The sequence below is a fragment of the Macrosteles quadrilineatus genome, unplaced genomic scaffold (genome assembly GCF_028750875.1).
Source record: "Macrosteles quadrilineatus isolate MER2022 unplaced genomic scaffold, UCM_ALF_1.0 Scaffold_2__2_contigs__length_208266976, whole genome shotgun sequence".
Classification (NCBI taxonomy): Eukaryota; Metazoa; Arthropoda; class Insecta; order Hemiptera; family Cicadellidae; genus Macrosteles; species Macrosteles quadrilineatus.
The window spans coordinates 205,167,919-205,307,866 of NW_026542595.1; the positions used below are offsets into that span (position 1 = coordinate 205,167,919).

At 35.8% G+C, this 139,948-nt stretch overlaps 7 protein-coding genes across 11 annotated transcripts; 4 read left to right on the forward strand and 3 right to left on the reverse strand.

The window, feature by feature from the left end:
• Positions 1–1,456: 1,456 nt before the first annotated feature.
• On the forward strand, positions 1,457–15,927 carry LOC128985313 (condensin-2 complex subunit G2-like). The gene is made up of 16 exons (XM_054404705.1): positions 1,457–1,599; positions 2,076–2,692; positions 3,232–3,501; positions 4,283–4,414; positions 5,401–5,586; positions 6,053–6,166; positions 6,943–7,134; positions 8,980–9,153; positions 10,041–10,265; positions 12,692–12,802; positions 12,972–13,127; positions 13,611–13,827; positions 14,755–14,990; positions 15,145–15,308; positions 15,389–15,482; positions 15,637–15,927. Exons 2-16 carry the CDS (start codon positions 2,084–2,086, stop codon positions 15,925–15,927), a joined length of 3,171 nt encoding a protein of 1,056 aa, XP_054260680.1. The 5' UTR covers positions 1,457–1,599; positions 2,076–2,083.
• On the forward strand, positions 15,913–34,735 carry LOC128987694 (condensin-2 complex subunit G2-like). 2 transcript variants are annotated; one of them, XM_054408681.1, is made up of 11 exons: positions 15,913–15,974; positions 17,068–17,172; positions 17,714–17,863; positions 18,654–18,824; positions 19,624–19,832; positions 20,474–20,640; positions 27,954–28,144; positions 28,905–29,048; positions 29,623–29,763; positions 33,074–33,459; positions 33,933–34,735. In XM_054408681.1, the coding sequence occupies exons 1-11, from the start codon at positions 15,927–15,929 to the stop codon at positions 34,000–34,002; spliced, it is 1,782 nt and encodes a 593-aa protein (XP_054264656.1). In that variant the 5' UTR covers positions 15,913–15,926; the 3' UTR covers positions 34,003–34,735. The 2 variants fall into 2 exon arrangements, with proteins under 2 accessions (XP_054264656.1, XP_054264655.1); XM_054408680.1 differs by lacking the exon at positions 15,913–15,974 and adding an exon at positions 16,671–16,794.
• An 8,196-nt stretch (positions 34,736–42,931) lies between these two features.
• LOC128987701 (serine/arginine-rich splicing factor 7-like) lies at positions 42,932–57,673 on the reverse strand. 4 transcript variants are annotated; one of them, XR_008490268.1, is made up of 7 exons: positions 57,560–57,673; positions 49,826–49,891; positions 48,970–49,123; positions 47,985–48,164; positions 45,353–45,516; positions 44,206–44,252; positions 42,932–43,720 (listed from the first exon to the last, which is right to left on the reverse strand). XR_008490268.1 is itself a non-coding variant. In XM_054408693.1 (7 exons), the coding sequence occupies exons 2-6, from the start codon at positions 49,881–49,883 to the stop codon at positions 44,243–44,245; spliced, it is 549 nt and encodes a 182-aa protein (XP_054264668.1). In that variant the 5' UTR covers positions 49,884–49,891; positions 57,560–57,673; the 3' UTR covers positions 42,932–43,720; positions 44,206–44,242. The 4 variants fall into 4 exon arrangements, 2 of the variants coding, with proteins under 2 accessions (XP_054264668.1, XP_054264667.1); XR_008490267.1 differs by having other exon boundaries at positions 45,353–45,525; XM_054408693.1 differs by having other exon boundaries at positions 45,370–45,516.
• Positions 57,674–63,977: 6,304 nt separating this feature from the next.
• LOC128987691 (probable methyltransferase TARBP1) lies at positions 63,978–79,170 on the forward strand. Its single transcript, XM_054408675.1, has 11 exons — positions 63,978–66,946; positions 67,866–68,029; positions 68,513–68,584; positions 69,199–69,451; positions 69,993–70,145; positions 73,006–73,161; positions 73,857–74,030; positions 74,828–74,996; positions 75,323–75,594; positions 76,199–76,335; positions 77,105–79,170. Exons 1-11 carry the CDS (start codon positions 64,193–64,195, stop codon positions 77,259–77,261), a joined length of 4,461 nt encoding a protein of 1,486 aa, XP_054264650.1. The 5' UTR covers positions 63,978–64,192; the 3' UTR covers positions 77,262–79,170.
• Positions 79,171–81,079: 1,909 nt separating this feature from the next.
• On the reverse strand, positions 81,080–99,029 carry LOC128987697 (retinoblastoma-binding protein 5 homolog). The gene is made up of 10 exons (XM_054408685.1): positions 98,604–99,029; positions 89,666–89,864; positions 89,410–89,527; positions 88,708–88,818; positions 88,017–88,189; positions 86,997–87,116; positions 86,244–86,397; positions 85,222–85,434; positions 84,145–84,373; positions 81,080–81,564 (listed from the first exon to the last, which is right to left on the reverse strand). The coding sequence occupies exons 1-10, from the start codon at positions 98,620–98,622 to the stop codon at positions 81,476–81,478; spliced, it is 1,425 nt and encodes a 474-aa protein (XP_054264660.1). The 5' UTR covers positions 98,623–99,029; the 3' UTR covers positions 81,080–81,475.
• A 303-nt stretch (positions 99,030–99,332) lies between these two features.
• On the forward strand, positions 99,333–112,162 carry LOC128987693 (protein crooked neck-like). The gene is made up of 14 exons (XM_054408679.1): positions 99,333–99,547; positions 102,529–102,618; positions 103,356–103,510; positions 104,023–104,225; positions 104,560–104,728; positions 105,080–105,212; positions 105,746–105,907; positions 106,496–106,624; positions 107,102–107,314; positions 107,788–107,934; positions 108,821–109,015; positions 110,728–110,856; positions 111,002–111,136; positions 111,700–112,162. Exons 1-14 carry the CDS (start codon positions 99,512–99,514, stop codon positions 111,850–111,852), a joined length of 2,049 nt encoding a protein of 682 aa, XP_054264654.1. The 5' UTR covers positions 99,333–99,511; the 3' UTR covers positions 111,853–112,162.
• A 724-nt stretch (positions 112,163–112,886) lies between these two features.
• Positions 112,887–123,811, reverse strand: LOC128987702 (N-alpha-acetyltransferase 20-like). Its single transcript, XM_054408695.1, has 6 exons — positions 123,634–123,811; positions 120,185–120,209; positions 118,980–119,070; positions 118,362–118,491; positions 118,129–118,265; positions 112,887–117,378 (listed from the first exon to the last, which is right to left on the reverse strand). The coding sequence occupies exons 1-6, from the start codon at positions 123,684–123,686 to the stop codon at positions 117,293–117,295; spliced, it is 522 nt and encodes a 173-aa protein (XP_054264670.1). The 5' UTR covers positions 123,687–123,811; the 3' UTR covers positions 112,887–117,292.
• Between the last annotated feature and the right edge of the window lie 16,137 nt (positions 123,812–139,948).

Here is a 139,948-nt window from a genome sequence, read left to right on the forward strand (position 1 = left end):
AGTAAACGTTGATAGTTGTATGCGTATTGTATTTTTTATATATCTTCTGTATACATCTAGTCCTCTATATTTTCTGTGTACACAAATGCTTTTGTAGGTATACAATTTATTTTGCAACTTACAATAGGCTAACTGAGAAATATGTTAAACCGGTGAACTGTTTTTATAAATTTTTGCCATTATTTCTCAACCCATGCTTAAAAAATTAGTGACTCGTGGATAAAGCCAGATACCAAATTTAATCTAAATCGGACCACAGGTTTTGTCTGTAGATCTGTATCTGGATCATACAAGTGTGTATTATATTACCCGATATCACTCAAAATATGTTTTATTCTATAACGTTTAATTAAATTAAACATTAAAGTCACGCTCCCTCCATTTTTGAAGTATTCAGTCCAAAAATGTAATAAATTTACTTGCGCATACTTATTTATTTCGTGTTAATAAATAATTGAGGTGATGCAATACACTTATGTAGGCAGTCGCAGCAGTCAAAGCCGGGCATAGCGCCTAGAGTTTCACGAACGCAAACCTTGCAACGAGTAGCTAAATGAGCCGTAGAGTAAGTGAACCATCTAATATTTTGAAGAGGGTTCACTTACTCTACAGCTCATTGTGCCAATGATCTGTAGTGTAAGTGAGCCATCTAATATTTTTCTGCAGGCTCGTATAGTATACGAGCCTATTCCTATAATTTATATTGATTCATGATTTTGGCTCGTATACTATACGAGCCGATTCCTGAATTATCAAATAATTCGTACGCTTGGCTCATAGTCACTATGATCTGTAGAGTAAGCGAACCTTCCTACTGTATTTTTAAATATAATACACGAGGCTCATAGGCACAATGATTTGTAGAGTAAGTGAACCCTCTTCATTTATTTTTTATTTTCGATAGGCTCGTATAGTATACGAGCCTGTAGTGCAAGTGAACCTTCAATATTATTTACAAAGCTCGTATAGTCTATGATCTGTAGAGTAAGTGAGCTGTCCCCGTATGGTAGGCCAACCTGTGAGAATATGCATAAATTGTAAAAGGTGGGTTTTCTTATAAAATAAATATAAATAATGTTTTGTCTGTATCTGTTTTAAATTGAATTAATTTGTTTTTAGCGTTTGTATACATTATTAGTGTTTAAAAGCTAAAAGTTAAATAAATTAATTGTAAAAAATATTAATATGTGCATACAAATACAAACCATGGATTTTGTAATATAATGGTATACCACTAATCTCAGTGTCTACAGCCGATGTCAACATGTATTATTCCAATCGCAAATTAATTATAATGACTTTCTGAAACATATAACTCCATACAACACTATAGATAATCTCTAAGTGACTACCTCCAGATGTTATGCCAAACAAAACGACCTAAAGCTGAGTTTTGGCGGTCTGTTTCTGTTGTTGTTGATGTTGATGTAGTCGTCAGTTACTGCAACAAAATTAAGATAGGTTGGAATTATGATTTGTTATTTTAAGTTTTTATAAGCTGTATTAACAATGCATTAAAGTTTATAATATTTAATTGTGTGAATTTGTAACTTTGCAAAAGTTAAGTTACATAAACAGTGTAACGAAAGTGAAGAATAGGTAATACTGGTTTAAGTCTAGGTGTGCATTTACCTATTGCCTTGTTATAATAAATTTTGGCCTTATTTTAAAGGCAATTAATTTATAATTAAATGGTTTGGATAGCATAATTACAATCACTACACTAGTTTTGAATATTTTAGCATACCGGTACTAAAACGTACAAGTAAATAAAGTCAATTTAAGTTACTGTAGCTGTTATAGCCTAATATGAATGGCAAGATTAAAATAAAGAAATCTTCATACTAAACATTTGATCTTATATACAAACTTGAAGATCCCCTCACAGTTCAAAATACGTCTATTTAAATTAAAAGTAACATATGTTTGAAATAGGATTGATGAGCAAAGGAAATAATACAATTAAAATCAATCCTCATAACCTGATTTAACCTCTAATCTGTCCTAGATCTAGCTAAGTAGCTGTACAACTTATAACACTAGGACTGTTTCTTATAGGCCTAACTTATTTGAAGGAAACACCATGGAGGAAAATATCTCAGATTTGTTAGAAAATCCAGAAGATCCAGTTCCAGAAAAATGCAAAGAAAAGAAAAAACAACGCCGGTCTAAGAAGTCTGTTGTTGTAGAAGAGGAAAATATAGTTGAAGAAAACATCATGGAAGACGATATCCCAGATTTGTTAGAAAATAATCCAGAACATCCAGTTCCAGAAAAATGCCAAGAAAAGAAAAAACGAGGCCGGTCTAAGAAATCTATTGTTGTAGAAGATTTAAATATAGTTGAGGAAAACATCATGGAAGACGATATCTCAGATTCGTTAGCAAATAATCTTGGAGATTCAGTTACAGAAAAAGGTCAAGGAAAGAAAAAACAAGGCCGGTCTAAGAAGTCTGTTGTTGTAGAAAATGAAAATGTAGTCAAGGAAAACATCATGGAAGACGATATCCCAGATTTGTTGGGAAATAATCCCGGAGATCCAGTCCCAGAAAAAGATCAAGGAAAGAAAAAACGAGGCCGGTCTACAAAGAAGTCTGTTGTTGTAGAAGATGAAAAGAGGGTGAAGTTTCTTAGCAAACTTCTCAACTGTGATGGAATGCCTTCTCACACAGTCGAAGTTTTGAAACTTGAGGTGACTAACCTAGTTTCTGTTAGCTGTAAGCTATTTATAAAATTGTAAACACTTGTTTCTTCACAGTTTAATCAAATTATTTAAGTCCTTTAAATTATAAATTCTTGTTAAAATTACCAAATCTTTTCCTCCTAACAATAACGTGTAGGCTGGAGGTCAGCAATGGCTCACTGCTCACCATAAGCAATGATCCTTCATTTGCTGGTCCTGTGAGCAGAACTTGAAGATACATGATTTAAGTAAAGGCTCATACAAATATTGGTTCATACATCAATTGAATTAAGTTAGTGTCAAAATCAATCATCTCTTATAATTTAAAGATCTCTAATAAGTTAGGTACCAAGATTATCTTTCTACACAGTGTTTGGACGTCACACATTAATAGTTGCTGGTTCAAGCAGGCTTTTAAAGTGACAATTTATGGTTATTTCATATAGGCTATTTTACATTTTAGCAAGACTCGGTTAGGCCTACTCTATATTTTTTTTACAAAAACAGCATACAAGTTTCCACTGAATAAAATAGGCTACTTTGTTTAGGAACAAGAGAAGGGTCATCTATACAAACTCAACTCTTTAGAGATGGAGAAATTGTGGAACGATTTACGGGACCCTGTTAAGACCAGACTAAACAATCTGATGTGTCCAGAAGTAGAACAGTTTAAGGAAGAAAGTCGAGAAGTATTATCAGCAATTATAAGCCTACTTCTGCACACAACTGCCCTTCACGATGTTGCAGATAGTGAAGCCTTGGCTTGGATCGCTGTTGCCTTTAACTTGGTCCTCATTGAAAAAAACACAGGACAACAGGTTAGTTTAGGCCTAACAGTATTTTAAATCTTGAGCATGTTTTAGAGTGTGGCAATGACCACACTAAGCATTGTTTTGATAATTTAGATATACTAGTTCATAATTTAACCCATTTGTGAAATGTGAGCAACAATCTGTTTCATTACCTATTTGTATTTTTTCCGAGTTTTTTAAGCTTGTTACTTCCAACCAGAAGTTAGAAAATAATGTGCTTAGTCTAGCTACATGTACCAATTAAAAACAGGATCCTAATACGTACATTTAATACATCCGCGTAAGTTACATAGGCACACAGCAGATCTCATTGTTTACAGTCATGTTAAAAGCGGGCAGCCTACTGTAGGTCCCCTACTTGTTGAATATCACCTAATCCATTTATTTAGCCAGGATTATGATGGCTTTATATTCACCATTAGGTAATGATCAAAGTTCTTAAGAAAGCTGGTTCATGCAGTGTATGATGGTATAATACCGCTACAGTATGTGTAGTTCATATCCCAATATGAAATACATTTAAATGATAAGTTTTCAAGGTTTAAAAATCTGCCAAGACAAAATAGGCTCCTTAAAGAGTGACATCTGTAAGATGTTTAAATGCACATCTTTGAACAAATTGTCTGACAGTGTAGTCAAATGAATTTTTTGGCGAATATAGGCTAGATCAATATTGGAGTGGGGGCGGACCTATCTATGTATGATCACTTGTAAGATTGTGTAGGCTAAAATTATAAACACATTTTAGCTAGGTATTGTGTGTTTTAAGGATATGTATGTTTTCCAGCTAAAAAGTAAAATCTCCGAGCTCTGCGAGTATTGCTGCATTAAAGGGATCAGAGTAGATGGAAGTTTCTACTTGAACACAATTAACTTCCTGTTGGATCTAACTGTAGATGACAAGAATGGTGTTGACAGGGTATGTAGCAAATTTAATATATACCGTATTATAATTTTTCAAAATGTACTATTTTAAAATGCCTACCCACAAAACTTCTCACATTTTCCATTAACGTTGTGGGTTTACAAACACATGTTTTAAATCACCATTATGTCTACATGACATTAGATTACAGGAATTAACAGAGACTTAAGCATTTATAGTTATACATAGGCCTACACAGTAGCTATCACGATTACTAGAAAAATACCGGTATGGATCATAAACATAAACAAATGACGTTTTTGGCCCGAAAATAAACATAATTTAACATTGCTTAAATGGATCAGCCAAAACATATGTTCAATGCTATTAGTATAGGATTCGGGCCAACAACGTCATTTGTTTATATTTATGATCCATACCGTATTTTTCTAGTATTCGTGGTAGCTATACAGCAGAGTCACAATTATATCCTAACTTTGGTTATTCAACTTTCCGTGTTATCCAACACCTCTTCGGATAATGAAGTAGGGCCTAATGACAAAGCAAATAGAACTGGCGGGTCAAGGTAATGTTTTTAAATAGGCCAGCTGGTATTAATCATTCAACCGCCAGTTCTATTTGAGTCGACTATAGCATGAAATTTTACTGTGGTATGACCTTACTTGCCTACTGTACAGGGTAGGGGAGCGAGCTGGTATAGTGGTTAGAGTGCGGGACTTTGGCCCCTGAGGTCTTGGATTCAAATCCCGCCAAGTCACCAATTGATTTTATCGATGTGATAATGCCGCAACCCTTAGGTTTAGCCTGAAGTAATGAGTAGGCCTATATTATTTTCCGTGTTAACTGACCTTTATGCTGTTTAGGTTGTATAATCGAGATGCTACTGTATAATTTAAACTAAGTTAAGTTATTGAGTTTCAATTTATTTGCCAAATTATTTTGTTTTACAAAAAAGAGGAGGGTTGTGTCTGTGTCCCAATCAGCATGTTTTGTATATTGAATATTCTGTCGACCCACAGAAGCCCGAGATCAAGAGAATGTGGGAAATGAGAGTCGCCCTGGCTCGACTAAACTTGAGAACGCAGAGTTGTGAGAGTGTTGTGGCGCGACTAGAGAAGATTGTAGCCAGCCCTACCTACCTGGCTTGCAAGGAGGGGCGACAGTTCATTGCCTTCACATTGACTTTGGACATCAAGTTGATAAAGGTATATTTAGGCAAGATATTTTTTGAACTGGAAAAGACCTTGTATCGTTTTGAAGATTTTTGCTTACACTACACTGGCATTTTGTTGTAGTGTAATTCTAGAGAGTGAATTGATGAGTCGGGAGAGGTCTTTTAACAAAATATATCAGTGTTAGCCTATGTTTTGCGACCTTTTATTGTCCTGGACTCTAACTTTTATCAAGTAAGTTAGCTATGAGACTATATTATGTCCTAGCTTTAATTTTTGCCACCTTTCCTCGCTAATTGATTCCTCAAACTTGGCAATCTTATGGTTCACATTTTGCAAAGTTAAGCCTTTACAAAAAACTACAGCATTACCTAAAGTTTCCTTTGTCACATAGCTTTCACTTAAGACATAGTCTTGAATAAACCAACTCAAAAGCATGTTACTTTACCTAGTGCCAATGTGTAATAGCATATCTCAGTCTTGCATTATTTTTTCTCAGAGGCTTCACAAAGCAATCAAAGACTTTCTCTCAATCTGCAAAAGGACCCAGGCTTGTGCGTACGGAGAAGTTTACTACAGCGCTTGGTTCAACGGAAGCTCAGAAGTGCGACAGGTAGGACTAAATGTTTAAAACCAAAATTGAATATTAAGAAGTCAAGTTAATAAATTTTAATCTACATAAAATAATAATAGTAGCCTTAAAAATTCCTGCAAACTCAGCACTGGTGACCCGGCTGTCTGGATTACTAATTAGAAAACCTATCAAATGTTTTTGTAAGTTCCTCGTAACTTTTTGAGATAATTACAACCCTGCAAGAGACCCGGGGTGGTCGACTGCAGAACTTGGTAGCTTCAACAGCTACACAGTACAGCCTTTGCCATTTTAGACTTTTAGTTAGTGGTACTTGGGGTCATTGAGACTGAGCTATGTGATTCATGCTAACGTGTCTCCATGACAGGAATCAATGCTGGTAGCCTAGCCAAGTTTTATGTCAGGCGGCATCAAAATGTGAAATTTAATGTACTTGCGTCAATAAAGTAAATTTATGTGTGGCAATTGTACATGAAGTTATAATAAATTGTAGTATATATGTATGAGAAAGAAGATAAAAAGACTGTATTATGACTAAGTTAAATGTTTGCCACCTGTTTTCAATAATTGGGCACTTCTTAAACTTGGCTTAAGTTAGTAGGTCTGTACGGTATAATAACCGAATCATTATACAACAACCACAAGTTACCTTGTTGTGAAATGCAATTAATCTTTAATCCACCCACTTACATAATTAAACAACTTAATTTGTACTGGTATAGAATGAACCACGCAAGTTTCTTTCAGATGTATCTGCACTTGTATCAGCTCAGTAACACTGTAATGTCTGTCCCTAGGAGCTGGAGAAGCACTGCATCCAGAACCTGATGACCCACATGTTTGTGTTCAAACGACACAAACAGGAGCTGGTCCACACAGGTCAGAACGTGTTCGCCATCTTGTCCTACCTACATCACCACCGAACCACGGCACAGTTCAGCAAAGTGCTCACCGAGCTGTACATGCCTCTACTGTGGCGTCATCTGCGGGTGAGTCCGCAGCAATACAATCCTTGACAATATGAAGTATATAGTAGAATTGATTTTTTTACCTTTCGTGTTATTCGACCCATCTATTGGACGGTTAAGTAATGTTAGATCACTAGCTATTTTTTGTGACATGACTGTACACCATAGTGAGACAAGTCTTTTTACTGCCCTGACTTTACAGTTATTACCATAAAAGGTTTAAATTACCTGTATCCGTCAAGTGATCCTGGTTTGTAGTTGGTTGACTACAGCTGTTTCATGTTAATACTAACACATCTTCAGGTCAAATTTATGCATTGACTAGCTGTAACCCGCGGGCTTTGCCCCGTTTAACTTCTTAATTTTCAAGATTATCTCGTTCGCATGGCTCAATCACGTCCTGGTTGAAGTTTGTTCGCTACGCTCACTTACCTTTAGGTTGGAGCTCGTTCGCTACGCTCACTCACCTTTAGGTTGGAGCTTGTTCGCTGCGCTCACTTGCCTTCAGGTTAGCTCGTTCGCTACGCTAACTCGCCTCCAGGTTGAAGTTCGTTCGCTATGCTCACTCACCTTTTGGTTGCAAATTAGCTGTTGTCATAAATGTAAAAGAAATAATAGTGCTGCACCCTGTTGGTAATCCTTGTAACTTTAATGCTATTGAACATCATTGACAAGAACCAACTTGTTTAATTGAAACAGCTGTTAAGATTCAATAATTCCATTTCTCATAAGGTTAACATGGGAAACTCCAGAGCCACTGGGGCGGAGCCCGAAAGGATTTTTGAAATAAGAATATGCCTATATGTTAATCGGGAATGTGAGCTATCATCATGCCAAATTTCAGCCCAATCCAACCAGTATTTTTCGCGTTCACTTGTCACAAACATACATCCATACATCCATACATCCATCCATACATCCAAATTTTCTCATTTATAATATTAGTAGGAAGTAGGATTAGTAGGATTTATTCCATAGAATGGTCGTCATAAGGTTTAAAGTTCACAAAAAATAACACATACACGTACACGAAACATTTAACACTGTGGCCAAAACACAAGATTAAAAAGCACGTAATTAACATCGGACACGTACGGCGCCGGTAGAAGGTAGGTCATGACCATAAAAATGAAATTGGATACTTTACAGTTATTGGAAGCCTGTACTTTCCAGGCTTTGTTTTTGCACACTGTATACTTCCAACACTACAGAGTTTGTCATAATCTTATACCTGCATATCTCTCTGCTACCCCTCACGACTGAGTTTAGGAGTGAGTGGAGACCTGTTGCTCAGTAGCCAAATATCGCTTGATCTTTTATTTCATTGTTTTAATCATGATGTTTTCACTGATATTTTTTTTTAGTTTGTGTTTGTAACAGTGGCTTGCTTTCATGGGAAAACAATAATTTGTTGAGTTGTGCTTATCACCTCAAATCCGAATTAGGTGATGCATTTAGTAATTCTATTAAACATATACTTTTGAATTTTTCAATGTTTAAAATATAATGTTTACAAAGGTTTCATTTTTATTGTTTTCTGTTATCCTACCTTTCAGCTTATCCGACCTTAGCATTGCTGGTTTAGTCCATACAAATAAGACCCTATTCTAATTATAAGCTTTTACTCTTTCCTTTTACAAAACCTATGATATTTAAAAAATTTACATGATGTACCTAATTTGAATTCATAAACCGTCTGTCTCACTTTTTTGTTAATAGTAATATAATGTTTGCAAAACCAAAAATATTTCATACATAAATGGATATTACTTGCGATTTTCTACTTTGATGATATCTATTTCAAGCTCACAAAATGACTGGATTATTTGGAAAGGTCAGAGTCTAATTTGATAAACTGTTGGACAGAGTGGAAACAACATAGAGAGATCGAACGCCGCCCTTGTGTTCCTGGATGTTTATCCGCTGGAGATGCCAGGATCAGGACGAGCTGACGAGAGTGACTTCTGTATCAAACAACACAACGAGATGGTGGACTTGCTGACGGACACCTGCCATGTCGTCCGCATGATTGCCATCAGGGTAAGCTGTCGTTTAGAAAGTAATCTACTTTGGTTTATTATCAGCGTAAACTATCAGCAGTGATATCTCCACACATATTGTGGGTTTACTTGAATAAGTATCCGGGCTTACTATGCTTGGCTTTCTACTAGGGTGCTATTTTTTAATGAAAAAAATGGCCTTACAGTAGGCTACTATTGCCAAATTGGTAAAAAAACCAAAACATAGCTGAACACACTATAATAAATGTTGACTGATTGTGAGAATTGGGTCTACTGTCGTGTGCTGTGAGGCTGAATTAAAACAGAATGCACGAAAATGCCGATCAGCAAGATCACTAAAATGTTGGAATACCGAATGCCATCAATAGAAAAAGTTATGGCGAGAATAGTGGAGTTATTGTTAAAATGGAGAGTAAGCTGTTAATAGGGATCGAGCCATTTTCCCATGTACCTCAGCCGATTGATCAAAACCTCGGCCAAACAACCCCCAAAGGTGCTTACAGGGCCAAATTCCATTAGATCGATGCTGGATTATTTAATGTGCCGTCTAATCGGATGTTGGATTTTAGCTGGAACTTTGGCAAACCATGATGCCCTCTGCGAATAAAAACCTTTTTCTTATTGCATACCAGTGCAATAAAAGAAGTGTGAAACCCAAAATGTATTCCTTCTATGTGATATATTTTTTTGAACATGTTTCCATCAATTTTACTAACTTTCTTTTAAATATAGATTATAGTTTGAGTCAAGTTAGATTTCAGAAGTGGATACTGTTTTGGCCTATGGTTTTCTACTAAACTACAACGAAATACTTGTTTGATACTGCTTGAATAAGTAAAACCTTCATTGTGTATTCTAAATGAATATTTTTAACAGGTTTATTTTACTCCTTCAATCTGTTTGTAGGGAATCTGCAGCAAGCTGTGTTCAGCATGGCGTACGTTTCCCCAAGAGACGATACAGGTGCTGATGAGGAACCTGATAGAACTGTCCAACGATGCGTCAGACTACAAGGTCAGGGTGACTCTGTACGACAGTCTGCGCGATCTGCTCTTGAACCCAGAGTCTGCGGCATATCTGATGCGCATCCTGCCCAAACTGCGTGACAACATCCATGATGAGAATGAAAAAGTAAGATTGAATTAGTAGCCTAATAAGGACTCTGAAAAACCCACATTTATGATTAGGGACAACTTTAATACTAGGAACACTCAGTTCTGTAATTTTTGAGTTTACTACACCACTGATTTTTATTAGGGATTAGTTTGTTGGTTTGTCTGTAATGACACTATTGTTGTTTGTTTTTTTTCACAAGAATAGACAATACTTAAAATTCACACTAAAAACTAGAAATCTGAAAACCTACAATAGCAAGTACAATGTATAGAGTCTTACTGTGAATTGTTTTCAACAATTTAGTTACCTCTTCTGAAATCCGTTTAGTATCGAACAGATAGACCTCATTGTACAAGCTAGGTGAATATTTTACTAAATTTATGCATACATAATAGTATATTTCATCACTAGGGCCTAAAGTGACTCTTTTTGACCCAAGATCAAGTTTTACTTGATGAAAAATGACCAAGGGTTAAAAAGACACTTTTTGCCCGTATGGTGATCAATAGTTTTAGCGAATTTCCCATATAGGGAATAAGCTATTACCGTAGTACTCACGGTAAGACCTGGACCCGGGACCGATTTTTTTTTCGTTTTGAGGTCCCTAGAGGTCAAAAACACCATCCATTCAAATTCATATATATATATATATATATTTATTAAGCAAATCAAAATACCACAGTACCCTAGAAACATTTTATTTTATATTAATTGTTTCTAGGGTACTGTGGTATTTTGATTTGCTTAATAACATTTAAAGTAGCCCTCATTGATGTATACAATAACAAAATATATATTTATATATATATATATATATTTATATATATATATTTATATATATATATATTTATATATATATATATTTATATATATATATATATATATATATATATATATATATATGTGTCCGTTAGCGCGATAACTCGAGCAAAAATGATCCGATTTTGATGAAATTTGGTACAAACGTGTAAACCTACGTTTATTCGAATGAGTTCGCGAACCAGCATGATCGGACCATGGTAACGGGGGTTTATGGGGGCTTTTATGGGGTAAAAATGGGTTTTTCCCATTTTTGACCCAAAAAACATAAAATTTTGCAATTTCTTTCGAATTTATTTTGTAGAGCTTAAAAAAACAAATAATTTAGTATATTGAAGCGTTGTAATGCGCCTAATGGTTACGGAGAAAATTCCAAAAAATTGTAAATTTAAAATTCCCATGTTATTCTTATGGAGAATAAGTAAACTGTTGTAGTTTGCTTGTTTATAAACATATTTTGCCCAAATTTGGAAAATGTTTTTATTTCTTACTAACTATTAACATTTTACATAAAAAACACTTTTACCCTCCCTGTTGCAGCAAACCTAAGTATGTTTTAAACTGATTCTATTTAAATAGGGAATAAATGTGATAATTTTAAGGAGACTTTTTAGTGTAAATCCATTCAGGGAAATGGAAATTTGCTTAGTCTGCAGGTTTGCTGCGGCGGGGGTATTTGTCATATTGCATAGTTAATTAACAAACTAAGCTAGAAAACAAAACAATGTTTATATAAAGATAATCTTTCAAAACTTCCAGCTTGTTTTCAATTATGTAATGCTTATAAGCAGCTGTTTAGTAAGTGATTAAATTATTGGCAGAGGATACACGTCCGGTAACCGTACGTGGATTAGACGTCCGGCAATTACTGTCATAACCTAACCTAACCAACCAAACTTGCTGATAATGAAAAAATCTAATTAAGGTTAAATTCTTTCTCTAAAAAAAAATTATAAATGCCAAAAATTCTAATAAAAGATGTACAGTTAAGAATAAATGGTATTCAATGCAAACTCTTCGACAAAAAGTTAAAGTCATCAATGAGATTCGAACCCTGGACCTCTTGCATATCAGCCGAGCACCTTATCCACTACACCACGACCACCGATGGCTGAACGTTGTATTGTTGTGGTAAAGGCGTTCCAGGCTCCCGCAACCCCATGACGTCATTGCCGTACGCCTTATCCACGTCCGGTTACCGGACGCGTATCCTCTATGTAAATTATTTTGTCTATTACGATTGTGTTACAGTACATTAAACCATCAATATGTCGAGCGATCAACAACAATAGGCTAAAAACCTTACCTAATAAATTAATTGATAAATAATTTTGATCCATACGATAGAACACAAATCAAAATTAACGACTATTTACAACAGCTGATTTTTACTCCCTTGTGACTAAAAATGATATTTTACTCCCTAGAGAGTAAAAATACTATTTTAGACCCGCAACCCATGCACTAAAAACTACTGTTTTTGCTGTAGTATGACGAAAATTCATATAAATAGACATTTTAACATATCACATTTAATCTCTTCAACAAGTAAATTAGCGAAACTTACATTTGAATGATATTATTTGGAAACTAAATATTTTTTAATACTATAATTTTTTCAGGTTCGGAAATCATTTGTGAAACTGCTTCTTAGTGTTAAGACCCAGACTAGTGAAACGCGGGTTCCATACTGGAAAATTGTACCCATCGACCATCTAGCTGCAAGACTTCAGGTACGTTGACTCTCACCCTTGTACAAAGATATTTCTTTTCACACAGAGTGAAGTGGTATGCCTATGTCTATGTGCATGTGCCTATGAGTGCTGGTTTTCTATTCTGGCCTGGCATAGTTTCACTGGGTATATGATGGTTTCCATGATGTAGAGTGTGTTTATTTTTCAGCTGGAGAAGGCGGAGGTTGGGTCTCTCTTGTGTAAGCTGTTGATGAGTAATATCTACTCCCCGGACCATAGCGCCGACGTGTTTCTGTTCCGGATCATCCGGTTCATTGACACCAACCCAGCAGCTGCTCGCAATCTCTTTCAGTTCTCTATGAAGGTATGTAAACAATACAATTTCTAATCAATATATTAACTGAAAATTAGTTTTTAATCAAAATATATTAGTTGGAAAAGTAGCATGATTACTTAAAGTCTGTAGAATCAAAGACTAGACTATATTGATGTCAGGGTAATTGAATTGAAATGTGATCTACAGAATTATTGAAAAGTCTGCACTCCATGTTGTGTGCTTGTTTTTGTAAGAGCCTTAAAGAACTTTTTGCCTTGTCACTTTAGGTTTTAAAGACAGTAGGCTCATCAAGTAGGCTAAATCATTTTCACAATTTAATCAGCATTTTTTTACATATTGCTCAAGTTACACTCTAAATGTATTCCAACCTTAAAGTTTTATTTTATTTTTATAAGAACTTTAATATAATAAGTAATAATACAATTTTGACATTGAAAAAGTTTGTTTATTTACCAAATCCCTTGGTGCAGCAAGATTACTTAGCTTTTATAATTTAATGTTTTTTTTAAGGTGTTGGAGTATAAGGACGCAGTGAGAATAATGTTGACCATATTGTTGAATCTTCGAGCTTACGTGAAGAAGAAACTTGAAGAATCAAATGTTTCAAATGTTCCTGAAGAGCAAGAAAACAAGTCGAGCGGGAGTTCTTCTGGCGGCAGACGGAGAAAGAAACGGAAATCATTGGAACATTTACAGACCATTTGTGAAAATGAACAAGATGAATTAGGTAAAAATCTATCGAGGAAAAAATAACTAAGTAACCCTGTGGTCATAAAATTGTGTTCGGTTTTAAATGTTTTCTGTAACATCAGGAAATACTCGTATTCTGTATCTTCCCCAATTAACTTTTGAGTTTGGGGTTCCAATTACACAACAAAATACCTAATATTCGTTTCACTTCACAACACCTTATTAAATAAATTAACACCTCATGGTTTCCATTGTTTTCATCATTATGAAAGCTGTTTTACATCGGTTGAGTCAGAGAGGTAGTCAAAAGTCAAGTTAGTAGTTGTATTTGAACATGTAAACCGTAAACACATAAGGCATTCGATTAAAAAGGACTTGTGAAAATAACTTTACCAATTTTCCACATTACCTTTCTCTACTAGCTGTTTTGTAGGGTTATTGACGAAACATAGAAATGAAACTAGCTGCCTCATTCATCCTAAACAAGAAACTTTCAAACAGTGTTTAGATTTAGTAGCAATCCTAAAAACTAGAAGAGTAGCATACGACAATTTACCTAGCCAAGTCAAAACCTTGTTTTACATCCTTTACTCAACCAGTGTAAACCAGGCTTCAACATCATCACTTTTCATGATTCCTTTTTATGTGCGTTTTGGCTGGATTTAATTCTACTGTAATAAAGAGAAACTGCAAATTAGAGAACATAAATATGTTGCATTTAACACAAAATAAGGCTAAATAAACAGCATCACTATTTTTATTTTATAATTTTTAATGATATTTTATAATTTTTACAGTTTATTATTAATTTTTGGTACCCAAGAAAATTTTTTGTTTCTTTTGAATCAACTGTACCTCATTGACAAGTTTTGTCAACTTGGTGAAGCCAGGCCAATGTAATATTACAAATGAATATACTTATATATATATATATATAATGAAGTACATGAATTTGAATTTCCAGAAGAAACGGACAAAGAAAATAGTAGCCAGTTGAGCAACACCAACAGCTCAGCAGACAGCAGCAAAGAAGAAGACGAGTTTGGTCGTCCTGGAGTGTTCCACGCACTGGTAGACATTGTCAGTCTGTTGTGGTCCATGCACAGCAACAAGCTGGCAGACCCTGAGAGACACAAGGACCATGAGGACTTGATGGATTGTGCAGTGGCTGGCATCCCTCTCTTCCTTAGGTATTACAAGGTGAGTTTGGTCGTCCTGGAGTGTTCCACGCACTGGTTGACATTGTCAGTCTGTTGAGGTCCATGCACAGCAACAAGCTGGCAGACCCTGAGAGACACAAGGACCATGAGGACTTGATGGATTGTGCAGTGGCTGGCATCCCTCTCTTCCTTAGGTATTACAAGGTGAGTTTGGTTGTCCTGGAGTGTTCCACGCACTGGTTGACATTGTCAGTCTGTTGTGGTCCATGCACAGCAACAAGCTGGCAGACCCTGAGAGACACAAGGACCATGAGGACTTGATGGATTGTGCAGTGGCTGGCATCCCTCTCTTCCTGAGGTATTACAAGGTGAGTTTGGTCGTCCTGGAGTGTTCCACGCACTGGTTGACATTGTCAGTCTGTTGTGGTCCATGCACAGCAACAAGCTGGCAGACCCTGAGAGACACAAGGACCATGAGGACTTGATGGATTGTGCAGTGGCTGGCATCCCTCTCTTCCTTAGGTATTACAAGGTGAGTTTGGTTGTCCTGGAGTGTTCCACGCACTGGTTGACATTGTCAGTCTGTTGTGGTCCATGCACAGCAACAAGCTGGCAGACCCTGAGAGACACAAGGACCATGAGGACTTGATGGATTGTGCAGTGGCTGGCATCCCTCTCTTCCTTAGTTATTACAAGGTGAGTTTGGTCGTCCTGGAGTGTTCCACGCACTGGTTGACATTGTCAGTCTGTTGTGGTCCATGCACAGCAACAAGCTGGCAGACCCTGAGAGACACAAGGACCATGAGGACTTGATGGATTGTGCAGTGGCTGGCATCCCTCTCTTCCTTAGGTATTACAAGGTGAGTTTGGTTGTCCTGGAGTGTTCCACGCACTGGTTGACATTGTCAGTCTGTTGTGGTCCATGCACAGCAACAAGCTGGCAGACCCTGAGAGACACAAGGACCATGAGGACTTGATGGATTGTGCAGTGGCTGGCATCCCTCTCTTCCTGAGGTATTACAAGGTGAGTTTGGTCGTCCTGGAGTGTTCCACGCACTGGTTGACATTGTCAGTCTGTTGTGGTCCATGCACAGCAACAAGCTGGCAGACCCTGAGAGACACAAGGACCATGAGGACTTGATGGATTGTGCAGTGGCTGGCATCCCTCTCTTCCTTAGGTATTACAAGGTGAGTTTGGTTGTCCTGGAGTGTTCCACGCACTGGTTGACATTGTCAGTCTGTTGTGGTCCATGCACAGCAACAAGCTGGCAGACCCTGAGAGACACAAGGACCATGAGGACTTGATGGATTGTGCAGTGGCTGGCATCCCTCTCTTCCTTAGTTATTACAAGGTGAGTTTGGTCGTCCTGGAGTGTTCCACGCACTGGTTGACATTGTCAGTCTGTTGTGGTCCATGCACAGCAACAAGCTGGCAGATCCTGAGAGACACAAGGACCATGAGGACTTGATGGATTGTGCAGTGGCTGGCATCCCTCTCTTCCTTAGGTATTACAAGGTGAGTTTGGTTGTCCTGGAGTGTTCCACGCACTGGTTGACATTGTCAGTCTGTTGTGGTCCATGCACAGCAACAAGCTGGCAGATCCTGAGAGACACAAGGACCATGAGGACTTGATGGATTGTGCAGTGGCTGGCATCCCTCTCTTCCTTAGGTATTACAAGGTGAGTTTGGTTGTCCTGGAGTGTTCCACGCACTGGTTGACATTGTCAGTCTGTTGTGGTCCATGCACAGCAACAAGCTGGCAGATCCTGAGAGACACAAGGACCATGAGGACTTGATGGATTGTGCAGTGGCTGGCATCCCTCTCTTCCTTAGGTATTACAAGGTGAGCATACAACATGTAACTGGGGAAGCTTCCACAAATGGCTATTAGTCGGTCCACCTGTCAAAAAAATGTGTCCCTCAGGCTGAGAACTTTTCTGTCTAGAAGACCTCTCTATTAAAATCCATGCACTTCAATGAGTAGAGTTACTTTCAATTTCAGTCAATTGATTGTTAAGCTAATAATTGTGATTCATTATGATTCACTTCTGAATCATAACTTAACCTTTAGACGTAGGAGACACATCCATCTCTAAACAATATTGTATTGTTGCAGGGTTCGCCTACTTACTTTGCCGTCATCCAGCTGGCAAGTTTGGTCCCGCCCAACAGACTAATAGCCAGCTCGACTGTGTGCAGTGCATGTGCCGCCAGTCTTAAGGTAAACATTAGAACATAGACATGTAGGTTTGTTATTGACTACAGTGATTTAATTGCTTCATCTCTTCATTCAAACAATGACTTTGCATATGTAGCCTATTGTAATTAAATATGAATGTAGGGTGAGTATATAGTGTAGTAAAGTGAGCATTGTTATTTGCTATGACAAGTTGTTTTCTTGTTATTTGTGTTTTAACACCATTGGTATTTTTTATGTCGTTTGCAAGAGAATAATCCAAACCCTATTCTTGTTACGATTGTTGACATTTTATAAAGCGTAATTAATGACAAAATTTGTCATTTAATCATTTTGTCAGTGCCATTTAATGGCCTCTGGGCCCAGAAATTATCTTACTTAGAATCGAACCAGCGACCTTTTCCGTTAAAATAAGCATGCTTCTATAACAAAGATTGTTTGAATTTTTTTTTTCAGTTACCGGTACTTTTTTGCTTGGCCTAAATAAAGCTAATACCCTATTATTAAAAAAAAAAAAAATTAATCAAATACTTATTCTTCTCATTATTCTCTTTATCACCACCAGGCAGTGTCGGAGATGACGCCCCAAGGTGAAATAGAGGTGTTGATCAACGCCCTCTGTTCTTGGAACCGGTTTGTGGACATTCAAGACATTGTTGTGGACTGGCTGGACCAAGCTTTCCGCTGTGAAGGGCTGAACCAGTCTAATAATCCAGTAAGTGTTACACATGTTTTTACAAATATTCAATGTTGGTAGGAAATCATTATTTGTTGAAGCCTATCTGAGCGTAGTTTTTGTATGATTTGGTATAACTATATACGATTTATGTTTGCATATACTCAGTAGTTTTTGCGTTCACCGTAGGAGCAAAAAGTTCACAGAAAATCTCTTTTACAGTATTATATTTGGTATGTCTAAAAGGAATAGAGTTCAGATAGCTTACCTTTAGTAAATTTACTAACTACTTATTTTTTTACTTTTGCAAAATTATTTCACTGAGTTCAAGGGGCTGATGGTCACAAAACAACACACATAGTTCGTCCTACTGTAGGACGTTCAGATATTTGTTCTAAATAGCCACTTGGCTTTCCTTTAAATATTTTATTATTTTTATTTTACATTATACGTCATTAAGCCAATATATGCTATGTTGTCTCTAGGCCAAGGCCTATATGTTATAATACTCTCTCTAAGATGGGGACACAGACTTATTTTAACCTAAATATAGAATGTAAGATGAGTGTGGAATGAAGTAAGATGCCTTTTGTATTTGGCACCTGACCAAGATCAGGTGTTTCTTTTGCCTGGACCATTTATTCTAACGATGATCAAGGACAGCTCAGCACCTCATTAGCACCTTCAAAGCTACTGACTTTCCTCGGATACAACTCGTAACCTTTTGATCTTTTGATTGCTAGACTAGCACTAAAACTACTTAGCTACTCATATTTTGGATCATAGATTATCCCCCGATCTAACAGCTTGTGTTTGTTTGTTTATTCAGACGTTAGAACACAAGCAAAGGAAAGTGAGGTTCATCGCCAAAGGAGGCAAACCTATGCTGGCTCTGAGACTACTGGACGCTGTGTTCTTTCACCCTCTCAACAAGAAGAGAGTCCTGGGCAAGGCTTACAACCAGGTGTACGAGCTGTTCATGTACCTGGAGCGGATAAAGGTACTGTGACACAGTCTTGTAGTATAACTAGACTCTCCATTCCCATATTAAAGTTGTACCCAGTTTTAGAATATTAATCAACATACAGCACAGTGCAATTTTGATAAAATTCATTCAAAGTGACCAAACCAAGAATTCGGCATATCTAGTGTTTGGTTGCTTGGAGGTTAGTTGAACTGAAAATTCCCTATGATAGTTCACATACCATCTGTGTTAAGTCTGTCCACAAAATAGAGAGTGAGACTTAATACTGTTATTGTCATTAGTGAGCGTCTCAATCTCATTAGGGAGCAAACTGGTGTAGGAACGGTACTTCGGTCCCTGAGGTCCTGGGTTCAAATTCTACCAGTCCCCAATGGATTGTATATAAGGGATAATGCCACAACCCCTCTAGTCTGAAGTAATGTGTCAAACATTTCCAATCTAGAGTCTATCACACAAAAAAGTGAACATCTCTCTTTTTATTCTGTGATTTTACCTGTTAAAACTTAATGTAAAATCGTATAAAATATCTTTAAAAATTAAATTCAAAAAGATAGAAAACATTTAATCAATGTTTTCTATCCAAGGTACTTTTTAAACACCTACACAGAAAGGAAGAAAAGTTCAAAGCAAACTTGTAGCTAGGGAAAAAACTGTAAAATCTCAAGGTACAAAAAGTAAAACAACACAGTACTTTAAGAACATTGTGGTAAGCCTGCTATCTCAAAGAAAATTCTTAAACCTAGGCTATTGTGTTCTATATTAGACTCTTAACCTCAAAATTAAGGCTGACTCTAATGAGGTTTATATTGTACAGACTCTGGTGGACCGTCGTCTGCTAGGAGGTCTACCGCTGGACTCTGCCATGCTGGGAGATGACTTCCTTCTCAAGTGTTTCCTCCGCTATGCCAAGCTGATCCTGATCCTACATCGCCCCGAGCCACAGTCCGCCTCCGACAGTCGGTCCATCGTTGACCCATTTGACGCCGGTGAAGTCTTCCAGCAGCTGATCCAGTGGGCTACCATGTAATGTGATTTTGCTTCTTGTTTTAGTATTTTTGATGAGGAGAATCACACTATAAGTGTTTCTCTTTGAGTTAGTGTGTTTTATTTAGAGTAAACATGGAAGGAAAATGTATAAAGTTGAGTCTTATTGGTCTGAACTTGTTTTGTTCAAACATAAAAGAAGGGATGGATATTCAACTAAGTTGCCCAAGAATAGACTTCGAGACTGTGAGATGCACTCAAAAAGTTCACAACACTTTGTTATTTTGCTTCTTCAAAAGGTATTTTTTATTTTTTAGTAGGAAGTAGTAGACAAAACTGCCATTGTACTTTGTAGAATTCAAAAACTATGATGGCAGATCTCTAAATTCAGTTGTTTGTCCAATTATACATTTTATAGGTATGCTGGTTTTTGTTTTTAAGTGCTACTTAATTGTGAAAAACTTAAAATGAGTTGTAAATATTGTTGACCACAAAGAAACACTTGGAGTGGTGAACTTGGCAATTAAACCTTAGACATTGGTATGGTGGACCAATCCTAATTTCTGATTCATCAATGATTTTGATACTGGTGGAATCGAGGAATCGTCATCATAACTAGGCTAATCTTAAGGTTAACACTTTATGTTAACATTAACACTGTGATGTTATATGTTTGACAGATCAGTCAGAACCATGTTACCCCAAAGGTTGGAGGATGAGCCGGACATCAGCGTGTTGTTGATGAAGGATCTGCTACGTGTTGCTGCCAACCTCGTAGACCTCAACTATGCAGGGAAAACAACCATCGTCAAGTTGGCTGCTCTGATTAAAGACATACTGTCATCTGGTCAGTTTAAAATTGTGCTATTACGAGTTGATATATATTCAATCTAGTGTCAATTAATAATATTCTATTTTCCTATATTTTAATACCAGCTGATTGGTTAATTATTTATTGTTTTCTGTTGTGAGTCAGTTGTACAATTTAATGTTTTTGTTTCAGTGTTTGTACATTTTACAATGTTCAAATATATTTCTCAAATGCTTAAAGTTTATTTAATTTAGAGACACAATATTGGCGACGAGGATGAGTGAAATACTTAAGCTTAAAAAGGTATTAACTGCAGTCAAAATTCAAATTAGGAAAGCTTACAATGCAATTGTACAAAATAAAACAGTTAGAGAAGACATGAGTAGTGATGAAGTCACAGTGCGGTTGTCTTCATTACGGACATATTGGAACAGATTCGAAAATGCTCAATCTGAACTCGAATCTTTAGTTGATGAAGAAGATATTGAGCAATTAGCAACTAGCAGAAGTGAAATTGAAGAGCTGTACATTACAACCGAAGTGGTGTTAAGAAACAAACTGCAATCCCCAACCACAGTTACGAATCAGTCTTCAGTAGGTCTACACCCTTCTGTTACATCAAATATTGCTTTTGTTCCGTTCGATGAAGGAGAATCATTTACAAACTTCGTTAAAAGATTTGAAAACTTTATTTCCTTGAAGGAAATTTCTGATGATAAAACCAAACTTTGCACATTACTTGCAGTGCTTCCACCAAAATTACATGAACAGCTTCAAGACCTGGTTTCTCCAGATGATCCATACAAGATGAATTACAAAAATGTGGTAACAGTGTTGAAGGATTATTTGGAACCGTTACCTAGTGTTATATCTCTTCAACACAAATTTTTGTGCCATGTTCAGCAAGACGAATCAACGATGGATTTTTCAATGGAACTGAAGAGACTAGCAAAGGATTGTCGTTTTCAATGTGAATGTGGGAAATCGGTATCAGACATGTTACTAAGAATGCAGTTTGTTAGAGGACTTAAAGATAATGATGTAAGAGGGCAGTTACTACAGAAAGAAACAAGTACTTTCAAAGAATCAGTGCAAGCTGCAATTTCCTTCGAATCCTCAAGACTTGAGAGCAGCATTATATCAAATCCTACAACAGCTGCTGTTCTTAAGCTAACAGGAAGTACTGAAAGAAAAATGCCGCAACAACAACAATATGCAAGCAAAGGCCCAACCAAGAAGACCGAAAGATATCATACAGTTCGCTCTACATTTGACCAACTACGTGGACGGTGCTATCGATGCGGGGATAAATTCCATAAAGCTGACAGTTGCAGGTATAAGGATGAATTCTGCAATTCTTGTAATAAGGTCGGTCACTTAGCCAGGGTCTGCATGGCAAAGAACAGAGCTAGGCATATCAATCAGATCGAGGACAGTGAAAATGTAAGTGATATTGACCACGCAACGTACGACACATATAAGATACAAATGAATGGTTCTGACAAGTTCATGGTTGAAGTTACACTAGAAGGAAAGCCAATTCAAATGGAATTGGACACAGGAGCAGCTTTATCGTCGATATCATACAAGGATTATAAGAAACTAAATTTGAGTAAAAAGCTATTTCAAACTCATGTACAACTAAGAACTTACACGGGCGAACTTATCAAACCAAAGGGGGTAGTGTATGTCGAGTTTAACTTCAAAGACAAAGCATACTTCGGTAAGCTGTATGTTATTGGACAAAATGTTGAACCAATTTTCGGAAGAGAGTGGCTTAGGGAAATTAACTTAAAAATTGGGGATATCCGAACTATTCAAGAAAACTCGTGTGATCTTTCTAAACTCCTTACAGAATTCTCCGATGTTTTCAAAAAGGAAATTGGATGTATTCCAAATGAGAAGGTTCATTTATCCCTTCAAGAAGGTTGCAAGCCCATTTTCATCAAACCCAGACAAGTTCCATACTCACTTAAAGGAAAAGTAGAAGACGAACTCAATCGACTAGAGAATGCCGGTATAATCACTAAGGTAAACAATGCTCAGTGGGGAACGCCAATTGTCCCAGTGGTTAAACCCAATGGATCTGTAAGAATATGTGCAGACTATAAAACTACACTAAATAAAGTGATACAAGACGACAAACATCCAATACCTAGGATAGAGGACATTTTCGCAGAAATGAATGGAGGCAAGCTATTTTGTACCTTGGACATAAGCAATGCTTACCTGCACATGCAAATGGACGAGGAAAGTTCAAATATGCAAACTATAAGTACTGAAAAAGGTCTTTACAAAGTCAACAGAATGATGTTTGGGGTTAAGGTAGCACCATCAGTATGGCAAAGGTTCATGGACAGAATACTACAAGGAATTAGTGGTGTTAAATGCTTCTTTGACGACATTATCATACAAGGATCAAATTATGAAGAAACTGTGCAAAGATTGAAGCTAGTCCTTGATAAAATGAGGGAACATGACCTTAGGTTGAATTTTGAAAAGTGTAAATTCTTTCAGAAAAGGATTGCTTACTTAGGTCATACAATTGATGAAAATGGACTCCAAAAAGGGTCTGAAAAGGTAAAAGCGATTGTTGAAGCAAAGCGACCTCGTGATGTCAACCAATTACGTTCTTTCATAGGTTTGGCAAACTACTACAATAAGTTCATACCTAAACTGGCAGAGAAACTAAACCCATTGAACAAACTCTTACAGAAGGGCAAGAAATTCGAATGGACTGATGAATGTGAAAGAAGTTTTGAATCTGTTAAAATGGACATTGCCAAAGACAAAACTCTAATCCACTACAATCCGTCATTACCTTTAATACTGTCAACAGATGCATCACCAACTGGCTTAGGAGCTGTAATTTCACACCGGCTAAATGATGGAACAGAAAAGCCAATTGCCTTTGCATCTAGATCACTGAGTAAAAGTGAGAATCAATACAGTCAAATTGACAAGGAAGCGACCGCCATTTATTGGGGTGTGAAAAAGTTCTTTCCATACTGCTATGGCAGGAAATTCATTCTTGTCACAGACCACAAACCTCTTGTATCTATTTTTCATCCTTCAAAATCCCTACCTGCAATGTCAGCTACACGTTTGTTAAATTACGCTCTTTTCCTTGCTGGTTTTGACTATAAAATAGAGTACAGAAAAACTTCAGACCACTCCAATGCAGATTTTCTTTCAAGATTCCCAGTAGAAAAGTTAGAAGAAGGTGAAGATCTCTATTCAAAATTTCAGATGAATCAAATATCTATGCTACCACTTACCAAAGAGACAATTGCAGAACATACGAAGAAGGATACTTTTTTCTCTAAAGTCAAGATAGCCCTTGAAAATGGAGATGATCTTGAGACAATGGGATTAAACAACAACGAGTACACATTACACAAAGGATGTGTTTTTCGAGGTATAAGGGTTGTGATACCTTCATCTCTTCAGAAAGAAGTACTCAAAGAACTACACGTGGGCCACCTTGGGATGACAAAAATGAAAGCAATGGCAAGAAGCTATTTGTACTGGAAGAATGTAGACAGAGACATTGAAGAGCTGGTCAGAAACTGTAAGATATGTTCCCAGAAGAGAAATGAACCTCCAAAAGACAGGAATCACCCTTGGGAAGAACCATCTGGACCATGGGAGAGAATACACTTAGATTTCCTTGGGCCCATGAATGGAAATTACTTCCTAGTCATCATTGATGCCCATACTAAATGGCTAGAAATATTACATACAAAATCTACTACAGCAGAATGGTGTATCAAAAAGCTACAACATCTATTTACAACGTTTGGTCTTCCAGTGACAGTCGTTACAGACAACGGGACACAATTCACCAGCACGGCTTTTCAAAACTATTTGAAAGAAAATGGAATTTGTCACAGAACATGCGCACCATTTCACCCTTCTAGCAATGGACAAGCAGAAAGATTCGTACAAACCGTGAAGAAGGGGCTAAAATCAATGGTGGGGGAGAGAGGTGACATACAAACAAAGATCGACGCATTAGTCACACAGCTGAGGAAGGCACCAAGCTCTACAACTGGAATGTCTGCATACAAGATGATGTTTGGCAGAGACATCAGAACTAAACTAAACGTCATGTCAGATAAAACAGAATGGTTTAGAGTTGAACAAAGGAAGATTGGAAGACAGTTCAGTGTGGGACAAAAGGTGCAAGCGAGGAACTATGCATCCAAAGAAAAGTGGAGATTAGGAGAGATCATCAGTCGAGTGGGCAATGTCATGTACAGAATAAAAATGGACAACGGATTGATATGGACCAGACACACTGACCAGATCCTCCCTAAGAATTAAGAGGGGAGAGTTGATATATATTCAATCTAGTGTCAATTAATAATATTCTATTTTCCTATATTTTAATACCAGCTGATTGGTTAATTATTTATTGTTTTCTGTTGTGAGTCAGTTGTACAATTTAATGTTTTTGTTTCAGTGTTTGTACATTTTACAATGTTCAAATATATTTCTCAAATGCTTAAAGTTTATTTAATTTAGAGACACAATACGAGTAATGATTGTGTGCTTTAATGTAAAACAAGTAGACTGTTGTTGTTCAACATTTCGCGTGAGATTATGACTACTGAACATGTTGATGTGTATTTATTAGGGATGGACGGGATTGAATTTTTGGTTCGGGACGGGACGGGACGGGATTTTTATTTCCTTCCCAATTTTCGGGACGGGACGGGATTTTTTTCTATGCATAAAAAGAAAGTCTTGAGTATTGCAGTTACCAAAAAAGACATACGAAATCAATTTTTACCGTTTGTGGCACTGATCTATAAAAACCAAAAAATGGGTACGGTAACAATTTACAGGTACCTATAGAAACTTATGACTCACGGTCGAAATGACTCGCGGTCCCGGTGCGATCGTCGGTATGACTCGTGGTCACGGCATGATCGTCGGTATGACTCACGGTCACGGCGCGATCGTCGGTATGACTCCGCGGTCACGGCGTGATTGCCGGAATGACTCCTCGGTCACGGCGCGATCGTCGGTATGACTCCGCGGTCACAGGGTGATCGTCGGTATTACACGCGGTCACGGCATGATCTCGGTATCAAATCAAATCAAATCAAAACATTCTTTATTCATTATAGTTTCACATTACATGAACTTGAATAGAGTCATAAGCTAAATTCAAAATTGCTTACTGCTAATTAAATACATAAAAAGAGTACTAAAATTACTTTACTTGAACTTTTAACAAAACCATGACTTTAAGGATAACAGTATTTGGAATTCAAATTAAGTTAGGCCTAACTGTTTTTTACTAATACTAAAGAATTCTGTTACTGAGTAGCAGGGAGTTCTTAAAAAATATTCCTTTAAGAGCTGCTTGAATTTATTAAATTTTGTTTCTTTTCGGATGTGAGCTGGTATAGACTGGAGAAATTTTAGCCCTATGTAAGATGTCTTTTTAGTGTAAAATTCGAGATTATGCCGAGGTAGGTTAATTTTTAATCTGGTGTTATATACTAATTGTTCTGTTGAGCTGGATGATAGTTGGATCTGTTTTGCATAAATTATTGTTTCATAAATATAAAGACTATAAACTGTTAATATTTGTAATTCACGAAAGATGCTCTTGACTGGCTCTTTCTTTTTAAGATTTTTCATCACCCTGATAGCTTTTTTCTGCTTAATTAGTACTTTATCTAAATTAGTTTTTGTTGTTGCCCCGTATAGAACAATTCCATATGAAATATGTGAATGTATTAATGAGAAATAAACAACTCTTAAAGTGTCTAAACTGCATACTCTGAACATCTGTCGCAGCGCATGGATACCGGAAGATACCTTTTTAACCACATAGTTCACATGGCCCTCCCAAGATAGATGTTTATCGATAATTAGACCAAGAAATTTTGTTTGCTTTACTTGGTTTATTCTTTCTGATTTTATGCAAATGTTTGGTTCAAAATTTTGTCTACGTTGTTTAGTGGAAAATGATATAAAATTGGATTTTTCTGTGTTAATAAGCAGATTTTTTCGGTCAAGGAATTCTTTAGTGGATAAAAGACTCTCCTGAGAAAATGTTTCAATCTGTTGTTTTACTTGTTGTGTGACTCGCGATCACGGCAGGATCGTCGGAATGACTCGCGATCACGGCACGATCGTCGGAATGACTCCGCGGTCACGGCGCGATCGTCGGCATGACTCCGCGGTCACGGCGCGATCTTCGGTAGGACTCCACGGTCACGACGTGATCGTCGTTATGACTCGCCATCACGGCATGATCGTCAGTATGACTCCGCGGTCACGGCGCGATCGTCGGTATGACTCGCGGTCACGGCGTGATTGTCGGTATGACTCGTTGTCACGGCACGATCGTCGGTAGGACTCCGCGGTCACGGCGGGATCGTTGGTATGACTCGCCATCACGGCGTGATCGTTGGTATGACTCCGCGGTCACAGCGCGATCTTCGTTTTGACTCGCGGTCACAGAGCGATCGTCGGTCCATGAATCTCGGTCACGGCGTGATCGTTGTTATGACTCCGCGGTCACGTTGCGATCGTCGGTCCAATAATCGCGGTCACGGCGTTCTTTGTTATGACTCCGCGGTCACGGCGCGATCGCCGGTCCAATAATCGCGGTCACGGCGCGATCGTCGTTATGACTCCGCGGTCACGGCGCGATCGCCGGTCCAATAATCGCGGTCACGGCGCCATCGTCGTTATGACTCCGCGGTCACGGCGCAATCGTCGAAATGACTTCGTCTCCTGCGTTCGCGGACCTATCGCTCGCAATAGCGGCGTCATCGGCACTCGCGAAGCGGCAAAATCGCCGACGATCGGACCAAATCCCGTCCCGAAAAATTCCCGAATAAAATGTAATCCCGTCCCGATAATCGGGAATATTTTTTTCCCGAAAAATTCCCGAAATTTCGGGACCCGTCCATCCCTAGTATTTATATTTTGTTATATGATAGATTTTTTGTGTACATTACATTACTTGACTAGACTTATCGAATTAAATGTTGTCTATCATTAAATCTTTACATATTTACAATGCTGAATTTTGAATCAATAAAGTTGAATAGTGACAAAATATGATTAGGTAGGATAGACGAATAAACGAGGTAAGAATAAACGATGCAAAATTAGAAACAACATGGGGTTGATCTTTAAATTAGTTTGGAGCTTTGTCAATGAGTTATTAAAAATTAAAAATGCATTTGATTTTCTTCTATAACTGGTTTAGTTTTTGTAAAACTCTACATTGAGGGTAAGCAAAAATACTTTGTTTTGGGTGACTTAAAACTTAAAAGTGTTATTTTTAGAAGTGTATACAACTTGCCCCTGTTTTCCAGAATGCAGTTTGTGGTACGTGGAGCCGAGCATGATTGTGGTGAAGCATATGAAGGACTATTGCGAGGCGTTCTACGGGCCGCAGGATCAGGATCAGCTGTTGAGGACTGTTGTTCCGTCCTTGCTCAGTCAAGCGATGCGGTCGCTCAGTGAGAACAAGTATACCAAGGAAGAAGTGGTGCAGTGTGTGGAGGTAATGCTGTAGTTGACAAGTTTCTACAAATCATCGTCAGTTACTGGGGTGGTAACTCGTAGGAGTGTGGGGTGAAAATGTTTGCTTCCATCTTTTATTGTACTGTACCATAAAAATAACTTACGCAAACAATACATATTTAATTAAAAAACAACTTGGCACAACATAAATGAGACGCTCCAATTCCCATTATATTGTTCATACAATGGTTCAACCAGTGATCAGTTCAGTTAAATAACTGAACTACACTCATAAAAATTAGCTGTCCGTCTATGGTTATAAAATAATTGGGTCCATTTATATATGAGTCATTGGTATGTGATGGTTAAAAAAGAGGGGCTTATTTTTGAGTCGTTTGTCCATTTATAACAATCACATTACTGTACATATGTTTGTTCATTGACCCGCCTAAAAAATGACTATTTAACTGATCAGGATTTTAGGGGGCTATTTAGGAGTTAGTAGACTAATTTGAATGGAAAAAATCCTTAATTTGAATTAAAATACAGGCAGTATGCATTTTCCCTTATAATAATTACTGTGGATGTCATAAACATCCAACCATATAGCCTGGATAGATATTTCAAATATAAATTTTCTCTTTGCATTTGTCATAATATTATAGTCGATTGGGATTGAGACAAGTTGGTGTAGTTTCATTAATAAGTTCATATTAAAAAATACAGCAGCACACTGTGTCGGCCAAATTGATGTATAGGCAAAGGTTTTTACTAATAATTTTGTTTCCTTCCTTGCTTAGAACATGTACGAGTTGAAAACATCAATGTATGAGGTGGTGAACTGCCTGCAAAAACTGTTTGGACCAAAGTCCCATTTAGTACAGTCAGTTCTCAAATTGTTTACCGATGCTCTTGTCTCCATAATCAGTACGGATATTAAACAGGTTAGTAATTAAGTTAAACTGTTAGATAACAATCTTGGCTGTAACTAAATGTAAATAGTTAATTAAGTGGTGAATCCATCAAATTGATTTGATTTCAATTTGGTCCTAGTACACAATTCCTAAAACAAAATAAACAAAACACTGAATTGCTGAATTTTTTTAAAATCAGCCGCCATATTTGAACTAGAGCTTTGCAAACCTATAGCTCTTTCTAGGTCTGCAGTTGCTTCTTAATTATTGCCTTTCTTCCTTACCTCCTCTGGCAGTGTATTTTCCTTGTTTCTATGTTTCTTGGTTTCCCGTTTCCAATCTTATCCTGTTCAACCTCTCCAACTCCTTTATGGGCTACATTTCCTTCTTTTGATTTACACTTTAGCTGGCTCTTAATTAGAGCAAAGCCATAATTCTTAATTTAATTTGTTATTATAGTTCTGACCAGCTTAATTTTTGCATACTTTTCTTAAATATCCAAGTCTCGTTGCTAAATAGTAACTTCTCAACATTTTTATTCACAATTAATTTTCTTATAACTTAATCAATTACTCACCTCATTCTACTTGTGTTCATGTTCCAGCTGCAAATACTAGACACTGTGGACAAAGTGCAAGAGTTGCCGTTTGTCTGTGGCATTCTGTTGTCAATTGTATCTCGAGCTAACATTGCTCCATTGTGGATTGCTACAATCCCTTCTTCCATCTCCCAACTGTACAGTCAGGTAGGATGGACATTCACTATTTTATCATTGTTCAATCTTTTAAATGATTACGATTCATTGAGTATTATATTTTTGCGAGTAACTCAGATGTCACTTGTCGCGGCCGGTGAACTCACATGTAGACACGTCTTTGTTTTGAAAAATAACAATCGGTAAATTTTAGCGAATTTCCCTATAGGGAAGTAGCTATTACCGTAGGTGGCACGGTAAGACCTAGACCCGGGACCGATTTACTTTTTCATTTTGATGTCCCCAGAGGCCAAAAACACTATTCGTTCAAATTTTTATATATGTATATATATATATATATATAGACTTATATATATATATATATATATACGTCCGTGAACGCGATAACTTGAGTAATTTTTGTCCGATTTTGATGAAATTTGGTTTAAAGGTGTAAAGCGGGATAAACTTGAATGAGTTCGCGAACCAGCACGATCGGACCATGGGAACGGGGCTTTACGGGGGGTTTTATGGGGTAAAAATTGGTTTTTCTCACTTTTGACCCTCAAAACACAAAATTTCCCAATTTCTCTTTAGACCTTTTTAAAGAGCTTAAAAAAACAAATAATTTAGTATATAAAAGTATTTTTGTTCGATTATTAGTAACGGATAAAATTAAAAAAATTGTAAGTTTAAAATTCCCATGTTATTCTTATGGAGAATATTGTCAAATGTTGTACAGTTGAACCTCTATAAGACGAATTTCAAGGGGTGCGGGAAAAATTCGTACTATAGAGGTATTCTTAATAAAGAGGGTCGTTTTATCGAGGTTTAATAGTGTTGTTATTCTTCTTATAGAGGTTTCTCCAAACAATGACCGAGAAAGGAGGAGGTATGGGTGGGGGTTTCATGTTGAGACAAGCTTCTGTTTGTTTTGAAAACTACGTACTATGGAGGTTAAGATTATGATAAATTCGTCTTATAGAGGTCACGTTCGTCTTGTAGAGGTTTTGTGCTAAGAATATTCGTTGTATAGAGGTTAATCAGTCCTAGCCCATGTCACAAGCAAATTCGGCTTATGGAGGTTTTTAACTTAATTTCTACGTCGTATAGAGGTGTTTTTAGCATTGACCTATATGGAAGTGTCAAGGGGATTAAACAAAAATTCGTCTTATCGAGGAATTCGTTTTATCGAGGTTCGTACAAACGAGGTTCAACTGTAGTTTGCTTGTTTATGAATATATTTTGATCAAACTTGGCAAATTTATTTATTTTGTACTAAGCTATCAATATTTTACTCAAAAACACACTTTATTAGTTTCCTTGTAGCAGCAAACCTAGGTACTCGTTAAACCTAATGTTATTAAAATATATTTAACTGAAAATCAATTCAGACGAATGGAAATTCGCTTAGTCGGCAGGTTTGCTGCGGCGGGGGTATTTTTATTTGTATCCGTGTTTTTGTTATTAGACTATATGTAACTTTAACTGAACGATGTCCAATGGACTGTACTCTTTTTTGTACTAGAGCCTGATAAAAACACAACAATGTGCTAAAACCTAGATCGCAGAAACTACTTTTTGTAACTGGACGACTGAAGGTATCAAACCATTATTAGTTATACTTTTGGATTTTGGATACATCGGAATTCCCAATAAACCAGATTGCTTAAGAAACAAAAAAGTCATTAGTGCAAGCTCTTCCCTTTATTAAAATATTCAAAGTATCAGACTATTGTTCATATTCTTCTATCTTTGACTATTGGTAAAACTAAAGATTACATTCTAATATTAAAGTTGTAGCCAGCTTTGTAATAAAACTGAGCTCAGTTAAATTGATCCACCGACGGATGTAGTGAAGTAAATTACTGATTTCTGTTGATTACGACATCCTTTGTGTAAACCAAGCCAAACTGAAAAGCTTTTTTAAGTCACATCAACCAGATCAGATATGGCAGTGAAAAGAATTACGGGAGACTAAAATGGAGTTTTAAGTAACCTTTAACACACTCTGTGATTGCTCATTCAGCCATCTTTTATTATTAACACGTTCCCTACTCACACTCCTCTGTAACTGAGGGATGAGTATAGTTGGTAGCTAATATGTTAATAGGTAAATACAGGTGGTCCATGTACAGTGGCGATTCCAAGGGGGGGGGGGCTACAGGGCCTAAAGCCCCCCCTTGGACCCTGGAAAAATAAATTTAAACATACATTTCGTCCTTAAAACACGCAATCTCATAAAACAGACATCAATGTAGTTTTTATTAAACTTAAAAGCGATGGCAGGAGTAGTATTAAGTTCCACGTAGATAAACTTTGTGGACAATAGCACAACGAATAAAACAATATTACGCTATGGAAAGTTGTACGCATCATCCGATTTTTACAGCAGTCAGCTGTTAACATGCTAGGGCAAAGACGAGCGCGCAAGCGAGGACAGGGAAAACAGCTGATTTCCTGATGTTCCATAGTTAGTTGTCAAATTGTCTGCTAGCCACTAACTTTACACAGGCATCAATCAGCAACCAGCGGTAGCACCAGTAGCCTATTACCATTGACTATATAAACACTAGTGTTAAAGTTTATATAGTCAATGCTATTACTGATTTCAATACTATAGATATTGTGGCAGATCTATAAAATGGAGAAAAACTTAAGGTTAAAAAACGTGTTTACTTGCTTGCATGACATATAACAGGTGAAATGGAAGGTTTTAGGACAATTGGGCACAGTTCTAGCCGTTAGAAGTGGCTTTATAAAGTCACCAAACGGCTTTTAGGAGATATGGCTTCGTAGTCTACAGTAGGCCTATGTTTTGAAATTCATGAATGCAAGTTCGTCATAGTTTGATTTTTAAAATGTCTATTTGCTCATGACAAACAACAGGTGAAATGGGAGTTTGTGGACAATTGGACACGGTTTTAGGTGTTAAAAATGGCTTTAGAAAGTCACCAAACGGCTTTGAAAATGCCAAATTTTCCCCGGACCCCCCTCCTTTATTGGGGGGTGTGGAGCACCCCCCAAGCCCCCCCTTGACGAGGTCCTAGAACCGCCACTGTCCATGTAGATGGAATGTCTTCAGTTTCTAAAAGTTAATGCTTCTACCTATACTAACTAGTTACTGTACAAGAATTCCATTATTCTGTGAGAAGCCTGAAGTAAAATTGTGCTAAAAAGGTGCAGGCTTATGTCCTAAGGTAGTCTGCTAGACATTGATTAAGCCTCTCAGTGTGCTTAAACGCATTTTCACCTTCTCCTCACAAAAAAAATGTAGGAGGGTTTGTTTTCTTCTTGTCAATCCGATGATTTTTCAGTTTCCACGTTATTCATTAACATCATCGTTGTTCATCATCTGTAGGATGCAGACCTGCTGGCCGCTGCAGTATCACTGCTGCACACACTGGCTCACTGCGGACTGTCGCTGCCTAAACAAGAGCTGTGCCTGGCCGTGAGAGAGGCCCACAGTGCAGTGACCTCCTACAACCGGGAGTCAACAGCTACAAGGCCCAGGGATTCCTCTGTCTTGATAGCCCGGGAATTCACCCTACCCTTGGACACAAAGGCTAAAGAATCACTGGCTTCCCAAGCGAAGGAGTCGCTCGCTTCACAAACAAAGGAGTCACAGGCGTCACAAGCAAAGGAATCCTTGCCATCCAGAACTAAGGAATCATTGCCCATTGAGTCAAGAGAATCAGTAGCCAGTACTAGTGTCTTTAATGAATCTTCGTTCTCTGATCATTCCATGTAAGTAATATCATGTGCACGTGACTCTCCAGTAGATTTGTTGCTATCTACCTACCCATTACACACTAACTTACCAAAAGTAGATATCCCATTTGCAAAATATTTTAATTTGACACCAACGGTTTTTTAGTAATACCAATTGAACCAGAAGAGCACTAACGATGGGGATATCAGCACTAACGGTGGGGATATCAGCACTAACGATTGGTACAATTTTTTATGTTAGTGCTCGATCTTATGAGGAGGCTAACTTTATATAAAGTTGGCGCCACCACAGTTTTTTTTATAATAACACTTGAACCAAAAGAGCACTAGCGATCGGAATTCTAGCACAAACGATTGGTATCATTTTTGACGTTAGTGCTTGAATAAGAGCCAACTTTATTGACCTAGATTAATCATACAACAATACTGTGATCAATGGAGCCTGAGTTGATTGTCGATTTGATAATTCAATCTAATTTTATTTGCAGAGATATCAAGAAAGTTGGACCACCAATATTGTCAGAATTAGCAGCCTTCCTCAACACTACACTGATTTGAAGATTTGTGGTTGGAAGTTTGCCCCGGTATGAAGCCTTCTTCATTTGGAGCCTGCTAACTACTTTTAGTGAACAAAGTTTGTTATTGAATTACTAATGTATTTAAGTTTAACTATATTTTTCAATTACAAGTAACAGACATAGTCTTGCTTAGCTAAGATATTTTGTACATTTTGTATATATTTATGGTAAACATAAAATTTAAGCTTTTGTAACGGTTTTAACAAGTATTGTGTTAAGCATTTATTTCAATTGTGTGTTTCTTGGATGATTTTTTTAAGTTAAAGCTGTATAAATTATTGTAATTAACAGTTAGCTTATTTGCTATACCAGGATAGTAGTATGTTTCATGTTCAGTTATAAAGTATTGTATACAATATACAAAAACTATACAGACTAGTTATTATTAATTATATTTTTTTAATAATATATTTTTGGAAATATTTAACTTTTAAGTTTAGTAGAAAGGACCACTGAAATGATTAAAACTTTTTATGTATTAATGATGGACTAACAAAAGAAGGGACTTTAAATACTTTTTTCTGAGTGATGCTTAGCTACGTTTATCTGCTTTCTAACACCATTTCACAATCTTCATGCGTAGGCTTTCGCGGCCGTTGTCATTGAAATCCATGGTGATGGTTTTCGGCGTCAACAGCGTCGTCAGTTGTATTTCACTGCCAGAGGTTTCGCCCTTACTATGAAGTGGCATCCTCAGTGGCTAGGCTGAGACATGTTAACTGAGGATGCCACTTCATAGTAAGGGCGAAACGTCTGGCAGTGAAATACAACTGACGACGCGGTTGACGCCGAAAACCATCACCATGGACCATTTCACAATGTTTATCTTATTTTGTTTATATTCAGACATAAAGAAATGAAGTTAAACTCATTTTTAATTTTTCCTTTAAAAGAAACTTCAAATATGCTGTAGTGTGTTTTCTGACTAGAGCCTTAAGTGGCACTTTTTTGGCCTGAGAAAGACAGAGACAAAGCTGAAGACGGAAACAGACTTTTTGTTAACCGTAAGCTGCAGAATTGGTAATGTAATGATTGAACTACAATGTTTTATCATATTGTAAATTTCCCAGATCAAGTAACTTATAAATTAGCTCCCAAAATGGTTTGCTATTACATACGAATAGCAGTCGCTGTTATTTATATGTGTATTATTTAATAAACAACAATAAATTCATATTTTATTACTGAAATTCTTAAGTTCCAATTTATCCTAATGTCAATAAAGGGGTATATTTGTAGTGAAATATGTAGACCTAATACAGGGTGTTTCAGTAAAGCGTAAACGGTTATTTTTATTTCGACTTAGTTTAACCGTAATCCGACATTTTGTATTTTTTGAAAATCATTTTATAACTCAAAAGCCCTTAGAGATATTTTTATGAAATTTGGTATTAACTTTGAATCTAGAGCCATAAACATTCTACGAAAATATCTTTGATCAGGCTCATCGAATTTCAAAATGGTGGCCATTTAAAATCTTAAAAGTCAAATTTCATGAAAACTAGCTAATAAAACAAAATTTTGCAACTCATTATTGAAAGTTATTTTTATTATAAATCGAATGACACTTTATTTGCAAAAATCGGATAATATAAAAAAAGTTATGTAACTTTTATTATTTAAACATTTAAAGTAACGAGTTGGTGGCCCGTCCTACGTACAGGAATCGAGTTGTCAACTAAAACGGAATAATTCAGAACATCTAGTTTACACGCATAGACACAAATTCTGGCAGTTTTAATGGGGAAGATCACCTTATAAACAAATGTAAAGTGACCACCTATTTATTCCATTCGAATATAGACCTAAAATATGGCGATATGCATTTTAAATCCGATAATCTTACTATAAAACAGCATTTGTGTCGATTTGAAAAATCTTCAAGTGAGATTGGCGACCGATTCACACTGGTTTTGAGTAGAGTAGTTAAATGCCACCTCCAATTGCATACTGTAGGCTACTGCTATGTACTTACCGTACCTTATCTTACCTCCGTGACCACTGAAACTTTTATGAGGATTTTCTTTTATCGCCTGCCCTCTTCAAAATTTAGATCCCAGTCTGAGGATGCATTTCATAACTTGATTTTCCCGTCTCTCGTGTGGTACTCCTTGGAATATACTTTTTAAAAGTTTATGCAGAGCCTGTCCATCCAAGCTTTACCTACTTCTGGAAAGCATCCCTATATATGGATGTTAACACATTTCTCTTAGCTCTCTGTTCTTTTTTATTTCGACCTCCGGGCCGTTATCTTGAACTGGTCTGTATATTTCCTCTGCACTTTATTATCTAACCAAGCATTAAGGTTTTTCGGTTCTTTGGTCAGTGCCCAAGTTTCTGAATCATCAGTACTACGGGGATAGTTGGTATGGTATGAGTCGACTTAGGTTTCTGCTGCAGTTTATTTGACAGTTTTATAGAGACCTACTACACCGATTGACGCTTTCATTACTAACCAAAAGTTTAGTATGCCGACATACTCACATTCAAACATACAAAAAAAGAAGTATCAACACGTAAACCACTTATATCTTAAACAATTAAGCGATAAACTGCTGAAAAAATATTTCCCAAATATGAGTTGAAATTTGCAATGCATAAACTAAATACTTACACAGATTGCATTCACAACAAAACTTGATTAAACGCAAGTGTTTGAGATGTTTAGTTCAAAATAACACATTTCCTGATAACGCAGATCCTTTACGGTAAGGGAAAACTACCTACATTTTAAAGTGAAATAGTATATAGGCAAACACCAACGAACAATATTTTTGTAAACAAACAACTCGTAACATAAACATTTCAATGACAGTTATAAACCAGCTGTTAAACCAGCATTGAAAATACTTTAAATTTGCTAGCATCGGCTGTTAGACTTTTTAAAAATTAAAACTTAATTTCTAAAAAACTTAAACCTTAAACTAAAATTATGGCTTCGACATTCCCTAGTTCTCAAAATTATCTTTCTTTCAACACAAAAATCATGAAAATCCGTCAAGTGGTTGATTCAGAATCGTGAAATAAAAAAACACTGTTTCGTTTTAATATTATAGATTATCAAAATGGCGGTCATTTAAAAATCAAATTTGAATTCCATAGAAACTATAGTGGCAAAAAAATATTATCAGATATTCTATTTAAAACAGTTGGTAATTCAACTAATCCACATTTACCTCTTAATTGTTCACAAAAACCTTGTCTATTGGGAGTCATGCTCATAAAGAGCCTGAACTCGTTGAATATGATAGGGGTAAAGCAACTGGTTGTTCAAAATTCTCCAAACAAATGAATGGCTAATGATGCTAATCTTCTCGTGCTTGTAATTGGATCTTTTTCCACAGCTCTCAAAACTTCGTTGATTGCTCCAACCACCAGACGGAATTCCAAACCTTTATGTTGTCCCTACGGTTTCCAAGATCACGCCGGACGGGGACAGCGTGATCTTGGACAAACATGATTACGTATTCAAGTTTAAGTTGAAGCCATGCTTCTAAATGGGTGCGGTTTCCAAGTGCGAGCGATTCAAACGCTGAGGACTCACGCCGGACATGGCGGGAAAACCCATGTCCGGCGTGAGTCCTCAGCGTGGCACGCTTAAGATGACCCACAGTCATTTTTGGCATGCAAGCCAAGCGGACAGAAGTTGTTAATTCTTTCCCTCCCCTTCATCCTACAATAATTGCAGTTTACCAAATGACCTTCAAGATGCTTTCGATCCAACCCTCGTGGTGTTGAACACTTGTAAAAATTTAAAAATCACAAAGTTTTCAATGTGATTGTAATAAAAGTAAAATTTATTTAATAAGGCTGTGAACTATCATCCTATATTGAATTTGTTCTTTCCGGTGGTAGGCCTATTGTAATAAAATCCAACTTCTTTGAATGGTTTGTTTTTTATTATAACCAAAACAACTTTTATGGGTCTCTTTGTTTATAGAACCAGATGATTGAGCTATGTGTTGGTAGTTTTTTTTACTTATTTTAAGGACTTTAAAGTTGTTTTAATCACTCCGATGTTCAAGGCCGTAGCCAGGACAAACTTTCGGAGGGGGGGGTCAGGTCAGTGGCAGTTCTAGGACCTTGTCAAGGGGGGCTTGGGGGTTGTGGAACACCCCCCAATAGAAGAGGGGGGTCTGGGGAAAATTTGTGATATTTTTGAAGTACTAGTTAAGTGACTTTCTAAAGCAATTTTTAACACATAAAACTGTCTTCAATTGTAAAAAAAAAACTCCCATTCTAACCTGTTGTTTGTCATAAGTAAGTAGACATTTACAAATTTAAACTATGGCGATTGCATTCATAAATTTCTAACCATACTGTAGGCTACGGCTATATCTACCTAAAAACAGTTTGGTACTTTGTTTAGCCTCCCTTGGAACCGCCACTGTGTCAGGTAATGACTGTGTATAACAGATTTAAGCACTTTCAAACACCGATTACCATGCTTATTTCTAAAATGTTGATATAGTTACATATGAAAAATATTACAGGATGATAAATCTGTTTTGTTTGAGTAAAGTATTTTGTTGAACCTTCATAGTTATATTACCTCTTTAATAAATCAGATTTATTAATATTATTATTACATGAAATATAAATAGTTACTGCAAAACATAATAAAACATAAAATATAATCCTCTGTTGTGGTTTCTATTTTATAATTTAACTTGCACTTTTCAAACCTAGTGTTAATTTTTACTACTAAATTTCAGAATTTGGGGGGGGGGGTTTGACCCCCTAACCCCCCCCCCCCCTGGCTACGGCCTTGCCGATGTTATTTCTAACAGTTATGAGATGATATATCATCTATTGTTAAATTTTAATCAGGCCAGAGGCCATACCACTAAAACCTAACAAATTGTCAAATTAACTATTAAACAAAAAATGGGTAACACTAGGTATTAAAATATCAGCAATTAGAGAACAAGAACTATTGGGAGTCAAAGTGGAACAGGAATCCACTTTTTATTGAGTATTTTAAAAATTACAAAAAAATATTTAAGTCGGTGACCAATCCAAAAGGACAAATCAAGATTACATCAAAAACTTGTAAGACCAAAGCTTCTTGGGCAGTTGTAAAGAAGGAGTTGGGACACAATAAACTAAATCATGAGATACCATGTGATGTTCAGAGCGGCCTGAAAAATAACTGCCATTCTTTGAAAACTATGGCAAATGATTTTGATTTTATTTTCATCGTCATTTTTTTAACTTATAGTGGAAGAATATTAGGAAAATCGACCTAACAAATTCGAACTACCTAGAAATTTTGCACAGCTGTTAAGTAAGCCATGTTCTTGAAAATGTCAAAAGTCCCCGGAAATCCCTGCTGTGCTTCAGCCGCCATCTTGGAAAATGGCGGCCAATTTTCACTTTTTTGACAATATTTCCCAAACTATTGGTATTAGAGAATTTTTGTAAATACAAAAGTTAAAGAACACCTAAAAATACACATTTTTTATATTACAAGGTTTGCTCTATCTCTAACGGCTATTGAGATAAATAATAAAAATAGTTTTAAATTTAAAATTCCCATGTTATTCTTATGAAGGAAAAGAAAATTGTTGCAGTTTGCTTGTTTATGGATATATTTTTATCAAACTTGGCAAACTTATTTATTTTATACTAAGCTAATGATATTTAACATAATTACACACTTTATAACCCTTCCAATAGCAGTAAACGTAGTACTTGTTAAATTTAAAGTGATTTAAATAGGGATTCTATCTTTCATTTTTAGGAAATATTTTAGTAAAAATCCAGGCAGGCAAATGGAAATTCATTTTTAGACACGATTGTTGATTTTTCATTATTAGTATTAAAGAGAAATGGAAAATGGTGGCCGATTTTTTTGAATGACTCTTTAATTGTCAACATTATAAAAAAATTACCAAGAGCTAAATAATATTCGCTACTAAAAACTGAAAAAAATGTTTGTATTTTGTTTATTGATATTGGCAGCACTTTTTTAACAGGAATATTTGACTTGTTCATTGTTAGTCAGCTGACAGTATAATAAAGTATGATAGCTGAGAATGTTTGTTTTACAGATTCTGAAGTTATTTAATTTCAGTAGTGAATATTATTTAGCTCTTGGTAATTTTTGATAATGTTGACAATTAAGGATTCATTCAAAAAATCGGCCGCCATTTTCCATTTCTCTTTAATACTAATAAGGAAAAATTAACAATCGTGTCTAAAAATGAATTTCCATTTGCCTGCCTGGATTTTTACTAAAATATTTCCTAAAAATGAAAGATAGAATCCCTATTTAAATAACTTTAAATTTAACAAGTACTACGTTTACTGCTATTGGAAGGGTTATAAAGTGTGTAATTATGTTAAATATCATTAGCTTAGTATAAAATAAATAAGTTTGCCAAGTTTGATAAAAATATATCCATAAATAAGCAAACTGCAACAATTTTCTTTTCCTTCATAAGAATAACATGGGAATTTTAAATTTAAAACTATTTTTATTATTTATCTCAATAGCCGTTAGAGATAGAGCAAACCTTGTAATATAAAAAATGTGTATTTTTAGGTGTTCTTTAACTTTAGTATCTACACAAATTCTCTAATACCAATAGTTTGGGAAATATTGTCAAAAAAGTGAAAATTGGCCGCCATTTTCCAAGATGGCGGCTGAAGCACAGCAGGGATTTCCGGGGACTTTTGACATTTTCAAGAACATGGCTTACTTAACAGCTGTGCAAAATTTCTAGGTAGTTCGAATTTGTTAGGTCGAATGGCATTTGAATCCCTAAAATTCCTGGACTATTAAGTAATTCAGCAGCAGTAGATCCGAATAAGAACAAAGCCTTGATGTTCATGGTTCATATCTTAGCAAAGATTGATAAGCCTTTTAAGTTAAAAAAAATTAAAATATCAGATTTGAGAAAAACTGTTCATTCATTGAAAAATACTAAATCTTTAGGAAGGGATGAAATCCCCTTATTTGTAATAAAATAAGTGATTGATTTCATCCAAGAATCCTTGTGCAAAATAATAAACCAGTCCCTAGAATGTGGAGTTTTCCCTGAGAAACTCAAATTTTCTGTAATCAAGCCTCTTTATAAAATAAATTGTGTTAATGATTTGAAGAGTTATTGTCCAGTAGCTTTACTGCCATGCTTTTTAAGATATTTGAGAAGGCAGTTGAACTACAATTAAACAATTATATGGAAAATAATATATTTAATATATAACAATTTGACCCAAAAATCAATAACACAAATGGTTAATCATATAGCTGGGGCACTGGATGGGTCGTAGAAGGCTGCGGGTGTGCTGTGCAACCTATCCAGCGCTTTTGACTGTGTTAACCACGACATTTTAATTGAAAAGGTAGGCAAAATTGGAGTTAAAGGAAAAGAGCAACTGTGGTTTTCTTCCTATTTAACTAATAGATATCAGAAAACTAAAATCGGCAAAAATGGTCAACAAGTAAATCCATCTTGGGATAAAGTGCAATGTGGTGTCCCACAGGGGTCAATATTGGGTCCCTCTTTGTTTTTGATCTGCAAATGATATGCCAAATATAACAAAGATGAAACTTTTTCAATATGCAGATGACAATGCTTTTGTGTAGAGGGCCCACTATCGACTTCCTGCAGACTAGCATAGACAAAGAATTCTCTGCTCTGGGTAACTGGTTCTGGGCAATGGTCTGGCCTTATATGTGGAAAAAACACAAATTGAAATTATAAACTTTTCGGCTAACTACAGATTTTTTAGTGGTAAGAGGAAGGTATATAGGGCCCAGGTATCTTCATTTACACTCATACTACTCCATATCACCACACAGGGAAGATTCAAATCACATTATCCTTTCGAATAATCAATTATCTCCACAACAAAATGTAAAATTCCTCGGATTAATTTTCAATAAAAATCCTAACAGGGCATCTCAAATTGAAAATGTAAGTAAAAAATTAGACCCTTGCATTTTTTCAATAAGAATTATACGACAAGTAACAAATCTAGAAACCCAGCTAATAATGTATCATGGATATTTCTCATCATTATTCATTAATGGACATATGGTATGTTGATCTGGGGCAACTCTCCTTATTCAAATAAGATGTTTAAATTACAAAAAAAAGTAATACGAATTATTGGCAAAGTTCCCCCTAGAACCCCTAGTAAACAACTGTTCCAATCAAAGCATATTGACCTATGCTCCTATTTAAGATTTCTTTCCGACTCCTTGCGGGACGTCCCTTATGATGTGACAGAAAATTCATAGTTCCTTGAAAAAGTAGATTTTTAGGTGTGGTGTTGATGTACCAAATCTTATTGATTTATTTGTTGTCGTTTAGAAAATATTAAGCCCGTGCAGGACTTTATATACACCCTGTATAATCCTATATATTTTGGTCAAAGAACCTTACGTGAAATAACAGGTTTCATTTTAGCTATTAGTAAGTTAATTCAAATCGGACGAGTTTCAAGCAAACGCAAGGTGAACAACCAACATACAATTTTATATAACTAAAAATCAATAGCTCCAGTATTGTTCATGTTTTTTTAAAGGTTTTAGACTCATGATATTTTAACGCTGCGGAGCAGCATGGGTCCTCTAGCTAAACTTATTATAAGATATGTTGTTACGATTTATTAAAGAGAAACATCATAGTTTGTAAAAATAGGAGCCCTGGTGAGACCTATGAAATGACATCCCTAGCATTAAATTTGTTTCTCAAATATCTTAGTAGTAGGCGACTCACCATCTTATTACCAATCCATCAGGTGTTAGCGTTCCCTGATTCTCTAACGATCAGCTCGCCAGTAATGATTAGAACATAAACTAGACAAAAATCTTTCTTCTTTTCAAAATGTCAAATTTGTAAGCTAAAATAAAAACCTAATTGGAGGACAGTGAGGAAAACAAAGTTTAAAAGAAATGAGGAAATGTACCTTTTATTATTACATAATTCAAATAATAACACAGTTCTTAGCTAGTAGAGTTTCAAGCTCAAAACAGACATATAATGGAACATAATTATAACTTTTGAAAAGGTTTTATTTGTACTGTACATTAAAACCACAATATAGAGAGAGGGCTGAAACAATTTCAGTACAAATTCATACATTTAAATTTCCGTCAAAACCATTATACATACTTTGACAAAACAAGTATGTAAAAGGGTCAACTTCAAAGATGAATATTTTACTTAAGAATACCAAAAATGCCCAAACAATTGCACAACTAAGTTATTATTTAAAATCAAGACAAAAAATACAATATGCCTATTTAGGTCGTATATTAGGTAGGATTAAACCTTGTCAAAAACTGTTCAAATGTAGAGATAACTAATATCTTTAAGTATAAGAATATTGGGAATCTAGCATGAGGAAAAAACCCAATTTATCGACACAGGAAGTTGTGTGAGAGTTGTCAATATTTTTCAATATTAAAAAACTTCAAATCATTATACTTCATTAGGTAAATGGAGTCCTTTATTGCATTTAAAGACATTAATTTCCTCCCCACTTGAGAACAAAACTTAGAACTGACAAACTATAAAAAATTAAAATGATTACAAGCATGTTGAAACAAACTTAGTACAAAATAGTCAAAATACAACATTGATATTCTAATACTTATGCCATCAAGGTAAAACTACACTGAATGAGGTGGTATAACTTCATGGACATCCAGTTGTTCCAAATGAGTGTGTACAGCAATTTGACTGGAATCAAAAATATACATATAAAATCATACAACTCAAACCCATCCACTTCACTTGAGCAATATTTTAAAACTATAAAAATACAATATCAGCCAAATTTAAATAGGGAACGAAAAGAATTCAACACACACGACCGTTTGCAACCTTTAACAGAAAAATAATTTAACAATCTTAAGTTACGTCCCCGCACTGAAGTTTGAATGTTGGTAATGACTTTGAAGCATTTAAAGAGCTTAAATACAGAGTCTTATACTTAATTATTGGGGATTATTGAATATTGAGTCAATTATAAACAAACAATAAATGTATTGAATATAACACAGCATGAAATATTGCTGTATCATAGTCTCTTCTATTAGCGCAATATGAAATTCACTTTTGTTAATATTTTCATAAGTCCACAGAAATTGTTATGGTATTTAGAATAATCTCATAATTGTAACTTGATTCAGTAATAACATACTAGGATTCAACTTGATAGTTACCTGTTTTGCAGATGGTTTGGAACGTTATACTAGATGTTCAGTTGGCTCTGAAACATAAATTTACATTAAATAAAATGTGTTGATTTGTAGTTAAATAAACTACGAGTCAGAAAAATTAAATAACAGATAAAAAGTGTAAGTGACGTTAAGGAATAGTGATTTTTCAAACCTAAATCTCACCTTAAATTAAGTTACATCTAGAAAATTTATAAGAAAATTAAATTATAATATTGCATTGTCATCCATTTGTGAGCTATGTTTCAAGTTTCAAGTCTCTGGCTCATCGGGAACTTAGTATAAAATCGATTGCAAAATTTGTACCGGACAAAAAACGCTTTAAAATAGGGACTTTTTGGACATTTCCAATTTTTATTTTTGGCCTATACAAAATACTTGACATATTAAAAAATGTAGTGAATGACAAAAGATAATAAACAACTGAGAAGCTCTGTAGTACAAGTACATGAGGTGTTAAGACCAAATAGTTAATTTGCTAACTAAATTATTATTATATGCATACTAACAGATTTTGATATTTATTATGAAATATAGACTGACACAAAGAAAAATTGTAAGTCTTCATTTTTACAGGTTTAATATATTCTATGTGCCTAAGCAACACACATTTCTTATAGCTCTGTAATAAAGTATTACATGTATCTAACTATGCCATTAAATCTACCAGACTAAAAGGGTTATGATACATATAAATAATTTATCTTGAAAGAATAATAAAAACTATAATGATTAAAATACTTAAATAAAATGCCTTAAAAACTCAGTAAAAAAATATAATATCATGCCTGTTTTACTTGAAGTAGACATTTCATGTCTATGGATCAGCTGCAGCCAATTTCCAAGAATAAAAGAACTTTGTTGAATGGGACAGTCACAGAGTGTGTTGCAAGCTTAATTTCTATTTAACCCTTAAAAGTTATAACTTTCTATGGTTTTCAATGATTTAACCTTCTAGTTTGGCTTGGTTAAAAGTTACAATCAGTAATTAACATCAGCACACTCTATTGAGGGCTTTTGGTTATAACTTGGCTACAACTTCGTAGGAATGGAATGTCTAGTCCAATCCTTAGTCAAAGAGTGCAGCAAACAAGATTAATATGAACAAAAAACAAAACAAGCGTGACAGTACCTGGGCGATTTGTTTACCTGCTGCGCGAACGGGACCTGGACCTGGACTTGCTCTTGCTGCGGTCCTTGGGTGTGCGTGACTTGCTGCGGCCACGGGATCTACTGCGAGAGGCGCTGCGGCTACGAGTGCGGCGGTCACGAGAGCGTGAGCGAGACCTGCTACGACTATATGACCTGGGGAACACCCCAGAGTGTTAATAAGAGTGAAACCTCACACCTTCACCTCTCACAAGTTGCTATTGTGATGATGTTAGATGGTCGATTTTTTTAATTACATACTAGTCTTATACTAAAAACTCCTCGGTCATCTTGTGGTTATGCCTGCATTTGTCAAATATTGGTTTCTAATGGTTCATCGGGCAAAATTTATTTCTGAATACTTGATACGGTAGAACCACCCCTACCCACCACAAAAGGTTTTTGTTGTAGTTAACCTCTTCTGCCCAGAAGAAATATAGAGATTGGTTTACCCACCATGAACTTTAAAACTGGTTTGTTTGACACACTTTTCCTAGGAATCTAGAGAGACTTCCGATCCCATCTTTACCACAGCACGGACAATTTTCAACACTCTTACCACTGTGTCATCCAATATTTGACAAAAGAAAACAGTAAGAGCATCACCAAATTAGTTGTTGGCTAGCATAAACACTTTAGAGCATAGAAAATAAAAGCAAGTGTAAAAAATGTAATAGTTATGATTTAGAAGAAGTATATTTTATATAGATAATACAATTGAAGGGAGATGAAACTACACTACAAAGTCTTAGACAATCAATTTAGTTTAACACCAAAATGAACCAGTAAAACTTATTAGGTGAGTGGTATTCCAATCAATTTATACTTATTTATAGGCCAAACTCACAGGCAATGAGGGCGAGATATTTTATGAGTGGAAAGTCTATGTACAAAATTGAAGCATAATAAGAATAAGAAAGTATGACTTTTTAATAGTATAAAGAGTTTGTCTAATCTAGATTGCAAACTATTTTTTTACAATTACATATTCAAGTAGGAAAAGGGATACCTATTTTTTACTGAAATTGTTGTGCTAGCATGGACATTTCTATTAAATAAAATCAGCAATTGATCTTTAGGATTGTTAAATGATTATTTTTCAGAATAAAATGTTTTTTTTAGTAAAGTATTGAACATGTTATGTAACGCTATTTGACGTGAAGTGAAATTTGTATGAAAATGCAAGCATGACAATATGTTGAAAATATATGATGTGAGAGAATGATTAGGCCTGAAAACATACATTGAGAAAATACAAACCAAAAAGATAATCTCACATTCATGAGATGATTTTAAGATTAAGAGTAAAGACACTTGGCTAAAATATCAGTACCAAACTAACCCAACAAAATGTTTAAGAAGAATGTAATACTACGAAACCTTTACTAAGACCTATGGTTAATAAAATACAGTTTGTTACCGTGACTGAATGGGTTTGATTTTATGCAATATGTGTAACTCACATATATAGAGTGAGCGTGAGAGTCTAAACCGCCGATTGAGAACCGCAGATAGAGTGTCGAGCTACGAAGTCTACAAAACTTAGGAGAAACACAATCTTTTTCTGTCTGTCTTTCTTTCCCTCAGCGCCACTGCCAATCATCTCGTCATTCAAAGTGTTGTCCCAATGGTTTTCATTGTTTAGTTTTGTCATTTTCACCAGACATATACAAAAAAATAATACTGTTCCGTTTCCAGTTGAAATTTATTATAGATAGTAAACAGCGCAGCGCGTTCACTAACAAGAAAATTGTAATGCAGGATTAAAATTTAGTATAATTTTGCACAAAAAGAATAACGGACGAGAGTTAATTTCACCAATTTTACTCTCTTGGCCAAGAAAATTATCAAATTTGTTACTGTAAGTAAACAGTAAAAGAAATGAGGGAAAACAAAATTCTATAAAGTATCAAACTAGAATCAGCGGACATTTGATTTGTATTATTTGTCCCCCGAGATGATTGGCAGACAAGTGTGAAGAGGCGAGGCGCAGTGACCGTGCGTGAGGCGAGGTAGTTTCTACGCAGTTCAGATTAACATTCTCTGCGTCGTTCGTTAGAAGCAGGCTGTGTGCTGTGTAATCACCACTCAGCCCCACTTCCTATAAAACGTCAGGAAGACAATTGTTTAAGATTTACATTCAAACCCCAGCCCTTACCCCCAATAAAAATAACATATTACTGTAAAAAAAATCTATTACCATAAGCCCGCACAAAATTAAAAATTCAGTTCCTGTTATTAAAATAGTTGTAGAACAAAAATAATAAATTTGGTAGGTATACATAAAAGTTTCCGCAATTACAGCATATAAAAATAAAAATACATTACATTATGTTGTACATTTGACAGATTTACAAGAATCACTATTTAAATTATAAAACTGTGACAGACAGTAATACATACCTGAAACATCCCTAAATCAATATTATCAGACTGTTTTGTGCTTAAACAACTTTAAGTGCCAACAATTAACATAAAGTGCTGTGTGTGTGGATAGAAATGAACACTTCAAAAAGAGCCATATCTTTATTAACATGGCCTGAATATTTCGAGAACACAAGTCTGGAAAAGAACATAAGATATTAAGAATTAAGGGATTTTCGAAAGGAACCCACCTTCTCCTTCCTCGGCCTCGGTAGCGTGTGCAGTCCCGAGCGTAATGTCCACGCTCGCCACACTCATAGCAGCGATCCTCCGGGTGGAACGGGCGGCTGCGGCGAGGTGGCGGACCTCGATAACCACTCTTTCGAGCTCCGTTAGACATCTCTACCCTCACACGTCGGCCACACACAGTCCTACAAACACAAAATAGCAATCCAGTATTAATAACCTTTTGCTACAGATTGAAGATACCCCTTTTTATATACAAACTGTTACACTCATAAATTTCAACATTATATCGACGAACAGCCTAGACCCAACTTCAATTATCCCAAAAATCACATCTAAAAATGATGACTTAAAAAACCCCACCAAAGTATACATCCAACCAAATCAATTTTGTATTCTAGGCCTATTTAGCATTAATGGTAATATGTAGTAGCAGTAGAAAGAAAAATGTGCCTATGTGGATGGGCAAAAGCAAGGTTATTAGAGGCTGCAAGACCTCTTAAAAGGTTCAACTAAAGACTATTCTGATTTGATACAAATAAAAATTTTTTACAGTACTGCCTATCTGAAATAGTCGAAATGGATTGTAACGCTCAAAACAGCCTCAACTCTGACTAAAATTACAGATTAATGAAATTCTGATTATCAAAATCAACCAATAGCCACAAATTCCTCCAAATACAGCTCTTTAATAAGCTACCTGTATTGTTTCAAGAGCTTGATTATAATAAATTTAAAGACAGATTGGCTGATTGGCTTCTTGACAGAAGCTTTCATTCACTGGAAGGTTTTTTTGGATGCCAAATGTCTAATATATAGTTTCAGTTTTTTAAAATCCTGTTTTAACTTATTTTCTATCACTACAATATACCTAATTCATAGAAAAATTGTATATATTTTGACGTTGTCTATTGTACTTTTGTATTTAACGACAATAAAGATATTCTTATTCTTATTCTTATTCTTATTCAATCACAAATTACTTCTCACCTTCCGTCCAAACCTCGTACTGCATCCTCTGCATCTCTGGGGTCTTCAAATTCAACAAATGCAAAGCCGGGTGGGTTTCTGGCCACCCAAACATTACGGATCGGTCCATAATAAGAAAATGCTTCTTCCAAATCTTGTTTTGAAGCGGATGATCCTAAAATCAAATGTAAATAGGCTATAGTAAAGAGACTAAAAACCCATTGAGAAGTAGGTAATTTCCATCATGCATCATTTTCTTAAAATAAATAGGCTGCCAAAGGTTCTTAGGGGATTAAAATTAAATATCAATCATGCTAACATTTCACTTCCAACCCCTAATATATATACTGGTTCATTATAAGAGTACGGTAAGTTAGTCCTAAAAATGTGGTTCGGATTCCACTATAAACTGTAGGTCCTGTAGTTTCCATTAGCTGTATGGGCTACTAAATCAACAGCTGTCTAAGGAATAAGTCGGCCTTAGTCACTAACAAGACTACAAGATCGCGCCACTCATCCTACACTCATCTCCATTCATCCTAGGCTTAAAATACCTTCTTTGTATGGTCGCCATTTCATTGAAAAGTATTTAAGTATCTAACTATTTTAAATAATGTAAGTTTAATATAAGAAAATTAAGTCAAGTCACTATATGGTCCTGGCTTTTACTTCTGTTAGCAGCAAAAGACACCCTCTTGTTACTTCCTAATCAAAAACATAAAAACCACAAGAAATCCATCCAGGTTTAAATTGTAGGGTAGGCCTTTTTAAAACTTCCCGAAATCTTTCAATTAATTAGCAATTTAATAGGGACTGATAAGTTAAGGTATTTGAACTATAAACAAGACAGCTTGTTTTGAATGCATTTTAAGCTTACCTAAATCTCCAACATAAATCTTGCAGTCTGCATTACCAGAATCTCGGTACCGAGACATCTTTGAGTCTGAAACAACATTTCAAAATACAGATTCAATTCTTATTTTGCCTTTTAGACCTGATGACTGCTTTCATAGCAGTGAAAAGTTGAGCGGAGTGATCACGTTTCACAGTTTTAATAAAGCAATAAATTAAAAAATGTTTATTGATAGCCTATAATACAAAATACAACTATTCCATCAATTTAACTTATCAGTTTCGCTCAGAACTATAACACCTATAACAAGTATCATAAGTAAAGACGTGGACATTACATACATAGACCTATCCTTTGTATCAGTACTTTTTCTGTGTTTGCTTGCTAATGTGATATGGTGAACCCACAGTTCTGGTTGAACCCGACCTTGAACCTAAACCAATTGACATTTTCTCAATCTTGGCCAGATTTTACAATTCAGACAGAAATAATCCTTCATTTATCCATACGATTTACAGATGCAACTTTTTAAAGACTTGCCTGCTTTGAGAGAATTGCACTTAAATAGTTGTCACCATGTACCTTATGAGGTTTTTTTTTTCAAGCAAGTGTTCTACATTCAACTATCTCAAAACATTGCCAGAAGTAGTTGTTTGTGTGGTCCGGGCGTTTATTGCTCGTCTCCAAATTATACACATATCAAGCAGTTTGGTAATTATTTAGTAGGCCTATAGATGTCAAACAAATTTTTAATTTTGATACCTAACTTAAAAAGTTTTTTGCCTCCTACAAATATACCATTATTTATAATAGCAAATGACTATTCCTGAAGATATAACTAGTAAAATGTAGGCCTACCATGTTTGATTGAATAAGGTATTTAAGACAAACGACATTTACAAGTAGACTAACAATATATCTTTCAGAGAGGTCGGTCAGGCTTTAAGCGAATTCGTGACTGTATTTCTAAATAAGTCCTTTGAAGGTAGGTTGGATTAGGTAAGGAAAAGTTTAGGTTATGATGAATCCAGTTGTTGGTTTATGTTACCTAAAGACTGTTTTCGTTTGTAAGTAAAACCCTTAAAAACACCCCAAAACACTAGCCTATTTAAAAAAATGCAAGAATTTTTTTCAATATAGTATTTTGAAGTGTATTTTTTTTATGGTTTTAATTATTATAGCCTACAAAAACTCTTTAGGTAGGTATCTTAATAAAACAACTTGATTTATAACTTTAGGCTACCTTCCTAATCCAACCCAACTTCAAAACACTTAATACAGCCTCAAATTCACATAAGGCTCGACCAACCACCCTGACATGCCTAAACAAGAATAACGTTTGTTAATTACCACGTCGATTAAGGAGACTAAGGGAACCATAGTAATTTATATAACATTCGAAACTTGATTGATTTTGACCTCAACACAATGGTGCAAAAATTGTTATGCTGTCACGAAAACTGAAAAAAAGCTACGATCGATTGAATTTCATTTTAATGTTGTATTAGGAACTTTCATCTGCACATCAATATACACTAGCTACTTAACACTCTAAAATCAAAGTTGATAACCCAAGTCACATTTATTGATTGATGATTATAATATGCCATTTTAAAGTAAATACATTATTACCCTCCCACCTTGACCTTGCGTACTGAACGCACTAATGACTGTTCTCCCAAATTTAAGTTTATAGGCTTCCCTCGATTTTTGTTAGCCAACTTAGTAATACCTACTTCACTTCAATTTCAGATGACAGATGGTGTTTTAGCAGGTTCAGGTGGGTCTTAGGTTTGTATTTGAAAATAGCTTCTGAAGGCGTCATCCCAGTGATAGAATGTGGGGTGTTTCGATAAACAAAGAGGAACGAATATACTATAGGATTTTGTATACTTCGTGAACAATTGTGCTTGGCGTCATGAAGCATTTGCTTGCAGAAAACGCAACTTTGACTGTCTGAACTGCTCTTTCTGCAAGATCGTTGAATGCAGGATGATACGGAGAAGTTAAGTATGTGGTAAACTCCCATTGTTTCAAAAAACTTTCAAATTCTTCAGACCTGAATTGTGGTCCCCCATCAGTAACAACGGTGTTTGCAAGCCCAAAAGTTTCAAAGCAATGTCTCAGCTTCTTGATTAGCGGTGGTACCAGTAATGTAGAACACCTTAATCCATTTAGAATAGGCCTAACTATCTACAACCAACAGAAAATCTTTTCCTTGAAGCTCGGCAAAATCAAGATGAATTCTTTGCCAGCAATGATGTGGCCATGTCCATGGTTGTAGGGGTACAAGTGGAGCAGATTTACATGTCTTTTGACATATTGAGCATTCCCTCACCATGTTTGCGCCACATAAACAAAACTGTGTGCCAACGCCTTCATTTTTGATTCGCCAGGATGTTCTGTATGTATGTAGCAACATTGGTAGGCCTATTTATTTTTGATGAGTAGAAGGTATCACTACACGATTTCCCTATAAGAGACACCATGTTCAGTACACAAGGAGATTATAGGATGGTAATCCTGGTGTTGTTACTAAGATCCTAAGTCCTGTCCATGGTGTCTACTAAACCTGGTTTGAAAAATTCAAGGAGTTTTCCAGGAGAATTCAAGACAAATTCCTGAATTTTAAGGAGCTACTATCGGAACCCGTTTAACTAATCGCAACCAGCTAATAAATGAAAATGATTATTATTAGGCTATTATTATTATTAATAATGATTATTATTATTTGAAACAAAACATTTCCAAAGAATAATATTTTATACAACATAATAAAACAGTATAACTGGTAGGTAAGGCGACACCAGTTATCATCTCCCGCGATTGTGGGAATATCAGTGAGCATATCTTGCAGTATCTTCAACATCAGCGACAAAACGTCACACCGTCAACGATCACGGCAACACCCGTATTCATATTTTGCGGTTTGGGCGACACCGATAACCGTCTCTCGCGATCGCAGCAATTCCCGTAGGCATATCTTGCGGTTTCGGCAACACCGATAATCGCCTACCGCGATCGCGGCAACACCCGTGGGCATATCTCGTGGTTTCGGCGACACCGATAATCGTCTCTCGCGATCGCGGCAATACCCGTGTTGAGCATATCTTGCGGTTTTAGCAACACCGATAATCGTTTCCCGCGATCGCGGCAACACCCGTAGGCATCTCACGCGTCTCTCGCGATTGCGGCAATACTCGTGAGCATATCTTGCGGTTTCGGCAACACCGATAATCGTCTCCCGCGATCGCGGCAATACCCGTGAGCATATCTTGCGGCTTTAGCAACACCGATAATCGTCTCCCGCGATCGCGGCAATACCCGTGCGCATATCTTGCGGTTTTAGCGACACCGATGATCGTTTCCCGCGATCGCGGCAACGCCCGTAGGCATCTCACGTGGTTTCGGCGACACCGATAATCGTCTCTCGCGATCGCGGCAATACCCGTGAGCATATCTTGCGGTTTCGGCAACACCGATAATCGTCTCCCGCGATCGCGGCAATACCCGTGAGCATATCTTGCGGCTTTAGCAACACCGATAATCGTCTCCCGCGATCGCGGCAATACCCGTGCGCATATCGCGGCAACGCCCGTAGGCATCTCACGTGGTTTCGGCGACACCGATAATCGTCTCTCGCGATCGCGGCAATACCCGTGAGCATATCTTGCGGTTTCGGCAACACCGATAATCGTCTCCCGCGATCGCGGAAATACCCGTGAGCATATCTTGCGGGTTTAGCAACACCGATAATCGTTTCCCGCGATCGCGGCAACACCCGTAGGCATCTCACGTGGTTTCGGCGACACCGATAATCGTCTCTCGCGATCGCGGCAATACCCGTAGGCATCTTACGTGGTTTCGGCGACACCGATAATCGTCTCTGGCGATCGCGGCAATACCCGTGAGCATATCTTGCGGTTTTAGCAACACCGATAATCGTTTCCCGCGATCGCGGCAACACCCGTAGGCATCTCACGTGGTTTCGGCGACACCGATAATCGTCTCCCGCAATCGCGGCAATACCCGTGAGCATATCTTGCGGTTTTAGCAACATCGACAATCGTGTTCCGCGATCGCGGCAACACCCGTAGGCATATCTCGTGGTTTCAGCGACACCGATAATCGTCACTCGCGATCGCGGCAATACCCGTGAGCATATCTTGCGGTTTTAGCAACACCGATGATCGTTTCCCGCGATCGCGGCAACGCCCGTAGGCATCTCGCGTGGTTTCGGCGACACCGATAATCGTCTCTCGCGATCGCGGCAATACCCGTGAGCATATCTTGCGGTTTCGGCAACACCGATAATCGTCTCCCGCGATCGCGGCAATACCCGTGAGCATATCTTGCAGTTTTAGCAACACCGATAATCGTTTCCCGCGATCGCGGCAACACCCGTAGGCATCTCACGTGGTTTCGGCGACACCGATAATCGTCTCCCGCGATCGCGGAAATACCCGTGAGCATATCTTGCGGGTTTAGCAACACCGATAATCGTTTCCCGCGATCGCGGCAACACCCGTAGGCATCTCACGTGGTTTCGGCGACACCGATAATCGTCTCTCGCGATCGCGGCAATACCCGTAGGCATCTTACGTGGTTTCGGCGACACCGATAATTGTCTCTGGCGATCGCGGCAATACCCGTGAGCATATCTTGCGGTTTTAGCAACACCGATAATCGTTTCCCGCGATCGCGGCAACACCCGTAGGCATCTCACGTGGTTTCGGCGACACCGATAATCGTCTCCCGCAATCGCGGCAATACCCGTGAGCATATCTTGCGGTTTTAGCAACATCGACAATCGTGTTCCGCGATCGCGGCAACACCCGTAGGCATATCTCGTGGTTTCAGCGACACCGATAATCGTCACTCGCGATCGCGGCAATACCCGTGAGCATATCTTGCGGTTTCGGCAACACCGATAATCATTTCCCGCGATCGTGGCAACAAAAGCGGTAGTGTTTCGGTTAGGCGACGATTCCGATGACTGGGCTCCGGATTCCCGGAGGTTTGGGTGGATTCCTGGAGTTTTCCAGGACATTTCAAGGTAAGATAAAATTCCCGGAGGTTTCCCGGTTTTCCCGAATTTCCCGGAGAGTAGACACCATGCTGTCACATATTTGGTGAAAGTAGAAGACCGGATAAGGTTTGTACGTGCTGGCCACCTTAGCCCTCCAAGTGTCTCTAGTTTTGGTCTTAATGTTCGCCCATTTATTGCGCAATCGCAGGGTTTTATTAAAATGTATCTTAGAAACTAAAAACAATGTAAAGTATAACTTACTGTTTATATAATTTTGTTTGGAAAATTATGGGCTACAATGTAACATATAAAACATAACAAAAAAATGTTCAAGAATTTTTGAGGGGTTAACATTTCTCAAAAATTATAAAATAAATGATACAAATTTATGTTTGCGCTCAATAAATTGTTATAATTTATATGTAGGTCTACAAATATTTTAAAATAGCCACTTTGTTCAGAATTTTATGAGGATTCCAAAAATATAATAATATAAGGAAGTACTAGGTTTGCAAATAAATAAGTTATGGGCAAAAAATAGATTTCGGTACATAGCGTTTAGCTAAGAATGCATAGCCTAACCATAGATAGGAATCTGGCTGATAATTTATATCAATAGGCTATCACTACCTACTTCTTCAGGATCATCAACCAGCCCTTCAAAATCACTTAAATCTTCTTATAATGCACCACGTAAACTAATTTTGATTTTTAACCCTAAAACAATGATAAACGTAGGCTAATAAGTTAAAACACATCAGTCATCGGTGCGAGGTTAACCCTCCAACTGGCACATAGAAAAGTCTGTAGTGGCAAGGCCGTTTTAGTGATTTTGCAGACATATTTTTGAAAATTCATATAAATTGAACTAATAAAGTAAACCATATGAACCATATACTTGAATTATTCGTAAAATAATGAAGAATCTGAGAATGGTAAAATTGCAAGTAGTTGGAATAATAATTTTTGAAACAAAGAGAAAAAAACAAAAAAATTTTTTTTTCCAATTTGAAAGCAAAACTGTGCTGCAAATGCAGAAAATTTTTTATATGAAATCCAAGATATACAAAATGTTAGCAATTTATTTCTGTACATAAAAAAGTAAAAACATTCAATTTATAATTTTTTTTGGCTGAGTTATGGCCAAAAACTAAAAAACGGTGAAATTCCCATAAGCTTGTGAACAGGTGAAGAAGATAAATTGCACGTAAACAACAAGTGATGACGTTGGCACAGGTTGTGCAACATACTGCAACAAAAGTCCACTATGCACAGAATTTCATGGGCTATCAGATTGTATATGTCATTATAACAAAAGTTATAAATTTTGTTGAAACATGTGAATTACTACCGCGACTATAATAGTCGCGCTGCCAGTTCAGATACTCGTAAAAAGGTGGCCGAGGTGTTATTTTTCTATTTGAGTTATTTATAAATATATCGATATAATTTATAGCCTATATCTCAATATAGAAAATGAACTGCCGGATGCAGTGGTACCACCCGCTGTTCCGTAGACTAAAAATACCCCTTGCTATTATTTATTGAAAATATCCATTTTCGGTAGTTTTGTGATGCTTACATAGAGAAACTGACTTCGCGCGAAATTTTCTTCCCCTTTATCACTTAGTTATATTGATCCATCAGTGTTATAAATGTTATTTATGTAATAAAATGAAAGTTTAAAACCTCATCTTTCGATTGGTATACAATTTATGTAAGTTAGCGATCTTTTTTAACTGTTAATATGCAATTTAAAATAACCTTGCAAAATGCAACTAAAAATGGTAATGTATTATAGTCGCTGCCACTACAGACACCGACTACCGCGACTATTATAGTCGCTGTGCCAGTTGAAGGGTTAACCAAAACAAGCTGTTTACAAATACGCACATCAGCTGTCTGCTACAATATTTTCGGAACGAAAATGAAAAGCGTATAGAAACAGACATCGGGAGAAATCTCTGAATCTGCTGAAAAAAACGATACCTACTTAACTCGATCCAGTTCAATCCGATTCAGTCAGTCCCAGAACCGTCGCCGTAAACAGTGTTTGTGAGTCACAAGAGCGACACATAACACTGCAGCGGATGTGTTATGAATCGCTTTTACGACACATAGGCCCTAACACTCGGAGGGTTAGAGCAAGTCACTTGAAAAGTGAAGAAGGAGAAGACGATATCACTGTACAATTTCCAAGAGAAATCTACGCCCAAAAGAGATAACATTACAACAGGACAGCAAAATCCCCATCATCACATACCAAACCAATATCACCTAAATGTTCATCACCCAATATCCCTTTTACTAACAACAATGACACTCTATCAGACGATGTTGTCATTCGACGCTCTAAAATATACTAAAAGAAAGAAATCTAAAATACTAAAAGATACTTAGGCTAGGCCTAGCCCTATGAGGAGACATCCGTTAAGCAGAAAGGCACAAGTTTAATCGTTCTCTAACGATTTTAGGTTTGAACCAGTTGGCTGACTGGCTGTATCAGCCCTGCAGTTGATAATGGAATTAATTTAAATTTCGTCAAAGCCTGAAATGCATCATGAAATCTTGAGGTCGCGCTTGGTCATAATGGCTGCCGAAGCTAGCCCTACTCAACCGTCATGTTTGTGAGACGGAATAAAACATTTTCGGGTTACAAAAAATGAGTGCTCACCACAAAGCAATAAGATATCGTTTGTGTTAAAAAATGTTCTAAAACTGTAACTCACCACCTATTTTGTAGTTCACAACCCGCTACTTTTCATGAATAACACTTCTTGAAATGACAAACACCAAACAAGCAGGGTGACCGGCACAGAAACGGGAAGGAGAGAAAACAAAATGGCTGTTCGTCAAGGCGACAGGCAGAACGGAAGGGGTTCACGCAAGTAAAACTATGTATTTATTTTATTTCGGCCATTTCAGGATCTTGTCTGGAAACCTCACAAAAAGGGTGAATTTTATAAAACCATTGACTATATATATACCTACTGGTATATATAGTCAATGATAAAACATACTCCCGTATGTGATATATGGTTTTATCTATGATTTTAGCGAATTTCCCATAGGAATAGACGGTACTTTCCTGTTAAAGGGAACATTCATTATTATTATTGATGATTTTTCTTCGATGTTTTTGTTTTCCGATCCATTACAAATTGACAACAACTAATTGAACATGTTTAGGCCAAAATAGTCTGCCCTTTAGGCATACAACAATGCTTCAATATACTAAATTATTCCTTATTTTAATCTCTACAAAATGGTTGGGAAAGAAATTCCAAAATTTTATGTTTTTAGGGTCTAAAATGGGAAAACCCCATTTTTACCCCATAAAACCCCCCATAAACCCCCCGTTCCCATGGTCCGATCATGCTCGTTCGTGAACTCGTTAGAATAAAATAATGTAGGTTTACATGTTTATACCAAATTTCATCAAAATCGGATGATTTTTGTTCGAGTTATCGTGCTAACGGACACACACACACACACACATTTACCTATATAGAAAAACTGAACTTATGCTAATTATGCTATATTGAACTTTTTTGCCTTATCTACCTAAATTAGACCATTTTAAGCACTTTTTACTATTGGCACTTTTAAAGGGCAACGCCTATTTCACCCTGAAAATCACGTTTGAAAATCAAGAAAAATGCTAGAAATCATTGATTTTTGGGGCTTTATAAGTTTCTTTTTAACTTAGAGTGGGTTTTTTTTTAATAATTAGTCCATTTTAAACACTTTTTTGGCAAATGCCGTTTTTACCCAGGAAACCAGGTTTGAAAAATCGTAAAAAATAGTAAAGTACCAAAAATTACCCCATTTTTGGGTAAACCAAATTAAATATGTAATAAACTAACCTAACCTAACCTAACCTAACCCAACCCAACCCAACCTAACCCATGCTTAGGTTAACAATTACCTTATTACCTTATTACCATCTTCTTGGCCGTTGACCCATCGTATAATGGGAATAGGCTGTGTCTGCGTAAAAACTACTTATTTATTTCCGCACATATGTATAAGACTCACAAGTTTAAAATATGTAAAAAAACATAATTTTAGTACTCATGGCGGTCGCTATGTTCTACTTCAGCTCATCCAAACTACCTTCCAGGAATTCCTTTATTGAGAAGTAGGGATTTTTACGGAAAAAATTTCCTGTGGTGGTTTTAAACTTTCTGCTGGCGAGGGTCTTAGTGGCAGCTGGGAGTTTGTTGAAGAATCGGATGGCGCTTCCAGGGAATGAGTCCCTATTTCTACTGAGGCGAGTGCGAGGAACATCGAGTTGATTTCGGCCTCTTGTATTGTAGTTGTGAATGTCAGCCCTGGCCACCAGGCCCAGTTCATTGTTCTTGATTTCCTGCATGCATGCTCATATGTAGTGGCTATAGATGGTCAATATGCCCAGGTTTTTGAAGATGGGTTTGCTATGCTCAGGGCGATGGCTGCTTGTTATAATGCGCACAGCTTTCTTCTGGAGCTTCAAAACTCTGGCTGCCCCAGCAGCGTGTCCCCAGAGAATTATGCCATAAGAGATATGACAATGAAACATAGCATAGTACACCATAACCCGGTAGGAATCTGTAACACACTGCTTCAATCTCCTCAGTAGAAATATGACACGAGCCAGCTTAGTACATACATGTTTGACGTGATCGCTCCAGTCCAGTGTTGAGTCAAGGTAGAAACCCAATAGTTTAAAACTCCCACCGATGTTGTTTGGGGTGCGTGACAGAGTGCAAGTCAACCAGTTTGTCTTGGTCTCATTTAGTTGCAGTTTGTTTGCCCTGAACCACAGCTCCACATCTTTCAGATAATTTTTCGCTAGTTCCTCTGCAAGGAGCGGTGTTTTTCCTCTGATATACAAGGTAGTATCGTCAGCAAACAGCACAAGATTTCCATGCCACCCCAAGTCGTTAATGGCAATCAGGAAGAGAAGTCGCCCGAGAACTGAGCCCTGAGGGACTCCGTGCAGAACCTCCCTTTCTGCGGATTTTGCACCCTTTAAGTCAACCACTTGTCTTCTGTCACTTATTTATTTTTATTTATTTATTTATTTATTCCAACGGGAAACCCATTACATTGAAACATTACAAAGAAATAACAATAAAAATCAAAGCAAGATGTGATACAAATCTACAAATAATTACAACAACAGCAACAACATAATTAATACATTAGTCTAAATTCTACAGCAAAAAAATATGTACTCTGAAGTAACAATATAACATCACCATATACCATTTATCAAACCATTAACAACAAATAAATATTTTCAGACTTACAACAACAATAAATATATATATAATTTTTTTTTCTTTGATCATGCAACAATAACAACAAATAAATATTTCAAAAAGACAACAATATAATAATCTGACTTTTGTTAAACTAATGAATCTGAATTGCTAACAAAAAATGTAATGTGACTTAAATACTAACAAAGGTAAAGATTGTGTCTACATGCATTACAAACTACTGTCACTGTGTCATTGTCGCAGGCTGTAGAGCTCGTCAGTTGCGACTCTTAGCAGGCTCCTCTTGACTGATGTGGAACTGTCAGCGAAAAAGTCGATGTGGTGTGAGGCTTTGTTCCCAAGTCTCTGTATTCTATTGAGGGTGCTGTTTGCATCATAGTTGCTGCTCACATGCCGTCTTCCAAAAAGGTCGGTAGATCTGGTTCCAGTACGACAGAGGAAACCAATCTGGCCTAGCAGCTCCGGACAGTCCACGAAACCATTCACCAGCTTGTGCAGAAACACTACTCCAGAAACATCTCTTCTGACTTCCAAGCTTTGAAGGTTGAACAATGGCTCGAGATCTCTAATAGGAACTTCTCTGAAGGCAAACCCCATCCGACAGCCAAGGAGACGTAAGAACCTGTCTTGGATGGTCTGAAGCTCCCGAACCAGGGTAATCTGATGCGGCGACCATACTACGCAGTTATATTCAAGCAGCGGACGTACAATGGTGCAATAGAGTGTCCTAAGAGAGTTGAGGTCATCAAAGTCTCTAGAAGAACGTGCTAACAGGCCAAGAGATCTAGACGCTTTCGCACAGATGTTTTGGATATGTAAATTGGGTCTCAAATCATGAGCAAGCATTACACCAAGGTCACGGATACTCTCACAACGAGTCAGTGGAATGTTATCCAGTTTGTAGTCGAAGATGATGGCAGATTTAGTTCTATGAAATGTAATACAGTTGCATTTCTTCACATTGAGTGACATGTTGTTTATCTGGCACCAATTCACAATAGCCTGGAGACTCTCCTGAAGCAACAGACAATCAGTCGGTGAGGTAATTTTTCCATACACTTTCAAATCATCTGCAAAAAGCAGACAGTCAGACCCAATAACCTCAACAATATCATTCACAAAGGTGTTAAAAAGATACGGTCCCAAATGCGAGCCCTGGGGTACACCCGACGTCACTTCAAATTCAGTTGATAGGTGTCCAAAGAATCTAACTCTCAACTTACGGTTGGAAAGATAGGATCCGAACCAATCTAGGAGCTCTCCAATTATTCCATAAGCTTTTAATTTAGCCAGGAGATGGTGGTGGCTAACTCTATCAAACGCCTTAGAGAAATCAAGGTAGATAGCGTCTAATTGCTGGCGAGCATTGAACGACTTAATTATTTCAGTTTCCATCACAGCCAAGTTGGTAGTGGTAGATCTACCAAAGGTAAACCCATGTTGTCTCGGAGAGAGGATACTTCTAAATAGAGGACTGAGCTTCGTTACGACCAACTTCTCAAACACCTTAGCCACAGCAGATTGTATAACCACAGGTCTATAGTTGTTAACATCCTCCTTTGAACCTGCTTTGTGTATAGGTATCACATATCCAAGCTTGAGAACATCAGGGAAAACACCACTACGAAGGGATTTGTTGAACAGAACATGAAGAGGGTCACACAGTAATACTCTGCAATATCTTAGAACACTTGAAGGAATGAGATCAGGTCCACAGCCTTTAGACGTATCCAAATCTCCTAATGCTTCGAAAACTTCATTTGTAGTGAAAGAAAGTTTACTCAAGCAGTTTACGGTATTAAAGTTATACTGAACTGTAGGGATTGATGGAGGAGAGAATGCAGATGAAAAGAAACTAGCAAATAGTTCACACATCTGCTCAGGCTGAGTTGACGACAGATCATTGTGTGTCAGTTTACTTGGGATGATCTCTTGCCGTTTTAGGTTATTGACAAATCTCCAAAAAACTTTGGGGTTATTGGGAAGACAGTTTTGAACATATACAATGTAATCTCTGTAGCAATGCCTCGACTGCCGACGGCATTCTTCTCTTAATCTCGAAAACTCTAAGTAGGACGATCTATCTAGGGTGTTCTTGTAAATCCGGTGAAGTCGTTTTTTCTCAACGATAAGGTTGATTAGATCAGTAGAGAACCAGCAAGGGAAGCTGGTGCTACCAATTTTCTTGAGCGGTGTATTTTGAAGAATAATATTCTTCAAGGTATCACAAAATAACTGAAACGAGGTATTTAGGTCAGAAGAGTCAACATCAGTAGTAATGGTAGTATAGTAAGCTACTTAAGTAGCTATACTATAAGCATGGAGAGAGCTTTACCAGCTTTACCTTTACCAACAATGTGCCAAAATGACCGATTTTTGGTAAACCCTGGTTATGCTAGGTTAGGTTAGTTAGTATTAAGTTATTGACACGTAGTAAAAAGAAGTTGATTAGGCCTACCTACCTACAGTTTTTTAACTTAGCTATGATAATACCGATTATTAGTAAACCTTCATTCGATGTTTTCACTATCAGCAAGTTTGGTTGGTTAGGTTAGGTTATGATAGTTTAATTTTATAACTGATATATGGTAGCTGGTAAATATATCGATTATTAAACAATATTTTAAATTTGATAGTTTCAATAGATATTAGCATAAGTTAGTCCAGTTAAGAAATTGTGCCCAAAAAGAGTTACATGCGTCTAAAATCATTGATTTCTAGCATTTTTCTTGATTTTCAAACACGATTTTCAGGGTGAAATAGGCGTTTCCCCCAAAAGTGCCAATGGTAAAAAGTGCTTAAAATAGTCTAATTTAGGTAGATAAGGCAAAAAAGTTCAATATAACATAAGTAGTATAAGTTCAGTTTTACCAAATAGGGAAACATATATATGAATTTGAACAGATGGTGTTTTTGGCCTCTGGGGACCTCAAAACAAAAAAGTAAATCGGTCCCGGGTCCAGGTCTTACCATGAGACCTACGGTAATAGCTTATTCCCTATATGGGAAATCCGCTAAAAAGTAAAACGAAATAAGCTGTTACCTTAGTACTGGTAGTACTCATGGTAAGACCTCTAAGACCAGGACCCGGGACCGATGATTTACTTTTTCCCGATTTACTTTTTCGTTTTGAGGTCCTTAGAGGCCAAAAACACCATCCGTTCAAATTCATATTCATATATATATACTTTGTGTGTCTACTCCGTTTACAAAAATAGTTGGGTGGAGTAGACCTTAAACCACATATTCAAGAAATGCCCAAAATACAGCTTGGATAGAAAACCCTATGATAGGATTATATTAAAGCTCTAGGATGCCAGCATCTTTAAAAAAACCCCAAAAGAACCAGAAAATATTCACGATGGAAATTAATGAAGTTTTCAGCACAAATGATCAAGACATTTATCGCGAACACAATACAGTCACTCAAATTTTACATACATGTTTGTCCGTTCCCGAGATTCTTCATGCCCACCTTTTTCGGGTTAGGACATTGCCTGATCGGCCCAGGCATTTTTATAGTGGGGCCTTGCTCAGGCAGGGAAGACTATACCTTTTGCCTCCCTCCCAGATACTCATCTACCTGAAATTTCCTTTTGGAGATCCTTTTCTTTATAACTAACTAATATTACAAAACAAATCAGTGCTCACTGTCAACATTTATATCTGTAGAAAAAATAACAAAATGAAACGTGTCAATATCATTCTCCTGATAAATATCAAATAAACAAAAAAGAATTACGGATAACCACAAAAAGTGAACACTGGGGCCTCATGACTTTTAATCAAGGCCACCACTATTGTGGCATTTAGAAAAAAAGTCCAAAAGAAAAGAATGCGAAGAAGAAAAGGACTAGTAAACAAAAACATAACCTCAACTCAATTGAATTGAGAGAAAAGTTAGTAGCCTTAGCCTAGTAACTTTACTAGTTAGTACTTAGTACTTAGCCTTAGTATTGTTATTCACTTTCACCATTCATTATCGTTATCGTTAAATGAATAAGGTCTACCAAAGCCATGTTACTTTGTGAGTTTTTATAATTTAAAAGTTTTTGACGATTTAACCTTTTCATAATGAACTAATTAACACCTAAAATGAATCGTGAAAGTTCTAAGGCAGCAGGATCATTAGTAGATTATCACCCACATGAAAGAGATAACACATTGCAACTTTGTGTAAAATTAGATGAAGTCCTTAAAATCCTCAGTAAAGGTGTTTCAAATAATAGTATTGGCGAGGAACTAAACCAAATTTTGAACTTTAGGATCAAACAGCTTCACAATGAAAACTCAGATGAACTAGTAAAAACCTGCAAACATCTGGTATGTAACATAACCAAATATACACATAGATCACCGCCCTTTTTGGGTGGAGAAAACTATAATGTTTACACGCTTAATATTCTTGAGTTGACTTTGGGGATTCTAATATTTGCAGGAGAAGACAAACAATGCTATGATTTTGTTCAATCTATTTTGAAGACAGTTATGACAAGAGATGAAAGTTTTACTTCACCTCACAGTGAAATCATCACTCATTTAGGAAATTTAGAGTGTTTGTTAAAAGCTCTGATATCTGTGAAAGACAAGCAGAAATTGAATCTACCGGAAACACTTGACACACTGAGAAACATCAACTTCTTATCCGCAGTCAAAGATTTCATAATTAAATTTGATGACCAAAGTGTTTCCTCTGTTGTACTGTATGACCTTGTTCCTAAACTCATCAAGGTTACTGATGCTTCAATAGTGTTCATGCTATGGACAGATTTGAAATCGCCATTGTACAGTACCAACATTACTCTTCCTGTAAAGTTATTTGCTCTTTGTGGACTATCAGATTATCTCAATTTCAAGATCAATGACTCATCCGTGATAGAATCTCTCGAATTTTGGGAAATTATTCAAGAAGGACTGGTCTCAACAGATACATTGGTTAGGAAACAAGCATTATATTTGATGAAAAGATCAATTGACATCATTAGTGTATTGAATATTTCACTTGCTTTTGACATTTTCTCCTGGAATCCCTTGAAGTCAGATGTTTTACTGGCAAATTGGCAAAAAATGTTCATGTTGTTTGAAGTTCTTGAAGAGAAACAAGCTCATTTGGTGGTTCCCATCATACAATCTCTTTTGAAAGCATCTAGTTTTGAAAATACTATTGAATCTTCATGGATTTTAGCAGCTTATATAAGAATATTCTCTCATGATTCGCTTCAGGTAGTTAAAGTTGGAATAACCTGTTTCCTGGAAATGAACATTGAGTTTTTTCTAAGTATTTCTTCTTGCACATTAGTAATTGAAATATTATTTGAAAAGCTTAACAACACACTTCTCTTCAGCAACCCTTCAAACACTGTCGACTGGTCACACATCGACATCTCATTGAGAAAATGGTTCTCAAATTTATCATCCGACTACAAGCTTTGTAACAAGTTTATACCTGTTATTACTCATGCGTTGACTAAAGTCCAGTGGTGTGCAATACCTTTGTTTCATCTTCTTTATGATTTATCTCTTGCACCTGCTAGTAACATTTTCAGTGAGGAAGATTTGACAATCCTTAGTCACTTTATCAAAGAAGTAATAAAAACTCAAAACATCTTTATAAGAGGCGCAGTGCAGTGTGTAATGTTAAAAGTCTTAGCAAAATGGACCAAGAGTTCTGACGTCGCCCTAGTGAATGTTATTGCTGTATTAAGTCTTTTTCGACAAAAAGAGTGTTTCAAAAGAGGGTTAAATTCATGGGAGATAAGCAAAGAATGGATTACTTCTTTTAATTGCAAAAGTGACGATATAATTGACATTTTATTCCTGGATGAAAATCATCTATCAATTGAAGCCAAAGCACGGAGCTTAGTTTTATTTCTTGATTCAGGGCTGATTGATCCATATGAAACTAAATTCCTCAAAGCATTTAAGGAATACTTCATGGTTTTAGAGGACACATTTAAGAGGCCGTACGCTTCTACAGAAGAAAGTGATAAGTGTTTAAAACTAGTTTTTCATATTTTGAGTGAATCCAAAGTTGGTTCTAACTCACAAGAAGCGTTCCAGCATTACGTTTTGATAATCAATAGTCTTAGTCCCTATCTGAAAGAGGTGATTTCTTATATAGAAAAGAGATTGCTCGAAGTTGATCAAATTACAAATTTTGAAAACATCGAACTGTACATTAGTGTTCTTCAAGTATTTTCTGACTTGCAGCTCATTACATTTGAAAAAGCCATTCATCTGAATAGAATTTCAAAAGAATTATGTTTTGCCTCAAAAAATCATCCGGTTCAAAAACTTCTAGCTCTTAAAGTTATACTTTGGTTTATAACATTTGAAACAACTCTTGAACAAAAAGCTGTCATAGTTGAACAAGTTAAGGAACATTGTTTATCAATCTTGGAGGATGGTCATCTCAAGTCAAACATCTTCAGCAAGAGTAAAAGTGATGAGTTGCTATCAAGAAACCATCAGGTGCAGTGGGGCTGGTTACTCTCGGAATACACTAAGACTCTTTGGTCAAATGTTCAAGAGTGTTTAGATGGAAATATTGTGAGCGTTGAAGAAATACTACAAATTACATCAGCAGAAGATATCATTCAATTATCTACAAACGCCATAGAATCTGGAGGACGGGAATCTTTAGTTCCAGTTTTAAAAGTTGTGAAATATTTAATTCCAGAAGCATTAAAAGACCCTGTTTTATGCAAACAATTTCTTCGGTTTTCATGGAAGTCTTGTTGTGAACTTAGAAAAATTGCCTTATTCTGGCCTTCGATCAAAGCTTGGATTGCATTAACTTTCAGTAGAAAGGTTATTGCTACTGAGGCCATGAGGAGCATTATTAATGAAGTAAGTTGTCTTGTTGCATTATAAAAATATTTTTTGTTAACTTAGTAGGCTAAGAAAAAGTCTAAGGATTAGGCCTAGCCTAGCTTGTATATCCTTGGTCTTGTGAAATGAATAGCAAGTCACCTACCATTTTTTACAGAACAACAACAGCCTACCGTACTTTAAATCAAAATATATTTTTAGTGAATTTGTCATATAGGAAATAAGGTATTACGGTAGGTCTCATGGTAAGACCTGGCCCTAAGGTCTATTGACTTTTTTGTGTAAGGTCCCCTAGAAACCAAAAAACACCATCCGTTTCAATTCATTATAATATTTATTCTTCTGTACTTAATGAGGACAGAAGCCAGGCTACATATTCCTATAATTACTTTAATATAAGTTAATAAATTATAGGCCTATAATATAATTAGTAGCCTACTTACCGGTATATAAATAATAAGCTTAGTGTCACTTAAGGTTTGGGGTATACAATAACCAGTTAGGCTAACTTAAATGAATGATAGTCAAAATACTTTAAGTATCTTTTACTTAAATTAAACTTAGGCTAATTCGATTTTGTGTGCATCCAGAATTGATGAAATTGCTGCCTTACAATGCAGTAGGTCACATATCTTGCTGTTGGTAGTTTACTATTTTCACAGATGCCTAATTAGTTTCTGAGTTTTTAATCACTCTGTTTTAAAATCTTACTTAGCTATTGGTCCGTCCTACGTACAGGAATTAAGTAGTCGATTAAAATTAAATATAATTCAGAACAGCTAGTTTACACGCATAAAGAAACTAAAAAATACTAAACAAATGAAAAAAGTTCAGACATTGTCATGTAGCTATAAAATTAGTAAATAATAATTAATATAGCAACAATAAATTATATCCTTACAGTTGAGTAAAAAACCATGTTTGAACTTTTCCTTAGTTTGCAGAAGAAATATTGAGTGAAGGAGAGACTGTTAATGGGTTGAGTAATGTTTTACTTTCTCATTTACGACATGAACTTACCGATCTTGAATCCGTCAAACCACTTCTCTCGTTATTGACAAAAGCTTTGATTTTTGGACAAGTACCAAGAAAAGATCAGAGGTAAGTCTATTTTAGTCAAGTTCCTTATATTTCTGATCTCACGAAAGTGTTCTTAGCTGTACTTAGCCCTCATATTAATGTAAGTACCTGGGCTATTCAACCATTAAACTTATAAATCCTCTGACACACAATTAGCCTAAATAGTGTGTAATATTCCTAGTGGGCAGAAGGAATTTCTTTATTAAAGCTGCAAAGGGTTCTTTGTATAAACATAATGGGTTACCGGTAAATGATTTTCTCATAATGTTGAAAATATGGATGTAAATAAATATTTGAATGTAAAATGCTACCAGTGCTCATTGTAGGCTAAGTTGTATTTGAAACAACTTTAACTCTGTGGCGTCAACTTAGCCACATCTGTGATGCCTTTGGTCTATACTTTATTTAATATTTATTATGTAACAGCTGTTGCTAGTTTTGTTAAACATTTAGTTTTGACTACGCCACAACTCTTTACTGATTTATAGTTTAATTTATTTTCAGGATTGAAGCTGACACTTATACATTAATTGGAAATTTAGGATCAGAACTTGCGATAAATGATTTGATGCCAAAGTAAGTTTCTTAGTTATAGTATGGTAGTGTTTTTATACATTATTACTATTTAATATATCATTTTTTGGTATCAATGCCACTTGCATGTTTTTGCACCAGTGCTTTGACTGTTTGCTTAGTCTAAATTTCTGAGTGTCATGCATATCCTAATATTAGTACATTTTTCAGCTCCAGGGCATAGAACCATTTCATCCTTCTTGTAGTGAACCTGCAGACCCTGATATTTTTAAATTTTGTCCAATTACTTACAATTTTGATTTATTCATAAATTAAGTGGAAATTACCATTTCTGAAAATCCTTTTGACAAAAGAATTGACTTTTCCAAATTTGGATAGATAACAAATTTGAAAAAAAAATTACAGGATTATGTAGGTATAAGGATATCTGACAAGGAAATGATTTCGCTACATTGCATTCTATCTTGGCTAACGGCCAACACATGTGCATCATTATTATGTACATTTTTTCATCACAAGTTTTGATTATCAGTGTTACACAACAATCTTTACAAAGTTAAATATTCTTAAACAAATTTTTCCAAAATACTATTAAACAAAATACAAAATTAATTCATAAACCACAAGATATGTAAACTGACACAATCTAACTTCAGACCAGGCTACGGAAACAGTCAGCAAGTGAGGCTCTATGCCTTGTCAGTTCTACTTGGTGTGGCCAAGCAAGACGGCGCCGATCAGCTGATTGTTTCAGCTGTGAACCAGCTGATTGATATGGACCGCCAGCTGACAGCTAAGCGCCAGAGGTACCACGGTGATTCACTGCACCACCGAGTCAAGCATCGGATTCTTCAAGCTGTCCTGGTACTGCATCAAGCATTGGTCCTCTGTGGCACCCCGGCCACTGAGGTATAGTGTGAAATAAATCATCAGATTGATTTTGATAATCAATTTTATCCAAATAGCATGTAGTGTATGTGATTGTAGAGCCACGTAAAATAAAAGAATCTTGACAAAAATTGTAAATGCAGAAAGCAAGAAATCAGAGCATGGATTAATACATACATTGGAATGAAATGTTCAAAAATTCTGACCAATAAAGAATAAAAAAACATAAAAGATAAAAGTAGATCTAAAAATAAAAAAAATCTAGTGTGTTTTGGATAGTCTACTCTCAACTCATCTGATGTTTCCACACAACTTTTAGGCTGGATAGTTGTTACTTGTACAGTTATTAACTTGACTACTATAATGTAAAATAATGCTGAATTTACTCGCAGGCAGTCCAGCTGGCTGAAAGGTCAGTCCTACTCACACGCTTGCAGACCTCATTCACACATCAGTAATTACCATTGAGAGTGTGTGTGTGTTAGTCTGGTCCGAGCTCTAGACACACTCCCTTAGCTAACAGGGTATAATATTTTAGCTAAATGGAATGGTCTGTTTACAGAGTTGTCTGGTAGAGATAGTGAAGTTCGCCAGTGCAGCGCTGCAGGGAGAGAGTCAACAGCCCAGTGTACGTTATCAGCTGGAGTGGCTGCTAGTTCGAGCACTACTCAGTTCCCCTCAGTTAATAGACAGCTTCTGGACGTTGTTCAATGAGGTACCCACCACTTTTGGTTTTATATTCTAGTATGTAACACTCTTTCAATCGGTAATATCTGTTATCTGTCACCTCAAAATGGCTAACTTGCTACTTGCAATCACCATTTTGTTAGCCGTACTGCTTTATAAATTTTACAGTTTACCGTGTTATATACTATACCATTATTAAACAGACACTATCTGCAATACCATTTGTTCTTGGATAAACTGTCAATCATAATTATCTTTGTTATAATTTTACATTTTTACCTCTAATAAGTATTGTAAGGTTTATATACTTTTAATTAGTTTTAACTAGTGATGGTCGAATCCAGGAATTTCGAATCTCAAACCCGAATCCTAAAAAATCAAATCTCGAGTCCCAAAAATAATTACAAATAGTATGGTGTTTAAAAAAGCAAGAATGGAATAGGAACCATTTAACACTTATAACCACCACGACGGCAATAATCTCTATGTTTAGTCAATGTCACAGTACTGTATATTACGATGTCAATAACCTCTATGGTTAGGCAATGTCACAGTACTGTATATTACGACGTCAATAACCTCTATGGTTAGTCAATGTCACAGTCAGGGCCGTCTGAAGGGGGGGGGGGCAACCAGGGCAAGCTGTGACACATTCCTAGTCACATAACCCTTTCTGGACGGCCTAAAGTATGTAAAAAGACAGCAAAATTATTATATTTGGATAGGAACTAAAAACTATATATTTTTTTGTTTTTAGTGTCCTATAGTCCAGGAAGGGTTAAACTCGTAAATAAATCAACAGTTTTTGTTTGAGCAAAATACTATACGTACAACCTTTTGTAAGCACTTGTTTAATCAGTCTAGAGATAACTGCGATGACTGCAGTTTTTTACACATCACCATGGATAATTCACATCGGTTGTCTTTGTTTTGGATTGTCTGTGATACGGCCTACTTCCCTAAATAAAAGAACCCGCTCTAAAGGAGACGCTCTTGATATGTATATAAGGCGAAAGGTACTGTACGGAAATAATAGTTCACTTTGCTGAAAATACTGATACTTTAATATTCATATACTAAAAGAAACATAGACATCATGGTACATGAGATGAGACTAACAGACCAAATCACATTGTCGACTCAACCTACAGATTCTAGGTTAGACCGGAAGAGCATAATAAGAACACACTAAAACTAAATATCGTTAACTCAATATAACAGCCGAACTGTTTTATAAATTATACAGTTTACCGTGTTATATACTACCGTATACCATGATTAAGCAGACACTATCTGCAATTACCATTTGTTCTTGGATAAACTGTCAATCATAATTATCTTTGTTATAATTTTACATTTTTACCTCTAATAAGTATTGTAAGGTTTATATACTTTTAATTAGTTTTAACTAGTGATGGTCGAATCCAGGAATTTCGAATCTCAAATCCGAATCCAATTCCTAAAAAAATCTAATATCAAATCTTTGAATCTCGAGTCTTAAAAATAATTATGGTATGGTGTTTAAAAAAGCAATGGAATAGGAACAATTTAACACTTATAACCACCACGACAGCAATAATCTCTATGTTTAGTCAATGTCACAGTACTGTATATTACGATGTCAATAACCTCTATGGTTAGGCAATGTCACAGTACTGTATATTACGATGTTAATAACCTCTATGGTTAGTCAATGTCACAGTCAGGGCCGTCTGAAGGGGGGGGGGGGCAACCAGGTCAAGCTGCCCCGGGCGCCGCGCAGTGGCTATTTGTATTAACATAGTATTAAAATAAGCGAATGTGACTATTATTACTGGGGGGAGTGGGCGCCACAACCACGTTTGCTCCGGGCGCCCCCAACCCTAGGGATAGCCCTGGTCACAGTACTGTATAATACGACGTCAATAACATTTATGGTCAGGCAATGGCACAGTAGGCCTACTGTATATTACATTACAACGTCAATAACCTCTATGGTTAGGCAATGTCACAGTACTGTGTATTACGACGTCAATAACCTCTATGGCTAGGCAATGTCACAGTACTGTATATTATGATGTCAATAACCTCTATGGTTAGTAAATGTCACAGTACTGTATAATACGACATCAATAACCTCTATGGCTAGGCAATGTCACAGTACTGTATATTACGACGTCAATAATCTCTATGGTTAGGCAATGTCACATTATATGCCTTATTATTCTATAAAAAAAATATTCTTGAATCTTGTTAATCCCATCTCAAATTTAAATCTTTTCTTAGGATTCAGTGGATTCGAGATTCAAATTCGACACATTCCTAGTCACATAACCCTTTCTGGACGGCCTAAAGTATGTAAACAGACAGCAAAATTATTATATTTGGATAGGAACTAAAAACTATATTTTTTTGTTTTTAGTCTCCTATAGTCCGGGAAGGGTTTAACTCGTAAATAAATCATCAACAGATTTTGTTAGAGCAAAGTACAACCTTTTGTAAGCATTTGTTTAATCAGTCTAGAGATAACTGCGATGACTGCAGTTTCTTACACATCACCATGGATAATTTACATCGGTTGTCTTTGTTTTGGATTGTCTGTAGTACGGCTCACTTCCCTAAATAAAAGAACTAAAAACGCTCTGAAGACCAGAATAAAAAAAATACTGTTGGTTTAAATGTCTACTGAGTGGCAATAAATAGTCAGCAACCTGAAATTAAAATAATACAGATTAGATTGGAGGAAACCGCTATGATGGTTGCCAAACTGAAAAAAATTAAAGAAAGTAGTATTCACCACACAAGCTGCTGAGAGATGTAGAACCAATTCTGCGCTATTTATGTCAATAGCCAACCTGCAAAGGATTAACTTAGCTTGAAACCCATTCATCGTTAATACTCTGTTTCAGGCCAGCGAGGAGCGTACAGGCAGTGTTTGTTCATTCATCTCAGTGGCGTACCACTTGGCAGTGTGTCTGCGCCGGACAGACTTTACAGAACGGTGTGTCTCAGAGGTGCTCCCGTGGTGTATGGCGCAGCAGTTCAACATAAGGTTGTATGCGCAGGTAATATATGGGATTGTAAAAATTGTGCTGGAAATTCATATTTATTTGTAAATACAGTAAAACCTCCTTAAAAAGCATATGAAAAAAAGGAAACAACGTGATTGTATGAATTGTAACTTATAATTTATAAATATACTGTATTATTTTAGTCAGGAACACAATGCTGTATTGAAGGACATGTAAAATTTAACTAATACACTAATTCTAATAAGCTTATACTCAGACTGAATACAGAAGCCTTTCTAGGCACATGTGGCTAAAGAACATAATTTATTCTTCTATCGTCCATGGTGACCGGTTTCGAGAGCAAAATCTCATCATCAGGCTTCTTCAAAAAATGTTATTTCACTCAAGTTTAGGTCTTCGGTGAACACATATACAGGAACAAAAAATATCAAATGGGAACACGGAAGGACATTACTGTACTGCAAATCGGACACTACAACTCGGCATAAGTAGATGTGTTAAGTAATATTTTAAGAAGCCTAATGAGATTTTAATTTAAAAACCGGTCTCAATAGATGACAGTAGGATCACCGACGGACATGTAAATGCATTTAGACCATTTAATTCTACAATTAATTATCCTGGGTACCTAAGCGCCATAACTTATTCATTGTACTCTTTAAATGTCTAGCAAGTTTTTTGCTGCCTTACAGGTTTCATTTTATATTTTATGTGTGGTTTTCATTAAGGTTGTGCTGGACAAACTGTGGCCCCTCGATGCTGGAGTTACAGCTAAGTACGAAATTGTCAGATTCAGTCTCACTAAAAGCTTGAAACAAGGGAACACGTTGCGCAATGCTGAAAAACTCAAAAACGACTTTTACTTCACAACGTTCCATCCACTTCGGCACTTTACTCTTGAGGTTGGTTGTTTATAAAAAAATTGACAAACTCCATAACTTTGTGGTTCAATTTTGACTAAGTTTTACTAACTTGTAGTTTTTTTGTCATATATTCATCTCTTGAATTAATCTTGAGGGAAAATCACCAAGTTTTATAAGGATTGTTGTTGGGATAGCAGTCTTGCCAGAATAGGACGAGTCCTTCCTGGCTCAAGAATAACTTCTCTTTAGACCCAATAATAAAAATATGTCACTGTTACTAACATAATTATCAACCAAGGAAGGTTTGAGTTTGAAAAAGATGTTTTAATAAACACTTCCAGTTACTAGCCAGGATCAGGATGCATATGTCAAATCTCAAATCCATCTTTGTTTCGCAACAAATCAGTTTCCTAGCCAATGAGGATACCACTTCACAAGGCAAAACATCCGACAGTGATTTCGACCTGGTGATACAATGAACTCATCATCACTGGCACCGTAGAAATTGATGGTCAGTGAAAAATGTAGCAGTGTATAGGCTGGGATAAATTTTGTTTTATTTGTTTGTTACACTCTCAGACAACTGTAGCAAAAATATTATTCTTTAAGATTTGTTTTAAGTTGATAGTAGTAGTAGTAGGTATTACATGTTTGATAATTACATCTTCAATTTTATTTGTAGCAAAATTGCTATAGCCCGCAAAAACAATGTAGCATTTTAAAGTTGTGTATGGCAAAATGCTAAAAACGCTACCGCAGCTCAAACCCTGCAATGTAGTGTATTTAACCCTTTCTGAAATTTCCTGATTGAGCATGTATTAGGCTATACTTTTCAGACCATCTTCATGGAACTGCCAAGACTGTCGAACATATCCAGAGACGAATGGATTCCGTTACCTACAATTGAAGATTCTCTATCAAATTATAATCCATTCATAAAGCTTAGAAACTCAGATGATTCTTTAACTCAGTTCATTCCTCCTTCATGGGTAGCAAAAGCAACAGGTAATACATTTTTGAATTTGTTCAATAAAATCTAAGTAAGATAGAATGTGGATTTGGTTCTAAGTAATACAGCTAAAATATAATCATTATTTTGTATGGAGGTTACCTGAGTACGCCACATATTCCTGGTTTTGTAGTTTCACTACTCCTGGTTTGAAAACGTACTCTTCTTTTAGGACTTAAATCTGTTGAATTATTTAGAAAAGGGGGTTCTGTTTGTTTATTAGTTCTGGTTGAACTAAAAAATACTGAGCTGACTAGTACTTAAAGGTAGATCATAAACCTGAAAAATATATAGATTTTTGAATTCTCTCAAAAATTTCCAGCTGACGCAGAAGTTGAGGTTGAAGCGCTCGCGATGCAAAAGAAATTTGTTCCTTGGAAAAACATGTTTCCTGAGATGGAGGGTGTGTCCAGCCGGACACAATTGATTGTGGTGGCGTCATTGATTGACAAGTTGCCTAACCTGGGAGGATTGACTCGTACCTGTGAGATATTTACTGCCGAGTGTTTGGTAGTGCCCAGCCTGGAGTTTACCAAGGATAAGATGTTCTCCACACTCAGCATGACTGCCGAGAAACACATCAATATTGTTGAGGTAAGATGATTTAGGAGGAAATAATGATTATTTTAAGGGTTATTGCGGACATTTTCAATTAATTTTCGATCAGATTCCAGATTCTGAAACATCATGAAGGGAGGGAAATGTTCACAATAATTCCTCAAATAACATAACCTTACCATTAGCAAAAATTAACTTCAACGTAAGTCGAGTCATTGGCTCAGTCTGTAAAGCGAAAGACTGAAAAATTTGTTTATGCTGTTCCTATTTAAAAAGTCAAATCCAATCAAATGTTCTTAATTCATTACATGGTTCCTGATAGGTTGTAATCTTCATAAAATAACATTGCTACTTGCTATAAACATACATCTCTCTTGAAAACAACGGGATGTTTAAAAAGTTTCTTTGACTTGAATATGGCTCAGTAGTTTAAATTAAATAAATATCTGATTAAGATTGCCATTTAAACCTTGGGCTTCCGGTATATAAACATAGAAAACATGCATAAGGAATTTTGGGATTTTGTACTCTTGATGAACTATGCATTTACAAACTTTGGTCTGTTTCTGCCAAGTTGCAGATGTATTCCACAGCTGTTTCACACTGGGTTTTATCTAAAAATTTTATTTCACGTCTACAGGTGAAACCGTTTGATTTACCAAAATTCTTGAGGGAGAAAAAGAATGCCGGCTACACTCTGGTGGGTGCAGAACAGACTGCTTCGAGTGTTTCCTTGCAGTCTTTCAAGTTTCCCAAGAAGTGTCTCTTATTGTTGGGGTGAGCATGTTACTATTTATTACCAATTATTTTTTAATAGTTAATCCTTTGCATTTGGTTGAACCGACATTTGTTTTAAAGTAGTTTACTTGGTATGGGCACTAATTTTAAAACAACACTTCTGGAAATTAAGTTTTACACCAATGCTGCTGGCTTTCCGAGCGTTTAAATGTTTCTATGTTAGCCATCTGGGCAGCAAGCTGTGGCCAGTACTTCAGCTGTGACTATCAGGCTGTTTATGTAAACAAATCTTGTTCATTGCAAAGTTTTAGGAAATAAATATATTACAAAAAATATTAGCATATCAGTTTCTTATAAGCTGACAAGTTCATAAGCTAAATTCTGAGAAGGCACTCTTTCATTTTAAAAAGCTCAAACATTCACAATCATATCTTCCTAAAGAGCATTTGGATTTTGGACCAATTATAAGTCTACAAACTACTAAACCATGTTCCTTAGTTACTGCTAAGCAAATCAACATCTAACATCTAGTAACATAGCTTGGTAGCTGAGTGCCAAGAAATCAAGAGGTTGTAGTTTCCTGAAAAGAGAAATCCTGAAAAGTTTCAGACGCTTCTCGGTTTGAAACTAGTCCCAGCTGTTGATCATTCAGTCCTGATTAATTGGCCAGCTGATATTATACAGTATCAAAGATTTCATCTCACTCATTGAACACTTGTCTTTGCCTCACACGCACTTGTATGTCGGCATATAAATCTGTTCTAGGATCTTTCCAGTAGATTCAAGATTAACTCCTTGACATTTTCAGGAATGAGAAGGAAGGAGTACCTGTGAACCTACTGCCGCTGTTGGATGTTTGCGTGGAGGTGCCACAGTTAGGAGTGGTCCGGTCACTGAATGTCCATGTCACAGGAGCATTGTTTGTCTGGGAGTATACCAAGCAATACCTAGAGGGTACATCTTGACAACCTCAGTAGTGAATGAGTGGGAACTGGCTAGATCAGTGTTTCCCAACCTTATTCCTTGGTGTTCCACTTAACAAGGCAACAATCTGTTGCGTAGGACGTAACCATTCTGTTGTTAATTAATAACGGAATCTTAGTTATTTAACTCATGGAACTAACTAACCCATTTTCCAAACACAAGTAGGAACCTTTCCTGAGGTTTGTATTTGTGCAGTTGAAGCATACCTGCGTCAAGCACTGGGCTCAAGATATTCTTTAAAATTTCACCTATATTACTCGAGTGCTATTATTTCTAATCAGCCTTTTTTAAATCACCTTAACAAACAACCTATACTAGCAGGGACCACAAGAGCAGTTGGCGGCAGCCAATACAAAGACTGGACTAGCGCGACGTTGGAACATCACCCGTTCACTACTTTTTGACACTAATTAAAATATATTAAACAATATTTTCAAATCAGCTGGGACTATTAGATTTGGCAACACCGTACTGTCCTCATTGGCTCCTTCGAATTAACGTGGTAAAGAGGCTCCTCCCTCAACTGCAGACTCTCGTGAACCGTACTGTAGTCCTGATTCTATCGTCCTGCTATACACAGTTTCCAATGGGCCACAAACTAATGCTATCAACAGCCCAATCAATCCCAACCTTTAACATAAGTTTGAAATATACTTGTACTTGGATCGTCACTACATTCAACCCTAATGGCCTAGCGGTAGACATACAACAGGTTGGGAATAGTATATTTCATTACTAGGACCGAAAGAGACATTTTCGACGCGTGCTCAAGTTTTGTGTGTGGTGAGGCAAAGCCGAACACAGGAAAACCAAATTTCACGTGCGAGGCAAAGCCGAGGATGGGAATAATGCAGCAAGTGTCAGAAAATAGCTTTTGGTACGAGTTATGAACAATACTCATAACCACGACAAAAAAAAAAAAAAAAAAAAAACACACACATACAGAATGAAATATCTCAGTAGTATTAAAATAGTTTTAGACCACTCTTTATCATTGAAAATACACTTCACACACAACGCACATGGTTTCATAATTGTAGATTTTTAGATAAATATAAAAACTTCCGCACTTACTTGAATTGACTTAGCATTTTGTATTTTTTACCAGTTTTCTAAACTTTCCGTATTCCTCTTCTTATCTTTCCCGTGATTTAGTTAGTTAGGTTATTAGTGACATCTAAAGCTGTTTTTATCAAATCATCAGTAATGTTAGACATACTTTGAGCAATTTCAAACATACACTATGCTAAAAACAAAGCAAAACAAACTTATGCCTGTTTCTGTGTATATTTAGATTGTGCAACAATAAAATCAGCTGTTTAAATCATTAAATCAAACCTAACATAGCACTGGATAAATAGTAGATAAATGGAAAACTAATCAAGAGCAAGGGAAAGTAAATTTAGAGCGAGGGAAAATCAGCTGATCATTTTCCCATTGCTCTAAATTAGAGCTTGGGAAACAACTACACTTTCTTTCATATCAGCTGTTATCGAAAATACTTACTTTCGGTAAGGAGTGATGAAATAGTAGTTTACGCAACGATTGCGTTAAGTGAGTCTTTACGACACGAGTAGAAAATTTAAGGCACGAGCCTTGGCGAGTGCCTTAAAAACTTCTACGAGTGTCGTAAAGACTATTAACGCGAGTTGCGTACACTACTTTACCTACGACCGTTTTTAATTACTATCAATCTGGATTTAATTACTAACAATCACTACTGATAACTTTTTAGAGAGGTTATGTTTTCGTGTATTGTTATTGCCACAGAAAGGGATGCAACGACTTGTTGTATAATCAGCTGATTTCCTGTAATTACGTGTTTGTTAAACTTCGTTAAATATTACATTGCTAGCAGCATTCTTACCATAAATAATATTTGTATCAGGTACAATTCGGCAAATATTTCATTTATTTTTGGACTTCCACCAACTTAATTAAGAATACGCGAGTATCAACATGAACAAGTCGGATCAACAATTAAATTGGTCAAATGATCAGCTGATCAGCTGATTAGTTGACGTTCGAAGCATTACAATTTTAATTATTTTCTCTCAATACTTGAACCTCATTGGTCCGTTACCTGTGTGGATATGAGAAAACTATGCGGATATGAAATGAAACTATGCGGATATGAAAGTAAACAGCTGTAAAGTGAAACTTTTCAATTCTAAGAACTGGACTGAAATGGCTACTTTAAAAAACGGTCGTAGGTAAACAGGTTTAGATTACTGAGGGATTACATTTTGAATTTCGCAAGCCAGTTTTCTTTTACGGATAAATGAGCTTCACTCTATTCTACTCACATTTGGGTTGAAATACACACCAATTTTGATGGATGCATGATTGGGCGTCCCCATCATGACAAGAGGTTGTCTTTACATTTAAGTATTCTTTCAAATGGGTGGTATATGTTACAAAGTTGATGTGTATACACATGTTTTGACTTTTGATACAGCTATTCATTGGCCCAAGTACCTAGGCCTCTCCATCATCTTCTACCATTTGCCATCCCACCTCATCTCCCCTTCCCTATATGACATTCTACTCCGCCACATCTACCCTTCCCTATATCACTTCTTGAATTTTCTACCCCGCCCCAGGTTTGATGCCAAAGACATTGGTTATTTTAGCAATGTATTTAATATACTTATAAATAATATTTAAAAGGATATAAAATTGTATTTTTATATAGTTTTTTTTTATATTTGTAAATAAACGATTGTAACCCCTTAGTACAAGTTTTTTTCTTGCTGTACGAAAATTAATAGTCCCTTAAGTTAAGTAAATTATGGTGCTTTTAAAATCAATTTTCTCTATTTTCATGCAATCTAAATGCATTTTTCTTGGTTTTATAACCTTAAGTACATTTCTGTTAATGCAAACTAATTGGGTCTGACCTTGGTGGAATTATGTTCTCCCATGATATGCTGAGGCATAAGTGTCAAGAATTAAGTACCTGTATTAGGGAAGAAATTGTGTATCCTAGAAAACTAAATATAGTACGACTAATATAATTTTCCCTTAGTAGTTTTTATTTTGCTCATTTTTTTCTTTATTTTGTTCCTCAATAAGTGGACTGTGGAGGATCATCATCCGATTAAGCTTTTAATCTAATCATGACCCTTTTGTAGTTTACAATTTTGTACAGCTAAAAAATTGTTTTTCCATTAAAGATTTTGTGATCTACAGATTGAGTGTAGTAAAAGTTTTTTAACATATCGGACACCTAACATTGACTCAAAGCGTGAGTTTAATTTCAGTTTTGGATGTGTAAAGCTTCCAAAAGACACAAACTTTTTATCACATCAAGAAATAGAGAATTTTATTGATTTGAAAATATAGCCTCTGGATCGTTATTGAACATAATTAAATCTAAGGCTTACCTTACGATCCAAGCCTTAGATTTAATTAAATTTTATGGACTAAACCGCACCTTTTTCTTGTTGTTTTGTAAAGATTAGGAATACACTCTTTTAATTGAGGAGAATTTATTGACTATGTAGAAACTGTTATCGGTTTTGCTGCTACCAGTTAAAACCTAAAATTCAAGCTGTGTCTACTTAGTTTTGTAATCAATACAGTGATGTAGAGGTGACAACCAATATTTTAAGGTAGCCTAAAAATGGTATTAGGTAGATTCAATTTCAGGTTTCAAAATACAGGAGACAAACAAATAATTTATTTACATACAATTAAAAACGTATAAACAATATATACAATCTTTGTGATAAAAATCCAACAATGAATAATCAATGACTTTGTATGATCAGAATAAAAATGTACACAATTTTACTAATTCAAACAAAAAAGGATTCTTGGCAACACCAATTTAATTACATGTAAAATTAATCGTAAAGCTTAAAAAATAACATTGTAAAATCAAACTAAAAATAATAGCAATAAATAATCACAAAGCAAATTTAAAGCAGCTTGGATGCACTGCTCTGATTTAATATTCAATAGAAAACTATAACAAATACGATGATCATGATTTTAACAAAATAAAATAAATAGTAAAAACAGCCTGCAGCAAATAACTACTCTTTGAAAAATATTCACAAGATTCTCTAGGTAAACCACTTCTTAAAAGGAAAATGTTCTCACATGCAACTTTGTTTTGCATAAAGCAGAAAAGTTTATCGTCAGTTGATAAGCTTCTTCCACGTCTTTAAAGGCGTGGGTAAATGTCATCTCATTTAGGGAACCGCTTCGAACTTCCTTTCTTGTTACTTGGAAATGGCTTTTCCTTTCCTGGTCGGTTACTGAGCAGGGGATGTGGTTCTGTAATAATTATCAATATCTTCTATTAGCAAAATAATCAAATAAAACTTATAACTTAAATTTATATTGGAATTCACTTAAGGGAGAGAATTGAGCACCAGTAACTCACTTAAATAAACTCCTAAGCAGTTGAAAAACCAAATAGATAGATTAGTGATGGTCGGATCCGGATATCGGACTACCGGATCCGCCGGATCCAAGCTAGAACCGGCACCGGATCGGATCCAAAAAATTCCGGATCTTGGGCTGGATCCGGTTTTGATGGATCCGATTTTTTCAAATTTTTCCCCGATTTTTTTCCTAACACAAAGCTGTCTGTATCACTGTACAACCCCGATTTGTTTACTAACATAAAGCTGTCTGTATCACTGTACAACCCCGATTTTTTTACTAACATAAAGCTGTCTGTATCACTGTACTAACCCGATTTGTTTACTAAAATAAAGCTGTCTGTATCACTGTACAACCCCGATTTTTTTACTAAAATAAAGCTGTCCGTATCATTGTACAACTCCGATTTGTTTACTAAAATAAAGCTATCTGTATCCATGTAAGAGACCGATTTTCCCCCGATTTGTTTACTAACATAAAGCAGTTTGTATCTCTGTACAACCCCGATTTTTTTACCAACACAAAGCTGTCTGTATCACTGTACAACCCCGATTTTTTTACCAACACAAAGCAGTCTGTATCACTGTACAACCCCGATTTTTTTACTAACACAAAGCTGTCTGTATCCATGTACAAGACCGTTTCCCCCCCGAGTGTTTGTCTCTTGATGCAAACAACTTATATGGCTAGGCCATGTCTCAATGTTTGTCTCTAGATGCAAATAACTTACATGGCAAGGCCAAGACTCAGTGTTTGTCTCTAGATGCAAATAACTTATATGGCAAGGCCATGTCTTAGTGTTTGTCTCTAGATGCAAATAACTTATATGGCTAGGCCATGTCTCGATGTTTGTCTCTAGATGCAAATAACTAATATGGCATGGCCATGTCTCAGTGTTTGTCTCTAGATGCAAATAACTTATATGAATAGGCCATGTCTCAATGTTTGTCTCTAGATGCAAATAACTTACATGGCAAGGCCATGACTCAGTGTTTGTCTCTAGATGCAAATAACTTATATGGCAAGGCCATGTCTCAGTGTTTGTCTCTAGATGCAAATAACTTATATGGCTAGGCCATGTCTCGATGTTTGTCTCTAGAATCAAATAACTTATATGGCTAGGCCATGTCTCGATGTTTGTCTCTAGATGCAAATAACTTATATGGCTGGGCCATGTCTCAATGTTTGTCTCAGATGCAAATAACTTATATGGCTAGGCCATGTCTCGATGTTTGTCTCTAGATGCAAATAACTTGTATGGCTAGGCCATGTCTCGATGTTTGTCTCTAGATGCAAATAACTTATATGGCTAGGCCATGTCTCGATGTTTTAGATGCAAATAACTTAAATGGCAAGGCCATGACTCAGTGTTTGTCTCTTGATGCAAATAACTTATATGGCTAAGCCATGTCTCGATGTTTGTCTCTAGATGCAAATAACTTATATGGCTAGGCCATGACTCGATGTTTGTCTCAGATGCAAATAACTTATATGGCTAGGTCATGTCTCGATGTTTGTCTCTAGATGCAAATAACTTATATGGCTAGGCCATGACTCAGTGTTTTAGATGCAAATAACTTATATGGCAAGGCCATGTCTCAGTGTATAAGATATATTAACCTTTAAACATTACCGATTTAGTTGTAAACAGTATGATTTAAATTGGCATTCTGTTAATTACGTTTTTTTTAACCCGCCCTTATGACAGTGTGTATCTGGATCCGGATCCGAAGATCCGAATCCGAATTTTTCAAGATCCGGATCCGGATCCGGTACCGACATTTTCTTGGATCCGCCCATCACTAAGATAGATAACATCATACTACATTTTTATACACATCTATACTCTATTGAGTTTTCTCAGAAATAAAGAGAAAACAAAAGTAGAATAATATTCCTACGTAATAAAAAAAATTGAAAGGTAAGTGTATATTTTAAGGAAACAAATGTGAAGACTTAATCTCACACAAGTTTACTCAGTATCAACGCTTTGTAGTAGCATTGACTGTTGGATATTGAAATTGTATTAATAGTCAAAGATAGTAGTCAAGACCTTATTATTTAAGCTAACGAAAACCCTTTGAACTATTTCCCTAAACTCCACACTATTTTGAAATCTAAAATTCTTACCAAAACTATACTCAAATATACACATAGATGGTGTCCCCCATCTCAATGATAATGATAGCTCATGTCCACTGTGCAATACAGTTCTTATGGGACTGGGAGATAATTGTGCTATAACATCACCGGTACTGGAAACTACATCTTTATCGTCATACAAACTGGTCCTTGCAACCCTTGTGAGAAAATTGTAAGAAAATAAGTAAAAATTCGAGGACCATATTGCAGATCCTGAAGTTTCAAACAGCTACTGTCACTGAAACTGACTTTTAAATACAAGGCTTATGGACACTCCATATTGGAAGGAGTGTGGAATGGTATACAGCATACAGCTATCCAATTTACCATCAACAGGTGCGTTTTGCAGGTTGATCTCGAAGGCCTGGTATCTTGGCCGTTTGGAGGGGGGTGAGCTGGTGGGGGGTAGAGAGGGTGGAGGGGGAGGTAGTGTCGGACCCTCCTCTGGGTCCTCGACCTCGGGAGCGATTGGTAGAAACTGCAAAACCTCCGTGTCCTCAGTCTCCTCGTCTGAGCTGCAAAACGCAGGGACAGGATCCACAGAGCACACGTCCACCTGTTATACAACACGGTCTTTTAATTTAACTGAACGGTTCTTTTTTATTCCATGTTTATAGCCCAGAAACTGTGTTTTGATACTTAGATGAATTAATGGATAATGAGGGAACCCGTGTGGAAACGGCACAGTTTAATAGGGTCCAAAACTTGTTTCCTAGGCAAAATGAATCCAGGGCAATACCCATTTTCCTTGTCAAGCTTATGTTTGTTTAGAACAGAGCTAGTTATTTGGAGAAAAGAACAACTAATTTAAGATAAATTTGTTGATTTTAGATCTACACTAAAAAGAGTGATTCAATCAGGTCACAGTTGTCTAAAAGTGACCTAATTAAAATAGATTTTCAAAAACTCTTAGTCTCTTGTGTACAATCTAATTAACATTTAACCTGTTATAAAGAAATTTGGACAGCATAACTGGATCTTTGATAGTGATTTTGAGAAATAAATTAAACGTGAGAGGGCAACACCTTAAAAGAAATTACCTTTTTAATTACCATTCTCAGGTGCGATAGATCATAAGCACTAAAATGACACCTCAATCGTACAAATCTGTAAAGTAGGACAACTGGAAAAGGGACGTAACAGAAGAAACTCTTAACAAATACTTGCATTTTATAGGACCATTCAATGAAACTTACCTATGGATGACATAAACCAAATTGATAGACGATTGATGAAATAAGTTAGACAACATTGAGTACCTATTCTTATCTAAATAAATTGTCACTTAAAACTCAGATGGTACAGATAGAACAAATTTGTCCATTGCTCTTGTATTTTTACCAAGAAATTCACGACTTCATCCACAAACTAAAGTAGTTCATAATATAACTGATTGAAAATCACCTCTAAATCCTCGTCTTCCTTCTCATCATCCTCCTTCACGCTTCTATCCTCGTCACTCAGATCAAACTCGCTCTCTCTCTCTTCGTACTCTACATTCTCGTCCAGTTCCTTGAAGTCTGGCGCAAACGCAGACCAATTCTCCACCTGGTTCTGCGCCCACACCGACACAACGCCACTAGAGATGGAGGCAATGATCGGACGCACCGGGTGCCACTGACAATCACAGAAAGAGTTAAAAGACATTGTCTTGGAAAAAAATATTTAATGATGTAAAATTCATAGCACAGTTTAGATGATAAAACAAAAGTTATTAGGCCTATTTTGTGTTTTGTCTACATTTTTGAGTTTAAGTTTTTGGTGAATAGATATATATACTTTTTTGATCCACCTGAACCTGAAAAAGTGGTTTTTAAAGTGATGTCTGTGTGTGTCTAAATGTGTGGATATGTACATAGCTACTCAAACCTGTAGTTCTATTTTGATAAAATTTGGTGGGTACTAGTCTATGGTATCTCCAGACATTTTAAGTTTTTTTTTAATTTAGAATTTTAACTGTGGTTTTCTTGTTAAAACCCATAAAATAAAAGAGAATATTTTTTTCAAAAACGGACAAAACGTTTTGATTAAAATGTTGTATGTTATAGTCCTTATTGCTCTAAACGGTACAACCCCCGTTTGCTGTAAAAATTACGGTTCAAAGGTTTCAGAAAAATTGTCATATTGCTGATACTGTATATTTTTACTTGTAAAAAGATGTTATTTTGGTCCTCTCGATATCTGACCTTTTGGTTTAATTTGTAGATATGAGGGGTTCTACTGTACTGAAGTGTATTAAATGTTACAGACCAATTCCGGTTTAAAATACAGACCAATTGGCTAACTCTCTCGTGAAATGCCACTGGCATTGAAAGAAAAAAAACACTTACTCTAATTGCAGTGTGGTAAATGCAGATTAGAATTCAATAATTTTTGTAATTAATATAAATTTAAATGCTTTAAAAAACACAAGGACTCCAACTTACAACAACATCCAGTAATAATTCTCCTTTAGTGCCATGGAGAATCTTCACTAGATTTCCAATGCTCTTCTCCCAAATGTAGAGGGCATGTTGACGAGCGGAGCCAGCGCACACGTATTCACCGTCACCAGAGAAACAACACTTTTTCCACATCATCCTGAAAAATCACAACTACATTATGTTAATGAGCCAAGGCACATTTGAAAATTAATTAAGTTAACCGTTGTCTAACTTACCAAACATTTTCTGTACCACAAACTTTAAGTTATGCGTAGTCTTTTTTTCACTACACTATAACTTTGGTAACAAGATGAGTTACAAGGTAAAACTGTTGTGGTGATAAAAACATATTCACGGACTAGGCCTATATGGATTTTACCCTTTTTAAACTTGGTAACGGTTCACAATGAGTCTAAATCAAAGATTTTTTTTGTAATTTGTTAATAAGTTTTAGGCCAGTCACTTGCACCACAAAAATTACTTTTGCCCAAATAAACTATATTTAATTGTTCAGAGGAAAACTTAACAAGTACCAAAGATTGAGTTTTTAGGGAAATTATAAGGAAATAATTAAATGCTAAGCAGTAACAGAACTACCATAACTTTTCACAGAAAATTTGAACTTTTTCACGTGCAAAAAACTTCCAATTTCAATCCACAAAATAAACATTGTTTTTCTTTTACTCTCTTGTAAATTAGCCAAAGAATTGTTAGTCAACGGTGAGGTGTATGCAATATTTTAAAATGTCCACTCACTTATTGACGAGATCCTGCAGTTTCTGAATGGGTTCTGGTTCTCCATCAACGCCGCAAGCTATAACCTCCTCTGAGTTGTACACCCTGATCACTCTGTCAGCTGTGTTGACGAGAAAACAGCTGCAGCAGAGAATTTAGTATCAAAAGACAGATACAGAATTTCAAGCATTTCTTGAAGGTTTCACACTATACCTAGCAGTTTTTGATAGTTTGATGGATTAGTTTACGTGGCATTATTTTGTGGTGAAATTCTATTCAAATGATAATAGTACAAGTGTTGTAAAAAAACTATTAGAATTTTAACAAATGTTTCATTTTAATCCACTTTGACCAAAGTTATGACTGTTGAAAGTAATCCTGACAATGTCTTATGCACTTGTAAAGTATTCTCAGATCAGAAATTCTTGATTCTTGTTCATCATTTAGTAACATCAAAGCATGACATATAAAGATGAGAAAGATTGAGACTATTTTTTTGGCTTATTGCTTTGTTACGGTACTAAAATGAATGCAAATGAGACATACTACACACAAAATACCCCCGCTGCAGCAAACCTGCCGACTAAGTGAATTTCCATTTGCCCGGATTGATTTTCAATTATTCTATTAAATTAACATTTATGTTTAACAAGTACATAGGTTAGCTGCTACAGGGAAACTAATAAAGTGTTTTTTATTAAAATATTAATAGCTTAATATGAAATAAATAAATCCGACAAGTTTGATCAAAATATATCCATAAACAAGCCAACTACAAAATTTTACAATAGTTGGGTTTTAAGAAAAAAATGAGAAAAATCCATTCTACCCCATTACCCCCCCCCCCTCCCGTTAAGCCCCGTTCCTATCATGCTGGTGCAAACAGTCATTTTTATTGATTGACTCTTAATAAATTTATGTGGAGTCTACAACCAGTTTGCTGTGAAACTATAAACTATATCTTAAGCTGAAATTTTTAAGTTGAATAGGAATTAAGACAATAATTTTTATAAGGCATAAAAAAACAATAGCGTAACTCACTCTCCTCTTCTCGCAAACTCTATGCTTCTCACTGCTGTTGCACTGGTCGTAACTTTGAACGAGGCTTTCAGCTCAAGATCTGGGCAACTCATCAAGAGAATCTTGCCTTTGGTGTTGCCTGTGTATATGTACAGCCCTCTCCGGTCAAATGAGGCGACTATCGTTAAGTCTGTCTGCAAAATTCAAACCAGATATACATCATTAACAATATTTACACTGATTGGGTATGAAAAGTAGTTGGCTTTCCACAATAAAAATATTTTATTAATATTAGGCCTATTCTACGAGTTAACTAAGTAAATCAGAAGCAATGAAGGTTAAGTTTAACATCTTGTAGGTATGTTAACATTTTTCAGACTTTGGATTGGTAGGACTGTTTACTGTAAGACTCACACACTGCGCCGCTTCCTGTTTAGGCCTATCATACACATTTGTAAGCCTGATTTCTGGACTGGTCGATTCTTAGAAACATAACTTACTGTAGGTAATTAACTAATTTTGTATTCACTATTTTTCTGATGGTTTGGACCTCTCTTTGGATTGGTCAAAGACGTAGTCACATAGTAATGTCAAGAAGGGGCCTACTATACACACATCACTGTACATAATGTGTGTTATGGTTTAGTTTTGAGATAATACTATAAATTTATTTCATTTACCACTAGGCCTACTGTTTAACCAATATACTCACATCTTCATCTAAGGGAACGATTTTGTGATCGCCGTCTGTGTCTACCAATACAGCCGCATGTCTCATTGGGCAGACAAGAAACACTTTATCATTCCTAGGATGGAACTGCACCTAGAATTAGATATAGCATACATAAATTTGACAGTCTGAGATATGCTGTGGTACCATAACCAAAATAGGGCTATACATTTTTGAAGCAATTGTAAAATACATAAGAGTGAAGTTTTTTAAATTTTGATCAATAATATTTTGATTTAGTTTATAAGCCTCACAACTCTATTTTGTAAGCCATCTAACTTAAAATTTTTAAATTAAAATTGTGCGCTCCATACTAATTTAGGTAAGCCTAATAGTAAAATCAGATCGTTGGAATACAATATACAATATTATTTTGTCGTACAACGTTGGCAACTATCAATGCAGTGGGTGCAGCCGGATTAGCGACTTCTATAGTTAGCGTATTCCGCTGCGAGACAAAGTCGAGTTTTAGCCAGTTACGCCTTCCAACCAAATTAGCGAGTTTCAGTTAGCCAATTCCATCATCTTATTTAAATTAGTGGTACGGAAGGTACGTTTAGGACTTTCAAGCCAAAAACCTATCAATTTTTGTAAAAACTTTGTGACTTCAGCTCACAATCTTTTGAACCCATGTTTCTTCTGATTAGCTTGTGTTTTAAAACTACTGAGTATGCTCATACTTACTTTCAGGATTGGTGAAGGGAAACGGTATTTTTGTTCACACTCTCCCGTGAGCACATCCCATATACAAACATTGTTGTCTGTCGAGGCACTGAGAAGTTTGAAACCGTTCCTAGACCAACTGCAAAACAAAGAGATAAAATAAATGTAAAAGAAGAAACTATAAAGAACACAATTTAAATTCTGTTTAGCAATAATATTATAAACTAGGCTACCTAAAACTCCTAGAAGGTTTTAGATGTTTAACTTAAGTACCAACCTAAGTGAGCATACAGGATGCATGTGTGCACTAATGATCTTTGCAATTCCCCTTGTAAGAAAGTCCCAGACGACAATACGACCGTCATTGCAGCCAACAGCTAACAGAGTGCCCCGTTTGTTGAAGGCGCAGGTCACGGCTAGAGAGATACAGTCTAGAGCCCCATCAAACTCCTCTGGATAGTTCTGGCCAAATGATTCTGTAAACAATTTTGTAAATTAAGTTAGCTCTTTCAATTTATAAAAAAGTAGCATAAAGAAACATACTGAACTTTTTGATAGCAGACTGTTTGTTATCTATATATCTAATTCTGTAAGCCCAAAATTTTACAATGAAATTGTGAGCTAACGGGAGGCCGTAGAAAGCTGGAAGAGGTCTCATTTTAAAGGTCTGGGCATGAAATTTTGGGGAAAATTATTCATTTTTCCTAATCTTGCACCAAAAAGTTGCTACGGAATAAAATAATTCACATTGAAATAGCATGGGAATCTAGGTCATGTCTGCTTTGTTTACTTTTAAACATGTGGTTTAACTTTATTTAAAGCATATGGTATGTAATGTCATTACTTTAATATGTGTAGGATACTATTTATAAAGCTGATATAAACTTTTTCCCAAATTTAAGGGTCTGGAGTTAATGAAGTACGATTGGTTGTATAGGTATGTCTGAAATAAGTGTAAAGATAGAAGTAATTACTGGAGTAGGCAAAGGGGACATATTTTTCATGCCAAAAATTAAACTAATATCTACAGATCTTCATTATGCCGTTTAAGTTTACAAGGATTCAATGCCCATTGGAAATAGCTTTCACTATTAATATAAATAAAGTGCAAGGCCAAACCTTCACAAAAGTTGGCATTTATTTGAAAAAAAACCAGTGTTAACATACACAAATGTTAAACGATAATTCAAGTAGTGTAACCCACATGTAATTTGTACAACATAGTTACTAGAATATACATATAGGGGCTATTGCCCCTACAAGCCACTAGTTTACTGTATATTGTTATCAATTTACACTGTTATAATTTTATAATGTAACTTCACATTATATGCAAATCTCTCTCTTCACTATCATTGTAATCTCATCTTCATGTCAGCTGCAGGCATGTAATTTTTTATGTATTTTTTTTAAATGGTGGTTGTCATTGAAATAAATAAATAGCCTTTATAATAGAGGGCCTAGCCGACCAATTATTTTTTGTTCCTTCAATGCAAGAAGGATTCGACTAAAAGATCAAACATCAAATAGCAATAGGCTATAGGCCTATATAGATGTTTAATGATGGAGCTCATTGGAATGGTGAAGTCATATACCGAAGTTCTACTAAATAAATCAGCAAAAAAAAGGTCCTACTTACTAAAATATGAAAGCCAAGCCTAGGCTTCTATTACATTATTACCCTAGCTTATCTAATTTAAGTTCAGCATTAGGCCCTACAATTGTTTAGTTACTGGACCAGGGATTTGTCCCCCCTTACAAGGATCAAGAATATATTGGTTTGAGAAAACATTTTACTGTACTATTAATTGCATAAAACCTTGTCAAGATTTTACAAAACACTAAAAAATGCAATAGAAAACACAAATAAATTAATATAAAACGGTTCTAAATGTACCAAAGGTTGATCAATTAGCCTACAACTAGACTAGGCCTACAGTTTAATTATAGCCTGTCTAAAGCTGTGTTTACACCGGAGTCTTTGACTTATGATGTCGGCGACAAAAAGTCAGAGACTTTACAAAAACTTCTTAAATTTCTTGTGACATTGTGTCAGTGACACTTGTCAACTACCGGTACTGAAAATACTGGGTCACAGACATGAGTTTAGGTTGTCCATCAAGAGTCAGTAGGATTAAAGTACCTACTGTCACTGACAACATGTCTTAGCCTCCTGACACGGTAAGTTTCCATACCACACGTGGCGTGCATGGCTGGATGTGCCACGCCGCTAGCTACCATCAATTCACACAGCCTTGGATGCTATACCGGCCACGTTTATCGTTATTACCGTCAGTATTAAGAAATTAAGTAGTCAGAATGTCAGCTCCAACAACACGCAAAAATGTGTGTTCAGATGTCACACTTCTCAGTATAAATCTGAATTTTCGTGCAGGTTACATTGGTTACAAACAGCAGCAGTAGTGATGATGAGCTAATATTATTATATTGTTTGACAAAAGAGATGAATGGGTGTACATCCAATTAACAAATAATGAAAGCGTTATGGCAAATTTTATCATTTTATGCGTTATCTCAAGGTTGACAATGACAAATTCTTTACTGATTTTAGATTGAATCTTTAGAATGAACGCTCTGTGCATGCGCAGGCGTGTGCATATGTCCGTCACGTTTAAAAAGATCGCTCAAGGAGCGAACAGTAGCCACGCGTGGCTAGTTAGCGGGTGTAGCTCGTGGCCGTGATCCTGTTGTGTGAATTGTCTCATATAATGATAAGCAGGGAAGTGATATTTTGAAAATTAAAAATGGTTTAAATACCTTAACTGTCAGGTGATCCTTGGAGTAGTTTACACTACTGCAGTTTCAGCCCTCAGGGGGCTTTCTTCAGGTGTCAAAGAGGTCAAACATTGTCATTCATACGAATTCGTCACATTTAAACTACGAGAACACAAATACGAATACGGACACGAACACGAACATAAAGAATGAATACACACGTAAGAGTCACAAACATTTCCCATGGGTTAATTGATGCACGACGCGTGGGAGGAGCTAGCCTAGACTATTTTGAAAAGTAGCTAGCGTATATCCAGTTACGCACGCCACGTGTACAGTGTGGAATGGCCTATAGGCTAGATGTAAACTCCGCAGTGACTTTTGTCTGAGACGACAAAAACCTTTCATGCTGCTTGCCAAGTATCACTCGTCAGTCAGTAGCCTACAGCTTGTAGGAGCTACATGAATTTGAAGTTTGAAGTTAGGTTTTTAAAGTGTTTGACATTGTTTGTTTGAATGTTATAGCTTAACTTATTGTAGAGTGAAGTGAATAGTTGTGATGGCAGGGGACAACACGGCGAGTATGGAGTGGAACCAGGATCAAGTTATACAATCGATAGACCGTGAATGTACAGTGTACGTATATGAATTGATAAAAAATAATAAATGTATACTAGAGGACCCATACTGCTGCTCTGCAGCATTAAAATAAATATAATATCCGAGAAATAATTAAATTTATGATTTTTGATTGAGTACTGTAATACAGTATCTTGAGCTTAACTGATTCAAACGATCAATAGCTCAAATTAGAGCCTATAATTTAGGCCTACTGTTTATTTTGAGACCATAGTCCCCGTCCTGCTCTTTAGCGTTAAAACAAATAAAATATCCAAGAAATAATCAAATTTATGAGAAAAAAAAAATAATTTGGAAAAACATTACCAATACTGGGAGCTATTCATTTTTAATCATATAAAAAACTTAAGAAAAATAATTTTCATGTTGGTTTTTCAAATTTTGTTTGCTAGAATCTCGTACGATTTTAATAAATAATAGCTTAGGTAGATGAAAGTCAGTTTTTCACTGAAGGTTCTTGGACTAAAATTTATAGAATTATAAAATTATACATCTTAAATTAAAGAAAGAATTAGAAAATCTATACTTATTTAATACGCAAGCAGGATTTTTGTGACAATTACTCCTCCGAAACTACTGAACCGATTGACATGTTTTTGGTGTCATTGGAAAGAGCGTAACGTGCAGTTGTGCAGGAAACTTTTGTTTTAAGGAAATAATTAGAGATTGAGGCCCTGGGGCCCTTTAAACTTTCGTATTTCTCCATAAGATTAACATGGGAAACAAAAATTGTGATGAAACTCCAGCTGTTGTCAGAAATTAAAATTGAGAAGAAGAACACATGTTAATTGAAAACAGTCATAATAAGTTTGCTAATTAACAGTTTGCTACAAACATTTACTGACTTGGTTGAAATGAAATATTCACCATTTGAATTTGGGTTGGCGTAAGTATTACAATGGAAAAAAGCGAGAGAGACTGGATAATTTGATATACTAAATACCCCCGCCGCAGCAAACCTGCAGACTAAGCGAATTTCCATTTCCCTGAATGGATTTACACTAAAATGTCTCCTTAAAATATCACATTTATTCCCTATTTAAATAGAATCAGTTTAAAACATACTTGGGTTTGCTGCAACAGGGAGGGTAAAAGTGTTTTTTATGTAAAATGTTAATAGATAGTAAGAAATAAAAACATTTTCCAAATTTGGGCAAAATATGTTTATAAACAAGCAAACTACAACAGTTTACATATTCTCCATAAGAATAACATGGGAATTTTAAATTTACAATATTTTGGAATTTTCTCCGTAACCATTAGGCGCATTATAACGCTTCAATATACTAAATTATTTGTTTTTTTAAGCTCTACTAAATAGTTTCGAAAGAAATTGCAAAATTTTATGTTTTTTGGGTCAAAAATGGGAAAAACCCATTTTTACCCCATAAAAGCCCCCATAAACCCCCATTCCCATGGTCCGATCATGCTGGTTCGCGAACTCGTTCGAATAAACGTAGGTTTACACGTTTGTACCAAATTTCATCAAAATCGGATCATTTTTGCTCGAGTTATCGCGCTAACGGACACACATATATATATATAAATATATATATATATATGTATAAATATATATATATATATGAATTTGAACGGATGGTGTTTTTGACCTCTAGGGACCTCAAAACGAAAAAAAAATCGGTCCCGGGTCGAGGTCTTACCGTGAGTACTATGGTAATAGCTTATTCCCTAAGGGAAATTCGCTAAAAGAAAACTGAATTAAAACTGTGAGCGCTGCATTTCTAAGTAATCTTTGAAAGTGCAGATTTACAAACTACTATGGTAATATAGGAAAGTTATATAACACCACCAAGGAGAAGAAATAGAAATAATGTTTTTTTTTTTTATTTATAACCGTTATTATTGAAAAAAATGATAATATATTTACATGAAATGTTGATTATATATCGATCTGTTACGCACATCTTGATTATTTCCATAATCTTTGTGTCGAATCTTTTAAAGTCATCAGCAATTAATTAATTATGACTGTTATTCGTTTTTAAAATAACGCCTGTTATACTTAGTAATTGCTCGAGTTCGAGCAACAGGTACACTAGTAAATAAAATTATGTGTTTTGGTCGAGTAATACAGTAGGTAAATATTAGCCGATGATTTATGAGAAAACTTGTCGTGCATGCCTTCAATTTGAGACCTCAATCATAAAAATCGGTCGGGTAGAAGAGCCAAACAAACTCGAAAAAAAACCAAATGAAACTCACATAAGAAATACATGGGGAGCAAATTTCATTAACGTGTACAGTGGCGTAACAGCCGCCCCCGCAGACCCCGCGGTGCGGGGGGGCCCGCGAGGTTTAGGGGCCCGCGAGGTTAAGATACCCTTTTCTCATAAAACCGTCCGTAAAACCGATCCTTTGTTCACAAATGTTTTTCTCTCCTGACAAATTATAAATAAAAAAACGATGTGTTGGTAGATACTTTTATTCTGCCAAATCTACTAAAGTTTTATCTTTTAATTAACAATATTGTTAACGAAACGCCAACGCTCACTACGATCACCCGACGATGTGTATTGTCAGTATGGTTGTGTAGCTTCATGCTAGCGCTAGGAGATGTGTGCCGGGTGGGCAGATTTTCCCATCCTTGTTAGTCAGTCGTGACGTCACGTTGATTCGATCGATTCGGGAAGTCGATGTAGTTCTAAATATCGTCTATCGATATTTGATCGTTATTCGCGTCGAATTCGTTAACATAACATCATGGTTGATGGTTATGGTTGTAGGTTGTTATTAATGTAGGTTTAGGTTGTTTCTCTACAATCTATGAATATGAAGTATGATTGTGATAGTCACAGTAGAAAACGCTTTTAAACTAAAGTTATAGAACGGTCTGTAAATTAAATTTACCGCTCATATGCAAATCTAATTGTATTATCGGTAATAAGGAGCTTATAACCAAGTTGGACTTGGCTTGTGACCAAGTAAAAGATAAACAAGAACTTGAAGCTATTTGCTATACGTAGATACTTCGGTTTCTTGCAATTTTAATAGAAAATTGGTCGTATGTATTAACAAAGTGTAATTTCGATTCCACTTGATCGCCATCATTATTATCTTCTGTTGCCTCCATTTAAAATCCTCTAATAGGCCTAGGTCTAAGTTAATACTTAAGTCATATAAATATAAAAATGTATAATTTAAGTCAAACTAGGCCTAGGCCTATCCAGAAAACAACTTCTCGTAAGTTAAGTACGGGTATAAATTAAAAATTAAACTAGTGAGTTATATCTGAAAACACGATTAACAACTTTTCTTTCGTTACGCTTGTCGACATTAAATGCAATCCAACCAAACAAAAACAAAGAAAGAACCAAAGAACGAGAATCTAGAGTCCTGAACCTAACCAAGCAAGATTCGAGAAAGAAGATGGAAGCGTTTCGTTTCAGCGATTCTCAAGTAAAGTAAATTAGGGGTATTCGATATCGACTATTGACTTGTGGAGCTATGCGATACCAGTACGATAACTGCATCGCATCAACGATGACGTCACGACTGACTAACAAGGATGGGAAAATCTGCCCACCTGTGTGCCGGGCCTGCCGCCGCGCCGTGGCGACACACACTCGGAGCCAGCCCCTCGGCCCTCCCCCCTCCGACACTAACCGCTCACGTGTACTCAGCTGACCGTAGATCACCTGATTTTGGAGATCCATTCCATGCGGATTGCGAGTGACGGAGTGACTCGTCAGTAGTGCATGTCACGAGAGTTTCTCAATCAGGTGGCATGTCATTAAATTGGGCTAATTTAGTGAAGCACTAACATTTACAGTTGGGACCACGAAAGTTTGCAGTTGGCGGCAGCCAATCACAAGACTAGTGCGACGTTGCCATATCGCCCTTTGACGACACTAATTAAAATACTAAACAACATTTTTTAAACAGCTGGTATTATTCGATTTGGCAACACCTCACTGCCCTCATTGGCTCATTTGAAGTCAAATGGTAAATATGCTACTCCCTCAACTGCAAACTTTCGTGGTCCCGACTCAAATTATAGTTGGAAGCTTGGTTGAGTTTAGTAATGAATGTGAATGGTGGAGTAATGGAGTAGCCCATATATATTAATCACGGACATAACTCCCAAGTTTATTATCACTGTGACAGTGACAAAATATAAAATATGTTTCAAGGACGACTCTGGTCGTGTGGTTGAAGAATAGGTAAATACTTGATATTGCTAGAGACCATCCTCTGCCAGTCTGATCGTGTAGGCCGTATGCCTGCCGTCACCTACGTCATGTGATAGTTGTGGTGTGGTGATGGTTGTGGTATATAGTGCTGTGGTGGGGAATGGGAGGGGTAGTAGGGGGCCCACAGACATATTTGCGGGGGGGCCCGGGGAAATACTGTTACGCCACTGAACGTGTAAGCAGAGTGGGATAATAGATAAATATATGCCAATGCTTGATGAAAATCTGTACCTACATACAATCAATCAGAGACCTCAAACATGATAATCGGTCGGGTAGAAGAGCCAAATGAACTCATAATAATAAAAACCTAATTTAACTCCCATAACAAACACATGAAGAGCAGATTTCGTTTACGTATATGTGAGTGGGATTATAGATAAATACATGCCGATGCTTGATGGTTAATCTGTGCGTGCATACCTTCAATTCGAGACCTCAGTCATGAAAATCGGTCGGGTAGAAGAGCTAAACGAACTCATAAAATAAAAACCTAATTTAACTCCCATAACAAACACATGGGGAGCAGATTTTGTTTGCATAACTTATAAGCCCTGTGGGATTATAGATAAATACATGCCGATGCTTGATGGCAAATCTGTGCATGCATTCCTTCAATTTGAGACCTCAATCATGAAAATCGGTCGGATAGAAAAGCTAAACGAACTCGGCAAAGAAAAACCAAATTTAACTCCCATAAGAAATACACGGGGAGCAAATTTCGTTTACGCATAAACCGAGTGATACTATAATTATATGCCGATGCTTGATGGCTAATCTGTGCGTGCATGAAATCGTGAAAATCGATTGGGTAACTTAGAAGAGCCAAACGTAGTTGGAAAAGAAAACCCAAGTTTTTATAATAGGCCTAACTTATGATAGGCTAAGTTAGCCTACTAAAATAATAACGCACGATGCAGAAAGAACCTGGTCATCCTCTTTCACCATTGTCACCACTATAAGTTACTGAGCACCGAACTCTCAATAGGTAGGCTTACTGGTGGTGTAGTGTTGCGAACAGGATGTTGGATACAATAGGCTATGTCACTGATCAAAACAAAAGAAGGCCTACAACATTACCTGTATTGTTTCGATGAATTGTGTTTGTTCAGCTATGACAATTCTGTAACTGACTTCGGTTTAAACACAGTTTAAGTTAGGCTCCTTCAAGTTTTTCTTACATTTTAGTTTACGCCCCACATTTACTAAGTTAATAGCCTACATTTATTAGGCCTAGCTTCCAGCTGAGTATAAAATTAATCTAAACTTACCTTAGCTAACCAAACATGCTGTAAGTTATGTGAGTAAATGTGGGGCATAAACTTAAGTGCAGCCTAAAATAGCATTCATTACATTAGGGGTATGCATATCAAATCAAATATTCTTATTGCCGTATAAAACACAGTAACATGCATGGCTTGAGACACATTATTCAAATATATATAAAAAATACAACATTCACATAAGTAACAAACCTCTTTAGGCTACACCTATTTTTTACCTAATTTTCTACATAATAAAAATGGCTTTCGATTAGAAATAGGCCTACTAATTCAGAAAAAGGTTATCATACAAAATTGTTAATTTTCTTAGCCTATACTTAAAAAATGAGACTTTTTCAAAACTTACCCAACAATTCTAAATTCATATTGCACTTTAGTCAATTCGGCCTACCACAGCATAAGTTATAAAATAGGCCTACTAAAACATTATTGGAAGTTGTTAAAACAAAAGTTTATTACTGTACTTGTTATCTGGACATTCTACCTGTAGTGATTCTAATTCTAAAATAGTGAGCTAAAATACCCAGTAATAAATCCATTTAATCAATTTTGGATTTAATATAAAACAAACAAACCCACTTAACCTCAAAATTATACCGATACGTCCTTTCCTTTCCTTTTCCTAAATAATAATAATTAGTATTAGTTTAGTAGTTTTAGGTTTTAGTTTAGTTATGGACTGTCGGACTGAAGAAATTTCTGGAAAAGAAGTAAAAGAACTATTACTCGCAGGGTTGCCACCTTAAGTTTTTTAAGTTAGTGAAAAATCGGGACATAATAGTCCCCCTCACCCCGGATTAACGCTTAATTAAATGCGGGCACAAGGAACCGAAATCGGGACTGTCCCAGCCCCGGCAGAATCGGGACGGGGGGATTATTGTACTGGATTGGACTTTAGAATAAGATCAGACGAATAGCACATCCTTCCACCTCCACTATGACAAAAGCTAAGTGTTTTGAGAGGGGGCTGACTTGACTGAGGCGAACCCAGGCAGTCGGCCCAGTCCGATCCAAAGCCGAAGATGGGAATAAAACCAAAACTCGCTTGTTCCCTTGTTCGTTCGTTCTCGTTCTGTTCTTTCTTGGTTCTTGTTTGTTGTTGTTTGTTAATAAATGGCAGATAGATATAGGTTATGGAGTATGGACTTAGTTGAAATCCAGTTATGATTATTTATTGAAATACTGTATCGTCAAAATTTTATTCAAAACAGAATAAATTGTAAATTATTTTTTAATTGTTTAAATTTTCGAAAAATGGAGAAGCCACAGAAGATGCCAAAAGTTGCAAAGGTAGGCTAGGCCTAAATTCTAGTTTAGATTGGTTATAGGCTACCTAGCTTTGAAAATCAATAGACAATGGTCCCTTTAAATCTAGGAACTAACTAAACTTAAACTTAGGCTATAAATTTTGTGGGTACACAGTTTCTTAACAACGCTAGGCTACGCTAATATCGATTGAAAGTAGGCCTATCAATTCGATTAGTAAACCTTCATTCAATTTTTTCATTATTAGCAAGTTGGGTTAGGTCAAGACAGTTTCATTTTGAAATAGCCTAGTTAAAAATGGAGATTATTAATCGTTATCTTCAATTAGCATAGCCCAGTAAAGAAACTGTAGGTACCCAGTTTTGTTCCAAACATGAACAATCTCCGCTGGCTTACAGAATACAACGTTTTTAAAAGGACCAGAATAAGTTACATCTTGATTTCTATGTTTTTCTATTTAGTTTTGTTTGACTGGGACGGTGGCATCGTCCTGTGATCCAGCTAAGTTATAAGGAGGTCACAAATTGTGGATAGCCTATTTATAGGCCTGCACTATGGATGCGATACTCCCTGGTGTGGATAAACGTCGGCACTAGTGTGTAGCCTACACGACGATCCTGATAACATGACGTTTGCTGTGGTGTTTTGTTATTGTTAGGCCTCGGTCACATTAGGCTATTTAGCAGCCGCTACTAACCAGCCACCGGTAATATTGCCAGCAAGCAGCTTAGTCTGACCCAGAACTAGCGGCTGGTAAATGCTAGCATGTTTAACTTTTTAGCGCTGCCTACCCACCGCTGGCAGTCACGTGACCTCCTTGCTGGTGGCAGCCAGCCAATGTGAACCCCTACTTAGTAGGTAGCTCACTAGCGGCTGGTGAATTAACATGTCTAGATTTTTTGTTTATGCAATGTTAGTTTCGTTGTATACTGTATTTCATAGGTACTTCCTTTTGTGAATGTTGAACATGGTTGACACCAACAAGTGGTCGGGAAAAGGCGTAACATTTCTAGATTTACCAGTATTCCAAAATTATCCTTGCCTGAGGGATGCTTCGTCTGTCAACTACATTGACAGGAATACCAAAAACGCAGCTTATAATGAGTCATATCAAAGTCAGACTTGAAGAACGAAGACTAATTGATCTTATGAAAGAGAAAAATGTCCAAGTCAAAGAAGGGTGGTGCAGGAGCAGGTGAAGTCTACAAACTAGCGGCTGTTTACTGGCGGCTAGTGGTTATAATGTGAACCGTACACATCCGCTGGCTGCTGGGGATATTTATCAGCGGCTGGTTAGTAGCGGCTGCTAAACAGCCTAGTGTGACCAAGGCTTTAGGCTAGGCCTAATTGCTGAAGATTAAACCATACAATTTACGTATAGCCTATAACGTATCAGGGTGACGAGCCACCCTGATTCAAATAGACATCTATCTTTTGTTTGAACATAATTTGTAGCTTAACTTCTAGGCCTAGGCCGAATTGGGCACTGATGTGTCTCCTGAAATAGATAGCCTTTTCTTATTAGGCTGTTAGGACAAAGTTTGAAAAAGGGTGACCTTTCAAAAACAGGTGCAAAGTGCTAAATCCAAATTCGCTCAACACATTGGATTGACAGTAAACTTGATAGCTGGATATAAGCGATGTTCTTGATATTCTACATTACCATACTGGCGAGCCACCCTGAAGATTAAAATCATAACTGTAAGGAAAGAAATGTATTAAATACTGGAGAAATTTGAAATTTAAGTTACAAAGACATAAATACTAGGGACAACAAATACATTCAAGACCCGATTTTCATTCTTACGTTGAAACTTAAATTTGACTATGTTTTGAAAGTATTAAATATGCCCGAATCACGTTTACCCAAATTATTAGCTAATGAAGTTATAAGAAAACATATACTTTGGTATAGGGAATGGGAGAGTTTAGCAGAAAGTTTATAAGTGCACTTATCAGTAGAACAAAATGATATTAGCGAAACAAGATATCAGTTGGGTCAGCTGTTGTTTGCGGTCCATGATAACGATCGTCAGCGTGTCCTTCAGACAGCCATGAATGCTCGCTACCATGCTATTTATAAATCACTTAGTTTGGATTTGAAAGATAATGGTTACATTTTTTCAAAGTTGGATTTTAATACAATTAAATGGATTTTCAAGTGTAGAGGGGAATTATTATATTTAAATTATAAACCATGGATTCAAAATCATAACTGTTTGTTATGCAATTTGGGAGAAGTAGAGGATGTTTACCACTTTGCTGCCAAGTGCCCGATACTGCGTCATTTTAGAATTTTTTGGTTCGGTTTAGAGGAGTTGTCCTGGGATATTTTCATATCCTTGTTGAACGGGGCTGATTGGGTGCGGTTTGCCCGATTCCTACAGCAAGCTTGGCGGTACAGGTGGGAAATGATACAAGAATTTAATTATTAATCTTACTTCAAGCTCTGAGCACTCTCTAGTTTTTAGAAATTGATTACAAATAGATGTATAGAATTAAAGACAAAAACAAAAACCTAAAAAAAAAAACAATTTAAACTGAAATAATGGTAAATCAGAAAGGTAATTTGAATGTATACATAATGGTACTGTACTTGTTTTATTTAGCAATTTACAATGTGTTTGCCAACTCGGCTGACGGTCTTGTAAGACCAAGTTGGAAAAATGCGAGCCTGCTGTGTGTATCATGGACCTGTCTATATTGTGGAAATGTTTTTGTAAAACATGTACTAAGAACATGTAAATAAAGCATTGTTTCATTCATTCATTCAAATTCAAAAACTCAATTTCAAATCCCATTATAATTTCAATACTCTTGACCTAGCTTACAGTAGGCCTATATCAGTCACAAAATAGACCAATATCAGCTGATAATGCAATTCAATTTAATTTATTTCCACAGTAACACCATAGGAACACAGATGACCACCCAGAGTCTACGTCAGTCCGTTCCTAACCTACTTCAGTCTGTAGATTATAAAGTTGTATGTTCTTGTTTTTTAGGTGAAGAATAAAGCACCAGCAGAGATCCAAATTACTGCTGAACAATTGCTGCGGGAGGCCAAGGAAAGAGATTTGGAAATTGTACCACCTGTAAGTTAAGTGGGCATTTAAGTTTAATTAGCCTATTGCTTAGTTACTTTAAGACTTATGAATCACTAAAATTTAAATGAGCATTTTTCATCTTGTAGTATTTAGCAATAACCTTTCTCACATTCATCATTTTAGGCTTAAAATTACAATCATAAGACTATGGCTTCTTTAGGCAAAAACGATTTCCAAACACATTTCACTTAAGTTAGAAAATTACTATCTACAAATATTCTCGTAAACATTTTTTTTCCTGTGTCTATGTCAGTGGCACTTTTATAATGAAATCAATTCAAACACTCAAGGAAAGTGGTCCAAACTCATTAAAGTTTTGTTAGGCCTATTTTAAATTTATTGTTACATTAAGTTGTATTATCTTTTATAGTGGTTTATTAACCTTTACTTTTGTTCCAGTTCAAAGATAGTTGTCTCTATCTACAACCATAGTTTCGGCTAGTTGCGTCACGTGACCATTATGCTACTAGCGTTGAAACCATAAATAGTATAAATAAACCACTAGGCCTATATATATATTTGTCTTACCAGTTCAGGGGCAAGCAAAAAAAAATTAGTAAATTATATTATTTCGCTTTATCACTGTGGGTTTTTGCTGAATAGTCGTTAGTGTTGCTCAGTTTAACAATATAATTTTTTGGTAACTAATTGCATCGCAGCAGTTATATTTAAATTCAATTGTTTGATTTTAAGAGTTAACACAAATTGGTATTGTCTTATTTTAGCCACCAAAGCAAAAGATCTCTGATCCAGAAGAGTTAGCGGATTATCAGCACAGAAAAAGGCGAGCCTTTGAGGACAACATAAGAAAAAATCGGTCGGTAATCAGCAACTGGATTAAGTACGCACAATGGGAGGAAAGTCAAAAGGAAATCCAGCGGTAAGTATGTCATTGTTGAAAGTTTCTTAGGCCTAGATAAATATAATATATTCAGCTTAAATTATCATTTTTTTCTGTATTAATTATTAACATGAATTGTAACCAAAGAGTCAAGAGCTCAGAAAACAACAATAGATTATTTAATGACAAAGATTTTGTGTATACAAGTGTTGATTTGAAGATGACATGAGTTAAAATAACGTTAAAAAACAACTTTTAAATAGGCTAGATCTATACGCGCCATAACAGCATTTAAATGTCAACCATTGATTAATTAAACATATTTTTCATCCAAAACCGACATGCCCGCTTTATTTCAGTTGGTTGTGGGTTTACTGTAGGCCTACAGTTTTTGAAATTTGTTGTTGATATAGGTTCTACTTAGTGTAAGAAATGGCCATGTGGACTTAATTTGCCTCCTGAGGTAAAGGATTTCAATTTAATTTCTTTCTACAGTAGCCTATTAATTTATGGATGGATTTAAATATATTAATTGACATTGTTTGCCGCAGAGCTCGCTCCATATACGAGCGTGCGCTGGACGTGGACCACCGCAACATCACGCTGTGGCTCAAATACACGGAGCTGGAGATGCGCAACCGTCAAGTGAACCACGCCAGGAACTTGTGGGACAGAGCAGTCACCATTCTGCCCCGGGCCAACCAATTCTGGTACAAATACACCTACATGGAGGAAATGGTGGGCAACATCGCCGGTAAGTAAAGTAAATGGGAAGGCTTTTATGGTCTAACGTTTGTTGTGGCAGAGAAGGGTTAGTTTACGATAACGAATAGTCAATGAATAGTCATTTATTCCATCTTTCAACAATACAATATATTGTGATTGATTTCGTCAAAAAATAAATACATCCTAATTTTGGCTATATTGTAGTTGACAAGAGACAACATGGCATGCTATAATTTTCTAATTTAGAGTTCTGAGGAAGAATTTAGAGTCCACCCAAGAGTAAACTGTAAGGATCTCGTAGTTGCATTGATTACTTGTCTGAAATCCAATGTCCACTTTGAAACATGTTCTTGTGTTAACAGGAGCCAGACAGGTGTTTGAGAGGTGGATGGAGTGGGAGCCAGATGAGCAAGCTTGGCTCACATACATCAAGTTTGAACTGCGCTACAAGGAAATTGACCGAGCCAGACAGATATACAACCGGTTCGTCATGGTTCATCCAGACGTCACCAACTGGCTCAAATACGCTAAGTGAGTTGCCGAAACTAGACGACTAAGAAAGTTTGGTGGTTGATTTGTACTTCCTCTTTCCTGGAAAGTGTATCAGCTTCCAGTTGGTCCCTATAACTAAAGTTTTCTTTCTCACAGTTGTTTGATCAGGCTTAACTGAAAGGACAAACTTTAGGCATCTCGTTTGTCACTATGAACTACCACAGTATGAGAAACTATTGAGAAAAATGTAATTATTGCAGCATTCTCTATGAGTCTCATTCAACTATGCTCTCATTTAATAAATCTTACTCCAGCACTTCCATTTAGATGGGATGAAAACTACAATGTCCAAATTCAGATTTGTTTTAGGTTTTGCTTATTTATTTTTAGATTTGAAGAACAACATGGGTTCGTATCCAGTTCTCGAAAGGTCTATGAAAGAGCTGTTGAATTTTTTGGTGAGGAAACACTGGACGAGCGACTTTTCATCGGCTTTGCCAAATTCGAAGAAGGCCAGAGAGAGGTAAGGTAGTTCTAAAGTTTAGTATATAAGGTTATTTTTTTCCCTATTGTTTCCTAATAATATACATTTAAAAAATGATTTTGCTATAGGGGAACATAAATTTATTTTATTTGGAATGAATTCCTGTAATTTCAAAATTTCATCAGGAAACAATATTCACCAACAGTCTTCCTGTAGTTACAGTAGAAATGCAATTTTAAATTTAATTTCATTTATCAGTTTGCATTCAGTTTAAAATTTGATTCCATCTCCTAATACAATTATAATTATAAGTATTTTATTTTAACAAACTATCTGGAAGCTTTATAGTTAAATATCATGATTCTCCCAACGGTTTTCTTTATAATTGTGATAATAATTCTTATAGCCTACTGAGGCTTTTTATTTTTAAATTTCAACTTACTTTACTTTTTGCTTTTTTACTTTTTGCAAGTCTTGTACAACTTTTTCTCCTTCTTTGTATTGGGTTCTTAATTCTGTAAGTATTGTGTAGTTTCAATATTAGTAATGAATTTGCAACTTCAATGTTTTAGCATGACCGTGCAAGAGTGATCTATAAGTACGCTTTGGACCACATTCCTAAAGAGAAGACTGCCGAGCTGTACAAAGCTTACACCATTCATGAGAAGAAGTACGGGGATCGCACTGGCATCGAGGATGTTATTGTGAGCAAGAGGAAGTTCCAATACGAAGAGGTACGAGTTATTTAGATTTTATTTCCTGGTTTCTTTACTTATTAGCCATATTTAGTGCTCATTGTGTTGTCAAATCAAATCAAATCAAATCAGTTTTATTTCCACAATATATAAAAAATTTACAATAAAAAAAAAATACAAATATATATAGTCTAGAAGCATTATACAGTAAATTGTTTACGTAAATTAATTCTAGTAAAATTAAATTTATAAAGTTATAATAGTAAAAACTTAAATACTAGTTGAATGTTTGCTCCGGCTTGAATAATAACTAATGTAATGGAAATGAGTCTACATAGACCTCAGTGGTCTGTGCGGAGACTCGAGTTGTTAAAAATTATATATATTTTTTTAGCTAATTTGCAATTGAAGAAAAAGTTTAAAATTAAATAAAAATGTACTATGTGCTATGGGAACGTGTAAAGATATTGTATTCTCTTATGTTGAAACATTTCTTCATATGTCCTTTTTGCAAGTCTTATACAACTTTTTCTCCTTCTTTGTATTGAGTTCTTAATTCTATAAGTATTGTGTAGTTTCAATATTGGTAATGAAATTATTTATTCACTGATTAAACCCTTTTTACAGGAAGTGAAAGCCAATCCACACAATTACGATGCTTGGTTTGACTTTCTCCGTCTGGTCGAAGATGAAGGCAATTTGGAAGTTATCAGAGAGACTTACGAGAGGGCAATCGCAAATGTTCCTCCAACAAAGGTAGTATGCAGGCTACCAAAATTAGTCTAATTTGTTGTTTATTGAGCTTATGGTTTAAGCCGAACAAGTTCAGTTTTCACAACTTGGCATTGTTATTGTTGAGGTTTTAGCTTTTAGCTCACTAATTTACTTTTTCGGTCTATCTGAAGGCCATATGGAAGTTGCAAAAGACTTTATGAGAAAGAGGAGAGGAGGTAAGTAATAATTTTTCTCTTGAATTCAATGTAATAAATTAAGGAGTTTTTATAAAGGTAAAGGCTAAACTAACTTAAAAGCAGACATTCTCTGTGTTGAAGTAAAATTTTAATTCAATGTTATTGATGTTTTTTATTGAAGTTCAACCTCATCTTACTGCAACTCCTAAGCACACTCGCTACCGCTTTTCAATTACTTTTATTTGCTCTTTTTCCCAAGTCTACAATTCTGAAAATGTAGACCACAGTAGACAATTAATTAATCCCTATTGATTTTTCACAGGAGAAGCAGTTCTGGCGTCGCTACATCTACTTGTGGATCAACTACGCGTTGTTCGAGGAGCTTGAGGCAGAGGACGAAGACAGAACGAGACAAGTTTACCGAGCCTGTCTGGACCTGGTGCCTCACAAAGTGTTTACCTTCACCAAGATATGGCTGCTGTACGCACACTTTGAGATACGCCACAAGAACCTAACAGTGGCTCGCAAGACCTTGGTGAGCGATTGGTCCTCAAGTAGGCGCATGGTTAATATTGTGTTTTTAGAAAGTGCCACCGCATCTATTACACCATAATAGAGGATATAAAAAATCAGTGTGGAACAAATTTCCCTAACCCCCATTGAAAAGAAACAACAAATTACTTTAATGTGAAGATAGATGTAGCCTAGGATTAATGGTAAACATAAACAATGAACTAAAATCCTGGGAATACTTCTAATAAAAAAAAAAATTTAACTTTAAATATTTCAAACCGTCAGACAAAATTTTGGACTGTCAAATAACTTCCTTTGATGCCTGGGCCCCATGTTATGTAATTTATTGTGTTTAGAAACTAAACTTTCTTTTCCCTTGTTGATGTTATAGGTAGTGTCATATAATTTGTTAGTGACCCATTTCAGCGTTCATAAAATTCTGAAATAACTACATTTTAGTGCGAATGAATTATCAACTGTACTTTGGTTTTACAGGGAATGGCCCTTGGAATCTGCCCAAAGGACAAACTTTTTAGAGGATACATTGATCTGGAGATACAACTACGAGAATTCGACCGGTGTCGTATCTTGTATGAAAAGTTTTTAGAATTTGGTCCTGAAAACTGCATAACATGGATGAGGGTAAGAATTTATTATCTTGATACATTGAAATATTTTTGATTCAATTTACTCAATGTGAATTAAAGATTAAATGAGCTCTTAAAAGGTATTGTGTGTGAAAATTCATTTAGTGATTTAATAACCTGCGATTTAAACTACAATAATAACAGACAAACAATTTTATTATTACAATTGATTTTTGGCTATTTCGTACTTTTTACAAAGGATTTATAATTTATCGTATTACGTTATTTACATAGCCTATGATTAATTGTATTACCTTACAAAAAAAGTGAGGTGGTTTCTATGTGTGTGTTCTGGTTGAGCACTAAAAATACTGATTCAACTAGGATGAGTTTGTTCACAAAGGTGGATTTTAAACCTGGCCAACGTATAGGCTTGTTTATATCCTTAAAATCATCTTCGGTACAATGGTTGAGTGGAGTCAAATACTGATTGGTCTCCTTATTGCAACCAAAACAAAACGGTGTTTGTACAGCTCCAATATGTGCATTTACATTCAATTTGTATTTTAACAAAGTTATTCATTTTATCCTGCTAAGAACTGGATTAAATTAAACAATAAAATAATATAACACTACAAACTACGTCTTTTGAGCACCTAATAACAAGCTTCTTTCTTTGAGGATGTCTTACCAACCACCCTCCTATAGTTTTTGTGACAATGGAAGCTGTAATAGGAGGGTCTACCGTTACAAAGCCATACTTCTTTATTATAAATTTTAGTGGTTCTGTTGAGTTTTGTTTCTTCAACCAACGTTGGGGGAGTGACTATTTATTCTCATCTGAGCCCCCTAGCCCATTACAAAACACAGTTAAAACAACTAGTAATGAAATATTATATAAGACAAATTTTTACCAACTCGGATAAATAAAGACTTCTTAGTTTGCAGAGTTGGAAACGCTGCTGGGAGATATAGACAGGGCGAGAGCCATCTATGAGTTGGCTGTATCACAGCCAAGGCTAGACATGCCTGAGTTGCTGTGGAAGGCCTACATTGACTTTGAGATCGGCCAGGGAGAGGTGGCCAGGGCTCGGCAACTGTACGAGCGACTACTGGAACGGACACATCATGTCAAGGTAGCCAGAAAACTAGACATTACATTCCCACGCTAAGGCTATTGCCAGTCTTAGGATGAAATTGGTATTTGTGTATTAAGAGCACAAAGTATGTCATTGCCGCTCGAGAACTGTTAAGATGTCCGCACAAAGCTTTAGATGAGTACAACCATACATTTCAAGAGCGGCAATTACTGTTTGTGCTCGTAATACACACAATATTTTTCCTACCACCATAATTAACTTATTATAACAACCAGATTAACTTTGTAGTGGTATATCAATGTCTTTTAGGTTATGTTTGCTTACCAGATGTTAGCATTTTATAGAAATATCAGTGAAATCAGCAGATTTAGCGAGTGGGAATGAGCGATTTTGCGCACTGTTTATAGGTGTGGCAATGTGATAATTTCCATGCAGTGGCAGGGAATAGTTATTTGTGTAACTAGTGGGCAAGGATCTCGAGTGCAGCAAAGACCTTTTGCACTCGTGTTACACATTATATTTTTCCTACAGTCACTATAAAACATATAAATAATTAGTCTTTCAAATCAAACACTATACAACACGATTTTAGGTTCAGCAGGCAACACAAATATGTGCCCTAGAGAAAGTAGTACCCGGTCCGTATCACTCCGCTATTTTTCCTCGACAAGAAATGTGCTCCGCGTTTTGTGAATATAGTTCCGTATGTTTTTGTAATTTGAAGTGGTTTCCGCGCCTAAAAAAATACTTTTAAAGGTATTTTCTTGTTTATTAAGACCGTAGGAATGTTTTAAAAACGTTTAAAAGAAAAGTCCAGAAAGTTCAGAAATACCGAAACTATAAACACGAGATGACAGGTTAAATCGTAGTTATAATAGTCAATCAGCTGCTCATAGTATTATTATCTTTAAGTGTTGCCAACCTATTTCCAAGCGTACACGGATTACGTGCATAATAGAACCACGCTGTTCTGTGTTGTTTCGTTAGAATCCTGATGTGCGGCAAAGTATAAACCGTACGGCAAAGTATAAATATGCAGCAATTAGCAGCTTTCTGTACTATAAACAGTACAAGGAAGCCAACTTTGTCGGGTGACTGTAGGAAAATTAACTTTTATGAATGAGCCTCTGGCAGTGTGAGCTGATATAAATAACTGATTGTCAATTTTGCCAACTTGAAAAAACTAAACGGGAGTTGTTTGGCTTACTATCACATCTTTGAATGTTTGAAACTACTTTGGTGGACTTCTAGCAGTAAAACACAGTGTGCAATCAAATTTCAGGCTTCTGATATTGTCTGGATATTGAGTAGTGTGGTACCTATTATTTACTGCTACTAAATTTTATGATACAACACCATAAGCAAGCATACAGACTGGCAGAAGGCTGCACCCATACTCTTTCTGAAATGCTTAAAATTCAACTGTTTGTTATTGTTGAAGATCTACTTTAATAGTCAGTAATGTTCTTTGATGAACACTGTTTCTGCATGTGCATTGGTGGGATTTTCGATGTTGATATCTAGATATGATATGATATAGATAATTCACAGGTGATTAATTTCACAATGCAATGTTGACCATTATTTTTAAGAAGCTTTTGCAGAGGATTTTGAGTAAGGTTTCGTAATGTGTTTCTTACAAAGACTTAATATGTTTTTATTTCATTAAAAAGTTTGCTTATAGTTTTTTTTTTATTTTAGCTAGATTTTTGTTAACCTTTGTAACTAAATGTTGAATTTCATCTCAGGTGTGGATGAGTTACGCCCAGTTTGAGATGTCTCACGGTGCAGCAGAAGACGCAGAAATAGACAAAATAGCTCTGGCTCGTAGAGTCTATGAGAGAGGCAATGCTGCCCTGAGAAATCTTGGAGAAAAGGTAAATTGAGTGTCAAACCATAAAACACACTGTTCATTTATCATTTAGACTGCACGATAAGTTTCTTCAAATAATAATTTTAAAGCTTATTGAATTGTAATTTTGGTTTTGGCTGTGAAATAAATTTTGAATTTTTCATTTTCAGGAAGAAAGAGTTCTGCTGTTGGAGGCTTGGAGGGACATGGATGTCAATCATGGAGATGACACCACAGTACAGAAAGTGGAGAGCAAGATGCCCCGCCGAGTCAAGAAACGACAGAAAGTCACGGCTCAAGACGGGGTATGTAGCCATGAATTACCAATCTGTTTCCCTTTCTTTACATTTAAAACCTTAGTTTTGACTAGGCCTAATGAAGTTAATTTTTACAACATAAAATGGTCAGGTCACTAGAATTCAGCTTAGTTTTTTTAATGGACTTCAATAAAATTGGTAAAAATGCCTTGCTAGTTTTCATAATGCTACAAAATCTGGAGTGTAGGCTGTTTGTACAGTAACAACTATCCCACCTAAAGTGGCTGCAGCATTGACAAATAAAATTAAAAAAAACATTGTAAACATGTTAAAATTATCAAAATAATAGTTTCTCTGTAGTGAAACCTATTCAATTCTTTAGGGGTTTTCCATTCAAACCACTAACCTTTACTGTTTTGAATCCGTTACAATAACATGGTAAAGTAAAAAAAAAATAAAAACACTCCTTGTAGCTGTAAAATATAAACGATGAATAAAAGATTGGTAATGTTAAAAGGTTAAGGTACCAAGCAGGCAATAGGTACAATTTTTTTGTATTGCTCACATAATTTTTCTAAAAATGCATCTTAATGCAAATGTTTGTTTTACAGACTGATGAAGGATGGGAAGAGTTTTTCGATTACATTTTCCCAGAGGATGAGGCGACCAAGCCTAACCTCAAACTGCTGGCTAGTGCCAAAGCCTGGAAGAAACAGCAAGATACGACTTTGCCACCCGAAGAAGAACATGACAATGAAACTTGAAAGCTGCAAATTGCAATGTTTAGTTGAGAGAAATTTTAAAAGCCAGGAAAACAGGAAAATATTTCTCATACAATTATTTTATATCAACTCTATTTAGAGTTTGCAGTTCCAATCACTATGATTCGTGGTTGTTTTATTTAAATACTGATATGAATTGGACTAGTCAATCAATTTTTGAATCTTAAGTTAAAAATGATATCACTATTATTTCTATTCAAGTATTCCTAGTTATTTGTGTTCAATTGTACAATTTTTATCCATCCTCTAAAGTTATAAGTTTATGTGTAGTGATTTTTTGTAGATTATTATCTGGACCAAACTATATATGTAAATAATTATGTAAATAAACTTTGTTTATTTTGAAGTTTTGCTGATATTTCAAGCATGTGCCAGGACAAGATTTTTGTAGTATTTATGTATACAAAATATCTCTCTACGACCAAGGTGGCAATCTGTAACTGAGAATAAAATATCAGTATAAGTTCCTCCATTTTGGCTCTCTAAGATGCTATAAGGTACAGTAGTCGCAGCTAGTCTGGGCGCGCGGACCCTTGTGTACTAACCGTTCCCCACGCCAAAGCCATGAAGACAGCGCTGAGGCGCTGAACAACCCCAGAGAGCCTTGTGGGCCAGATGTTTTTGGAAATGAGCAATAAACACTCCCCTCTACACCCCCCGCGCCCAGACTAGCTGCGACTACTGTAGTTGAGACTAACCCTGAGTCATGTTTCTATCACTTCCTCTGAAGGTTGTTTACACAAATAATAAACTAAACTAGTTACCCTCAACTACACGAAAAAGAAACATTTGTCCTCCATCTGATTATGCTGTGTTCCACGTCCCTACTGTAAATTTTTTTGTATACCTCATGCTTACTTTTTTCTTGTAGCAAACTTTTTCTTGTCGGTAAAAATAACACCCAATAATTTTTCTAGAAACAATCTGAAAACTCTTAAGTAAAAATATTCTGTTGAGTTTATTCAAAATGGAGAGGGATGAATAGAAAGGATCAACAAAATATTTTAAATACTAACTACACAAGATTAATTTTGATTTATTTAGTCAGTAGTACAATGGTACAAATTATAATATAATCTTACTAAAGTCCAAGTTATTTTGATACATTCAACAGACTTAATATCATATCAACAAGGCTTTATACAATCTATGACTGTTGAGGTGATTAAAAAAAGAAAATTATCAAATGCAATAAGAAAATGATACATATAAAATTAATCAATTATCAATTGTTTAAGATGGGGACGCCACTATGTGCATATTTTAACCCAAATATGAGTGTGTGGGATGAGTGGCCTAATCTTGTTATAGTTCGGCCGCTTAGAAAACGACCTGCGCGCTAATGCTAACGCGCCAATGCTGGAGGAGGTCGCTTTCTAAGCGGCCGAACTATAGTGACTAAGGCCGACATTTTACTTAGACACAGCTGTTAATTAATAGCCCAATGGCAACTAAGGGACCTACAGTTTATAGTGGAATACGAACCACATTTTTACCTTGTAATCGACGAATTGGTTTAATTATCAGGATAGAACTGCGGAAAGTCACTAGTGCGGACGTTAATTCACACCAGGGAGCATCACATCCACAGTACATGCCTATAAATATCCACAATTCGGGTCCGCGGAATTGGCTAACTCTGGAAGTCGCTAACCCCATGTTAAACGCCCTATCTTCAAATTTGGTCGATGAGAGGAACTCGCTAACTTGTTCGGTTTCGGAATTGGCTAACTCCGGAACCCGCTCTAGAGCCGGGTTAGCGAATTCCGTCCTCGTACGGAAGTCGCTAACTCGGTCCCTCGGCGGAACTCGCTAACTTCCAATCAGAAGCCTCACGGGCCGTCCAATGGGAGCCAAGCACGAATATTTTTGGCCAGTGTTGCCGAAAGTGTAGTACCTATATCGTATCGGTACCATAATGTCGTATCCTACGATTAATTAGGAGTAAGAACAACGTAGTCGATAAAATAAACATATTTGGAAGTATGTTTAACATTATTCTTATGATTATTAGGGTGGAAAATGCATTATAGTCTTACCATAGACTAACCAACACAAGTAAACTTTACATCCCATTGTAAACTTTGAAGCTCGTTTTTCGTGTCTAGTTCATGTCCGGCGACACTGATCGCTAGTGTCGACAAAATTGTGTTTCTATTATTTGATAGTTAACTTCATGATTTGTTCTTTACTGTTTGGTTATATAACTAGGGGACGTGTTATTAGTTGTGATTAGAACGTCTTATTTGGTTAAACGAAGTTTTTAATGACTGAAAACAAGAAACAATTGTTAACAAAACACGACCTCTAAAGACAGTGCACCGGACAGAACTAACAATAAAACTGTCTTCAGCTGATCCATAAGGATGAGAAATCATACTAATAATAAAATGTGAAAGTTTGTTTGTTTGAAGTTCAATCACGCTTTAACTACTGGACGGATTGGGCTGAAATTTGGCATAATGATAGCTCACATTCCCGATTAACATATAAGCCTATTCTTATCTCAAAAATCCTTCCGGGCGCCGCCCCAGTGGCTCTATGGATCCCTATGTTAACCTTATGAGTATTCACATTTAAAAGGAATTAGAGAATTAAGTCAGCTGTTTCAACTAAACAAGTTGGTTCTATGATATGCAATAGCATTAAAACGTTATAAGGTTTACCAACAGGGTACAACACGATTAGGCCATTTTTTGTTTGAATTTTTGACAATAGCTAATTGAACTAAGCAGCAACAAAAGCTGTGATACGCAATGACAACTATCAAAGTAGGATTGTTTACAGTTATTTTTAGGCCTATATGACCATTTAATGAATCATTTGTGATATTGTGCAAAGGTTTGATTAGGTGCAGTATAGTAGAGCATTATGGCTATGGTAAATGTGTTATACTATAGCATACCGTAAACTTCGAGAACCAAATTTTATCAAACTCTGTCGTCCCCCATTGCAAACACAAAGCTTGAGTATGACTGCAATAAACATTTTACACTTATATACCAACCCCGTACGAAGTACGGGTACTCTGCTAGTGTACTAATATAAGGGAGTATGTGTTATATGTAGGTTTCTTACTTAAATAGTAGCTTTTTGGTATGCAAAAAGATAAAAATGCACATTTAATTTGGATCTATTACATGTTTGAAATATCTATTTTCGTAGTCCGCCATTTGTTTCTTTTATTCGAATAAATACCATTTTGTGAGCTTCTGCAAATAAAATTATTGAGTTCGCATTTTATATACTGGGCTTGTAACCTTGAATCATAAATCATAATAAAATTTACACGTTAAACGTCATTACAGAATTACATTGTAGTGGTAATGTATTTTTCTTTTTTTTTTTCTTTCAGTAGGCCTATTTATTAAAGTCTAGAGTTTTTCTCCAGGCTGGTTCTAAATGGGCCCAGGCGTTCTTGTTTGTAACAATTCTTATGAATGGTGGCCATAGCTAAAATTACTTGATCTTATCCAAAAACAAAGCTATTGTCTATTGTGTAGCTCAGTACCAGAACGGTGAACCGAGCAATGGCTTGGTATCGTTTATATAGTTTGTGAAAGCAATATAAAGGAAACCCAACACTCAAATCAGGAAAATCAGTCAATTTGTTTATTAAGAATCGTGAATTAAAATAACCCTGTCATTTTTTATTATATGAATATTATATCTTCTTCTATTTTTTACTAGTGGTGCTTAGGTGTACAATCTAAAAATGGGTTTAAAACATGTAACATTATTGCTAAAAAATTCAACACATTTTATAATTAGGCAACTATTTACTAGTAGGCCTACAATGCTTTGGTTAAAACTATTAGGTCTAGATAAAAACTTAGTCTATGTCATCATATTTGTACAAGTAAGTTGGACGGTTCAACGACGAACATTTGATTTTAAATCTATGAATTAGTTATGAAAGTTACGATAGTTGATGACTGTATTAATTAATGGTTTTGGTTTATTACGAAATTACGATTAAATCTGTTTTCCGTGTTTGAGAACTTGCGTGTATTTTAGCTTAATTTCGTAGGGGTCTAATTATATAGTATCAATTAAACTGAATTTTCAATATTTTTCATATTCTATTATTTTCTTTTGTACTGATGGCATTAATTTTTAAGATCGAAATCATAAACATTTAACTGGCCATTGTACAGTTAAATAAATAAACACTTTTTCATGATTTTTCAATTGTCTTTGAATTCCTTTGGGCTAGTTATCTGTTAAAAGTGGAATTGATAACAAAAAACAATAACATTTACTGTATCTTCATTGACACTGACATTTTGAAATACGGCAGTGTACGGTTATTTTGTCGTACAAGGTTGGCAACGCTCCGTGCAGTGGGCGCGGCCGGGTTAGCGACTTCCAGAGTTAGCGAATTCCGCCGCGAGACAAAATCGAGTTAGCGGGTTCCGGAGTTAGCCAATTCCTGACTGAGACGGTTAGCCAGTTCTGACACACGACCGAGTTAGCGAGTTCCTGAGTTAGCCAATTCCTACGTCTCCACAATTCGTGACCTAGTAGCTGGATTACAGAACGACGCTACCCGTCCAAGTTATGTTAGCATAAAATCATTACATTAACACCAAATGTCAGCTGTAGATATAAGGAAGCATTTTTACTTTCTCCCCTTATACCATTTTTTTTCATCAAAATTTAAATTAAAATCCCCCTGGACTCAAAAAAGTGGTTTTCGAAGTGATGTCGGTGTGTGTGGAGGTGTATAGAGCTACAGACCAAGCATGTGGTCAGATATTGATGAAATTTGGTATGTTAGGGACTAATCCATGGTATCTCCAGGGTTTTTAAATTTTGTATTTGGACTTTTAACGATTTTCCCATAAAATAACAGAACATTTGAATTTTCTCAAAAATAGCCTGAACGAATTTCATAAAATTTTTGTATGTTATAGCCCTTTAAATTCTGAACTACCATAGCTGTAAAAATTACGGTTCAAAAGTTATTCCAACTGTTGTGATTTTTCCTATTTAAAATATCATAGTTACTCCCACAGCTTAAAACCCATGAAAAAGGTTGTTGACAAGCTAATGGGAGAAAGTATGTGTCAGATTGCTGATGCCGTTTATTTAAATCTATTTAATTGCATGGATAGATTACATAGTGATAGTAAACAGTGAATAAAATTCAAACATTCCAAACACTTTCCATATTAATTATCTTTAAGATCATAAAACTATAAAGATAGGAAAAAATTATATTCTGTTCTAATTTTTCATGAAACAAATTAAATTCATTCTTTGACCAATTAAAACCTAAGTAAAAAAAACAACAAAATTGAATTATATTCATTTCCTTTTAGAAAATAAACAAATTAACTTACGACACAATTAAAAAAGTTCAAATAAGTTCAAATAACACAATCAATTCAAATAACTGACAACGCCCTTTTTATATATATCAGTCAACTTCCTCAGGTCTGACAGGGTGGTCTAGAGGAATTATGGACTTCTTCTCCTTGTCTCTGCTTAAGGCCTTCCTCATATCTGAAAATGTAAGAATAATATTATATGGTTTATACTAATATTAGCTGATATACCTGTACTAAATGGTATTTATAGAAAATGCTGACCAGGAAAAAGTCTGAGAATTAAACGTGAATTGGGGAATTTAGAAAAATTATCAACCATTAACAATTCTGTTGGTTTCCTCCTAAGATTATGCAGTAGGAAGAATGTGATCACAGGAGATAATCGCAGGTGTTGCCAACATTGTGGTGGATGGTCACAAATATTTTAATCTTTCAATATGAATAGCCTCCGGATTACCAATGTACAATATAAGTGGTTAAATACCTGTGTTTTTGGTAATCCAAATGGTTGCGGTAGCAACTAGTTTCAACTAGATTCTGAGTCTAAACGTAAACTTCTGCCAATCGCGTCGTTGTATTGTGTTTTTAATGTTTCAAAGTTTTGTAAATTATATGTGTGAGCTGTGACGACCTTCAGAAGAAGCGACAATATCCTTGTAATGCCTGGTTTATATTGAGCTCCATTGTTGAGCTGAAACTAGTTGCTACTACAACCATTTGTGTTACCAAAATATACAGGCATTTAACTTATATTCACTTAACAAATATTTGTCTACGATTGTAGAAGACGATCATTGTACAGTATACCGATTTGGGGACTTCGATGTAGTTCTAATATAACTGGACTTGGAAGTAGTTTCTAATATATAAAAAACTATAAAGTATGTCTTCAAACTTGAGAAATTGGTATAAAACATGCACATACCGTAGGCGTCCTCATCAGGATCTCCTGAGTAGTATTCCAACACAGTTCGATACACAATATAGCCGAGGGCCTGATACATGGTGATAGCCACTATGTTACTGACCCTGACAAACAGATCCACAAAGTAGCAACGCTTTCTGCAACAAATTAGAGTTGTTATTAAAGTAATTTGTATCATTCAAGGAAGTAATTGAAATTGAGACTTTGTACCGTCAGGTCGAGGTGCAACTCACGTTTCAGATATTTTCTCCAGAGAGTTCATGAGTGTTGCCGCCACGCCGAGCCTCCGGTACATGTTAGATACGGTGAGGGCTGTAACATGGCCGTGCCAGTTCTCACCATGGCCCTCACTCTTGCCCATTACTGAAACATGGTACAACTGGAGTCAACAAACATTTATGTTGCATAAACATAGCAGATAGATAATGAGTATTCATTTAAGTATGCTTGTTAGCGTTGCGCCAAGTTTGAATACAACAGTTTGCATCTGACCTTAGTGAACATGATTCCAGCCAAACACCAGTAGGCCTATCGTTCAAATGAAAAAGAACCAAATTACTTGCATGATAAACCTATTTTAAATGTAGCTGCTCGCAGTGAGTTTAAGGGAAAGCCTTATTGAAATTGCGGAAACTAGGCGAAAAAATCCGTTTAGGCCAAATTTAGATACTTGAGAGTAGTTTCTACCATTGGAAAACACAAATTTCCATTTTTTTGGGGGGGAAACACAATTTTTTCGTTTTTAAACACACAGTTTTTTTCTATGGATATTCAGAACTTTATCTCTGCAACCATTCCTCAACAAATTTTAATAGTGTCACAAAAAATAAAATTGGAAAATCATAACTTACTGTATCCCATAATTTCTCCATTGGGTGCCTCAACAACTTGGAAGTATTCGGGCCAGTGAGCAAGATATTGCATGTAGAAGGATATTCCATACTGACATAGTTAAAAAAAAATATAAAGCTCAACAAAACCTGTACAATATCATCATAATTTTCAAACAAAATTGTTATATTTGATGATTCTCTCACAAGACACACAATGTTAAGCCGCGTCAGGGCCGTCCCTAGGGTTGGCAGCGCCCGGAGCAAACGTGGTTGTGGCGCCCACTCCCCCCCAAGTAATAGTCAGTCCCATTCGCATATTTTAATACTATGTTCATACAACTAGCCCCTGCGTGGCGCCCGGGCCAGCTTGCCCCAGTTGCCCCCCCCCCCTTCGGACGGCCCTGAGCCGCGTCCTTTTTTCTATTTCATTTATAAATAGTTCAGTATCGAACTCTGCCACTGCCATGGTAAAAAGCAAGAAAACTACGACAACACAACTCATGCTGAGACTTTGTCTGACTCCTGAGGAGAACAACGAAACGAGCGACTGGCCGATTTTTTATTCAACCGTGTGCGCAGACTGATAACAACCTGTACATCACAGATTTCCGGGTGACAATCGCCTTGCCTACGAATCTGCAGCAAAATGCAGATTTCAAAATCGGCGCAATTCTCGATTGCCTGTGTGTGCGCTTCCATTCTAATACATGATGCACAGATCAGCAGATGAAATAATCGCCAAAAAATAATTACTCAGTCCAACGATACGTTTTATTCCCCAATGAGCTTCAAACACTCTTAGACCGTTGAAAGCAACATCCTGTTTTAGTGGCTCTGATTGCCTACTGATTGGGGCTGGAAGTCATCTAAGCATGGGATACTTCCAAATCCAACAAATGTTAAAGCTGCATGCACCACCAGAGCTTCTTAACACAATCTCATGTATGTGTGCAAAAGGGTGTAACAGTGGTTGCACTTGTAGGAAGAACAGAGTCAAATGTACAACAATTTGCTACCACTGTAAAGGTGTTTCATGCACCAATCCACCAGATGAAGACGATCCACAAATACGCTATGACGCACAATGTGACTTGGATGAGGTGTACAGTACAGAGGAGGAGGAAGTAATACCTTCAATTCCGGATTTACCATAAAAGAAAAGATTCATTCACCCAAAAGACAAAAAATCTTACGAGTTTTTTGTAATTTGTTTTAAAGGATACAGTTTCAGTTAACGGATCCATGTTCCTGAAAAGAAAAATCCATTATTAGAGATGTTTTATTGGTCCTTATTAGGCTACAGTATTTAAAAGTTGTCATTTTAAACTCTTATAATTATTTCCATCTTTTAGCGAATTTCCCATATAGGGAATAAGCTATTACCGTAGTACTCATGGTAAGACCTGGACCCGGAACCGATTTTTTTTTCGTTTTGAGGTCCCTAGAGGCCAAAAACACCATCCGTTCAAATTCATATATATATATATTTATATATACCGTATATATATATATGTGTCCGTTAGCGCGATAACTCAAGCAAAAATGATCCGATTTTGATGAAATTTGGTACAAACATGTAAACCTACGTTTATTCGAACGAGTTCGCGAACCAGCATGATCAGACCATGGGAACAGGGGTTTATGGGGGCTTTTATGGGGTAAAAATGGGTTTTTCCTATTTTTGACCCAAAAAACATAAAATTTTGAAATTTCTTTCCAAACTATTTTGTAGAGCTTAAAAAACAAATAATTTAGTATATTGAAGCGTTATAATGCGCCTAATGGTTACGGAGAAAATTCCAAAAAATTGTTAATTTAAAATTCCCATGTTATTCTTATGGAGAATAAGTAAACCATTGTAGTGTGCTTGTTTATTAACATATTTTGCCCAAATTTGGAAAATGTTTTTATTTCTTACTAACTATTAACATTTTACATAAAAAAAACACTTTTACCCTCCCTGTTGCAGCAAACCTAAGTATGTGTTAAACTGATTCTATTTAAATAGGGAATAAATGTGATATTTTTAAGGAGACATTTTAGTCTAAATCCAATCAGGCAAATGGAAATTCGCTTAGTCTGCAGGTTTGCTGCGGCGGGGGTATTTTATTCATTAATGTTGTAAGTTAATATGAATTAGGAACTTCATTTTATGTTGTTTGTTGTTGTTCCGGATCGGTACGACATACAATAAAAGGTTAAATTACCTGTGTCCGCCAGTCGATCCTTATGTGCTGTGTCCTATTACAGGATATGCATTTCGGCAGAATAAATTGCCATCATCAGTCCTAATATAAGATCTTGATCTTCCCCGTTGGGTGCGTCTTGAAGTTTTGAAACACGTACACGAACTTAACACTTATATACATTACGAATAAAAGACAAATACACTGTAGGCCTACTTTTATTTTAGTTACTACGGTACGGACATGTAGACAGACGCGCGTCGGTCGTGTGTCGAGTCTGGACTGGGGTCAGACGTTACTTGCAGAGTGTTGACCTTTGTCCTGTCTCTGTCCTTTGTAGCTACAGGTGGCGTTTCATTCAATTTTAACAATGATTCGAATAATATGTTGGATTGTAGTGTACTTTTATCGTTCAGGAGGTTGTGGGGGCTGGTTTTATATGCTCTATAAATTTCATATGGCTCTAGTGCTGACATTACTCGACTTTTTTTACAAATGTGTAAAGGTTTTAAATTTTCATTTAGGCTGGAATAACTGTTATTGCTGCTAATTAGGTGCTCGGCAAAATTGGATTGTTGTGTTAAAATATTTTTGGGAAGGTGTTCTTTAAACCTCTTGATAAATGGTCTACCAGTCTGTCTTTTATTCGTAATGTATATAAGTGTAAAGTTCGTGTACGTGTTTCAAAACTTCAAGACGCACCCAACGGGGAAGATCAAGATCTTATATTAGGACTGATGATGGCAATTTATTCTGCCGAAATGCATATCCTGTAATAGGACACAGCACATAAGGATCGACTGGCGGACACAGGTAATTTAACCTTTTATTATTAGGAACTTACTTGAAGGCTGAAAATTAGTGACCTAAGTTAGTATGCAAAACTCAAAACATAAACTACCTAGGTTACTTTCTACATTATATTTTTATGTGATTTACTTAGGCCTAACTTCTCAGTTTTATTGCTATTGAATCATGTGGGTTAGGTTGTTTTTGATACTTTCTGATTGAGTTACACTAGGCCAACATTAAATACACTCTATGAATGAAAACAATAAAGGCATAAGTTATGATGTGCTCATCGAAAGTAGAGAAGTCATAGATTGATATTGAAAATACTGTTTTGATAAGTTTTTAGTGGTAGAGCTACTACGGTTCCTGAGATCCTGGGTATTTATTTCTTTTTGTCTATGGTTCAAACCACCAATGGATTGTATCTAAGAGATTATATGCAGTAACCCCTAACTTAGGTCTAAGTAGCCTGAAATAAGTTAATGTGAAAAACAATTCCGGGCTCGTACCTAGCTTACCAGGGCAAAAAATTTTTATAAGTTAAGTTATTATCACAAAGTTTTACCTACGATTTTATGACTGTAGGCCTAAGTTACCTTTTTGTAAAATTGTGTTAGTGTGGAAATAAATTACTTGATAAGTTAAATTAGAAACATTTAAAACAGTTTATTATTCTTTAATTCATTCTCACCTGTCCCAAGGAATAAGCATTTACGGAGCAACAACTAAGACAAATTTAGATTAAAATATTGCGGAAACAAAAAAACGTGTTAAGAATTATATATGTATTATATATGGCTATACAGTAATTTGAAAAGGGATCAATCTGTTAAACATTTATTTATTTCCACAAAAATCCTAACCCTTTATGCTCTCTACGTTGTAGAGACAGTAGCTAATGTATGTAAAACAGGGAGAAAATCAAAATTTTCTAAACAACCTTCACAGTAGAACGCCAGATTAAATAGACCGGTAGAACCACACAATTTGAAGAATTTTTAAAAAAGAAAACAGAATATATGGGAACTACATTTTTGTTTCATCTAAGTTACCAAAGTAATTTCTTGTTGAACTAAACATAAATAAAAGTTTAAGAATGACTTGAAAGAATATTTGGTAAAATAAGCTCCATATTCTTAAACTGATTTTTTTGTAAACCACAAAGTTAAGAGTAGGCCTAAAATTGTTCTTGAGTAAAAGTCTAAAGAAAATTAATTAATAAGTGTAGGCTATTTACATTACCATAAAAATTAAATTAACTAGACCCTATTAGTAAACTTAGGCTACTATTAATTTAGACAAATTTAGTGTATCTGTTTTTGTATATAGGCTATTGGATTATTGTCATTACCTAGGGAGGACTATTTCTTTTTGTTAACTTTGACACTATATTTTTGTTGTACCATTATACAAATAAATGCATAACTAAAGAATAGAATCCTATTTGAATTGAATTTGATCCAAATGTAAAGTAACTTAACTTAGGCAAATAAGTTCAAGGAATAACTTAGGCCTTGGCCATAAATTGATATCTAGGGGGGGCCTAGGCCTATTTTGGTTTTATATTTTTTGTAAATATGATAGAGTGGCCTATATCAAAGTTTCACACCATTACTGATTTATCGGTGAAAGAGAAGAGTTTCGATAGGTAACCTAACTTTACAACAATTTATTAAAGGTAAAAATAAACTTACACTTTATTGTATTTTAACAGATCGTTGCAAGTGAACGGCCTTAAAGTTGTCATTTTCTTTGCGGGAAATGTATACCAAATAATAAATTTTTAGGTCACTTCTGCTTGAAAAATTTAATAAAATATAACTTAACCTAACAGATACAAAGTAGTAGGATAGGTTTGATGATATCAGTAGCAGTAGCACAAAAGTAGCAGCAACAAACATAAACAAAACAACTGACAAAACAACGGCAGTCGGGTGTTCATTCGGTGTTGGGTGTTGGCCTTCCTTAGCATAGATTAAACAAGGGAGTATGTTTAATCTATGGCATTAGGCATCAGCAACAGCTCAGCTGGGAGCTGACTAGCTGAACTTTTTTACCAAATTTGGCATTGCTGTTGCTCGGTATACACAATGCAGTCGTGTGGTTCAATATTTTACATTTTATTTGGAATTTAGGTTGCTTATTAACCATATTGACTATCAATCATATTACCTTTGACCATCATATACCATAACCTGTTAAGGTATATAGATAGTCAATGGTATTATACCTACCGGAACTAGAGATGACACTTGCTGTTGTTGAATACAAACTGTTGTGTTTTACAGAAATGGCAGAATGATGAGCAAATCAAGCTAGTGAATTTAAGTGGGTTCTCCCCTATTTCCTATTTCAGCTTTTTGTAGACCCTCCATAAAAAAAACTGTGATGTTGTTTTCTTTGGAGAGGAGCCCCCTGTATTATGGACTCGGTTACGGTGATCGATGTGTGTTTATTTATTTATACGGTAAACACAATTTTTACAGTCAACAATACATGAGATTCAAGTTACAAGATAAATATTTATAAAAATATATAAGCCAGATACAGATTCATCTTGCTAGACAATAGTAAACATGCATAAACATTTTTAGAAAAATGAATAATGTAGAAAAATAAAATGTAAATAAAAATGTTCTTTTGGTCGTGAGTTGCACCACGAGTATGTTTGCTTAAAATTGCTGGACATAAATGTAATTGTAATAGGTATCTATAGGTCCCCTGATGGAGACCCTGCTCTGTTTAGATAGCCTTGAAAGACTGTCATGGGAAGGGAAAACAAACCATGTTATCTTGGGGGGTGATCTGAACATAAACATTCTAATTAAAAATAGATTGGCATCCGACTTGTGGAAATGCGTACCTTGACAGTGTAGCAACTAGCAACTGATCTTGTCTTGTGGAGACACATTTCATCGCGCAGGTAGTGAATCTTGGTGTAAGTGATCATGATACCATAAGATTTAGTCTTTTTGACCCTATCTAACAATAGCTCTCCAAACCTTTGTAGGCCTATTACCATAGACAAAAATTTGTCTATGCTATTACCTATAGGTCTCTATTGCAAGCACCTGCTAATGTAAATAGCTTTATTGGAGCACTGGACTATGTTGAATGGGAAAAGGTGTGTCTAAATTGCATTGCAGAAGAAAACTTTATACACTTTTTTAAGACTTTCCTCTTAACATGAGTGTTTGTGAGTGTTTCCCTAAAAGGGCCAGGCGACCTCGTGTTAAGCCCAAAAAACCTAGTTTTCCTTATTGGAAAGACCCAAACTTGCTACACTTAAAAAATGGAAGCTTCTAGCCTATGACATATAGAAATTCACCAACCGACGAAACAAAGTCGAGATACCTTCACATAAAAAAGGAATTCCAACTTAATCTTAAACGTGCTAGGTTCTGCTAGCCGACTCGTGAGTTAAGAGTTGTGCACTTACTTTGTAAGTTAAGGTACTGTGTGTACCAAAAGGCTGGTTAAGGACTGCGTATGTGGCCTTTTTCCAGAGCATCATCACATATGGACTAAGACTTTGGGGTGCCACTCCTGAAGTTGAGAGGGTCCTACTTCTAAAAAAAGGCTATAAGAATAGTAGCAGGAGGAAAGCGCCTGGATCACTGTGAGCCTATCTTTAAGGCTAAATCCCTCATCATGACAGTTTAAATTTTTTTTATCTTTCAGACCTTCATCAAAATCAAAATTAAGGAGGAGGTGGGCGCTCTCGAGCTCAGGAGCGACATCCACTCGTACAATGTGAGAAGTAAACAGGATGTAAATGTACGGTACCCTATGTTAGGCTTAAGAAATTACAAAAAAAAACTATGACATTGTAAGCCTTAAACTATTCAATGTTCTCTTGTACAGCCCGCAACCTTCCAAGTAAACATATCAAAAGGGGCGTGGAATGTCTCCTCCTGGCTAGCCCAATTGAAAGTATTGATTAATTTTTTAAACTAAAAAAATAATATGGAAGTACTTTTTTTTACTATGATGGTTTGCCGAGTGTGCTGTTCGGTTTTTCACTCTTTGCATGGCAAGTTTCAGGACTTTTTCATTTGTCACCTGCTATGACACATTGTATTTCCTTTTCTGTATCATGTGATGTTGAAGGAATTTTTTATTTATAATAATCTTTTAATGGATATTTCATAATGCACTAGAATTATACGTTTTCCAATGACTTTATATTTTAAGCCTGGTAGAATTGGCAACGTCGCAAGTGGTGTTGGCTAGCGCCAGACGTCCCATAAGATAACGTGGCTCACAGGTGACATCAGCTCATTAATTTGCACTTTATTGATTAAAATTTAAATTTATGAAGATAAATTTATTAAATTATTGAAAATAACTGATACAGAATTGAAAACAGAAACAACATGAATTAAAAATCTATATCTGTACATTTTTAAGCGGAGTCAATATTGTCATAGGCTAGTCCAGTAACCAATCTTTCCTAAATACCATTAGCTGCTTCCAAACAAAACAGCTGTTACAACACCACTTGCGACGTTGCCACTTCGAAGGCCACGGCCTGGAATTAAAGGCGGCCGTGCTTTGGCCTCGCCATCGCCAAACATGTGCCTCCAGGGCTGCAGGATCTCCTGTCCTCTGCCACTCTGCCGTTTTCCTTCCACCATTGTCCTCTGACCTCTGCAATATTCGGGTTAATATTGCATTATAAAAAGAGTACTTGCACATAATCACATGGAGGCACAACATACTAACTAAACGTTACTTTTTACTTTTTTTAAAGATTGGGATTGTGATAGGATAGGATATGATTATTGAGGAATGTTAGGTTGATAGGTTCGTATATTTGCTTGTGGACACCTTGTGGGTGCAAACTACAAGCACAAAATAAGTTGTATATGAAAAAGCACTTCAAGCAAATGATTGGTTCTTTTTGGGGCGTAAAGTGACTCTTTTTGACCCGAGCTTGAGTATATCGAGTACATACGTATATACTTAATACACGTACGCATAATAGGGGGCAGCTCACTTACTCTACAGATCATAGACTATACGAGCTTTTTAAATAATATTGAAGGTTCACTTGCACTACAGGCTCGTATACTATACGAGCCTATCGAAAATAAAAAGTAAATGAAGAGGGTTCACTTACTCTACAAATCATTGTGCCTATGAGCCTCGTGTATTATATTTAAAAATACAGTAGGAAGGTTCACTTACTCTACAGATCATAGTGACTATGAGCCAAGCTTACGAATTATTTGATAATTCAGGAATCGGCTCGTATAGTATACGAGCCAAAATAATGAATAATATAAATTATAGGAATAGGCTCGTATACTATACGAGCCTGCAGAAAAATATTAGATGGCTCACTTACTCTACAGATCATTGGCACAATGATCCGTAGAGTAAGTGAACCCTCTTCAAAATATTAGATGGCTCACTTACTCTACGGCTCATTTAGCTACTCGTTGCGCGGTTTGCGTTCGTGAAACTCTAGGCGCTATGCCCGGCTTCGACTGCTGCGACTGCCTACATAAGTGTATTGCATCACCTCAATTATTTATTAAAACGAAATAAATATGTTTGCACAAGTAAATTTATTACATTTTTGGACTGAATACTTTAAAAATGGAGGGAGCATGACTTTTATGTTTAATTAAATTAAAAGTTATAGAATAAAACATATTTTGACTATGTGATTTGATCATGTTATATAATACACACTTGTATGATCCAGATACAGAGCTACAGACAAAACCTGTGGTCCGATTTAGATTAAATTTTGTATCTGGATTCATCCACGAGTCACTAATTTTTTAAGCACGGGTTGAGAAATAATGGCAAAAATTTATAAAAACAGTTCACCAGTTTAGAATATTTCTCAGTTACTATGAGTTGCAAAAAAGTGTATACAGAAGCATTTGTGTTCACAGAAAATATAGAGGACTAGATGTATACAGAAGATATATTAAAATACAATACGCATACAACTATCAACGTTTACATATGTAAAATTAATGAATTTGTTGTGGTATTGAGTATTTTTAACATTATGACGAAGCCTTAACAAAATATATTTTTTTAAGGAGTTCTAGGGTGTTAAACTATATTGTATTTATCTTTTGTGGAAGATTCTGTCCACGATTTATGATTGCTAACAATTTAATACAAAGATTTAAGTCTCTGTACGTGAAGACTAAAAACACGAAACAAACTTTAAAGGGATAGAAAAGATTTGATCAGGAGCTGGCGTTTGATACCTTTTGGGAATAAATATAGCCTCTACTTCAAAGGTATACATGGTGAGGTAGCCTCTGGAAGTCCATCTTCAGGTTAACAAAAACGTCAATAGGTCATCTAACCAATTTCGTTAGATGACCTATTGACGTTTTCTGAAGATGGACTTATTTTCAAGTCCGAAACTATAGTAGTGTAATACTGAAGAAGGATCACTTGACTAAGCCAGGTAACTTAAACCATTTAGCTTAAAGTTATACAAGTTGGTTTCACACCAACATTTCATGCACATATGAAATCTATATAATTAATACGCGAACACGAAGTTTGTCGGTTGAATCCTCCACCATTTCTTAACCGATTTTATCCACTGACGTCTCATTGGAAAGAGCGTGTTGCGTAGATTTGCAAACTGGCCTAAATTTTTTGAAAAAGTCCCTTGGCCTCTGCCACAGTGGCCTTTTATTAAGTTCCCATGTTATCCTTACGAAGAACATAATATTGTTTACATCAGCTGTTTAATTTAATTGTGTTCTTTGTTTTTCAATTCAACGAAACGCATTGGTTACATTAACTGATTTTGTGGAAATTAAATATCTATCTATATATTAATTACGAAAGCCGATTCTTTGCGTCAAAATTGTGGGCGACTGGGTAGTCGTAGAACGACGGGAGAGGGTTCAAATTAAAGGTCTCGATCCCGGAAAAATAGTGAAATTCCCCAAATTTTAACACAAAATTAGACATAACCTTTGACTTAGTCAATGATAAACGTAAAATGTTCTCCATAAGAATAGCATTAGAAGCCATTAAATGTCTGTTGATTTTTGTTTTCCTCAATACAGCTGATCGTGATTTATCATTAAGCCAGTAAGCAATATTACATTTGGATTTAACTAGTTTGCCAGTAAATTCTGCAATGTACTGTATACTATATAAAACCAGGGATGACGTTACATACAATTGAGACTTTTGTCGTTATGTCTTAGAATGTTGAAATTAATTTTACTGTGCAATTTGCAAATTTGTGTATTTGTATGTAAATTAGCCAAGCGCATGAAATTTAGTAGAATCGTGGGAGATGGTTAAAATCAAAGTAAATGGAAGTAGAATGGCTGAAATATTTAAGCTTTGGTTTTTTTAAACATATGTTCACGAAGTTTACAAAATTATTTTACTTTGATTACATTTCTTCACATTAGTAGGTTATTGTTGTGCTGAAGGAATGTTTAACATGAAATAGCCCCATTGACTAAATAATCAACGATGCAAGATTAGTTAGAAAAGTTCTGTTTTGTTTTTATTTCAAAACATATATTGAAAATTTATTCAAAACTTTTGTTTTAAATTTCATAACATTTAATTTGACACGTAATTGTAGTGTTTAATCTATACTTTGTATCGAGTGGAATAACCTTAACAGTTACTCTAGAGAATAACCTGGGAATAAAATTTGAAATAGGTTTGTACAGGCAATACATATATTCCTTTCATTAATTACTATAACAAATTCCAATGGGCGGAAAAATAAAATTGTTTGGAGTAGATTTTAACCAGGTATCTACTGTCTGTTGCTCCAAGGAAAAAAGGTTAAAATAATATAGCCCAACATGCATTGTATATATATATACAATCTATATCTATATATAAAGCCAAAAGTACCCATGAACTTTTGAGAAAACTACAAGTCACACCCCCATAAACCATATACTTAAAATGTTCGTCATGACGAGAAACCTTGCGCAAAATTATCCATTATTTCATAAACTGCCCTTAAAGGTCGTAATTGCTTTCCAAGGAAACATAGGAAAGTCATAGAACGCCAACACCTACAATATGAAGATTCCCACAAACAATGAACAAGGATGTTATCGGAAGTGCTACTATTTTGTAGGAAACACGGACTTAACTTTATGATGATTTGCAAAGGAAACCCCTCTAAGGCCGAATTAAACTGGTACGGCAAGGACATTATATATGTTTTCATAAAAGTCAAGTGAATTTAAAATAATATGACTACATCCAAGAAACCTTAATAAAACTTGCATTGAAGGATTCGCATTATTCACATTCAAGGGAAACAAAAACCCATCTGAACAACATTAGGCCTTACAATTCTGCATATTTTAAGGTAAATATAACTTACGTTATGACAGTAACTAGCCAAATTAATGCCAATTGAGGCAAATAAAATTGTGACAGAGAGGTTATGCAGAAAATCAGGCAGTTCTTAAGTACCTATTGTAAACAAAATTGTATCTCTATAAAAAAATTACTGAAATTTGTAATCGTACTGGTGACAATGGGTAGTACTATGCTGACTACGTTATCATTGACGAAGATCAACATGGACTACCTAGTGGCTATAAGTGGGAAATATTTATAGAATACACTAGAAACCAGATCAGCTTTTGAAAAATGGTAAAATATTTACAAGAAATGTTTAGGCTATTATATGGAAATGTTAGGTACGTTCCATCTATGAGTTTAGTCTTTTAAACTCATCGGAAATTATTACTTTTATTCGTTTTTAAATAAGTTAATAATTGTTTTTAAATAACTACCTACTTTACTTGTTTGCAATTGCTCGATTTAGAGCTACATGTACACTAGTCGTTAATTATACTAGCACATTTTTGACGTGAGATAATAGCACGTTTGAAAAACAATGCTAATGACATCAATACACACAGTAGGAATTTATTCGATAAGAAAACTCCTTAAACGATCTATTTTTAGCCTTTAAATACTATCCTGTGTACGCCACTATCTGCCCTGTATTTTGCTCATTTTCTTTAAGCTGCCTCTACCCTAATCACTAATTCAACTGAACAAAGTAAAAATATGTGTGTTATAACATTTTGGATCTATGGTATTGCGTTTTAAGCCATAATAAAAGCTAAAATACAATTTAAGAGTGTTACTGAGAGAAAGTCACGCGACCCTGTAATTTTTCTACCTTTTTTCTATCCCACCAACACAGCTTACGCTAGTTCTAGCCCGTAACAGTTGAACACAATATTTCAGGCAAGTCCTAGATCGTACTAAGAAATAATGTACAGACAAAACTCTAATTTTATTTATATAGAAGATGTCTCGTGTTCACATAATCTCTCAGTGAACTGATAATTTGTTACTTAGTAATGCTATCATACTTCATTTAAATATTGATATCAGTAAACCAAACTATGAACATCGGTTTTTATATGTAATTGTTTTGGCAGAGCTTTGCTACTGCTAAAAAAAGAAGTTTCCCTACTTCTATTTATTTCAAACTAATTAATAAAACAAATAATAAATAAACATGCCTTTATTTATCAAGCCGTTCTCTCAAATTAGTTGAGAGAAAGTTTGACATTAAACATTTATGCATTCGCCTATTGGGTCTGATGATGATTGGAGTGTCCAATCGAAATCGATCACCACTTACCATCGTTTTTGTATATTTACCGTCTTGTGAGTAACAGTATAAGCGTAAATATATGTTTTAAGTGTTATAAGACGTTTCTTTTATTTACTTTCCATTAAACATTTCGAATCCTCCATGTTAAACTTGGTGTGTAATAATATCAAATGTTAAAAAAAATATCTTATGGTACTCCTTATATATAATACGTGAATGTGATTTCTACGAAACACTACTCCTCCGTTAATAATGGATGGATTTTTAACTAGGTGGCGTTCGCAGAGGCATCCACAAAATTGAGCGCAGTCATCAAGGGTTTATATTATATTGTTTTGGTCATACTGCAGTAATACCAGTTTAATGCATGCGTTGCGGGTCTAAAGTAGCATTTTTACTCTTCAGGAAGTAAAAATAGTTTTTATCCTCTATGGAGTAAAAATCAGCTGTTGTCAACTCAGTTGTAAAATACTATTATAAACGATTGCATGTATCGAAATATGTATCGATTCGTGCTTCGTAATTATTTTAACCTACAGTCTACAGTCTCTTCCCATAGTGTTTTAGCATTGCATTAATCCATTCCCACACTCAACACGCTCACCTTTACTACTTCCTTCACCACCCCCTACGTCGTGGACCTATTTCCCTCTCTTCCCATTGCATTTTAGGATTGCAGATACATTAATGTAATTGCCAAAGACAGTTCCCTCACTCTGCACTGCAAGCCTTACTACTTCCTTCACCATTTCCTAGGTCATAGACTTGTTTCCTTCACTTCTCATAGCATTTTTGGATTAAAGATACATCAATCTAACAGCCATATACTCCCTCATTTTTGGACCGATTTTGATGATTAAAGTGTAAAAAAAAATTGTCCTGATCTGTAGTTTTGCAAAGTGTTTTTAAATTTTTGAAATCTTTATTAGTTTGGGCAGGATTATCCATCAAAGTTAGGTTTTCTCCCATAAGATTAACATGGAGGAATCTAAATATTTAATTGGAAACTTTGTGTCCACTAATTCGAGAGAACGGCTGGGCGTAGAAACTTGGTAGAGGTGTCCAAATAAAGGTCTTGGTCTGTAGACGAGTTATCAAAAGAAAAACTAAGTAAATTCCCTTAGGGCTCTGCCCCAGAAGCCTTTAAAGATCCCTCCACAGATTTGTTTACATTTTGGTCATGTAGATAATACTTTTTAATGAAACAGCTGTTAATTTTTAAATTGTATTTTAAACAACACACATTTATTAGGAGTTACTGAACTGTCCAAAAGAAGTATTTGCAAAGTTATTTTCTGTTTTTAATAGCTATTTCTATTTACTTTACAAGTGTAGTAAGAGCGTTTTTACATCACGCAGGTAAAGGTTGTGCAACGAGCGGAAGCGAGTTGCATAATTTACCTAAGTGATGTATAAACACGCTCTTGCGTAACGTGTAACGTACAAGATTTTACCTGACCCGACAATATACAGGAGGTTACGAACAATATTAATCATTATCCATTTCACTCATCTTCTAACAGTAACGTTCATTTACAAACAAAAGCTAGGTTAGGAAAATTCTTCAAAACATAACAATAAAATTCAAGAGCACAGCTGATTTCTAGCGTTGAACGTCGTTGGCTCCATAGAGGTATATTTTTTAAGTTAATCACTTAATGTTATTTAAATGGGTTTCATTACATCACCGAGTGAGTTTTTGATACTTGACATCACTCGAGAAGTAAGGAAGTTGTATACATCTCGCTTGGGATAGGGAAGTTTAACATGGCGGGTTAGGTAAAATTAATTTTCTTCTGTATCATGTCATGTTTTTCAATGTAACGTTTCATTACGAAATCAGTTAAAAACTAGTGGAACCCCGTCGAAATCGACGGTTAATCTTGAAGTTTTATGTAAATTCAGCTAACTGCGATAGATAGAGTGAAGTAATTAAAATCTTAGTTAAATGAAGAGAGGATAAGCGTAATAATAAGTATGACGATTGTGTACCCTACTCACTAATATTAATGGTACAGTTTAAGCACATAACATTAGAATCACATACTAAACATAATGAACACACTTAATTACAAATGCAAATTGTTAACAATAACATTTAATCAAATAAAAATTAATCTATCTATTACTTATTTAATACGCAAGCAGGTTTTTTGTGACAATTACTCCTCCGAAACTACTGTACCGATTGAAATGTTTATGGTGTCATTGGAAAGAGCGTAACGTGAAGTTGTACAGGAAACTTTCTTTTTAGGGAAATAATTAGAGAGTGAGGTCCTGGGGCCCTTTAAAGTTTCGTATTTCTCCATAAGGATAACATGGGAGATAATTTTTATTTACAGAAACATATGTTTGTTACTTGAAAATAGTCAAAGTCTACTACATAATAATTGCTGTGTATTATGACTGTTAATGTATACTACATTTCAATCAATGATTAAGTACCTTAAAGTTTACTCATAATGGATCTGACTACTTTATTTTTAATGCTGGGAATAGTAAAGTTCAGTTGAGACTAAGTTACCATGATTTAGAAAACTTTACTATAATAATTTATGTATGTAAAATCACAAATCTTTGACATTCTTAATTCATTAGAAACGAAACAGCTTATCGAGAAATCAAACAAATCATCTACTTCATGTGAATAATGTTTTTACACAAACATTGTTTTTTTTACCAATAACTTGATTCTATTTTACTTGTGGGTGTATTTTGAGTTTGCAGTTATGAAAGCGCCAAGCCAAGTAACTTTTATCTAATTTTCTTTATAAACTAACAGTGGTAATGAATTACTACATGAACTTGACAAGTCAGGTAATTAATTGTCAGTATACCAAGGGGAAGAAGAGTGGGTCCTCGAAAACAGTCGAAGGCGGAGACACCCATCTAAAAAATCGAACTGAGTTTTTAAATATAGAGGTCAGTGGATTGCCAAGACACAGATTATACTAATAAAAGGGGGCAGTGGTTTTATTGATATTAAAACATCAAAAAGAGCCTCATTAATGGCACAAGGCTTCATGTGATCAGAACGGTTAACAACAATGTTAAGTAGAATGTAAAGTCCTAACTGGGACAAATGGGTAGGGACATATTTTGATCTCGAGGATACAAATTTGCCCGTCTGAAACAAACTTACCTTTTAAAATGGATAGATGCAAATTTCGGTTATCTTTGGCATTTGCAGCACAAGCACTTTAATTAAAGAGCAGCACTCTTCTTAGCCAGACCAATTTCAGTCATGAACAACTATATATATATGTTGTTTTAAGTAAGGCTACATCTTTTAATAGGATACGCATATTCATTACGGAAAATTCTGACCAGGGTAATATTCCTGAAGGTAGCTTTAAGACTAAAATCGTAGTATTCATGGAAATGCTTTGTGATAAAAATATATTGTTTAGTGTTTATTTTTAAAAGAGTTTTCTTCAAGCAGCATTTTATGACCCTCAAAATATGCTACATAGGCCTATTGGTTTGATATGATCAAATGTTTTGTTAAATGTGTTTTTTATCTAAAAAAATTACTACCCTATAACATACTTGAACACTTATTAATTTACTAAATATAATATGCATAACGATAGAAAATGGCTGGACTGCTTCCCTTCTAAGGTTTTATTATTACTGTATTTAATTTTCGACGTCGAGTCAATGCATATCAAGGTAATTGTTATATAAATTTATATGTTTTTGCGGGGCATTGAGCCGCACAGGTTCACTAGTTAGATAACAATAAGCTGTTGAATTATTAACACATGTTTCGTATGATTAGATTATACATACTGGTAAACCAATTATTACCATCTATAAAAATAATTGGTTTTTCTTTTCCGAGTCGGGTTAGCTCTTCTACCCAACCGATTTTCATAATTTTGGCCAACTAAGGACGTAACGCAGATTTATTTGAGCTATTGTTTATTGAGATCGGACTACCTAAAGCACACTGCTGAATCACGAGTCAACGATAATTACCTATCTGCAATCAATGATACGTAACTCTATTTTTATTTAAGTTATTTTATATGTCTTGGTCTTAAAATACTTCAAAAGCTTTCACTTGAGATATTGATAGTTTTAATCAGTTAAGTTCAAGATACTGTATCGCTCAATCATAAAGTAAATTGTATTATATCTTGGATATGGAATTTAGTTTTAAATATATTTACTTAATTCTAACTACGTTATTCTATTTGTTTTGACCTAAGAACCTTCATTGACATACCACTCCCATTTCATTAAAGCACACAGCTAAATCACGACCAACACAAATTGTTCAAAAAATTGAGTTCTTTATCATCGATTTATATCCAAACGATCTTGCTTGCAACCTCAACAGTACTTTCATAATTATTTGCAAATACAGTGTATTCACAAATTAGGCTATCCAATGACCCATTAATTAATAAAATCGGTTCAGTAGAACTGTAGATTTAATTGTACAAAGCTTAAGAACAACATCTTTAATTCAATACTAGTATCCCTGTTGCTCGAATTCGAGCAATTGCTAAGTATTACAGGCATTATTTTAAAACGAATTTCAATCAAGTCAGCAAATGTTTGTTGCAAACTGTTAATTTAGCAAACTTATTGACTGTTTACATTTAACATATGCTCTTCTTCTTACTTTTGATTTCTGACAACAGCTGGAGTTTCATAACAATTTTTGTTTCCAATGTTAATCTTATGGAGAAATACACAACTTTAAAGGGCTCCAGGGCCTCACTCTCTAATTATTTCCTTAAAAAGAAAGTTTCCTGCACAACTTCACGTTACGCTCTTTCCAATGACACCAAAAACATGACAATCGGTTCAGTAGTTTCAGAGGAGTAATTGTCACAAAAAATCTGCTTGCGTATTAAATAAGTACTAGTGTCCCTGTTGCTCGAATTCGAGCAATTTCTAAGTATTAGAGGCGTTATTTTAAAAGTAAAACGGTCATCATTTCTGATATTTTAAAAACATTTGACCCTAAGATTATGGAAATATTCAAGATCTACATAACAGAATATATCAATTTATCCAGGTTCTCTCGCTTTTTTCCATTGCAATATTTACGGCAACCTAAATTCAAATAGTAAATATGTCTTTCATTTCAACCAAGTCAGTAAATGTTTGTAGCAAACTGTTAAATTAGCAAACTTATTGACTGTTAAAAATTAACATAATTTCTTCTTCTCACTTTTAATTTCTGCCAACAGCTGGAGTTGCATAACAATTTTTGTTTCCCATGTTAATCTTATGGAGAAATACGAAACTTTAAAGGACCCCAGGGCCTCAGTCTCTGATTATTTCCCTAAAAAGAAAGTTTCCTGCACAACTTCACGTTAAGCTCTTTCCAATGACACCAAAAACATGTCAATCGGTTCAGTAGTTTCGGAGGAGTAATTGTCACAAAAATCCTGCTTGCGTATTAAATAAGTACGAGAGGTCGTCCAGTGGTCGAAACTCGACCAAAAATATGTAATGTAAACTTACTCACTTCTTTATTTTCACCCCACACTGTATAAATAAAACATGTGATTGGAGTTTCTTCCATTTGTTTTGATTTTCTGTTTATATTTCGTTGTTATTTCGTCACCACCATGGCAACGCATAAGATCCATGTTAATTTTTTCAAATTTTTAAACACATTTTTTGTGCTTATCTTTGAGCCTATTTAAATTTATAAAGGGATTCTGCACACCTACAGGAAAATAGCTTTCTAACGGTATGCGTAGATTTACCCCACGATGCACACGAGCTGAGAAAAAAGGTTTTAAAGAAACATGCTTGCCTATTAATATATAGAAGATAAAGGGATTCTGCACACCTACAGGAAAATAGCTTTCTAACGGTATGCGTAGATTTACCCCACGATGCACACGAGCTGAGAAAAAAGGTTTTAAAGAAACATGCTTGCCTATTAATATATAGATAGATAGATAGATTTTCTCACTACTATACATTTGGAGGTTGCTTAACGTTTTTGCGAATAACTTTGAAATGGCGAGGAAATCGACCAAAGTGGAGCGTGATATTCTGAAAGAGAATAAAATTTCCTACAAATTACCATTATGTATTTCTTGAAATTACAAGAAATACATACTGTTTCATTAAATAGTAGTGTAAAATTATATGTATTGTCATATTTGATAGATAGATTGGCATTAATTTGGCTAGTTACGTATACAGACAAATTAATATTTACGTAACAGACAATTTACAGTATTTATTTTGCTTTTTGGAAATGCCACATTGCTATTTTATTTGCATCATTTGTTGCAAAAGAAGCCACATGACCATATAAACGAGTAAGCCCCTAACATTACGTAGAGAGATTAATTGACAACTTTACGTAGCCTATGTATAAGGCTGAGACAACTAACTGACATCCCCCATGTCAATGAATTTTAGCTTTAACAGTAACCCACAACCAATTTCGCAAAACTATGATAGAGGGTTATTCATTGGCACAGAAGTACATATGTACGATATGAACTGACGCGACAAGACGAAGGAAAAATCAAAAACTGATATACATCCCTTTGAAGTTAGAACGTGCCTTCTCAACAAACAGATATTTTTTCTTATATAAAATCATAGATTAATCTGCTTTACACTGGTAAAATAGCGGACATATAGAAATCACTACTAAAAAATTATAAAAATTTAGCATTTTTTTAAAACCAGAGCAGGTAAAGTGTTTAACTGCAAACGATCCACCAATACGATTTCAATAAACCCTGCTATAGTAGTGTGCTGCTCCTAGTATATCGAGCTCTAAATATTTGCGTTACCAACGGAAGCGCAAACAATGGCATTGTTTCCTACAAGCCTTCGAGCGCCCGGTTGGCGGTTTTTTGCTGTGTCTACTCACTACTGCTTGATTTCATCGCAGAGGCGCAGTGTGCGTGTTGTTAAGCGTCACAAAAATGCAAATACCCCATTTATATTATTGAGCGAAGCACTTATAATTTTGTGCTTATTTTTGAGCCTATAAAAAAAATATGTATTTTAATTTATAAAGGCATTCTGCACATCCACAGGAAATCTTTCTAACAGTATGCGTAGATTTTCCCTGCGATGCACATAAGCTGAGAAAAAAGGTTTTAAAGCATACTAGCTGTTACCCACGGGCTTCACCCCGTTTTAATTCATAAGTATTAATAAAATTATTGATTGGTTAAGTTAAACTTGAATAAACAAAACAGAATACAGAAATACAAACAAATAATTACACCTGATTTTAATAAGGAAATACATTGAAAGAATAACATACAAATAAGGACAGCTGAGGTTTTTTTTAACATTATGTATAAGGAAAGTTCCCTTTGGAAAGCAATTACGACCTTAAAGGGTGATTTATGAAATAATGGATAGTTTTGCGCAAGGTTTTTCTCGTCATGACGAACATTTTAAGTTTATGGTTTATAGGGGTATGACTTGTAGTTTTCTAAAAAGTTCATGGGTACTTTTGGCTTTATATATAGATTTCTGCTTGCCTATTAATATATACTAGGTGAAACCCGTCGAAATCGACGATTACTTCCAAGGTTTACGCTAATTCATCTAACTGCGATAAATTGAGTGAATAGCATTGTTTAAAGAGTAATAAATGTAAAAACAATAATGATATTAATTGATTTAGTTACAAAAATGGTTGATCATTCAATAATTAAAATATTTCCCTTGCCGTACGTCATCGGAGTTATTATTAGTATGTTAACTGGTATCTCTTCTTTTGGAAGAACCTTTAAATAGTATTAAAATCATATTGGTGGATCTTTTGTAGTTAAACACTTCCGCGATTTCATCAGTGTAATGCAGATTAATCTATGATTTTATTTGAGAAAAAATATCTGCTTGTTGAGAAGACACGTTCTAACTTCAAAGGGAGTTTTCCTTCGTCACAACGCGTCAGTTCTTATCGTACTTCTGTTCAACAAATAACCCTCCAGCATAGTTTTGAAAAATTGGTTGTGGGGTTACTGTTAAAGCTAGAATTGCGTGACTTGGGGGATGGCAGTTAGCTGTCTCAGCCTTATCATTTTCATAAAGTTGTCAATATAATCTCTCGACGGAATGTTAGGTGTAGTGGAATGTACTTGAAGTGAAGTTGGCTTTTATTCTAGAACTTTTAGGGACCTCCTTGTTTAAATGGTCGCGCAGCTTCATTGGCAACAAATAATGCAAATAACATAGCAATTTAACATTTCCAAAAATAAAAATAAGTACTGTAAATTGGCTGTTACGTTAATATCGACGTTTACATGCATTGTTAATCAACGTATCTTATAAAGGATGATGTGTGATCTAAATTCAAAGGAATATGACCTTTACGTCACGACAGTAGCTGCTTAAATAGTACTTACTCTTTATGCTATTATTTACAGCCAAAATGTCGT

Excerpts from the sequence above, each read along its gene's own strand:
- LOC128985313 (XM_054404705.1), top strand. The coding sequence starts at position 2,084 with ATGGAGGAAAATATCTCAGATTTGTTAGAAAATCCAGAAGATCCAGTT. Across the intron at positions 6,167-6,942 it reads GAAGCTCAGAAGTGCGACAG|GAGCTGGAGAAGCACTGCAT; the intron begins GTAGGACTAAAT and ends GTCTGTCCCTAG. Across the intron at positions 7,135-8,979 it reads TACTGTGGCGTCATCTGCGG|AGTGGAAACAACATAGAGAG; the intron begins GTGAGTCCGCAG and ends ACTGTTGGACAG.
- LOC128987694 (XM_054408680.1), top strand. The coding sequence starts at position 16,693 with ATGCACAGCAACAAGCTGGCAGATCCTGAGAGACACAAGGACCATGAG. Across the intron at positions 17,864-18,653 it reads TGAACCAGTCTAATAATCCA|ACGTTAGAACACAAGCAAAG; the intron begins GTAAGTGTTACA and ends TTGTTTATTCAG. Across the intron at positions 33,460-33,932 it reads TCGTTCTCTGATCATTCCAT|AGATATCAAGAAAGTTGGAC; the intron begins GTAAGTAATATC and ends TTTTATTTGCAG.
- LOC128987701 (XM_054408692.1), bottom strand. The coding sequence starts at position 49,883 with ATGTCTCGGTACCGAGATTCTGGTAATGCAGACTGCAAGATTTATGTT. Across the intron at positions 49,124-49,825 it reads GATTTATGTTGGAGATTTAG|GATCATCCGCTTCAAAACAA; the intron begins GTAAGCTTAAAA and ends ATTTGATTTTAG. Across the intron at positions 48,165-48,969 it reads GTACGAGGTTTGGACGGAAG|GACTGTGTGTGGCCGACGTG; the intron begins GTGAGAAGTAAT and ends TTGTGTTTGTAG.
- LOC128987691 (XM_054408675.1), top strand. The coding sequence starts at position 64,193 with ATGAATCGTGAAAGTTCTAAGGCAGCAGGATCATTAGTAGATTATCAC. Across the intron at positions 68,585-69,198 it reads ATAAATGATTTGATGCCAAA|ACCAGGCTACGGAAACAGTC; the intron begins GTAAGTTTCTTA and ends ATCTAACTTCAG. Across the intron at positions 75,595-76,198 it reads AACACATCAATATTGTTGAG|GTGAAACCGTTTGATTTACC; the intron begins GTAAGATGATTT and ends TCACGTCTACAG.
- LOC128987697 (XM_054408685.1), bottom strand. Across the intron at positions 85,435-86,243 it reads AATTATTACTGGATGTTGTT|TGGCACCCGGTGCGTCCGAT; the intron begins GTAAGTTGGAGT and ends TGTGATTGTCAG. Across the intron at positions 84,374-85,221 it reads AGGAAGACGAGGATTTAGAG|GTGGACGTGTGCTCTGTGGA; the intron begins GTGATTTTCAAT and ends GTTGTATAACAG.
- LOC128987693 (XM_054408679.1), top strand. The coding sequence starts at position 99,512 with ATGGAGAAGCCACAGAAGATGCCAAAAGTTGCAAAG. Across the intron at positions 104,226-104,559 it reads AATGGTGGGCAACATCGCCG|GAGCCAGACAGGTGTTTGAG; the intron begins GTAAGTAAAGTA and ends TTGTGTTAACAG. Across the intron at positions 106,625-107,101 it reads CAAATGTTCCTCCAACAAAG|GAGAAGCAGTTCTGGCGTCG; the intron begins GTAGTATGCAGG and ends GATTTTTCACAG.
- LOC128987702 (XM_054408695.1), bottom strand. The coding sequence starts at position 123,686 with ATGACAACTTTAAGGCCGTTCACTTGCAACGATCTGTTAAAATACAAT. Across the intron at positions 120,210-123,633 it reads CTGTTAAAATACAATAAAGT|GAACATGGATCCGTTAACTG; the intron begins GTAAGTTTATTT and ends TTTTCTTTTCAG. Across the intron at positions 119,071-120,184 it reads TGGATCCGTTAACTGAAACT|TATGGAATATCCTTCTACAT; the intron begins GTATCCTTTAAA and ends TAACTATGTCAG.